At 44.3% G+C, this 140,110-nt stretch overlaps 7 protein-coding genes across 18 annotated transcripts in view; 5 read left to right on the forward strand and 2 right to left on the reverse strand.

The window, feature by feature from the left end:
• The window catches only part of LOC139553933 (NACHT, LRR and PYD domains-containing protein 3-like), a 26,723-nt gene extending 11,276 nt beyond the window's left edge, over window positions 1-15,447 (forward strand). The window contains exons 5-12 of one of the 2 annotated variants that reach the window (XM_071366717.1): window positions 1-280; window positions 398-571; window positions 2,754-2,924; window positions 6,059-6,232; window positions 6,404-6,574; window positions 10,543-10,737; window positions 10,836-10,870; window positions 11,165-15,447. The exon at window positions 1-280 is cut by the window's left edge and continues 1,509 nt beyond it. In XM_071366717.1, the coding sequence (XP_071222818.1) occupies window positions 1-280; window positions 398-571; window positions 2,754-2,924; window positions 6,059-6,232; window positions 6,404-6,574; window positions 10,543-10,737; window positions 10,836-10,870; window positions 11,165-11,742 (1,778 nt within the window). In that variant the 3' untranslated portion in view covers window positions 11,743-15,447. The remainder of the gene's footprint in view (window positions 281-397; window positions 572-2,753; window positions 2,925-6,058; window positions 6,233-6,403; window positions 6,575-10,542; window positions 10,738-10,835; window positions 10,871-11,164) is intronic. The other variant, XM_071366719.1, reaches the window with a different exon arrangement.
• Window positions 15,448-28,105: 12,658 nt separating this feature from the next.
• Window positions 28,106-54,208, forward strand: LOC139553936 (hippocalcin-like protein 1). Of its 2 annotated transcripts, none has more exons than XM_071366730.1 (4): window positions 28,106-28,351; window positions 46,129-46,672; window positions 51,386-51,491; window positions 53,322-54,208. In XM_071366730.1, the coding sequence occupies exons 2-4, from the start codon at window positions 46,295-46,297 to the stop codon at window positions 53,369-53,371; spliced, it is 534 nt and encodes a 177-aa protein (XP_071222831.1). In that variant the 5' UTR covers window positions 28,106-28,351; window positions 46,129-46,294; the 3' UTR covers window positions 53,372-54,208. The 2 variants fall into 2 exon arrangements, with proteins under 2 accessions (XP_071222831.1, XP_071222830.1); XM_071366729.1 differs by having other exon boundaries at window positions 28,109-28,351; window positions 53,318-54,208.
• Window positions 53,963-63,532, reverse strand: khk (ketohexokinase). 9 transcript variants are annotated; one of them, XM_071366720.1, is made up of 9 exons: window positions 63,223-63,532; window positions 62,517-62,633; window positions 61,633-61,767; window positions 61,075-61,209; window positions 58,516-58,588; window positions 56,163-56,309; window positions 55,034-55,122; window positions 54,642-54,799; window positions 53,963-54,518 (listed from the first exon to the last, which is right to left on the reverse strand). In XM_071366720.1, the coding sequence occupies exons 1-9, from the start codon at window positions 63,312-63,314 to the stop codon at window positions 54,421-54,423; spliced, it is 1,044 nt and encodes a 347-aa protein (XP_071222821.1). In that variant the 5' UTR covers window positions 63,315-63,532; the 3' UTR covers window positions 53,963-54,420. The 9 variants fall into 9 exon arrangements, with proteins under 9 accessions (XP_071222821.1, XP_071222824.1, XP_071222823.1 ...); XM_071366723.1 differs by lacking the exon at window positions 61,633-61,767; XM_071366722.1 differs by lacking the exon at window positions 61,075-61,209.
• A 424-nt stretch (window positions 63,533-63,956) lies between these two features.
• On the forward strand, window positions 63,957-85,806 carry LOC139553937 (ankyrin repeat and EF-hand domain-containing protein 1-like). Its single transcript, XM_071366731.1, has 12 exons — window positions 63,957-64,172; window positions 66,861-67,109; window positions 69,765-69,900; window positions 73,045-73,244; window positions 73,546-73,695; window positions 74,887-75,010; window positions 75,478-75,797; window positions 76,124-76,638; window positions 79,132-79,358; window positions 81,910-82,064; window positions 82,875-83,009; window positions 85,489-85,806. The coding sequence occupies exons 2-12, from the start codon at window positions 66,870-66,872 to the stop codon at window positions 85,642-85,644; spliced, it is 2,358 nt and encodes a 785-aa protein (XP_071222832.1). The 5' UTR covers window positions 63,957-64,172; window positions 66,861-66,869; the 3' UTR covers window positions 85,645-85,806.
• A 32,742-nt stretch (window positions 85,807-118,548) lies between these two features.
• Window positions 118,549-140,110, forward strand: part of LOC139553959 (synaptosomal-associated protein 25-B-like) — an 85,021-nt gene continuing 63,459 nt past the window's right edge. Inside the window, exons 1-2 of one of the 2 annotated variants that reach the window (XM_071366771.1) lie at window positions 118,602-118,698; window positions 138,442-138,501. The gene's annotated coding sequence lies outside the window, so the exon portion shown is untranslated. Of the gene's footprint in view, window positions 118,699-138,441; window positions 138,502-140,110 lie in introns of both variants that reach the window. The other variant, XM_071366770.1, reaches the window with a different exon arrangement.
• On the reverse strand, window positions 136,356-137,309 carry LOC139553107 (uncharacterized). Its single transcript, XM_071365062.1, has one exon. The coding sequence runs from the start codon at window positions 137,307-137,309 to the stop codon at window positions 136,356-136,358; it is 954 nt and encodes a 317-aa protein (XP_071221163.1).
• Window positions 139,106-140,110, forward strand: part of LOC139553108 (putative uncharacterized protein DDB_G0282499) — a 28,236-nt gene continuing 27,231 nt past the window's right edge. The window contains exon 1 of the mRNA XM_071365063.1: window positions 139,106-139,210. Coding sequence (XP_071221164.1) covers window positions 139,106-139,210 — 105 coding nt within the window. The remainder of the gene's footprint in view (window positions 139,211-140,110) is intronic.

Genomic DNA, 140,110 nt, shown 5'->3' on the forward strand with positions numbered 1-140,110 from the left:
ACGAGAAGATAAGGGAGAATCCCTCACCAGAGAAATGCATCAATCTGTTCCACTGTCTGAATGAGCTGAATGACCACTATCTAGTGTGGGAGATCCAAAGCTACTTAAACTCAGGAAGTCTCTCAGAAGCCAAATTGTCACCTACAGAGTGGTCAGCTCTGGTCTTTGTGTTGCTGACTTCAGAAGAGGAGCTGGATGTTCTTGACCTAAATAGATTCTCCAGATCAGAGGAAGGTCTTCTGAGGCTGCTGCCAGTGGTCAAAGCCTCCAGAACAGCTCTGTAAGTACCTATAATGGTTTCCTAACTTGGCTGGGTGTGTTAGACTTAATATTTTGGCCGTTATGTTTGAAAATGTTCACATTATGTTGATTCAATTTCAATTGATGTTCTATTCAGGTTGAATAGATGTAAACTCACAGAGAGATGTTGTAAAGAGTTGGCATCAGCTCTCAGCTCAAACTCTTCACAACTGAAAGAACTGGACCTGAGTGACAATGACCTGCAAGATTCGGGAGTGGAGCTGCTGTCTGCTGGACTGGGGAGTCCACAGTGTAAACTGGAGACACTGAGGTGAGTTATTTACATTGGCCCTTACCAAATGAAGGTGCGCTGATATGATCATAAAGTGGATTGTCCTACCCAAATATCGCGATTGTAATGGTGTGTAATTATGTTAGTTTCATGTCGCATGCAGGTAAACATTGAACTCTGATTTAACAATCAGATCCGTCAAATACGAAACTTTGATAAATCAGGCACCTTTTGTTGGATCTGAACCACTGCCACTCGTGGATTACGAGTCCTGCGTATCACACTATTGCCCCTCGCAACCAACCTCCTTGCACTGCATTTCCTGTTTTGACTCTTTACGCGTTTCCAATAACTGCTGCTAGAGGCCACAGAATATTTATCTAAAAACTGTGATTCCAAAAAGATGAGTCAGGAGATTTGGTCAACTCAACTGATTAATCAGGAATGAGCAAGTTCAGCTTTACTACAAGGACCCCTTCATGTCCTCATTACATTTTGTGCATTAACTCTACTTTTGATATATTTAAACAAACAATATTGGAATCACCATGGTCACAACCATAATCTATCAACTCCATTGGCCTGATATATTAAGATCAAATTTGAGTTTTGCTTCAAATATGTTACATTTAATTAGATTCAAGAGTCATAAAACTGAGGAAAAACTAAATTGCTACTGTGTATACCACATGAATGAAGAAGAAAATGCAATTTTTGTCAACTCCTTAAAACATCAACACAGTCAGATTTGAGTCTAATGTCAACTCCGTAAGACATCAGCATCACCTCCGTAAGACATCAGCATCACCTCCGTAAGACATCAGCATCACCTCCGTAAGACATCAGCATCACCTCCGTAAGACATCAGCATCACCTCCGTAAGACATCAGCATCAACTCCGTAAGACATCAGCATCAACTCCGTAAGACATCAGCATCAACTCCGTAAGACATCAGCATCACCTCCGTAAGACATCAGCATCACCTCCGTAAGACATCAGCATCACCTCCGTAAGACATCAGCATCACCTCCGTAAGACATCAGCATCACCTCCGTAAGACATCAGCATCACCTCCGTAAGACATCAGCATCAACTCCGTAAGACATCAGCATCACCTCCGTAAGACATCAGCATCACCTCCGTAAGACATCAGCATCACCTCCGTAAGACATCAGCATCAACTCCGTAAGACATCAGCATCAACTCCGTAAGACATCAGCATCAACTCCGTCAGACATCAGCATCAACTCCGTCAGAGTGCTGAAAGATCTGATAGAATAGTTATTTTTTTATTGGGGATTTTCAAATGAATAATTTTACAAATTGGACTTTTAGATGCAGAAAATATGTTTGTTTTGAGTATCTGTTGTCAACTCTGTCAGTGGCTATTTGTCAACTCCGTCACTGATTGCTAACCCCCTTCAGATTGATTTTGTTGTTCTATTGAATATATAGAATATTTTCTGCTAAAATATTTACAAAATCACTGTCCTGCAACATATACTTAAAACAATTGAAGTATTTTCTGTGCTAGACTTAAGAGTCTGCTTCAAATGTTGTACTATGTTCTAAATCTTTAAAAATGTGCCAAAATGCTAACAAATTAACCCTGAAGCATTTAATAGTACTATAAAACAAAACAAATAAGATTGGAGTTTTGTATTACATATTTGAATCATCTAATATTAGAATTAAACAATCAATATTAACAACATTTTAAATATATTTTGATAGACCAAAGTATCAGCTATCATACCATGTAAAGGAACAACCTCCTAATTTTGTAGAAAAAAATAAATCACATAAGATGCAAAAAACTGGATTTATGTCAACTTCAGACACCATAAAAGGCTTTTCATTTTTAGTCCAACAAGTGTTAAGGCCTTAAGAGAAATGTTGATTGTCCCGTCTTTCAAACAGCAACTTTTTCTCTCAGCCTCATGGCAAAATATGTAAAAATACATGAGAACAAATTATCTTTTGGCATTTATAAAATTGTACCAAAACTTCCTGTTTCCATTACAGCTGTTATGATTATTTTTTATACTGTATGACTTTTCTCACATAAAAACTGTGAATGGAAACGTGGTTAATGAGTAAATTGTTATGCCTCTGAAGTGATAATGGCCTGTTACTTTGGCTTCTAAGAGTTTCATGAGTAGAATCTAAGTAGTGGATGATTTGTATCCAATTTGTTCTGTCCAACTTGTTTCATTTTAGGTTGAATAGCTCTAAACTCACAGAGAGATGTTGTGAACAGTTGGCCTCAGTTCTCATCTCAAACTCAAACTTAAGAGAGCTGGATCTGAGTGACAATGACCTGCAGGATTCAGGAGTGGAGCTGCTGTCTGCTGGACTAGGGAGTCTGCAATGTAAACTGGAGACACTGAGGTGAATTATTGGAGCACTTGAGTTTACAACCATATTTACTTTGGCCTTCATTTATTAAATGAATGTGACTGATCATAAATTGTTAACATTAACAATTACGTAATAATAATAATATTGCAACTACTGTCTAATTAAAAACATATATTTAAAAAAAATAAAAAATAATATGGCATATGTTGCTGGCTTCAAGGCAAGCAACACTGAAGCATGCATGAGAGCATCAGCTGTTCCAGATAACTGTGTGATCACGCTCTCCGTAGCCGATGTGATTAAGACCTTTAAACAGGTCAACATTCACAACGCCGTGGGGCCAGATGGATTACCAGGACGTGTACACCGAGCATGCGCTGACCAACTGGCAAGTGTCTTCACTGACATTTTCAACCTCTCCCTGTCTGAGTCTATAATACCAACATGTTTCAAGCAGACCACCATAGTCCCTGTGCCCAAGAACACTAAGGTAAACTGCCTAAATGACTGCCGACCCGTAGTACTCACGTCTGTAGTCATGAAGTGCTTTGAAAGGCTGGTCAAGGCTCACATCAACAGCATCCTCCCGGATACCCTAAACCTACTCCAATTCGCATACCGCTCAAACAGATCCACAGACGCACTCCACACTGCCCTTTCCTGCCTGGACAAAAGGAACACCTATGTGAGAATGCTGTTCATTGACTACAGCACAGCGTTCAACACCATAGTGCCCTCAAAGCTCATCACTAAGCTAAGGACCCTGGGACTAAACAACTCCCTCTGAAACTGGATCCTGGACTTCCTGATGGGCCTCCCCCATGTGGTAAGGGTAGGCAACAACATATCTGCCACGCTGATCCTCAACACAGGGGCCCCTCAGGGGTGCGTGCTCAGTCCCCTCCTGTACTCCTTGTTCACCCATGACTGCATGGCCAAGCACGACTCCATCACAATCATTAAGTTTGCCGACGACACAACAGTGGTAGGCCTGATCACCGACAACGATGAGACAGCCTATAGGGAGGAGGTCAGAGACTTGGCCGTGTGGTACCAGGATAATAACCTCTCCCTCAATGAGATCAAGACAAAGGAGATGATTGTGGACTACGGGAAAAGGACTGAGCACACCCCCATTCTCATCGACGGGGCTATAGTGGAGCAGGTTGAGATTCAAGTTCCTTGGTGTTCACATCACCAACAAGCTATCATGATCCAAACACACAAAGACAGTTATGAAGAGGGCACGACAAGCCTATTCCTCTCAGGAGACTGAAAAGATTTGGCATGGGTCCTCAGATCCTCAAAAAGTTCTACAGCTGCACCATCGAGAGCATCCTGACTGGTTGCATCACTGCCTGGTATAGCAACTACTTGGCCTCCAACCGCAAGGCACTACAGAGGGTAGTGCGTACGGCCCAGTACATCACTGGGGCAAAGCTTCCTGCCATCCAGGACCTATATACCAGGTGGTTTCAGAGGAAGGCCCTAAAAATTGTCAAAGACTCCAGCCAGCCTGGTCATAAACAGTTCTCTCTGCTACCGCACGGCAAGCAGTACCGGAGCTCTAAGTCTAGGTCCAAAAGGCTGCTTAACAGCTTCTGCCACCAAACCATAAGACTCCTGACCAGCTAATCAAATTTGAGATTTTTGGTTTCAACCGCTGTGACTTTGTGAGACGCAGAGTAGGCGAACAGATCTCTGCATGTGTGGTTCCCACTGTGAAGCATGGAGGAGGAGGTGTGATGGTGTGGGGGTGCTTTGTTGGTGACACTGTCAGGGATTTATTTAGAATTCCTGGCACACTTAACCAGCATGGCTACCACAGCATTCTGCAGCGATACGCCATTACAACTGGTTTGCGCTTAGTGGGACTATCATTTGTTTTTCAACAGGACAATGACCCAACACACCTCCAGGCTGTGTAAGGGCTATTTGACCAAGGAGGAGAGCGATGGAGTGCTGCATCAGTTGACCTGTTCTCCACAATCACCTGACCTCAACCCAATTGAGATGGTTTGGTATGAGTTGGACCGCGGAGTGAAGTAAAAGCATCCAACAAGTGATCAGCATATGTGAGAACTCCTTCAAGACTGTTGGAAAAGCATTCCAATTGAAGCTGGTTGAGAGAATGCCAAGAGTGTGCAAAGCTGTCATCAAGGCAAAGGGTGGCTACTTTTAAGAATCTAAATTCTAAAATATACTTGATTTGTTTTGCACTTTTTTGGTTAATACATGATTCCGTATGTGTTATTTCCTGGTTTTGATGTCTTCACTGTTATTCTACAATGTAGAAAATAGTAAAAATAAAGAAAAACCCTTGAATGAGTAGGTGTGTCCAAACTTTTGACTGGTACTGTACATATTTACAAGTATCTTCACATAGGGATGTTTTTATTAGTTAAAACACAAACAGTTTGTTCTTAACATTAGAAAAAGGGCTTTCCTAAATTCACTGTGTTGATTTTAATGCCTGATCTCGACGGGTAAATGATTCCAGTCAGTAGGGCCTTTGTACTGAATCTGAAAGATCATTCTCCAACCTCATGATGTTGTTGTACACTATGTGGCACTGGCTGTTTTTCAGGATCTGCAGCTCATTATTGTGTAAATGAGAATTGGAATGTGGAAAGGGTTCTACACGGAACCAAAAGTGTTCTACCTGAAACTAAAAAGGGTTCTCCTATGGGAACAGCAGAATAACCTTTTTTTTTCTAAGAGTGTAGTGAAGATGAGGTTAACTACATTGCCTACCTTGTGAGTGGGAGGGGACTGGGAAAGGGTGAGGTCAAAAAAGGAAAGGAGTGGAAAGAAATGAGTCGAAGGTGTCGGGAGGTTGAAGTCTCCGAGTAGGGTCAGAGGTCAGCCATGGTCGGGGAATGAGCTATGCAGTATGTCCAACTCATCAATGAATAAAATACAATTGTTCACAGACTAGCAGACCCCCTAAATATGAGATGATCCTACCCCGTTATCTATTTCCCTGGGCATGATAGGAGGACGTCGGCACTCTTTAAATGTCCTTTATACCAAATCATGTCTGTCCCAGGTGCGTAGGTATTAAAATTAGAATTCTGGAGGAGATGGCGATCCACACACTGTCAAAAAAGAGGAATGCCTAAATGCTGTATAAAATGTAATTCAAAAATGTATTTCTATTATAGGCTACGTGGATGTAACCTCACAGAGCGTTGTTGTGAAGCACTGGCCTCAGTTCTTAGCTCAAATTCCTCATGCCTGAGAAAGCTGAACTTGGGTGTGAATGACCTGCAGGATTCAGGAGTGAAGCTGCTTTCTGGCGGACTGGGCAGTCCAACCTGTAAACTACAGACACTGAGGTCAGTATTACTGGCGTTATTGAAGAGCAGAACCTTGTTGAATATCTTAATTTAGAATATTTATTTGAAAGCTTTTGAAATAAATATATTTTCAGGGAGTTCTGGTGTTACACTGTGCAAATACAGGTGAATTTTGATCCAATTTGTTTTGTCCAACTTGTTTTCTTTTAGGTTGAATAGATGTAAACTCACAGAAAGATGTTGCGAAGAGTTGGCCTCCGTTCTCATCTCAAACGCACACCTGAGAGAGCTGGATCTAAGTGACAATGACCTGCAGGATTCAGGAGTGGAGCTGCTGTCTGCTGGACTGGGGAGTCTGCAATGTAAACTGGAGACACTGAGGTGAATTATTTAGCAACCTGACTTTACAACTATATATTAACTTTGGCCCTCATTTATTAAATGAATGTGATTGATCGTAAAATGGACATTCGCTTATTTCCACGCAGGATTCTGTATTTAACAATATCAACGTGATCATATAGTGTGTTCGAATGAATCCCACGTCTCCTCTGAGATGTGCGTACAGTCAGTTTTACTGGTGAACAAGTGAGCGTCTGTACATAGAATATCAAATTGTTACTGTCACCTCTTGATATATCTTCTCTGATCTACTGTTCATACAACAGTGGATTCTTAAAACATTAAATGATAATTATATGGCTACTACTGTAATAAAAATAACAATTAAATAATAATAATATGGCATCTACTGTCTAATAACAATAACAATTAAATAATAATAATATGGCAACTACTGTCTAATAATAACAATTAAATACTAATAGTATGGTAGCTAATGTCTAATGATAACTATTAAATAATAATATGGCAACTGTCTAATTACAATTAAATCATAAAATGACAACGTCTAATAATAACAATTAAATAATATTAATCATAAAAAATGAAAACTTAGATTAAAGCATAAAGGTTCTCTCGAGTGGCATAGTGTTCTAAGGCACTGCATTGCAGTGCTTGAGGCGTTACTACAGACCCGGGTTCGATCCCAGGCTGTGCCGCGACCGGGAGACACACGAGGCGGCACACAATTGGCCCAGCGTCGTCCGGGTTAGGGGAGGGTTTGGCCTGCTGGGATGTCCTTGTCCACTCGCGCTTTAGCGACTCCTTGTGGCGGGCCGGGCTCATGCACGCTGACTTCGGTGGCCAGTTGTATGTTGTTTCCTCCGACACATTGGTGCGGCTGGCTTCTGGGTTAAGCGAGAAGTGTGTCAAGATGCAGTGCGGCTTGGCAGGGTCGTGTTTCGTAGTACACATGGCTCTCGCCCTTTGCCTCTCCTGAGTCCGTACCGGAGTTGCATCGATAGGACAAGAATGTACCTACCAATTTGGATATCACTGAAAAGTTAAAAAAATAAAAAATAAATAAACATTTTTACAACTAATAATAGGCCTACAACTAATATAAACGACTGCTACAACTACTCATACAACTGATATAAACTACTGCTACAACTGATATAAACTACTGCTACAACTGATTTAAACTACTGCTACAACTGATATAAACTACTGCTACAACTACTAATACAACTAATATAAACTACTGCTACAACTACTACTACAACTAATATAAACTACTGCTACAACTACTACTACAACTAATATAAACTACTGCTACAACTACTAATACAACTGATATAAACTACTGCTACAACTACTACTACAACTAATATAAACTACTGCTACAACTACTACTACAACTAATATAAACTACTGCTACAACTACTAATACAACTAATATAAACTACTGCTACAACTACTACTACAACTAATATAAACTACTGCTACAACTACTAATACAACTAAGTACCTTTTTATATATACATACATATTTACAAATGGCTTCACATGGAGATCTTTTTATTAGTTAAAAATACTACGTTTCTTCTTAACATTTAAAAAAAGGCTTTCTTAAATTCACTGTGTGATTGTAATGCCCTGATCTCCATTAGTACATTTTTCCGTTTGGCCTTTGTACAGTGCCTTCAGAAAGTATTCACACCCTTTGACTTTTTCCACATTTTGTTGTGTTACAGCCTAAATTTAAAATGGATTAAATTGAGATTTTCTGTCACCGGCCTACATACAATACCCCATAATGTCAAAAATGAATATTTTTTCTTGAAATGTAAAACATTTATATAAAATGAAAAGTTGAAATGTCGTGAGTCAATAGGTATTCAACCCCTTTTGTTATAGCAAGCCTAAATAAGTTCAGGAGTAGAAATGTGATTAACAAGTCACATTAAGTTTAATTGACATGATTTTTGAATGACTACCTCATCTCTGTACCCCACACATACAATTATCTGTAAGGACCCTCAATCGAGCAGTGAATTTCAAGCAACCACAAAGACCAGGGAGGTTTTCCAATGCCTCACAAAGAAGGGCACTTATTGGTAGATGGTTTAGAAGAAAATTAAACAGACATTGAATGTCCCTTTCACCATGGTGAAGTTATGAATTACACTTTGGATGGTGTATCAATACACCCAGTAACTACAAAGATACAGGCGTTCTTCCTACCTCAGTTGCCAGTAAGGAAGGAAACTGCTCAGGGATTTCACCATGAGGCCAATGGGGACTGTAAAACAGTTAGAGTTTAATGACTGTTGTAGGAGAAAAATATCACAGCCAAAATTTTAACTACAACATTGTAGTTACTCCACAATACTAACCTAATTGACAGAGTGAAAAGAAGGAAGCCTGTATATAATTATAATCCTGTTTGCATTAAGGCACTAACGTAAAACTGCAAAACATGTGGCAAAGAAATGTATTTAATGTTCTGAATACAAAGCGTTATGTTTGGGGCAAATCCAACACAACACATCACTGAGTACCACTCTTCATATTTTCAAGCATGGTGGTGGCCATTTCATGTTATGGGTATGAATGTCATTGTTAAGGACTGGGAAGTTTTTTTAGGATAATAATAAATGGAATAGAGCTAAGCACAGGCAAAATCCTAGAGGAAAACCTGGTTCAGTCTGCTTTCCAACAGACACTGGAAGACAAATTCACTTTTCATCTGAACAGTACAATAACTTTAAACACAAAGTCAAATATAAACTGGAGTTGCTTACCAATAAGACAGTGAATGTTCCCGAGTGGCCTAATTACAGTTTTGACTTAAACCGACTTGAAAATCTATGGCAAGTCTTAAAAATGGCTGTCTAGCAATGATTCTAATATGTATTGATTCAGGGGGTTGAACACTTATCTAATCAAGATATATTAGCGTTTATTTTTATTTTTTATTTTTTTTACAAATGTTAGAATTTCTTCCACTTTGAAATGTATGTATTTTGTGTAGACCTTTGACAAAAAACAACAACAATTCTATCAATTTTAATCTCACTTTGTAACACAACAAAATGTGGACAAAGTCAAGGGGTGTGAATACTTTCTGAAGGCACTGTATATGAAAGATCTTACTCCAACCTCATGATGTGATTGCTGCTGTTGTTGGAGTAGTTGTATGTATCACTATGTTTCTCAGTGTAGGTAGTTATTGCAAATGTGAACTGGTTTATCTGGTTAAATAAAGGTTAAATAAATCAAATCAAGTAGCCGATCTGGGTCTCTGACTAGCGTAGCGGCTAGTGGGCTCTCCCTGGCTACGGTTCAACATTTATTTGCATGTAATTGTAGCAAATGTCAAATATATCGTCCTGAATATGAAACAATTTGTTTAGAAAACAAATAGCCCTTTAAATAGTTGTCAAGATGTGGGTGTAGCTGGTGCATTGGAAGTCATGCGCAGGAGAGCAGAGATGAGTGGACAAGGCACTTTACTGAGGCAACATCATAAGAATAGAACGCAATCGCGTCACAAAAACAAATGCTCTCAGAACAGGTGAGGCAGAACTAAGTACAAAATAACAAGGTACAAAGTACAGGCTGTCAAAAAGCGCGGGTGTAAAATAGAACCCGACGCAAACCAGCCGGAAGTGTGCCAACCTGACAATCAACAATTACACACACAGACATGGGGGGAACAGAGGGTTCAATACACGGCATGTAATGAGGGAATGAATACCAGGTGTGTGGGAAAACAAGACAAAACAAATGAAAAATTAAAGGTGGATCGGCGATGGCTAGAAGACCGGTGACGTCGACCGCCGAACGCCGCCCGAACAAGGAGAGGGACCAACTTCGGCGGAAGTCGTGACAATAGTTCCCTCCTGATACGCCTAGTGTTAGTGGCCGCCCCCAATACATTACAATTCCACTTCATTACATTAGCCACTAAGATGTAGCTTTTTTTAAAATATTTTTTTTAGGCTGAACCGATGTAACATCACAAAGAACAACTCAACTCTCAGCTCAAACTCATCACACCTGAAAGAACTGGACCTGAGTTACAGTCAGCCAGGAGACCCAGGAGATCTAGGAGATCTAGAAGACCCAGGAGACCCAGGAGTAGAGCTGCTCACTGCTGCCCTGGAGGATCCTCAATATCATCTCAAAACAGTCCGGTAAAACAGTTCTGTTTTTAATCTGTCAAATGTAAACAAATGTACAATATACAATAAGGTTTTCAGAGTCACTTCATGTCCTTGTGCTTTTCTTGCAGTGGCCACGGTGAAGAGTTTTTGCTGTTTCAGAGATGTAAGTTATTTGCTGTTAAATCAAGCTTTTACGTCTTGAATAGGGCAAATTACTAAGTATCCAAAAAGTATGAAAAAACAGCACACTAGTGAAGGCGGACGGCCAACCATGACTTCATTCCATTTGTCATTGCAGAGTGTAGGAAGGAACAATACATTTTTTTCATGTAGTTTTTAATCAGGCTTATTACGAATGAAGCCGGTCGTCCGTCTTCACTAATGTTTTGAAAATTGTTCTGGATACTTACAGCGCATTGCATAATGACTTTTACATACTCTGTTCTTCCTTGATTAGCCTCAGTAGTTGCATGTGAGCTAACACTGGACCCGAACACAGCGTACAGACATCTCTCTCTGTCTGAGGACAACAGAAAGGTGGCATGGGAGATAGAAGAACAACTGTATCCTGATCACCCAGACAGATTTATGGACTGGACACAGGTGCTTTGTAGAGAAGGTCTGACTGGGCGCTGCTACTGGGAGGCAGAGTGGAGCGGGGATGTGGTTGATATAGCAGTAACGTATAAAGGAATCAGCAGGAAAGGAGTGGGGAAAGACTGTGGGTTTGGATTTAATGACAAGTCCTGGAGAATGTTGTGCTCTGATCAGAAGTACACTGCCTTGTACAATAATAAGTGTACTTTCATACCTGTCCCCTGCTCCAACAGAGTGGGAGTGTATCTGGACTGGCCGGCTGGCACTCTGTCCTTCTACAGCATCTCCTCAGACACAGCAACTCTACTGCACACGTTCCAAGCCAAATTCACTAAGCCTCTTTACCCAGGGTTTAGGCTTTGGGTTGGCTCTTCAGTGACCCTGTGCCATGTAGACACCCCAAGCCTTCAAAGAAACACAGTCATAAGTTTGTCATGATAATTGTGACGGCCACACATTTGATGTGTTCAGTGAAACATAATACCAATTAATGGAAAAAAAGATCAGAATTTGTCTGCCTAACTAAATGCAGCCATTGAGCTGCACGTTAAAAATCAGTTTACTCATGCAGTTTAAAATTCACTTTTCATAACACACCAAGCTTTAAAAGACGCATGGTTTTCAAATATCCTACAAATATTTATTAAAAGAGAGAACTTGCCCAAGCCTCCCCCATTTCTCCTTCACCCAAATCCAGATAGCTGATGTTCTGAAAGAGTTGCAAAATCTGGACCCCTACAAATCAGCTGGGCTAGACAATCTGGACCCTCTCTTTCTAAAATTATCTGCCGCAATTGTTGCAAACCCTATTACTAGCCTGTTCAACCTCTCTTTCGTATCGTCTGAGATCCCCAAAAATTGGAAAGCTGCCACGGTCATCCCCCTCTTCAGAGGGGGAGACACTCTAGACCCAAACTGTTACAGACCTATATGTATCCTACCCTGCCTTTTCTAAGGTCTTCGAAAGCCAAGTTAACAAGCAGATCACCAACCATTTCGAATCCCACCGTACCTTCTCCGCTTTACAATCTGGTTTCTGAGCTGGTCATGGATCCACATCAGCCATGCTCAAGGTGCTAAACGATATCATAACCGCCATCAATAAAAGACAATACCGTGCAGGCCAAGGCTTTCGACTCTGTCAATCACCACATTCTTATCGGCAGACTCAACAGCCTTGGTTTCTCAAAAGATTGCCTCGCCTGGTTCATCAACTACTTCTCAGACAGTGTTCAGTGTCTCAAATCGGAGGGCCTGTTGTCCGGACCTCTGGTAGTCTCTATGGGGGTGCCTCAGGGTTCAATTCTCGGGCCGACTCTCTTCTCTGTATACATCAATGATGTCGCTCTTGCTGCTGGTGATTCTCTGATCCACCTCTACGCAGACGACACCATTCTGTATACTTCTAGCCCTTCTTTGGACACTGTGTTAACTAACCTCCAGATGAGCTTCAATGCCATATAACTCTCCTTCCGTGGCCTCCAACTTAATTGAAAGTAAAACTAAATGCATGCTCTTCAACCGATCGCTGCCCGTACGTCCAGCATCACTACTCTGGACGGTTCTGACTTAAAAATATGTGGACAACTACAATCATCTCGGTGTCTGGTTAGACTGTAAACTCTCCTTCCAGACTCGCATTAAGCATCTCCAATCCAAAAATTAAATCTAGAATCGGCTTCCTATTTCGCAACAAAGCATCCTTCACTCATGCTGCCAAACATACCCAGGTGCAGAGCACCCTCAGCGGCCGTCTTATTCTGTTAAGGTGCTGTGCAGAGAGATTAAGGCAATACGATTTCTAAGGATGCCAATTGTTGTGTTAGTGATGGTATCTCATGATTATTGATTCGATATTTGATGCTACTGGTTCTACTGTGTTGTATTGTGGTACAGTATGTATTTATTAATGCTGTTTGATTGATTGCTGCTGTTAGATATGCTATGGTTATAGGACAATAACCACCCGAGCCACTGCCTGTTCCCCCCGCTATCATGCAGAAGGCGAGGTCAGTACAGGTGCATCAAAGCTGGGACCGAGAGACTGAAAAACAGCTTCTATCTCAAGGCCATCAGACTGTTAAACAGCCATCACTAACATTGAGTGGCTGCTGCCAACATACTGACTCAAATCTCTAGCCACTTTAATAATACAAAATTGGATGTATCACTTTAAACAATGCCACTTCATATAATGTTTACCTACCCTACATTACTCATCTCATATACAGTGGGGAGAACAAGTATTTGATACACTGCCGATTTTGCAGGTTTTCCTACTTACAAAGCATGTAGAGGTCTGTAATTTTTATCATAGGTACACTTCAACTGTGAGAGACGGAATCTAAAACAAAAATCCAGAAAATCACATTGTATGATTTTTAAGTAATTCATTAGCATTTTATTGCATGACATAAGTATTTGATACATCAGAAAAGCAGAACTTAATATTTGGTACAGAAACCTTTGTTTGCAATTACAGAGATCATAGGTTTCCTGTAGTTCTTGACCAGGTTTGCACACACTGCAGCAGGGATTTTGGCCCACTCCTCCATACAGACCTTCTCCAGATCCTTCAGGTTTCGGGGTTGTCGCTGGGCAATACGGACTTTCAGCTCCCTCCAAAGATTTTCTATTGGGTTCAGGTCTGGAGACTGGCTAGGCCACTCCAGGACCTTGAGATGCTTCTTACGGAGCCACTCCTTAGTTGCCCTGGCTGTGTGTTTCGGGTCGTTGTCATGCTGGAAGACCCAGCCACGACCCATCTTCAATGCTCTTACTGAGGGAAGGAGGTTGTTGGCCAAGATCTCGCGATACATGGCCCCATCCATCCTCCCCTCAATACGGTGCAGTCGTCCTGTCCCCTTTGCAGAAAAGCATCCCCAAAGAATGATGTTTCCACCTCCATGCTTCACGGTTGGGATGGTGTTCTTGGGGTCGTACTCATCCTTCTTCTTCCTCCAAACACGGCGAGTGGAGTTTAGACCAAAAAGCTATATTTTTGTCTCATCAGACCACATGACCTTCTCCCATTCCTCCTCTGGATCATCCAGATGGGCATTGGCAAAGTTCAGACGGGCCTGGACATGCGCTGGCTTGAGCAGGAGGAACTTGCGTGCGCTGCAGGATTTTAATCCATGACGGCGTAGTGTGTTACTAATGGTTTTCTTTGAGACTGTGGTCCCAGCTCTCTTCAGGTCATTGACCAGGTCCTACCGTGTAGTTCTGGGCTGATACCTCACCTTCCTCATGATCATTGATGCCCCACGAGGTGAGATCTTGCATGGATCCCCAGACCGAGGGTGATTGACCGTCATCTTGAACTTCTTCCATTTTCTAATAATTGCGCCAACAGTTGTTGCCTTCTCACCAAGCTGCTTGCCTATTGTCCTGTAGCCCATCCCAGCTTTGTGCAGGTCTACAATTTTATCCCTGATGTCCTTACACAGCTCTCTGGTCTTGGCCATTGTGGAGAGGTTGGAGTCTGTTTGATTGAATGTGTTTTGACAGGTGTCTTTTATACAGGTAACGAGTTCAAACAGGTGCAGTTAATACAGGTAATGAGTGGAGAACAGGAGGGCTTCTTAAAGAAAAACTAACAGGTCTGTGAGAGCCGGAATTCTTACTGGTTGGTAGGTGATCAAATACTTATGTCATGCAATAAAATGCTAATTAATTACTTAAAAATCATACAATGTGATTTTCTGGATTTTTGTTTTAGATTCCGTCTCTCACAGTTGAAGTGTACCTATTATAAAAATTACAGACCTCTACATGCTTTGTAAGTAGGAAAACCTGCAAAATCGGCAGTGTATCAAATACTTGTTCTCCCCACTGTATACTCTATACCATCTACTGCATATTGCCTATGCCGTTCGGCCATCGCTCATCCATATATTTATATGTACATATTCTTATTGATTCCTTTACACTTGTGTGTAAGGTAGTTGTGAAATTGTTAGATTACTTGTTAGATATTACTGCATGGTTGGAACTAGAAGCACAAGCATTTCGCTACACTCGCAATAACATCTGCTAACCAGGTGTATGTGACCAATAACATCTGCTAACCATGTGTATGTGACCAATAACATCTGCTAACCATGTGTATGTGACCAATAAAATTTGATTTGATTTGTTTGATCTATGGTTTTATGTTACATTTTTTTATGGCTCTTGACTTTCTATTCTGTATTCTGTTTTTGTTTCATACGGTATGTGTATTTTGTCAAACATTGTTTGTCAAAATGCTTTTTGATACTACATGGATACGTTTTGACTATAACCATTGAAAACATTTGCATAAAAGCTCCATAGACTTCAATGTTACATTTTTTGGGAGGATTCGCCACTGCTCTTGAACCATCTAAGCTACAAACACCAAACCAACATTGTAATCTGCAGTCTTAACTTAGATTGCTTCAACACAGCTTTTTGCTACCAATTATACTTTATGAACTATAAAGCTTGTTGAGTAACACTTTGTATGAAGGTGTTTACATAACACTTTTCTAAAATAAACAGTCACGACACATTTAATTTTGCATTATCATTCATAACAACCATCATAACACATTTATTGAACATCTTTAGGATATTTTATTCTATAAAGTAGAAGTCCCCCCCCACACATACATTTTTATCAATCCATTGTACAACAAAAAATGGCTTATATTTTTACTGTCACAGGACCCGAAACAAACCGGCACATTGTCAGCCCAGCATTACCACGGATACAAGGGGAAACACAGATTACACGTGGGGTTAAAACCTCAAGCATCCACTGGGGGTTTCCACTCACCACCGGATAGGGAAAGGGGGATGTGAAACTCAGTGACAAATAAAAAAAATATGGCTACATGCTCTCCTCTTTATATTATGGAATAGAGCGAGATACAGATATGACACATAGGATCTTAATTTGACCAGTTTCTCACAGCAGGAAAATAATCCTACAGCTACAGGAAATGTGAATTATTATGTGGATTATAATTAATGGACATTTTTGTAGGGGTTGATGGAAAAAAAAATATTCTTTCAAATCAAGTATGACATTTTTCATTGGAAATTAAAATTGTTACGAGCCTTTTTATAACTCAAACAGAACATTTAAAAATTCAAATACAATAAGTCTCTGACATCAGGGTGATCATTATAAGCTCCTTAATAGGGCCGGCCCTAGCCTTTTGCGAGATTTGGTTGAAAAATTTACTTTTAGGATCTGTGTCCCGCTAGCGGGACAACTTCCGGTGAAACTGGAGGGCGCGCAATTCAAATAAATAATCATACATTTTATGGATTTGAAACATTTATGTACAAAATTTGTGTCTTATATCGGCTGAAAGCTTAAATTCTTGTTAATCTAACTGCACTGTTCGATTTACAGTAGCTATTACAGCGAAAACATGCCATGCGATTGTTTGCGGACGGCGCCCCACATCAAAATATTTTTCTACCGGCACAGTTCAAATATAACAATTAAATGTTCACTTACTTTTTGAAAATCTTCCTCTGATTTGTCATCCAAAGGGTCCCAGCTATAACATGTAGTGTCATTTTTGTTAGATAAAATCCGTCTTTATAGCCCAAAAAGTCAGTTTAGTTGGCGCCATCGATTTGAGTAATCTTCTTATTCAACTTGCAGAGAAAGGAATCCAAAAATCTACCCTTAAACTTTGTTTCAACAAGTCAAAATATGTTTCTATTTTCTCCTCAGATACCCTAAAATGTAATCAAACTATAATATTTATTTCGGAAAGAAGTACGTTCAATAGGAAACCGATTTTAGCAGGTGGGAAATGTCTTCATGGCGCGCGCAAACACGAATTTCCAAGACTGTGTCCCTCTACTAAAACTGATTTCTTATCGTTTTTGAAGTTAAAAGCCTGAAACCTTGAACATAGACTGCTTACACCCTGTGGAAGCCATAGGAATTGCATCCAGGGAGCTAATTTTCTATATGACCTTTCTCTTGCATTTCTAAGAGGATGGTCTCTCAAAAAAAAAAGTTCAGGTTGGTTTTTCTTTGGATTTTCTCCTGCCATATCTATTGTTTTATATTCTCCTACATTATTTTAACATTTCTACAAACTTCAAAATGTTTTCTTTCCAATGGTACCAATTATATGCATATCCTGGCTTCAGGGCCTGAGCTACAGGCAGTTTACTTTGGGCACGTCATTCAAACAGGAAGTGAAGAAAAAAGGAGCCCTAAGAAGATTTCCTACAATTCTACACATTTTGCCATGGGGCGGAGGGAAACATTTGTAGTTTTAAAGCTAATTTTCTACAATTCTACACATTTAGCCATTTCTGATGCTATCAGTTATGCCATGTTAGTATGATATCTGAGTGAGATTGACTAACAAAATCAATGGGAGCCCCCTGGAGGTCAGGGCCCCTGGGCACGTGTCCTTCACGTCCGGTCTCTAATTCGGCCATGATTTAGATAGCTGGGTAGACTAACTTACCAATCCAAAACATTTTTGCTGACATGGGCTAATTGAGTGACTGTCAGTGACTGGACATAACAAGAGGAAAACTGCTGATGAACAACCAATTTTATTTGGTAGCTACCTATTTTGCTTACGGCACAGGGCTGGCCCTGCTCCCCAATTTGGTGGCCTTGTGGTTAAATTGTCTGCCCTGAGATTGGAAGGTTGTGAGTTTGATCCCAGGTCAAATGATACCAATGACTGTGAAAATGGAGTCCGATACATCTCTGTTTGGCATTAAGGAAATACAGTGCATTCGGAAAGTATTCAGACTTGACTCCCCTGGACTTTTTCCACATGTTGTTACATTACAGCCTTATTCAACAATGGATTAAATTAAATGTTTTCCTCATCAATCGACACACAATAACCCATAATAACAAAGTGAAAACAGGTTTTTGAAATGTTTTGCTAATTTATTAATAACAAAAAAACTTATTCACATAAGTATTCAGACCCTTTGCTTAGAGACTCGAAAATTCTGGTGTATCCTGTTTCCATTGATCATCCTTGAGATGTTTCTACAACTTGATTGGAGTCCACCTGTGGTAAATTCAATTGATTGGAAATGATTTGGAAAGGCACACACCTGTCTATATAAGGTCCCACAGTTGACAGTGCATGTCAAAGAAAAATGAGGTCAAAGGAATTGTCCGTAGAGCTCAGAGACAGGATTGTGTCGACGCACAGATATGGGGGATGGTACCAAAAAAAGTCTGCGGCATTGAATGTCCCCAAGAACACAGTGGCCTCCATCATTCTTAAATGGAAGAAGTTTGGAACCACCAAGACTCTTCCTAGATCTGGGCAATTGAACAATCAGGGGGAGAAGGGTCAGGGAGGTGACCAAGAACCTGATGGTCACTCTGAGCGCTCCAGAGTTCCTCTGTGGAGATGGGAGAACCTTCCAGAAGGACAACCATCTCTGCAGTATTCCACCAATCAGGCCTTTATGGTAGAGTGGCCAGAAGGAAGCCACTCCTCGTTAAATCACGTGACAGCCCACTTGGAGTTTGCCAAAAGGCGCCTAAAGGACTCTCAGACCATGAGAAACCAGATTTTCTGGTCTGATGAAACCAAGATCGAACGCTTTGGCCTGAGCGTCACACCTGGAGTAATCCTGGCACCATCCCTACGGTGAAGCATGGTGGCAGCATCATACTGTGGGGATGTTCTTCAGCAGCAGTGACTGGGAGACTATTCAGGATCAAGGGAAAGATGAATCGAGTAAAGTACAGAGAGAGAGATCCTTGACGAAAACCTGCTCCAGAGTGCTCAGGACCTCGGACTCGGGCGAAGGTTTACCTTTCAACAGGACAACGACCCTAAGCACACTGCCAAGACAATGCAGGAGTGGCTTAGGGACAAGTGTCTGAATGTCTTTGAGTGGCCCGGACTTGAACCTGATCGAACATCTCTGGAGAGACCTGAAAATAGCTGTGCAGCGACGGTCCCCATCCAACCTTACAGAGCTTGAGAGGATCTGCAGAGAAGAATGGGAGAAACTCCCCAAATACAGGTGCCAATTTTGTAGCTTCATACCCAAGAAGACTCAAGGCTGTAATCGCTGCCAAAGGTGCTTCAACAAAGTACTGAATACTTGTGATATTAAATATTTTGTGCAAAATGAAAAAAAAAGTGCTTTGTAATTATGGGGAATTGTGTGTAGATTGATGAGGGGGGAAAAAACAATTCAATCCATTTTAGAATAATGCTGTAATGTAACAAAATGTGGAAAAAGTCAAGGGGCCTGAGTACTTTCCGAATACACTGTAGGACGGCAGGTAGCCTAGCGGTTAAGAGTGTTGGGCCAGTAACTGAGAGGACGCTGGATTTAATCCCTGAACCGACTAGGTGACAAATCTGTCAATGTGTACTTGAGCAAGCCACTTGATCCTAATTGCTCCTGTAAATTGCTCTGGAAAAGAACATCTGCTAAATGACTAAAACGTGTAAATGTAGATTAGGAGTAAGGCCCTGCGACAGGCTAGCATCCTGTCCAGAGTGTGTACATAAAGCTTAATCATGCTACAGAAACAGGAGATCTGCTCCTATGAGCCATTTAGCTCAAGGCTAGTTACTCCCTTTTAACATGGACAAAGAGATGCTTGTCCTTTCTGTACAGTTCTGGGTATTTAAATATAGCCTATACTGTAGTGCAATAAAACCAGCTGCAGAGGCATATCTATATTTTAGTTAAGTGTTTCTGTAAATTGTGTAGCAGTTCTTGGAATATTTATTTTTCCCAGAGATGTTTTCTATAGACATTCACCATTCAAAAACCTCATGGAGCGTCCTCCATTTTGTTTTCTTCAATGGTGGGATTGGTGGATATTCTTCTGATTTGAAAGAGGTTCAAATAGTAAGCCTTTTATTCAGAAAGACAAGAATAAACCACGAAAATGACAGTCACACAGCACCGCTACAATTTCCTCTGTCTTTTGTCATGCCGAAACGAATAGAGAAGCAGTGGAGAATGGAACAATAGACAGGAGATGAAAGGTGTGGGGGAAAACAGGTGGAAGTAGAGAGAGAGAAAATAATAGAAAAGGAGAAAAGGAGAAAAGGAGTGGGTGGTTGAGAGGAAGGAGGACACTGCCGCTAGCCTTTATGGTGAGTCTCCCCTTGTCGGTACAGAGCCTCTCCTGCATCAAGACCCCTATACTGTACTGTTCTAATACTAGACTATACTATACTATGCATCTTTGTGGCCAATACCTGGAGATTTCACCAACCTTAGAGATCCACAGACAAATCCCTGAAGAACAACAAGACCCCTGGCCCTGACAGCATCCCTGCTGAGATGTTCAAACCCTGTGCACCCCGAAACACTCTGTTCATTACCAAAGTCTGGGAGCATGAAACCGTCTCCCGGAGAGTGGTGGCACGCCAACATAATATCATAACAAGTCCACTTGTGGCTGTTGCTGCCAAAGTCCAGTTCACAGACTGGTCCAGAACATCACTGAAGACCTGCTAACTGAGTCACAGTGTGGTTTCAGGAGAAACGGGAGCGCTGTGGACATGACAGCTTGTTGGTGATGTGGACACCAAGGAACTTGAAGCTCTCAACCTGTTCCACAGTCAGCCCCGTCGATGAGAATGGAGGAGTGCTCGGTCCTCCTTTTCCTGTAGTCCACAATCATCTCCACAATCATCTCCACAATCATCTCCGATCTGTGTAGATCAGCAATAAATGTTTGGACTTAGCCTAATACTGAAGCATGTCTGTTCTACAAAATATATTCCCAAATATTGTATTTCCTCTGTTTAGCTGTGTGCACTGAACTGACATGTATGATTGTAGCTGACACTCAGATGTTCAGATAAAGGGATTTAAATAGTCTAGAATGCACCGCTGTGCTCAACTCAAACAGTGATGCGTAGCCTATTGTAGCTACTGGGAAAAGTCATTCAAAGCCTCCACTTTATCACTCAGGTCAAGATGCAACTTTCCAGTGCTGCCCATTTTTTGCCATGTAATGCTGTTATTAAAACGAATCAGACAACCCCATAGTAGATTAGTTAAGTTGGCATGTTGCTGTGCGCTTTAGGAGAGAAATATTCAGTTGCAATGTATTTATGTATTCTGACAAGCAGTCAATGCATTTTTGAAACCATTTTTGGCAGATGTATTTTGAAAGCAGTAACCTTTGTTAAAAAAAAGAATGGGGAACCAGTTTTTGCTACCATTTTTTTTATTTCTGTACTCCTCCAGTGGCATCGTTTTACAAAATCAGCTACAACCGGAGTTTCAAGCATGGTTTAGGAGCAGCTGCATGACAATAGTGATGGGTCGTTCGCGAACGAAACAGCTCTTTTTTTAACACACATTTCACTATATGACATAATGTTTTAGGCTTTTTTCCATGTTTTTTCAATGTTTAAGCCTTACTGAACAAAGAGCCGTTTGGGAGCCAAATGAACATGGCTTTTGTAGGTGAATGGAGCCAAATGATCCGGCTCACAGAAAAGACTCGGAATGCCCATCACTACAGAACAGAGTTCAAAGGGGACAATAATGTTTAAAAGGGCAATTACATATTTTGTAATAGAAACCATTTTTTTGTCTTTTTTCGAGTGAATAATTATTATTTATATATTTGTATTTATAATGAAACAATAATTAATAATAATATCAATCAGGATGTTGTTCCCAGTGGGGTAAATGCAGATGGACAAACGGTATGCTTCACCCTGTCACGTCCTGACCTTAGTTCCTTTGTTATGTCTCTATTTTGGTTTGGTCAGGGCGTGAGTTGGGGTGGGCATTCTATGTTTTGTTCTATGTTTTCTGTTTCTATGTGTTTGGCCTGGTATGGTTCCCAATCAGAGGCAGCTGTCTATCGTTGTCTCTGATTGAGAACCATACTTAGGTAGCCTGTTCCCACCTGGTGTTTGTGGGTAGTTGTTTCCTGTTTTGTGTTGTCACCTTTCAGGACTGTTTCGATTTTCGTTGTTTCACTTTTGTTATTTTGTATTTAGTGTTCAGTTATAATAAATTAACATGGACACGTACCACGCTGCATTTTGGTCCGATCTTTCCTGTTCTTCAGATGAAGATTGTTACACACCCTATGTACATTTTAAGCCACTATGCTGCATCAGTTGGGCAACAGGTGATGATGCTTATTGCTAATAGCAACTGTGATAATAAACCATAGGCCATATGGTCCAATATGTAAACACAGTTTTAACATCTTTAACCTGTCTCCTCCCCTTCATTTTTACCAATATGTTTTTGGGCTCATTTCTGGAGAATTATATTTCATTTGGTGTCGGCATCATTTAATTATAATTCATTTTGGAGTAATATGACCTTTTAAAAAGTCACCAGAACTGAGCTTCTCAGTACTTCTTTCTAGAAATGATCCCGGGGGAGGACCACCTCAGCAAGGGGACTGGAATTAGTCAAACTCGCAGTTTAATACATGCAGAAAATGATCCTCTTTCCCTAAAAGCATGATGGTCATGACTTTCTGACATGAAAGGGCAGGTTAATTTGGCCACAGACAATCGATCTGAGATCGACTTAAGTTTCAGTCACAGCATTTTTTATTTATTTTAAACCCTGCGTTTTTGGGGCAAAGCATGTTGCTGGCTCACACCTAAGAACCAATTTGTTATGCAACTTGTGTCTAGGATTCCTGTTCCTCTCAGTGTGTCTTGGTACACAACTCAGATTTGAGTTATCAGTTTAAGATCTTAGATACTGTATTATCGACAGTGTTTTCAAACAGCAACAATGTGGGAGATTGGGTATTAAAGAACTACATAAAGAGGACCTAATAGCTTTTAGCAACCAGCAGAAAAATAGCATGGGACAATGCTTTGTGATTCGTTACACCACTTCTATCCGACAACAACATTATCATCTACTTTACTCCTATACTTTTTTTGTAATGTTTAAGATTCTAAAGCCTGACTCAGCCCCACCAATGGGGGGACAGATTTAGAGGTCAGGCCTAAAACCAAGCGAGACGTCAGCCCTGATAGAGTGGCAGGATTAGTGGTGACTAACCCCGTGGCTTGGCTATTATCTGGTGTATCTGGTTGTGACGTCAGCAAGTCTCTGGGGGTATTGCCACAGATATGATGCGCGCGCATGATAGTAGTGTTCACTTCAGGCACCAATTGAATTATCTGTCTGAACTAGTGGTTTTGAGACTGAAGTTAACCTTCTCATAACCCTCTTTTGAAGAAACAAGTTGGTTCTCGTTTGTGTGTATTGGTGCTTACTGTGTTTTGGGGGCGTTGTCTGTCTGCCTGTCTGCCTGTCTGTATTGGGTACATAAAGCATTTTTGGTGTCTATACCTGTATGTTTGTCTTTGAAAGAAAAAGCATATTAATTCAAACGAGTATGTCGCAGACAATGTTATTGTTGAACCCATGTTGAACCCATGTTCAACCCATGTTGAACCCAGGTGAACCCATGTTGAACCCAGGTGAACCCATGTTGAACCCGGGTGAACCCATGTTGAACCCATGTTGAACCCATGTTGAACCCCGGTGAACCCATGTTAAACCCAGCTGAACCCATGTTGAACCCATGTTGAACCCAGGTGAACCCAGGTGAACCCATGTTGAACCCATGTTGAACCCATGTTGAACCCATGTTGAACCCATGTGTCAAAGAGAGCACATGGTCAGGTGCATTCTGACGTCTTTATTGGGTAACTGGTGTCATCAATTTGATCCAGGCACAAATCACCATTTGTGATTTTTTTCAAGGAACATTTCCAACTCTTCACCTGAGTCGAGTGAATTAACCCCAGACTTGATCCAAACTATCTCTGTTTAGACCATCGTCCTTGTCTTTCATTGTCGTATTTTCCCAGTTTTCATTCTTTATTCTTTCTTTCCTGTGCTTCTTTCCTACACTATCCCCACCATTCTTCCACTCCTGTATCCATCTCTTTGTTCCCTGTGTGTGTGGAGTGCCGTGTAGCATTGGCAGCGGATCTGGTTTCTGCTGCTCCTTTATGAGTGAAAGGGGATGAGGACATCAGACTGACATCTAATAGTGACGAGGACATCAGACTGACATACAGTGGGGCAAAAAAGTATTTAGTCAGCCACCAATTGTGCAAGTTCTCCTGTAATTTTCATCATAGGTACACTTCAACTATGACAGACAAAATGAGGAAAAGAAATCCAGAAAATCACATTGTAGGATTTTTAATGAATTTATTTGCAAATTATGGTGGAAAATAAGTATTTGGTCACCTACAAACAAGCAAGATTTCTGGCTCCCACAGACCTTCTTTAAGAGGCTCCTCTGTCCTCCACTCGTTACCTGTATTAATGGCACCTGTTTGAACTTGTTATCAGTATAAAAGACACCTGTCCACAACCTCAAACAGTCACACTCCAAACTCCACTATGGCCAAGACCAAAGAGCTGTCAAAGGACACCAGAAACAAAATTGTAGACCTGCACCAGGCTGGGAAGACTGAATCTGCAATAGGTAAGCAGCTTGGTTTGAAGAAATCAACTGTGGGAGCAATTATTAGGAAATGGAAGACATACAAGACCAGTGATAATCTCCCTCGATCTGGGGCTCCACGCAAGATCTCACCCCGTGGGGTCAAAATGATCACAAGAACGGTGAGCAAAAATCCCAGAACCACACGGGGGGACCTAGTGAATGACCTGCAGAGAGCTGGGACCAAAGTAACAAAGCCTACCATCAGCAAGGGCATTGAAGATGAAACGTGGCTGGGTCTTTCAGCATGACAATGATCCCAAACACACCGCCCGGGCAACGAAGGAGTGGCTTCGTAAGAAGCATTTCAAGGTCCTGGAGTGGCCTAGCCAGTCTCCAGATCTCAACCCCATAGAAAATCTTTGGAGGGAGTTGAAAGTCCGTGTTGCCCAGCAACAGCCCCAAAACATCACCGCTCTAGAGGAGATCTGCATGGAGGAATGGGCCAAAATACCAGCAACAGTGTGTGAAAACCTTGTGAAGACTTACAGAAAATGTTTGACCTCTGTCATTGCCAACAAAGGGTATATAACAAAGTATTGAGATAAACTTTTTTATTATTGACCAAATACTTATTTTCCACCATAATTTGAAAATAAATTCATTAAAAATCCTACAATGTGATTTTCTGGATTTCTTTTCTCATTTTGTCTGTCATAGTTGAAGTGTACCTATGATGAAAATTACAGGCCTCTCTCATCTTTTTAAGTGGGAGAACTTGCACAATTGGTGGCTGACTAAATACTTTTTTGTCCCACTGTATTAGTGATGAGGACATCAGACTGACATCTATTAGTGATGAGGACCTCAGACTGACATCTATTAGTGATGAGGACATCAGACTGACATCTATTAGTGATGAGGACATCAGACTGACATATATTAGTGATGAGGACCTCAGACTGACATCTATTAGTGATGAGGACATCAGACTGACATCTATTAGTGATGAGGACCTCAGACTGACATATATTAGTGATGAGGGCTTGGTGGTTACAGGAACCAATGGCTTGGATTTGCATCCTACCTCCGGCGGTAGTCAGACAAGCATTGAGTGTAGACAGATCTGGACAGAGAAACTATTTAAAGCGTAATTATTCCACCCTCTAAATCATTGACAGGTGGCATCATTGACTTTATTACATCAATACGTTATTTTGAAAGATTAGATGTGAAATAATATGCATATAGGAAGCGACCAGAAAATCTAGTCACAATGCAGACACAGTGGACTGATAACAAACACATTTTAATACCATGTGGAGACACATTTCGTGAAATGTGGGCACAATCAGAATGTAGACAGGATCAGGACAAAGGACCCATTTTAGCACCAGGTATAAACGGGGCTACTGAAGAGGCGTTTGAAATGGCATTGTGAGCGTTATGAAGGATGTTGTTTTTCTAAATTGCTTGTCTTTTTTTTGTTGTTGCTTGAAAACGCTTTGAGATTATTTATGTAATGAAGAGCATTATACAAGTTGAATAAATAATAATAATAATTATTGTTATTATTATTTTTATTATGATTATTGCTATTATTATGATTTTTGTTATTATTGCTATTATTATGATTATTGTTATTATTGCTATTATTATGATTATTGTTATTATTATTATTATTTTTGGTATTATTGTTATTGTTATTATTGATGTTTATTATTATTATTATTACTATTAGCAGATTGGGGTGATGACAGTTGATATAAAGCTGAAACCAACCCTCACTTGACCCTTTTAAGCCACGCCAATAGAATGTTAAACAAAGAATAAAAAGTATTCAAGGTCTCATTTCTCACGATGATTTAACTGTCAGACATTTACATAATTACACGATAAAACCGTCAGGGTCTCATGGAAAAAGACTATGGAGTGGAAACCAAGTGTCTGTCTGGCAGAGTTGATGATTATACATTTAGGGCTAAAACAGTCATATGAATATTATTGCATAACACAGAGTTTGACAGTCTGTGTGTCCTTACTGAAAGCCACCAGACCTTGACATGTTTAGATCTCTGCATGTCCTGTTATTCTCATTGAATAAACTTGTGCAGTTTGTAAGAACTTCCATTTTTCTTTAGATGTGAGAAACATTTCAGTTAAAGGCTTCTCCTAGTCTAGTGTGTGAAATCTCCTCTCTCGTTGTTGTGTGTAAGACTGTGATGTAAGACTGTTCATTGTCTCACAAATGCAGACCTGGGTTCAGGTAGCCTAGTGGTTAGAGCGTAGGATCAGAAACCGAAAGGTTGCAAGATCAAATCCCCGAGCTGAAAACTTAAAAGTCTGTCGTTCTGCCCCTGAACAAGGCTTTTAACCCACTGTTCCTAGGACGTCATTGAAAATAAGAATTTGTTCTTAACCGATTTTCCTAATAAAATAAAAACAGTATTAATTTTCTTTAAAATACTTTGAGCCATTGACTTACCCTGGCTGGACTACCAGATGGGCGGAGTTTGCACTTATGAGACTATTCCATTGGCTCCGTTGCGCCAGGCTAGCCTCAGGATCCTTTAAAGTATTTGAAAGAAAACTACAAATACTATTTGAACCCAGGTATGTTCCTTAATTGTAGTGTCTTTTGTTTGTTTCGGTCCAAGGCTCTCCTCGTCAAGTCTGTGAAATCTCTCTGAGAAATACTTCCCCTCCCACTACCAGTTTGGTCTTGTCAATATGATTTGATGTGCCTTAATACAGTATGTTATGTCTGAATGTGTTCTAATACAGTATATTATGTCTGAATGTTTGTTATTACAGTATGTTATGTCTGAATGTTTGTTAATACAGTATGTTATGCCTGAATGTTTGTTAATACAGTATGTTATGTCTGAATGTTTGTTATTACAGTATGTTTTGTCTGAATGTTTGTTATTGCAGTATGTTATGTCTGAATGTTTGTTATTACAGTATGTTATGTCTGAATGTTTGTTATTGCAGTATGTTATGTCTGAATGTTTGTTATTACAGTATGTTATGTCTGAATGTTTGTTATTACAGTATGTTATGTCAGAATGTTAACTTATCTCTGAACTAACTGTATCCTCCAGGCAGAGTGTGTTAGCCGTCATGCCTGCTGGGAGGAGCGACCCTGTGTGTGTGTGTGTGTCTGTGTGTGTGTGTGTGTCTGTGTGTCTCTGTGCCTGTGTGAGTGTGTGTGTGTGTGTGTCTGTGTGTCTGTGTCTGTGTGTGTGTGTCTGTGTGACTGTGTGTCTCTGTGCCTGTGTGTGTGTGTGTGTGTGTGTGTGTGTGTGTGTGTGTGCGTGTGCGTGCTTGCGCGCGTGTGTGTGAGTGCTGGGAGGGGTAGTGACCCTGTTAGAGGAGGAGGGAGGGATTGTGGGATGTGTGGGGATCTGGTGAATGTCTCCTGCCTGCCGCAGTGAGAGAATTACCCTCACTTCTCTCTATTTCTCCCGGGAGTGACGTCGTTAGGCAGCACTTAGTGGCGGAGGAGCGGTGGTTTTGCCTGGGGGCCTCGACTATGATCAGATCAGATGAGCCCCTCTGAATCCTGTTGCACTCTGGCTTAGAGAAGACAGTGGAGAGAAGAAGAGGGAGTCAGAGTTCCATGTGGTAAGCTGACTAGATAAGCACGCTTATTCTGCGAGAGAGAAAGAGAGAGAACATTTGAAAGTCATGCGAAAACTAATGCATGTATAGCTGTTATTTGGAGTGTGTGTGTGTGTGTGTGTGTGTGTGTGTGTGTGTGTGTGTGTGTGTGTGTGTGTGTGTGTGTGTGTGTGTGTGTGTGTGTGTGTGTGTGTGTGTGTGTGTGTGTGTGTGTGTGTGTGTGTGTGTGTGTGTCCTCTCTGTCTGTCTGTGTGTCCTGTCTGTCTGTGTCCTGTCTGTCTGTATGTCTGTCTGTGTGTCCTGTCTGTCTGTATGTCTGTCTGTCTGTGTGTCCTGTCTGTCTGTGTGTGTGTCCTGTCTGTCTTTCTGTGTGTCTGTGTGTCCTGTCTGTCTGTCTGTCTGAGTGTTTATGTGTGTTTCTGTATTTGATATGTGACAATAGGGTATCCTCTGTCTCCATGTATTAAGAACCTGCTGCCATTAGGACTTTAGAGTTTTGCTGTTGTAATTGGCAGTTACGAATAGTTGAACTGGAGAAAGTCAAAAACCGATTCAGGGACTATCAACTGCATTCCTTTTGGGAATTACGTGTTTTGCTGTTTTTTATATATATATGACATGGTTGGTAAGATTTCTGTTCGCTATACGGTAGTTTGAGCTGTGGACAAATTAATTTACCTGTACTAACACATTTGGAAATTAATTTACCTGTACTAACACATTTGGAAATTAATTTACCTGTACTAACACATTTGGAAATTAATTTGGAACTGACGTAGCAAAAATCATCAGTCCTGCTTTTTCACAAAATTCTGCTTTAGAACATTTGCTGCTTTGATTAAATCAGTACGTCACCTGACTTGTCTGATAGTGAAATCATTCAATTTTATTCACGCAAAAATTTTATACAAATATAATGGTGCTTCAAGCCAAGGACTTGCGTTTAAACGGACAGTGAGCTAGAAACCTAAAGCAAATTATTATAGGAAGAGGAGGAGGGGAAGCGCTACTAAGGTACACAATAGTACATGTTGGTAGACAGAAGGTGCTCTTTGGTAGACAGAAGGTGCTCTCAATAGAAACAAGGTTTTAAAAATCCGACGCGTTTCGGCGGATTTTTAAAACCTTGTTTCTATTGAACATGCCATACAAATAAAGGCATTTTAATTAATTATATGAAGAGTGCCTTGGTCCTCCTTTCTTTTTGATGGCAAATTATTATAGATTCCACACAACACACGAGAAGCCTGAAAATGCCAGAGGAATGAACTGAGCCCAGAGCTAAAGGGATAATCTCTCTCTGTGTGAAAACATTGGGGTTGATTGGATTCCCTGAAACGTGCTTCACTGAGGTGGATTGTAGTTCAACGTGCCAAGATGGCCCCTCAGGCAATCTGTTATTGTGTCAACTCCTTATTGTTTCTTTAACGTTACAAAGGGATTCTATGATAAATACTAGGAACTGTCTCGATTACTGGAGTCTAGCGGTGTCCTGAATTTATTGAGCAATTTGTGGTTAGCCCACTTTCGGAAAGGTTAGAGCTGCCCTAAACATCATGACTGTCACTGATAATGACTGAGGAACTGGCATCGTGTCCTATGATTGACAGCTTTAGAACATCACGCTCAACTGGAGGGTCTCTGTCGGTCTCTGTGTATCAACTCAAAACAGAGGTGAATTTTAAAAGGAGGGACGAGTGCAGGTAGACGTGTTACAGTAAGTCATTAGCAACATGGAGACATTCAGAACGTATCCCTAAGATAGGGGAGAGGTACGGTGGGGAATTCCGTTTCCTAACATCGTGTTTTCACAGGAAATCTCTCTTCCTTCCCGTCCTGGGGAGCGTTCAGCAGGACACAACCTTTTGGAACGTTCAGATAAGAATATGCTATGTGGAATAAACATGCCTGACATGTATGCACATCAAAGCATCCCGTTGGCTGTTTGTGGCATTTCTATCTGCAATGTTCGATAACGTTTGGCTACTGAATGTAGACATGTGTCCTAATAGTGTTGCTTTAAAGGTCCAATACAGCCGTTTTTATCTCAATATCAAATCCTTTCTGGGTGACAATTAAGCACCTTACTGTTATCGTTTTCAATTAAAATAGTCAAAAAGACACAAAAATAGCTTCTTAGAATAGGGCAATTTCTCACTCAAGAATTTAGCTAGGATTGTCTGGGAGTGGTCTGAGTGGGGAGGGGGAAAACTGAAAAGTAGCTGTTATTGGCAGAGGGGTTTGGAACTTTCATTCTTATTGGTCTATTAAAGATGCACTCTAAACCCTTATTTTTATTTTTTATTTCGTTTTTTTACCCCTTTTGTCTCCCCAATTTCGTGGTATCCAATTGGTAGTTACAGTCTTGTCTCATCGCTGCAACTCCCGTACGGACTCGGGAGAGGCGAAGGTCGAGAGCCGCGCGTCCTCCGAAGCACAACCCAACCAAGCCGCACTGCTTCTTGACACAATGCCCAATTAACCCGGAAGCCAGCCACACCACTGTGTCGGAGGAAACACCGTACACCTGGCAACTGTGTCAGCGTGCACTGTACCCGGCCTGTCACAGGAGTCGCTAGTGCGCGATGGGACAAGGACATCCCTGTCAGCCAAATCCTCCCCTAACCCGGACGACGCTGGGCTAATTGTGCGCCGCCCCATGGGTCTCCCGGTCGCGGGACAGAGCCTTGACCCAAACCCAGAATCTCTAGTCGCACAGCTAGCACTGCGATGCAGTGCCTTAGACCACTGCGCCACTCAGAAGGCCTACACTCTCAAACCTTTGTGTAATTTCAGTGGTTTTGAAAGTGGCCAAAAGTAGTCCATGTTTTTTTTGTGTACTACGTCACGAATCCAATTCGTGCTATATGTTACGAATTTATTGAGGTTAAGATCCTGGAGTGCATCTTTAACTAATTTTCCACCTGGTGATGTCATCACACAGGCCAAAACTCCATCCCACCAAAACAGGCTGAAATTTCAGGTAGGTCTTTTCAAACAGCTCTTTCACTAAAATGACATTATCATCATTTTCACAATTTCACAGTATTATTCCAACATCATAGTGTGGAAATATAACACAAGAAAATCACACTTTTGTCTGCACTGGGCTTTTAAGAGTGTGCAGTGTCACCTCATTTCATGTGTGGTACACCCTGGGAGAAGGCATACCCCTTTAGACAGAAACAGAAGGTGAGAGAAAGAAATGAAGGAAGTTATTTATACAAAATACTTAATGTGGTGAGACACAGGACACAGATTTTACATTTCAATCAATGTGCTCAGTGATAAAAATAGATCCTTCCTTCACACTGTGTGTGTGTGTGTGTGTGTGTGTGTGTGTGTGTGTGTGTGTGTGTGTGTGTGTGTGTGTGTGTGTGTGTGTGTGTGTGTGTGTGTGTGTGTGTGTGTGTGCGTGCGTGCGTGCGTGCGTGCGTGCGTGCGTGTGTGCGTGTGTGCGTGTGTGTGTGTGTGTGTATGTATGTATATGTCCAGGCTGGGCATGCTCTCCAAGCCTATTGTCATCCACAATGACTTCCTTCCCTCGATGAACGGAGGCGATGGCCAAAACCCCACACCAGGAAGTGGATAGCCCTTTTGTTACCCAGCAGCCCACAGGATATTTTGGGTCTGCTCGATTTTCCACTTCCTGTTTTTCTTATTCCTTGTTGTTGTCCCACCCCCTAAATGTTTCTTATTATGATGATTGGATGATTTATTTTTTTGAATCATTTCCAGAAGGTTTAAAATGATGGATCATACAATACTAAAGTCTCACCCTGTCCAGATAAGTCACACTCCTTTCAGACTTAGTTTTTGTCAGCCAGTTTGAATGATTAGACTAAGGCACTCCCCTCCTATCTTTAATCACAACATGTATTTGTTTTAGTTACAACTCAACTGATCATTCAAACGAGGCTCCAGTGTTATGATGCTTCATTACAGATTTCCAGATAGAAACTGTGATGTGAAAAATGTTATATCAATAGGACCATGGATCCATCACTGACCCCTATTTGTAACGGTACTCCTCTTCGTCTGAGGAGGAGTATGAAATATCGGACCAATGTGCTGCGTGGTAAGTGTCCATAATTAGATTTTTAATAAATCAAATGAACACAGAACAAAATAACAAAAACACGAACAAACAACCGAAACAGTTCTGTATGGTGAAACACAGACACATAAATGAACTACCCACAACCCATAGTGGGAAAACAGGCTACCTAAGTATTATTCTCAATCAGAGACAACGATCGACACCTGCCTCTGATTGAGAACCATACTAGGCCAAACACATAGAAATATAACACACAGAACAAAACATAGAATAACAACATAGAATGCCCACCCCAACTCACGCCCTGACCAAACTAAAATAAAGACATAAAAAAGGAACTAAGGTCAGAACGTGACACTATTGTAATGCTGAATCCATTCCAAGCCCGTCACTGACCCCTATTGTAATGCTGAATCCATTCCAAGCCAATCACTGACCCCTATTGTAATGCTGAATCCATTCCAAGCCCGTCACTGACCCCTATTGTAATGCTGAATCCATTCCAAGCCAATCACTGACCCCTATCCTAATGGCCTCCCATTGACTCCTCCTTTGCAGATCTGAAATTACTGCAAAGGAGGGTGCGTGCGTGCGTGTGCGCATGTGTTTGTGTATCCCAGGAAGTTAGAGAATGGTATCTTGTTCTCTTTCCTTATTCTTCCTTCCTGGTTATTAGATAGGAGGGAATAAGCAATAAGAGGGAATCCCCATGGAAGCCCATATTGCTGATATTAGTCTCATCCTTTCAGATCCTGAAAAGAAATGTCAAGGAATCAGTCTGGAGTCATTTAGTGTGTGTGTGTGTGTGTGTGTGTGCGTGCGTGCGCGGGTATCCCAGGAAGTTAGAGATTGGTATCTAGTTCTCCTTCCTTATTCTTCCTTCCTGGTTATTAGATAAGGGTAGAGCAGGCACTCAGTAAAGGAGGGAATCGGGATTAGAGGAGGGGAAGGAAGAAAGCATTGCTAAATTGAATGTAATGTCATAACGCATTATTATTAGTGAATGTAATGTCATAACGCATTATTATTAGTGAATGTAATGTCATAAAACATTACTAATAGTGAATGTAATGTCATAAAAGCATTATTATTAGTGAATGTAATGTCATAAAACATTACTAATAGTGAATGTAATGTCATAAAGCATTATTATTAGTGAATGTAATGTCATAAAGCATTACTAAATTGAATGTAATGTCATAAAGCATTATTATTGGTGAATGTAATGTCATAAAGCATTATTATTAGTGAATGTAATGTCATAAAGCATTATTAATAGTGAATGCAATGTCAAAGTAATATAATTAGTCAATGTAATATAAAGTAACACAATTGTCAGGTTGAAGGTAAATCAGGAAGTAAATAATGTATACAACTTTTTCTGACATGAACACAATCATTGAGCTAACCCTCGGTCACTGCAGATGTGGCTAGAGCATTAAGCAATGTGACTTTAAAAGTCACAGTTTGAGTTGTATTTGGGTTTATTATGGTTCCCCATTAACTGCTGCCAAGGCATCAGCTACTCTTCCTGGGGTCCAGCAAAATGAAGGCAGTTATAATTTTTTTTAAACATTACAAGACATTCACAACAGATTTCACAACATATTCAGTGTGTGCCCTCAGGCCTCTACTCTACTACCACATATCCACAACACTGTGTATAGTGCGTATGTTATCATGTGTTTGTATGCATGTGTCTGTGCCTATGTTTGTGTTGCTTTACAGTCCCTGCTGTTCCATAAGGCGTATTTGTATCTGTTTTTTAAATCAAATTTCACTGCTTGCATGAGTTACTTGATGTGGAATAGAGTTCCATGTAGTCATGGCTCTATGTAGTACTCTGCGCCTCCCATAGTCTGTTCTGGACTTGGGGACTGTGAAGAGATCTCTTGTGGCATGTCTTGTGGGGTATGCATGGGTGTCCGAGCTGTGTGCCAGTAGTTCAAACAGACAGCTCGGTGCATTCAACATGTCAATACCTCTCACAAATAAAAGTAGTGATGAAGTCAATCTGTCCTCTACTCTCAGCCAGGAGAAATTGACATGCATATTATTAATGTTAGCTCTCTGTGTAGATCCAAGGGCCAGCTATGCTGCCAATTGCAATTTTCCTAAGTCCCTCTTTGTGGTACCTGACCACACAACTGAACAGTAGTCGAGGTGTGACAAAACTAGAGCCTTTAGGACCTGCCTTGCTGATAGTGTTGTTAAGAATGCAGAGCAGCGCTTTATTTTGGACAGACTTCTCCCCATCCTAGCTACTGTTGTATCAATATGTTTTGACCATGACAGTTTACAATCCAGGTTACTCCAAACAGTTTAGTCTCCTCAACTTGCTCAATTACCACATTATTCATTACAAGATTTAGTTAAGGTTTAGAATTTTGTGAATGATTTGTCCCAAATGCAATGCTTTTAGTTTTTGAAATATTTAGGACTAACTTATCCCTTGCCACCCATTCTGAAACTAATTGCAGCTCTTTGTTAAGTGTTTCAGTTGCTGTGGTAGCTGGCGTAGTGTTGAGTCATCCTCATACAGAGACACACTGGCTTTACTCAGTGTGCCTCTGTGGCATGTCGTTAGTAAAGATTGCAAAAAGGTAAGGGGCCTAGACAGCTGCCCTGGGGAATTCCTGATTATACCTAGATTATGTTAGAGGCTCCATTACAGGACACCCTCTGTGTTCTATTAGACAGATAACTCTTTATCCACAGTATAGCAGGGGGTGTAAAGCCATAACACATATGTTTTTCCAGCAGCAGACTATGATCGATAATGTCAAAAGCCGCACTGAAGCATAACTAAATATCCCTCACAATCTTTTTATCATCAATTTCTCTCATCCAATCATCAGAAATTTGTGTAAGTGCTCTGCTTGTTGAATGTCCTTCCCTGTACGTGTGCTGATAGTCTGAGCGGGGCTTGGGTCATTGATAAGTCATTGTGTCAACGCAGCCTTACAATGCTATGAAAGGATCCAGGATCCCAAATAATTTGGGTGGATCCCATCCTCTTTATAATTCCAGCATTGTTACCAGAAGGTATCAAAATTGTCAATAAATGTTACACCCACAGAGCTGCAATAGTCACGTAGCCAGTTATGGAGGGCTACAAGTCTGCTGAACCATTCAGTGCCACGATTTAGGGAGGGCAGATATTATGTGGCGTTTGTTGGTGTCAAGTAGTGACCCAATCAGTTCTTTAAAATCCATCTTCAGCTGTTCTGAGCTGCCTTTCATAATGCCATTTGACCCCACATGAACCATGACAGTATCAGTCCCTGACACGCAGCCTCGGGAAGCAACCTGGTGATATCCTGAACTTTTGCCCCAGGAAAACACAAAGTCTTTGCCCCAGGTTCGATGGTGAGGCATATATCTGTACCTATCACAATAGACGGAATGATCTGGCATCTGCCGTGTCTCAAAGCAGATTGAGAGGCCAGAGCCAAAGAACTCACCTGAGAAGAGGGCTGTGTGCAGGCCTCAACAGCCAAAGGGACAGAGCTCTGATCCAGAGAGCACTGGCAGCGGTGGTCCAGGCTGTGCCCAGGCAGTTTATTGACTAGGACAGGGAGAAGTAGCTGGAGGGACATCCACAGCCATGGAGGGAACAGCCAAGCCCCCGGCAGAAGACAGCAGGGGCTCAAAGCGTTTTGAAAGTCTTAAGTCCGGACGCGGGGAAGAAGGCAGAAGCGTCGAGAATAATTATTCTCCTTCTTTCTGGTTCCGACACTCATCCATTTACGCTCACCTGGAGTTGAACAATGAGCAGCCATTTTCTGGTTCAAGCTAGTAGAGGGGTGCAGTGGTGGAAATTGATCATAGTCCAGGAAGTCCCCATTATGATCCACTTGGATGTTTTGACAGGAAGCATTTAAAGATGTCGCAGATCATACACTTAATAGCCTGCGGGTCCCCAGCAGATTCAAAGGAGTTTCACTGCTCAACGCCGACAGTCGAAGGGAACAAACATTTCCCGGCACCGCCTGGGACTTAGATGCTCTCTCCATGGCCGCGGACACCCCCACCAGCGCCTCGCACAACTGTGTTGTTGTCTGTCTCGCATTGAATGTGAAGAGTGAGAGAGATACGCAGGGGGGCGGGTGATGGCTGGGTCAGTTGTCAGTGGCAGGTCGCTGACTGTTTCTTGCTGGCACGGCTGCGTGTTAACGTTTGTTGTAGCCTCTCAGCGCTTAGTCGGGCGTGTCCCCAGTGTCTGTAGTCGTGGGGGATACAAAACATACAGTTACAGCATGTACTGGCCAACAGTTGGAGTCACACTCACACGCTGGAAGTAAAGACTTTCCTCAGTAGTTCTAAAGAGAGCGTTGAATGAGTTGAGCTCTTGGTAGCCTGGCTCGGTTGTTGGTATCCAAGTACTAAAGCTTGCGGGGTTGAAAGTGGAATGAAGAAAGTTGAGCGAGAAAAAAACGAAGATGTTTTTAAATGTGTTAAATGCAGAGTTTTGGTTAAACGGTTATAAAAAAAAATGAAAAGTTTGTCAGGTAGCCAAGTTGCAACAGTGTGTTAACTTTGGTGTCCTCAATAAACCTGCACTTTCGAAAAGCACATTTCCCTGCATGGAGAAAAATACACTCAACAAAAATGTAAAACGCAACATATAAAGTGTTGGTCCCATGTTTCATGAGCTGAAATAAAAGATCCCAGACCTTTTCCATATGCACAAAAAGATTATTAGCTCAAATTGTGTGCAGAAATGTGTTTCCATCCCTGTTAGTGAGCATTTCTTCTTTGCAAGATAATCCACCTGACAGGTGTGCTATATCAAGAAGCTGATTAAGCAGCATGGTCATTACCTTATGCTGGGGACAATAAAAGGCCACTCTAAAATATGCAACACAATGCCATAGATGTCTCAAGTTTTGAGGGAGTGTACAATTGGCATGCTGACTGCAGGAATGTGCACCAGAGCTGTTGCCAGAGAATGTAATGTTAATTTCTCTACCATAAGCCGCCTCCAATGTCGTCTTAGAGAATTTGGCAGTACATGAAACCGTCCTCACAAACGGAGACCACATGTAGCCACGCCAGCCTAGGACCTCCAAATCCGGTTTCTTCACCTGCGGGATCGTCTGAGACCAGCCACCGAGACAGCTGATGAATCTGTGGGTTTGTACAACTGAAGAACTTCTCCACAAACTGTCAGAAAGCGTCTTAGGGAAGCTCATCTGCGTGTTTGTCGTCCTCACCAGGGTCTTGACCTGACTGCAGTACGGCATCGTAACTGACTTCAGTGGGCAAATACTCACCTTCAATGGACACTGGCACGCTGGAGAAGTGTGCTCTTCACGGATAAATCCCGGTTTCAATTGTACCAGGCAGATGGTAGACAGAGTGTACGGCGTCATGTGTGCAAGCGGTTTACTGATGTCAACGTTGCGAACAGAGTGCCTCATGGTGGCGGTGAGGTTATGGTATGTGCAGGCATAAGCTACAGACAATGAACACATTTAATTTTATCGATGGCAATTTGAATGCACAGAAATACCGTGAGGAGATCTTGAGGCCAATTGTCGTGCCTATAATCCGCCGCCATCACCTCGTGTTTCAGCATGATAATGCATGGCCCCATGATGCAAGGGTCTGTACACAATTCCTGGAGGCTGAAAATGTCCCAGTTCTTTCATGGGCTCCATACTCGCCAGACATGTTACCCATTGAGCATGTTTGGGATGCTCTGGATTGACATGTACGACAGCATGTTCCAGTTCCCACCAATAACCAGCAACTTCGCACAGCCAACTCTATGCGAAGGAGATGAGGCAAATGGTGGTCACTCCAGATACTGACTGGTTTTCTGATCCACGCCCCTACCTTTTTTAAAGGTGTCTGAGACCAACCGGTGCATATCTGTATTCCCAGTCATGTGAAATCCATAGATTAGGGCCTTATTTATTTATTTCAATTGTCTGATGTCCTTATATGAACTCAAGTAAAAATCTTTGAAATTGTTGCATGTTGCGTTTATATTTTTGTTCAGTGTACATGCATACATATGAAATGTATAACAGTTGATCTGTCCCAAACCAGTTAGCTTAGTCCCAGTTATATGATCTGAAGCAAGTCTTCCCAAGCCAGGGGGTGCCAAGCCAGGGGGTGCCAAGCACCTGCTAACACAATACACAGCCAAGCCAGGGGGCACCAAGCATTTGCCAACACAATACACAGTCAAGCCAGGGGGTGCCAAGCCAGGGGGTGCCAAGCACCTGCCAACACAATACACAGCCAAGCCAGGGGGTGCCAAGCCAGGGGGTGACAAGCCAGGGAGTGCCAAGCCAGGGGGTAAGGAGGGAGCACATATTGTTGCACTATATTCGCATGGCAAATAGAATGATTGATTGATTGATTGAGTGAGTGGGGAGATCAGGGCTGATCAGGGCCTAGATTTGAAAAGTTAGAACAGGGCTCTTCAATGTTGGTCTTGGAGGGCAGAATCACTTCTGGTTTTCATCCTCTCCTTCTAATAAGGGACTGATTCAGACCTGGGACACCAGACGAGTGCAATTAACTACCAGGTAGAAACAAAAAGTTTTTCAACCCTTCAGAACCGTAATTGAACAGCCCTGGCTTGGAACAAGCAGCCACAGGAGAGGGCATATTTTGGGCAGACAGGATGGATAACTGCCATAATGACAGTCATCCATAACGACAGTCATCCATAATGACAGTCATCCATAATGACAGTCACCCATAACGACAGTCATCCATAACGACATTCATCCATAATGAAGGTCATCCATAATGACAGTCATCCATAACGACAGTCATCCACAATGAAGGTCATCCATAATGACAGTCATCCATAACGACAGTCATCCATAATGACAGTCATCCATAACAACAGTCATCCATAATGAAGGTCATCCATAATGACAGTCATCCATAACGACAGTCATCCATAATGAAGGTCATCCATAATGACAGTCATCCATAACGACAGTCATCCATAATGAAGGTCATCCATAATGACAGTCATCCATAACGACAGTCATCCATAATGAAGGTCATCCATAATGACAGTCATCCATAACGACAGTCATCCATAATGAAGGTCATCCATAATGACAGTCATCCATAACGACAGTCATCCATAATGAAGGTCATCCATAATGACAGTCATCCATAACGACAGTCATCCATAATGAAGGTCATCCATAATGACAGTCATCCATAACGACAGTCATCCATAATGAAGGTCATCCATAATGACAGTCATCCATAACGACAGTCATCCATAATGAAGGTCATCCATAATGACAGTCATCCATAACGACAGTCATCCATAATGAAGGTCATCCATAATGACAGTCATCCATAACGACAGTCATCCATAATGAAGGTCATCCATAATGACAGTCATCAATAATAGCGTTCCACATGACAAACATTTTTGTTCTAATGCCCTGATATGAGATTTCCACAGAGAACGACTGCAGTTTAACACATTCTGGATACTCACAGTCTCTCACACACACCAAGGTTATTATAGTTTTGTGTTTATATTATACATGTATTTTGAATTCAGTTTAGTGTCCGTTAGTTTTTTAGACCTGATTTGCTATTGATTTGCTATTTTTTGTTTAGTTGAAGTTGTATACAGATATTTTTATTTTGTTTTAGTATTATTTAAGGCTCTATTCAATCCGTAGTGCTGAAGATCCGCTTTATAGCGCGATTGGCAATTAAAGGCGGAGACTGCATTCACGGTAAACACTGCATATGTAGGCTCAATCGGAAATTACACCTTTATATTTTAATGCGGATCTTCCACGATACTTCGGCGACACGGATTGAATCCAGACCCTTAGTTTCAGTTTTAGGCCGCTTTCACATATCCCCTTATGATTCGGATAATGGAGCGTTTGGATGTGTGTCAAAGATCCATGAGTAGTGGGTCAAAGATCCAGGACCAGATTACCGGGTATTGTGACTCGGCAGCGCGAGTCGCGTGGAACTTTTGTGCCCGTTGTAAACAATCTCACGAACGTCATGTAGAATGTGCGTCTTGCTAATCGCACCCTGAAACTGTTTATTTTCAGCTGTTGTGAAAGCAAAACGTATTCTGTAGAATTCTCACAAACACTCCAGGAACTGAACCAGGGTAGTGAATTTCATATGTGAAAACGCCCTTAGTTTTAGTGTTAGGTTCAGAAGACATGTGTGGGACGCTAGGAGCCTTTTGTGTTGTATATTGATTTGATTCCCACCGGGGGACCAGTGTGAAAAAAAAGTCTGAAAATGTATGCACCCACTACTGTAAGTCGTTCTGAATAAGGGCGTCTGCTAAATTACTCAAATGTCAATGTAAAATGTATATGTTTTTGGGATGTCACTTTTTGCAACAGGGGGTTAGGAATACATAAGGAGATGGGTCAGGCCATAGGTTAGCCCTTATTATGACTCTATGCAAGTCGACGTTTATTGTCACAAGTCTTGTCCTGGAGGCAGAACTGACCGATTTCCCCTTAGATAGGCCAGCTGCAAAGTTAAAACTGGCTAAATTGTAAAAAAACAACTTTTTGTTCCTAATTTAAGGTTAGGGTTAGGCATTAGGGTCAGCAGTGTGATTAAGGTTAGGTTGAAAATCAGATTCACTCTGCAGAGCTGCCACCAGAACAAGACCCATGATGAAAAACTCTGACTTGCTCATTCCACATCCCTTTTGGTTAAAAATGCATCCTTGATTGAGATACGGTTTTGCTAACCTTGAACGCTAACCTCAACAGTGATATCCCAAGTATAAAAACAGTAAAGTACACACACTAAAGGGTAAAAAAACAAACATGTTTAGACACAACTGCAAACTGGAAGGAGTAGGGCTTTCAAGGAGTTGATCTGATGTGATGTCATCGGCCTCCATCTTGCTTGAAGAACAATAGAGAAGCAATAGAGGTCAAAAGAGGAAAGAACCGTCACACAGGAAAAATAGCTATTGTGTAATACCACAATGCAGGTTTGCAGTTCATCATGTCTTCTATGGTACCTTCCATCTTCCTGCAGTTCATCATGTCTTCTATGGTACCTTCCATCTTCCTGCAGTTCATCATGTCTTCTATGGTACCTTCCATCCTCCTGTAGTTCATCATGTCCTCTATGGTACTGTACCTTCCATCCTCCTGTAGTTCATCATGTCCTCTATAGTACCTTCCATCCTCCTGTAGTTCATCATGTCCTCTATGGTACCTTCCATCCTCCTGTAGTTCATCATGTCCTCTATGGTACCTTCCATCCTCCTGTATTTCATCATGTCCTCTATGGTACCTTCCATCCTCCTGTAGTTCATCATGTCCTCTATGGTACTGTACCTTCCATCTTCCTGTAGTTCATCATGTCCTCTATGGTACTGTACCTTCCATCCTCCTGTAGTTCATCATGTCCTCTATGGTACTGTACCTTCCATCCTCATGTAGTTCATCATGTCTTCTATGGTACCTTCCATCTTCCTGTAGTTCATCATGTCCTCTATGGTACCTTCCATCTTCCTGTAGTTCATCATGTCCTCTATAGTACTGTACCTTCCATCTTCCTGTAGTTCATCATGTCCTCTATGGTACCTTCCATATTCCTGTAGTTCATCATGTCCTCTATGGTACTGTACCTTCCATCTTCCTGTATTTCATCATGTCCTCTATGGTACTGTACCTTCCATCCTCCTGTAGTTCATCATGTCCTCTATAGTACCTTCCATCTTCCTGTAGTTCATCATGTCCTCTATGGTACCTTCCATCCTCCTGTAGTTCATCATGTCCTCTATGGTACTGTACCTTCCATCCTCCTGTAGTTCATCATGTCCTCTATAGTACCTTCCATCCTCCTGTATTTCATCATGTCCTCTATAGTACCTTCCATCCTCCTGTAGTTCATCATGTCCTCTATGGTACCTTCCATCCTCCTGTAGTTCATCATGTCCTCTATGGTACTGTACCTTCCATCCTCCTGTAGTTCATCATGTCCTCTATAGTACCTTCCATCCTCCTGTATTTCATCATGTCCTCTATAGTACCTTCCATCCTCCTGTAGTTCATCATGTCCTCTATGGTACCTTCCATCCTCCTGTAGTTCATCATGTCTTCTATAGTACCTTCCATCTTCCTGTATTTCATCATGTCCTCTATGGTACCTTCCATCTTCCTGTAGTTCATCATGTCCTCTATGGTACCTTCCATCTTCCTGTAGTTCATCATGTCCTCTATAGTACTGTACCTTCCATCTTCCTGTAGTTCATCATGTCCTCTATGGTACCTTCCATATTCCTGTAGTTCATCATGTCCTCTATGGTACTGTACCTTCCATCTTCCTGTATTTCATCATGTCCTCTATGGTACTGTACCTTCCATCCTCCTGTAGTTCATCATGTCCTCTATAGTACCTTCCATCTTCCTGTAGTTCATCATGTCCTCTATGGTACCTTCCATCCTCCTGTAGTTCATCATGTCCTCTATGGTACTGTACCTTCCATCCTCCTGTAGTTCATCATGTCCTCTATAGTACCTTCCATCCTCCTGTATTTCATCATGTCCTCTATAGTACCTTCCATCCTCCTGTAGTTCATCATGTCCTCTATGGTACCTTCCATCCTCCTGTAGTTCATCATGTCTTCTATAGTACCTTCCATCTTCCTGTATTTCATCATGTCCTCTATAGTACCTTCCATCCTCCTGTAGTTCATCATGTCCTCTATAGTACCTTCCATCCTCCTGTAGTTCATCATGTCCTCTATGGTACTGTACCTTCCATCTTCCTGTAGTTCATCATGTCCTCTATGGTACTGTACCTTCCATCCTCCTGTAGTTCATCATGTCCTCTATGGTACTGTACCTTCCATCCTCATGTAGTTCATCATGTCTTCTATGGTACCTTCCATCTTCCTGTAGTTCATCATGTCCTCTATGGTACCTTCCATCTTCCTGTAGTTCATCATGTCCTCTATAGTACTGTACCTTCCATCTTCCTGTAGTTCATCATGTCCTCTATGGTACCTTCCATATTCCTGTAGTTCATCATGTCCTCTATGGTACTGTACCTTCCATCTTCCTGTATTTCATCATGTCCTCTATGGTACTGTACCTTCCATCCTCCTGTAGTTCATCATGTCCTCTATAGTACCTTCCATCTTCCTGTAGTTCATCATGTCCTCTATGGTACCTTCCATCCTCCTGTAGTTCATCATGTCCTCTATGGTACTGTACCTTCCATCCTCCTGTAGTTCATCATGTCCTCTATAGTACCTTCCATCCTCCTGTATTTCATCATGTCCTCTATAGTACCTTCCATCCTCCTGTAGTTCATCATGTCCTCTATGGTACCTTCCATCCTCCTGTAGTTCATCATGTCCTCTATGGTACTGTACCTTCCATCCTCCTGTAGTTCATCATGTCCTCTATAGTACCTTCCATCCTCCTGTATTTCATCATGTCCTCTATAGTACCTTCCATCCTCCTGTAGTTCATCATGTCCTCTATGGTACCTTCCATCCTCCTGTAGTTCATCATGTCTTCTATAGTACCTTCCATCTTCCTGTATTTCATCATGTCCTCTATGGTACCTTCCATCTTCCTGTAGTTCATCATGTCCTCTATGGTACCTTCCATCTTCCTGTAGTTCATCATGTCCTCTATAGTACTGTACCTTCCATCTTCCTGTAGTTCATCATGTCCTCTATGGTACCTTCCATATTCCTGTAGTTCATCATGTCCTCTATGGTACTGTACCTTCCATCTTCCTGTATTTCATCATGTCCTCTATGGTACTGTACCTTCCATCCTCCTGTAGTTCATCATGTCCTCTATAGTACCTTCCATCTTCCTGTAGTTCATCATGTCCTCTATGGTACCTTCCATCCTCCTGTAGTTCATCATGTCCTCTATGGTACTGTACCTTCCATCCTCCTGTAGTTCATCATGTCCTCTATAGTACCTTCCATCCTCCTGTATTTCATCATGTCCTCTATAGTACCTTCCATCCTCCTGTAGTTCATCATGTCCTCTATGGTACCTTCCATCCTCCTGTAGTTCATCATGTCTTCTATAGTACCTTCCATCTTCCTGTATTTCATCATGTCCTCTATAGTACCTTCCATCCTCCTGTAGTTCATCATGTCCTCTATAGTACCTTCCATCCCCCTGTAGTTCATCATGTCCTCTATAGTACTGTACCTTCCATCCTCCTGTAGTTCATCATGTCCTCTATGGTACCTTCCATCCTCCTGTAGTTCATCATGTCCTCTATGGTACTGTACCTTCCATCCTCCTGTATTTCATCATGTCCTCTATGGTACTGTACCTTCCATCCTCCTGTAGTTCATCATGTCCTCTATGGTACTGTACCTTCCATCTTCCTGTAGTTCATCATGTCCTCTATGGTACCTTCCATCCTCCTGTAGTTCATCATGTCTTCTATGGTACTGTACCTTCCATCCTCCTGTAGTTCGTCATGTCCTCTATGGTACCACGACAATGGAAAATCACACATGTATTTGGAAAACCATTTAGACATAATTGTTAAACATTCTGATGATATACATTTTTCTTTAAGGTCATTAATGATTGCTAATGAATATGCGCTGCATGTGAAGTTTTCATCTCCTAATAGACAAATTGATTGGCAAATTAGTCAGGATTTACCAGCTAATTTATGTATTGTAGGTTTTCCATCAGATGCATAAAGCGATTTATCTAAAAATGTCATTACGGACAGCTGGAGTTTCATATTTTGAGCTGCTCGTTGCCTTAGTACCTTCTTGTTTGTTTCATTTGAGAATGAGTACACTGTATGTTAAAGGGATAGTTCACTCAAAACGATATTTGTAAAAAAAATAATCATTAGTCCGCTGTTAATACAATCCCCCAAAAAGTGTGCAGTATGTCAGCAGTGAAGTTTTCAAGATATAAATCGACTCATTTCAGATTATATCATTATTGAAGACTGCAGTTTTTCTGTTTGGTTTTCATTGATTGAGAACTAGAATGAGTAATGACTTGTGGCAGGGCTGTTGATCAATTAGACATGTATGACATTATAACTCATTCCTGCAGAGTTGGCCAGATGTTGTCATGCAGAAGCTACTCAGAGCTGGCCAGATGTTGTCATGCAGATGCTACCGCAGAGCTGGCCAGATGTTGTCATGCAGATGCTACCGCAGAGCTGGCCAGATGTTGTCATGCAGATGCTACCGCAGAGCTGGCCAGATGTTGTCATGCAGATGCTACTCAGAGCTGGCCAGATGTTGTCATGCAGATGCTACCGCAGAGCTGGCCAGATGTTGTCATGCAGATGCTACCGCAGAGCTGGCCAGATGTTGTCATGCAGATGCTACTCAGAGCTGGCCAGATGTTGTCATGCAGATGCTACCGCAGAGCTGGCCAGATGTTGTCATGCAGATGCTACTCAGAGCTGGCCAGATGTTGTCATGCAGATGCTACTCAGAGCTGGCCAGATGTTGTCATGCAGATGCTACCGCAGAGCTGGCCAGATGTTGTCATGCAGATGCTACCGCAGGGCTGGCCAGATGTTGTCATGCAGATGCTACCTCAGAGCTGGCCAGATGTTGTCATGCAGATGCTACCTCAGAGTTGGTCAGATGTTGTCATGGGTTCTTTCCAAACAAACTGGATCCTAGCCTTCTAAAGGATAAAAAATATACCTAATGTACGTACCCCTATTACCAGGTTCTCTCTGTCTGTCCTCTCTATAGGCTATCTTCCATCAACCCCCCTGCCTATTCCCCTCCAGGAAAAAGGAGTCAGTTGCAGAGTGGAGGAAAACACAAGACTGTGAAAGAAAACAAGAAAACGTCAAAAGACTCATCTTGAAGGAGGGAGAGAAACACCAACTGGGCGAGAGGAGGGGCTGCCTCAGCCATGGGCAAACAGAACAGCAAGCTACGGCCGGAGGTGTTGAATGACCTGCGTGAGAACACAGAGTTCACTGACCACGAGCTCCAGGAGTGGTACAGAGGCTTCCTAAAAGACTGCCCCACGGGCCACCTGACTGTGGATGAGTTCAAGAAGATCTATGCCAACTTCTTCCCGTACGGGGACGCCTCCAGATTTTCCGAGCACGTCTTCCGCACGTTCGACACCAACGCAGACGGGACGATAGACTTCAGGGAGTTCATCATCGCGCTGAGCGTAACGTCACGAGGCAAGCTGGAGCATAAGCTCAAGTGGGCCTTCAGCATGTACGACCTGGATGGGAACGGCTACATCAGCCGTGCGGAGATGCTGGAGATCGTTCAGGTCAGTCTCAATCCCCTGTCTTCCACCGGTGTATTGTAACATCCGGTCGTGATTGGGAGTCCCATAGGGCGGCGCACAATTGGCCCAGCGTCGTCCGGGTTTGGTCTGGGGTAGGCCGTCATTGTAAATACGAATTTAAAATTAGTTATAAAATCAACACAAGGACCAATGGATGATAGAAATGAGTAAAGTTTGTGGAAGCTAATAGACTGAATCGTCAAAACACAGCATCTATCACATAGTAAGAAGACAGTGCTAATCAGTGTATCCCTCATTTATCCACCTTGAAGCTAGAATCTGCAGTTGCTACATACATTTTTGGAATTACAGTGCATTCGGAAAGTACTCAGACCTCATCTTTTCCACATCTTGTTACGTTACAGCCTTATTCGAAAATTGATTAAATCATTTTTTCCCCTTCATCAATCCACACACAATACCCCATAATGACAAAGCAAAAACAAGTTTAGACATTTTGTCTAATGTATAAAATAAAAAAAATGCAAATATCACATTTACATTAGTATTCAGACCCTTTACTCAGTACTTTACTGAAGCACCTTTGACAGCGATTACAGCCTCGAGTCTTCTTGGGTATGCTTGTCACACCTGTATTTGGGGAGTTCCTCCCATTCTTCTCTGCAGATCCTCTCAAGCTCTGTCAGGTTGGATGATGAGTGTAGCTGGATAGCTATTTTCAGGTCTCTCCAGAGATGTTCGATCGGTTTCAAATCCAGGCTCTAGCTGGGCCATTCAAAGACATTCACAGACTTGTCCCGAAGCCACTCCTGTGTTGTCTTGGCTGTGTGCTTAGGGTCATTATCCTGTTGGAAGGTGAACCAAGGATCTCTCTGTACTTTGCTCCGTTCATCTTTCCCCCGATCATGACTATCCTGAAAAACATCCCCACAGCATGATGCTTCCACCACCATGCTTCACCATAGGGATGGTGGCAAGTTTCCTTGCATAGTTCAATCTTGGTTCCATCAGACCAGAGAATGTTGTTTCTCATGGTCTGAGAGTCCTTTAGGTGCCTTTGACAAACACCAAGTGGGCTGAGGAGTGGTATCTGTCTGGCCACTAACATGAAGGCCTGATTGGTGGAGTGGTGCAGAGATGGTTTTCCTTCTGAGAGATTTTCTCATCTCCATAGAGGAACTCAGGAGCTCTGTCAGAGTAGTACCATTGGGTTCTTGGTCACCTCCTTGACCAAGGCCCTTCTCCTCCGATTGCTCAGTTTGGCTGGGCAGCCAGCTATAGGAAGAGTCTTAGTGGTTCCAATCTTCTTCTCTTTAAGGATGATGGAGGCCACTGTGTTCTTTGGGATCTTCAATGCTGCAGAAATATTTTGGCACCCTTCCCAAGATCTCTGCCTGTCTCGGAGCTCTATGGACAATTCCTTCAACCTCATGGCTTGGTTTTTGCTCTGCATTGTCAACTGTGGGACCTTATATAGACAGGGGTTTGCCTATCCAAATCATGTCCAATCAATTGAATTTACCACAGGTTGACTACACTCAAGTTGTAGAAACATCTCAATGATGATCAATGGAAACAGAACGCACCTGAGCTCAATTTCGAGTCTCATAGCAAAGGGTCAGAATACTTATTTAAAGAAGGTATTTCTGTTTTTTGTTTGTAATAAATGTGATAAAAATTCTAAACAACATGTTTTCACTTTGTCATTATGGGGTATTGTGTGTAGATTGATGAGGGAAACATTTAATACATTTTAGAATAAGGCTGTAAAGTAACAATGTGGAAAAAGTGAAGGGGTCTGAATACTTTCCGAATGAACTGTAGCTACTACGAACCTCTTAGTGTAACTGTTAAGGTGTTGGCTTGAAAGACGCTGGATCAGGGTTTGAGTCCCAGTCGGGGCTTCCCCCAGAATTCACTACATTGGTTTCAGAAGTCGGATGGCGCCCTTGAGGCCATCCAAGAGGCGTGTACACGTGAGGGAGTTGGTATAGTCAGCGTGGGGACACGCTCTCCTGAAGGAAGGGGGTAGTGTTGCAACAATAGATCCATTTCCTGTATTCTAGTGGCCTCATGGGTGATATGCTATTGTTCTTTTTCATAATTAATAAACATTTAAAAAAAAGAATCCACCGAAAATCCGGTGTTTCAATGTCAAACAGTTTTGTTATATTTCAGTCTTCTGTGATGTGTAAAAAGTGCAATATTGGGATGCAAATTCAAAAATATTTAAACTCTTTATCTGTAATGGTACAGGTGTGTTCTCTTAAGCCCATAACCATGTGTGTGAGGTGTATACATTTGTTTCAAAGTAGATTTGTTTTAAGACTACCAAGAAACACTCTGTGTGATCCTGATTTAGCCCACCACAATAAAAGGTTAAGCCAACATCAAGAGGTCATATGAAGCAAAATGCATCATACTGTGAAACTTTCTGTATTTTGAAAGTTCTATATCTTGACAACTTGATCGCTGACATGTAAAACAGTTTGGGACTGAGTCAATAGAGGACTGATGAAACAAATACCAAAATAGTTATTTTGTGGATTTTACCTTTAACTGACCCACATTTATTACTACAACTTCTGAGCCTGTTGGAGAGGATCAGCAACGTGAGCTGTACTGTACAGTCGTGGCCAAACGTTTTGAGAATGATACAAATATTAATTTTCACAAAGTCTGCTGCCTCAGTTTGTATGATGGCAATTTGCATATACTCCAGAATGTTATGAAGAGTGATCAAATGAATTGCAATTAATTGCAAAGTCCCTCTTTTCCATGCAAATGAACTGAATCCCCCAAAAACATTTCCACTGAATTTCAGCCCTGACACAAAAGGACCAGCGGACATAATATCAGTGATTCTCTCGTTAACACAGGTGTGAGTGTTGACGAGGACAAGGATGGAGATCACTGTCATGATGATTGAGTTAGAATAACAGACTGGAAGCTTGAAAAGGAGGGTGGTGCTTGGAATCATTGTTCTTCCTCTGTCAACCATGGTTACCTGCAAGGAAACACATGCCGTCATCATTGCTTTGCACAAAAAGGGCTTCACAGGCAAAGATATTGCTGCCAGTAAGATTGCACCTAAATCAACCATTTATCGGATCATCAAGAACTTCAAGGAGAGCGGTTCAATTGTTGTGAAGAAGGCTTCAGGGCGCCCAAAAAAGTCCAGCAAGCGCCAGGGCCGTCTCCTAAAGTTGATTCAGCTGCGGGATCGGGGCACCACCAGTACAGAGCTCGCACAGTGAGGTGAAGACTTTTGGAGGATGGCCTGGTGTCAAGATGGGCAGCAAAGAAGCCACTTCTCTCCAGGAAAAACATCAGGGACAGACTGATATTCTGCAAAAGGTACAGGGATTGGACTGCTGAGGACTGGGGTACAGTAGTTTTCTCTGATGAATCCCCTTTCCGATTGTTTGGGGCATCCGGAAAAAAGCTTGTCCGGAGAAGTCAAGGTGAGCGCTACCATCAGTCCTGTGTCATGCCAACAGTAAAGCATCCTGAGACCATTCATGTGTGGGGTTGCTTCTCAGCCAAGGGAGTGGGCTCCCTCACAATTTTGCCTAAGAACACAACCATGAATAAAGAATGGTACCAACACATCCTCCGAGAGCAACTTCTCCCAACCATCCAGGAACAGTTTGGTGAAGAACAATGCCTTTTCCAGCATGATGGAGCACCTTGTCATAAGGCAAAAGTGATAACTAAGTGGCTCGGGGAACAAAACATCGATATTTTGGGTCCATGGCCAGGAAACTCCCCAGACCTTAATCCCATTGAGAACTTGTGGTCAATCCTCAAGAGGCGGGTGGAGAAACAAAAACCCACAAATTCTGACAAACTCCAAGCCATGATTATGCAAGACTGGGCTGCCATCAGTCAGGATGTGGCCCAGATGTTAATTGACAGCATGCCAGGGCGGATTGCAGAGGTCTTGAAAAAGAAGGGTCAACACTGCAAATATTGACTCTTTACATCAACTTCATGTAATTGTCAATAAAAGCCTTTGACACCTTATGAAATGCTTATAATTATACTTCAGTATTCCATAGTAACATCTGACAAAAATATCTAAAGACACTGAAGCAGCAAACTTTGTGGAAATTAATATTTGTGTCAGTCTCAAAACTTTTGGCCACGACTGTAGGATTACTGATCTACAAATAGTATTCCCTGTGAAATATATATATATCTTTTTTAAATTAAGATTAGCAGAGCTACGCCTCACCCGGTTTAGGCAATCCCCCCACCAAATACACAGGCACAACCAGACGTGGATTGATTGGACAAAGCTTGTGTCAGTTACAGAACATTTCCTAGAATCTTTTGCCTGCAGCAACAGTAGTGGATAATGCTAGAAATAATGGTAAAACCACAGTGCCTCAAAAAGCGCATCGTAAACCACGGCTCCTACTCATGACCTTAGTTCAACTGTCGTACCCCATCAGAACCCAAAATAGAATCTTGTTTTACTACAATGTTTGTAAACGATATAAATGTAAACAAACACTGTATAGCTTATAAAACATGGTTAAAATTATAGTTTTCGGTCAGTCCTGGCATCCGTAGCTCTATGAATTTTAGGGGTTATATGTATACATTCCTCAGCTTTTTAACAAAACAGAGGCGGGGTGGCTGCATTGTTATTGTTTCAATTAAGGATTATAGCTTTAACTCTCTACTCCTATGGTCCTCTCTCTATTCATCTATGTGCCATCTCCCTAGGCCATCTACAAAATGGTGTCCTCTGTCATGAAGATGCCAGAAGACGAGTCCACACCTGAGAAGAGGACAGACAAGATCTTCAGACAGATGGACTCAAACAATGATGGTGAGGAACCCTGCACGGGATTCGTCCCAAATGGCACCATATTCCACAAATACAGGGAATAGGGTGCCATTTGGGACTATATAGGGAATAAGGAGCCATTTGGGACTATATGGGGAATAGGGTGCCATTTGGGACTATATGGGGAATAGGGAGCCATTTGGGACTATATAGGGAATAGGGTGCCATTTGGGACTATATAGGGAATAGGGAGCCATTTGGGACTATATGGGCAATAGGGAGCCATTTCAGACTATATGGGGAATAGGGTGCCATTTGGGACTATATGGGGAATAGGGAGCCATTTGGGACTATATGGGGAATAGGGAGCCATTTGGGACTATATGGGGAATAGGGAGCCATTTCAGACTATATAGGGAATAGTGAGCCATTTGGGACTATATGGGGAATAAGGAGCCATTTGGGACATATCCAACCCAGGACTTTTTAGTGCAGGCCGTCACTATTAAGGGGTTTCTTCTGTAGGGCTATTCAACTACCGGCCCATAAAGGGGTTAGGATAAAAAGAAACTTACTGCTGGTTTTATTTTCTCCCTGATAATTTGATAGTTTGATAGTTCGATCATTTGATAGCTTGATAGTCTGAAAGTTTGATAATTTGATAGTTTGGTAGCTTGATAGTCTGATAGTCTGATAGTTCGATAGTCTGATAGTTCAACAGTTTGATAGTCTGATAGTTCAACAGTTTGATAGTCTGATAGTTCAACAGTTTGATAGTCTGATAGTTCAACAGTTTGATAGTCTGATAGTTCAAGTCTGATAGTTCAACAGTTTGATAGCAATGATTGAAAGAGAGAATCAAAACCACAAGTGTTTCTGCACATAATTTAATGGCCTGCTTTATTAGGTGAATCTCAATAGTCTAAAAGTGGATAAGTGGCGCCCTCTATCTTTATGTGAAGGCATAAGAAACATGGACTCCGACAATAGCGACCTTAACCCAACATCTAGCGACCCTGTCAAAGGGTTCGGATCTCTTGGTGTAACAGCCATGTTGGGTTGATAGTCATTGGACTGGAGTTTGAGTATGTGTGATCCCTGAGGGAATTGAACCCATGACCTTCCAACTGAGCCACACAGGCTAAGTGATAGCATCCAACTGAGCCACACAGGTAGCCTAGTGATTAGAGCGTTGGGCCTGTAACTGAAAGTGTAAAAGTAAAGAAATATGTTGTTCAACCCCTGAGCAAGGCAGTTAACCCACTGTTCCCTGGGTGCCAAAGATGTGGATGTTGATTATGGCAGCCCCCCGTACCTCTCTGAATCAGAGGGGTTGGGTTAAATGCAGAAGATGCATTCAGTTGTACAACTGACTAGGTATCCCCCTTCTCTTTCCCCACAGGCTAAGTGATAGCTTTGAATTGAGCCACACAGGCTAAGTGATAGCTTTGAACTGAGCCACACAATAGTCCAGTTGTCTGCAGTAGTTAAAAAATATGTTTTACCTTTACTTAAGTCAGTTAAAAACAGATTCTTATTTACAATGACGGCCTAGGAACCGTGGGTTAACTGCCTCGTTCAGGGGCAGAACAACAGATTTGTACCTTGTCAACTCGGGGATTCAAACTTGCAACCTTTTGGTTTCTAGTCCAACGCTCTAACCACTAGGCTACCCTGCCGCCCCTACACTCTAACCACTAGGCTACGCTGTCGCCCCAGCAGTGCAGAAGAGGGAAATCAGTGTATGAGAGGGAGCCACTTTAGACTACTGGGATGCAACCCTTTCTCTGCCTCCACCCATTAGCTCTTACTTTAACCTTTGATGAATAACGAAGTTCCTCATCCAATCACGTGGCTTATTATTGCAGGTAGACTGTCCCTGGAGGAATTCATCAAAGGTGCCAAGAGTGACCCGTCAATAGTCCGCCTGTTACAGTGTGACCCCAGCAGTGCCAATCAGTTCTGAACACACACACTACTTTTAACCCCACGGTCACATGACTATGGAGATTATATAAATATTGTAATTATCATCACTGTTGTTTTGAAGATCGTTTGATTTGTACCGTTAGTTTCATTTCAATCCATATGAGGATAAATGTTTATAAAATGTAATCATTTTCATATTGTATTTTACTGTAAATGTAATATGTGTCCATAAGTATGTTTTAGTATTCTGATAGTGTTTGTTGTGCAACAATGACATCCAGAATGAACTGAAGTATTGCATATACAGTATCAAGCCCCTGAGAAAGGCCCAAGGCCCAATGAGAAAGAACCAAGGCCCCTGAGAAAGGCCCAAGGCCCAATGAGAAAGGCCCAAGGCCCAATGAGAAAGAACCAAGGCCCCTGAGAAAGGCCCAAGGCCCAATGAGAAAGAACCAAGGCCCCTGAGAAAGGCCCAAGGCCCAATGAGAAAGAACCAAGGCCCCTGAGAAAGGCCCAAGGCCCAATGAGAAAGAACCAAGGCCCCTGAGAAAGACACAAGCCCCTGAGAAAGACTTACAAGACTCTTTGTTGCCAGATAACGACAAATGTTACATTTATTCTGTTTTATTGCAAGAACATTTTGTTAAAATCACCATAAGTTAGGTTTTAGGCCGTGTGCCTTTGAATGTGTGGCTAACTGATCCAACCCACTTCCGCTAGCATTGCTAGAATTTCAAAAAATGCTAGCCAGGAGAATCTGGACATTGCTTAATGAAACAGCTAACAATGGTTGGGAGGAAACAACAATAGTGAAAGACGAGAAAAAAACGTCTAAATAATTACTTTAACCTCCAAAACACAGGGGTTTGGCTTGAACTGTGTCTGTAAAAACTAATAGTACCTCTCATGCTGTTTTGCTGAGTGTTGAGTTTTGTGACGTGACAAAACGTTCCTATACCTACTGCCAAGTTTGTGTTTGTAGAATTTTAAATAAAGTGTACTGTTATGTCAAAAACCCTCCATCTACAGTGCACGTTATTCTTCACTCTTTCTTTGTCACTATTTCGTCATATCCGTGGACACCACACTTCCTGCCTGCCACCTGGCAACCGAACGTGAGAGCTTCCTGTACTCCTCCTCCTACCAGGGGAGAGGGAGACAATAGATGATTGATTGCATTGTGGGTGTAGAAAATACAAATATCACCTTACCATTTGACTATGTGTAAAAAACAAAACAAAAAAAAAACTAATATAATCTCACCATTTGACAGGGTGTAGATCACTGAAGCATTGAAAGTGTCGCCTGCTCCGAGCGTGTCCACAACGGCCTCCGGTGGAAAGGCATCTGAGTGGACCACTATGCCATCAGGACCCATCGCATCGGCCCCTTTCTCTGCCCAGGCACATATGAGGACAGCCCTGGAACACAGGAAGCCTACTTTCAGGTGTTGAGACTACAATGGAAAACTGGATCAGAATATGAAGAGTTAACAGTGGCATAAAGTTTTAGACTGTATCCCCCCCACATCCTCACCCTCTTTTTCCCAATCCGTCTGTCTGTCACTCTTTCCAGCCATCTTTCCGTCCATCTGTCTCTCTACCTACCTACCTGCCTGTCCCTCGCTCTCTTCCTTCATCTGTGTGTCCACTCACCCTTTCTTCACTCTGTGGTAGAGGCCCTTCAGAGCACTGGCAGCGGAGTGGAAGCCAAAGTGCATGGCCACATCCTTACTGACAAACACCTGGAGAGGAAACGTTGTTTCAGGTCAGGTATGACAGTGTTATGACCAGGTTTGGTAATGCCCTCTTTAATGCCAGCAATGACACAATCAGGATAAATAGGGATGAACTATCATTCTATACATGTTATATAAATCATATGACGCATGCACTGTTATTGCTTACATAGTACCTCAGTGAAACCACTCCACTTTTAAAATGCAAACTATGAATCGTGTCTTATAAGGCCATGTGGACTGGGCATCCTTATAAGGCCATGTGGACTGGGCATCCTTATAAGGCCATGTGGGCTGGGCATCCTTATAAGGCCATGTGGACTGGGCATCCTTATAAGGCCATGTGGGCTGGGCATCCTTATAAGACCATGTGGACTGGGCCTCCTTATAAGGCCATGTGGACTGGGCATCCTTATAAGGCCATGTGGGCTGGGCATCCTTATAAGGCCATGTGGACTTGGCATCCTTATAAGGCCATGTCGACTGGAAATCCTTATAAGGCTATGTGGACTGGGAATCCTTATAAGGCCATGTGGACTGGGCATCCTTATAAGGCCATGTGGACTGGGCATCCTTAAGGCCATGTGGGCTGGGCATCCTTATAAGGCCATGTGGGCTGGGCATCCTTATAAGGCCATGTGGACTGGGCATCCTTATAAGGCCATGTGGGCTGGGCATCCTTATAAGGCCATGTGGACTGGGCATCCTTATAAGGCCATGTGGACTGGGCATCCTTATAAGGCCATGTGGACTGGGCATCCTTATAAGGCCATGTGGACTGGGCATCCTTATAAGGCCATGTGGACTGGGAATCCTTATAAGGCCATGTGGGCTGGGTATCCTTATAAGGCCATGTGGGCTTGGCATCCTGAAGACGCAAGACACTCTCATAATAAAAATGTGTCAAAATCTATCTCCAAACCTGTAGAGAACGCTGAACATGTTTTTGATACAACATTCCTAAAGAGCATTGTCTAGATGTTGTCGGGGGGCATTGTTCCAGAGTGTTATGGGTGATACTCATGCTATCAGTGAGGGCGTCGTACCACATCACCATAGTGGAAGAGCTGGTACAGAGGCTCCCTGGTCTTCTCTATCTCCACGGATACGGTGATCCTGTGTTGCTGTGGCAACGTGTTGTTAGACAGCTCCACCTGCTGGATCATCTTCACCTGCTCCTCAGCATTACGGCCCTGTCATGTGTCAAACATGTGTCAAACATGTGTCAAACATGACCAGAACCTGTCATGGATGTTTCACTCTTGGTCATGTTTATAACATGTTTGTATTTTAAGTGTTATAAACAGTACATGATACAAAAATGGTTGAATCGTGATTAAATATAGAGCTCTATGAAATAAATGTTAAAGGGGCAATCTACAGTTCAAATAACAGCAAAAGTGGACACCCAAGACACCTTTTTAGGTAAACAGTTTAGGGATGGGTCTGGAGAAATGTAACCACTCACAAATTCAGAGACAGGGCTATGAATGAAAAGGACTGATCATCCATGACATTAAAATGATTGTTTTAACCATGTGTTTTACAGTTACATTGTTTACAAACAATGGTGTAAAACAAGCTTATACTTTGGGTTATGGGGTTACGCAGCTGAACGAAGCTTATGAGGCATATATAAGTTATGTTCTTTAATGATATATAGCCATTGATTATTGATTTCAAAGTCCAAGCAATCGATTGCCCCTTTAGCCTCTGAGTAGAGTATCCGGATGACTGTGTGATCACGCTCTCCGTACCCAATGTGAGCAAGACCTTTAAACAGGTCAACATTCACAAAGCAGCAGGGCCAAACGGATTACCAGGACGTGTACTCAGAGCATGCGCGGACCAACTGCCAAAAGTCTTCACTGACATTTTTAAACTCTCCCTGACCAAGTCTGTAATACCTACATGTTTTAAGTAGACCACCATAGTCCCTGTTCCCAAGAAAGCGAAAGTAACCTGGCAAATGACTACCGCCGCGTAGCACACACGTCAGTAGCCATGAAGTGCATTGAAAGGCTGGTCATGGCTAACAGCATCATCCCGGAAACCCTAGACCCACTCCAATTCGCATAACGCACCAACAGACCCACAGATGAGAATGCTGTTCCTTGACAACAGCTCAGCGTTCAACACCGTAGTGCCCTCAAAGCTCATCACTAATCTAAGGACCCTGGGACTAAACACCTCCCTCTGCAACTGGATCCTGGACTTCCTGACGGGCCGCCCCCAGGTGGTAAGATTATGCAACAACACATCTGCCACGCTTATTCTTAACACTGGGGCCCCTCAGGGGAGCGTGCTTAGTCCCCTTCTGTATTCCCTGTTCACCTACGACTGTATGGCCAAACACGTCTCCAACACCATCCTTAAGTTCGCTGACACAACAGTGATCACTGACAAAAATGAGACGGCCTATAGGGAGGAGGTCAGAGAACTGGCAGTGTGGTGCCAGGACAACAACCACAACGTGAGTAAAACAAAGGAGATGATCGTGGACTACAGGAAAAGGAGGGCTGAACACGCCCCCATTAACATCACTAGGGCTGTAGTAGAGTGGGTCAAGAGTTTCAAGTTCCTTGGTGTCCACATCACCAACAAACTATCATGGTCCAAACACACCAAAACATTTTGTGAAGAGGGCACGACAACGCCTTTTACCCCTCAGGAGACTGAAAAGATTTGGCATGGGTCCTCAGATCCTCATAAAAGTTCTACAGCTGCACCATCGATGGCATCCTGACTGGTTGCATCACCACCTGGTCTGGCAACTGCTCGGCATAAGGCGCTACAGAGGGTAGTGCATACAGCCCAGTATATCACTGGGGCCAAGCTTCCTGCCCTCCAGGACCTATATACTAGGCGGTGTCAGATAACGGCCCAATACATTGTCAAAGACTCCAGTCACCCAAGTAATAGACGGTTCTCTCTGCTACCGCACAGCAAGCGGTACCAGAATGCCAAGTCTAGGACCAAAAGGCTCCTTAACAACTTCTACCTCTAAGCCATAAGACTGCTGAACAATTAATAAAATGGCCACCGGACTATTTACATGGATCCACCCCTTTGTTTTTACACTGCTGCAACTCGCTGTTTATTATCTATTCATAGACACTTTACCCCGACCAACATGTACAAATTACCTCGACTAACCTGTACCCCCTCACATGACCTCGGTACCAGTACCCGCCGTATTTTATTGTGTTACTTTAGTTTATTTAGTAAATATTTTCTTAAAACTGCTTTGTTGGTTAAGGGCTTGTAAGCAAGTATTTTACTGTAAGGTCTACACCTGTTGTATTTGGCGAATGTGACAAATGACATTTGATTTGATCGATAAGGTCAAAGTTGAACCTAAATCTAGAGTAGAGTGTTCTATAACCTCTGTGAGCTCACCTCCCAGTGGATCCATTTGTACTGACTGAGATCTACCTCAGAGAAGTCTGCTGCTGACACATCAGGTAGGTTTCTGAGAGAGAGAGAGAGGGGGGGGAGAAAGAGAGGGAGAAGAGAGAGGGGAGAGTTGGAGAGAGGGGGAGGGAGGGGAAAGAGGGGAAAGAGAAGGGGGAAGAGAGGGAGAGGGGAGAGTTGGATAGAGGGGGAAGAGAGGGAGAGGGGGAAGAGAGAGGGGAGAGTTGGAGAGAGGGAGGGGGAGGGGGAAGAGGGGAAAGAGAAGGGGGAAAAGAGGGAGAGGGGAGAGTTGGAAGAGAGGGAGAGGGGGGAAGAGAGAGGGGAGAGTTGGAGAGAGGGGGAAGAGAGGGAGAGGAGTTGGAGAGAGAAAGAGGGGATAAGAGAGGGGGGAAGAGACAGGGGGTGGAGGGGGAAAGAGATAAACAAAGATTTCCTTTTGTAAACAAAATTATTATTAACCTTATTGGATAGGCAACCTGGACTCAGGGGTAGATGTAACATAGTAAATGTTATTCCGGGACATAATTAGTATGATTAGTATGCCAGGTCACAGTTGTAAATGAGAAGTTGTTCTCAACTGGCCTACCAGATTACATAATGGTGAAATAAAAATGATATGTTATGTTTCGTATGGTATGTATTAATTTGTGGATGTCCATTATCCATTTCGTATGATATGTTATGAACTGCAATTCGTACAATATGCTACGAATTTACAAAACGTATAATATGTTACGAATTCCAATTTGTTGTAGCTAACATTAGCTAGGTGGCATATACTAACATTAGCTAGGTTGCTAATGTTAGCTAGGCTAGGGGTTAGGGTTGAGGAGTCAGGTTAAAAGGGTTAAGATTAGTGGAAGGTTTAGTTAAGTAGTTACAAAGTAGCTAAAAAGTAGCAAGTAGCTAAAAAGTAGCTAGTTAGCAAAAATGTTACATTTGTCCATGATGAAATTCTAACTCTTGGGTCCCACAAGGTTCTATACTTGGTCCATTACTGTTCACGCTCTACATAAACAATATCGGTGATGAGGTAAGAAAGTGTCAAATTAATCTATATGCTGATGACACTCATGTACTCTATTGCTACAACGGTTGACCAAGCATTATCGCAGCTGGAGACAGATTTTAAGATATTACAAGGGTCTTTTTTACAGTTGAAACTTGTTTTAAATGCAAAGGAAAATGCATGTTGATGAACTTTGTAAACCGCAAAACATCAAGCAAGTCTTCCTCTATAGAAACAGGACATTTTTGTCCTCCACAAATAGAAGACACATTGTGCAAGCTACATTTATGTGTTATAGATTATGGGGATATTATTTACATGCATGCTACGGCATCAACACTTAAATCACTGGGTGCTACTTATCATTTGGCACTTAGGTTTATTACGGGTGCTAGCTACAGAACTCACCACTGTGTTTTATCTCAAAATGTGGGTTGGACTTCGCTGTCCGTGAGACGAGAACAACATGCTCTCGTGTTTGTCTATAAAGCACTTCTGAATAAACTACCCTCTTATTTATCATCACTCATCAACATAATTATAATTCCTTAAACCAGGTCTCAACATGGATTACACTTGAGGTGCCTGCGATTTCCACAGAGTTGATTATGGCTGCCTTTTCCTGTTACACTCCTTGCCTATGGAATAGCCTGCAGACTAAACTTAAACTTGAGACACTTGTCCCCCTTGCCCATTTGAAACATTTATTGGAGGATTTTTATATTGCTTGTAACTGCTTCGGGTAATACAGGTTCTTGTGCTGTTAGGGGAATAACCTATGTGTAAATGTAATAATCTGCTGCTGTATTTTTTTGTTATCTGTGATCGTTTTGTTTGTCTTGTGTAGTTTCTTAATCATTGTACCCAAACTGTATGTGTAAACATGTATACGCAGGGCCCAGCTGTAAAAGAGACCTTGGTCTCAGTCTGTGTTCCTTGTTGAAATAAAAGGTAGAATACTACTTCTCTATGGAAATCACATCGCATGATAGTGTTATCAATGGATGAAATGACATTGTAACAACACATTTAGCATGCAGTGATCGAATTGGTAGAATTAGAGATGATCCCCAGAATTAACCCACGCAGCGCCACTGCAGTCAGACACGCCCCTAACCCTACGTTTACAGGACATACTGCTACAAACTGTAAAGCTGATGATACATTGGCAATATTGCCACAAATTTGCTCGTGTATCATGGCCTTAACTGACTTGGCTTCTGAGTAACATCCATCTATACTGTACTGAATATCTCACTCACTAATTATTAACTCACTGACAAATGATTAACTCACTCACTTGGCTCAAGAAGTTTGACTAAGAATGACAATCTTACAACACCCTTTGAGCTGATATTGTGAGGCAGTTATCTGGCTACAGCGTTGTGTGACGCTCCATTCTGGCTCTATTCCGGCTCTATTCCGGCTCCATTCCGGCTCCATTCTACTGCAGTGGAGCAGCATATCCCGTATTAGACCCAACCACAGCATTACAGGATCCAGCGCCGGATCGTCCGCCACGTTGCGTGTCTTACGTGTCGGAGAGCACGACCGTGCGTGAGCCGCTGGGGGGACACACCACGCAACACGCACATGGGGTCTCCCCCTCCCGCTGCCAGGCAACGGACGAAATGTCCACCCCGCGGCGAGAGAAATCGCCCACGATGAAGCTGACAGAGCAGGGAGACAGACACAAACAAACACGCAACCCTCAATGAACCCAATGATAATGATACTACATACATCGTCGTTATATCATGACATCATTATTGTGATAAATAATGATGATAATAATAACACGTGTTTCCTCTGGCCTGAAGGGACGGAGCGGGGGGAACATTTGCTGCAGACTGGGAGACGAGGGCATAACCTATGACCTCTGAGAAGCAGACCTGGGACATGGGGTAGAGCAGGGGGTTAGTGGGGACAGGTTTCCACCTAGTGGTAGAGACAGGGATAGCAGCACAGGAGAGCCCAAGTGGAGAAGTGAGCAAGTGAGTGTGAGTGAGGAATTTTAGGAGAATATCTGAATTGAACCTACACACACACCTACCTAAACACAGACACACACCTAAACACAGACACACACAAACCTGTTCATGTGTAGGATGGTGCGAGTGCCCGTGGTCACATTGCTTATGATCATAGAGGTAGGGAAGGAGCTGTGAGGGTGTTCTGATAGGAGAGAGATGTCAATCTGGTACTTCTGAAAGTCATCTAGTACGAAGCTGTGGGATATAGTCACTGTATAAGAAAGAGAGACGTCTAGACAGACAGTTATTGTTGTTGAGATCCATAACTGTTCTCGATCACAGCACCACCACCTCAGGAAAAACTGGAATAAATGATGGCAGATTTGGAAGATGTCTTTGTAACACCAAAAGGACATGAAATAAACAAAAAACAGCCTGTCTTAACTGATTCTAAACATGAAATAAATCTACCAAAACACATGAAATAAATCCCCAAAAGTAGACCTAAGGATTGATTCTACCAAAACACATGAAATAAATCCCCAAAAGTAGACCTAAGAATTGATTCTACCAAAACATATTAAATAAATCCCCAAAAGTAGACCTAAGAATTGATTCTACCAGAACACATGAAATAAATCCCCCAAAGTAGACCTAAGATGAGAGAATAAAATACATGTTATTATTTTTATAATAATCCATGAGTTTGTCATATGTAAAATCTTTATGAACTGGGTGGTTTGAGCCCTGAATGCTGATTGGCTGACAGCCATGGTATATCAGACCGTATACCACCAAACATTTATTTTTACTGCTCTAATTGCGTTGGCAACCAGTTTATAATAGCAATAGGGCACCTCTGGGAATTGTGATATACGGCTAAGGGCTTTGTCCAGGCACACCGCGATGCGTCGGGCTTAAGAACAGCCCTTAGCCGTGGTATATTGGCCATATACCACACCTCCTCGGGCCTTATTGCTTTAAATTGACAACAGGCTACTTACTCTGCAACATGCCCAGGAGCTAGGGACCCCATGAACGCACAGGGAGCGCCAAGGAGTGACAGCACAGTGCACGAGTTGGACGCGTTCCCACCACGCTGCCATCGTTGAGACAAACACCTGTGCGCACATGCAGAGGCATGGGTGAATAACAGACAGCTGTAATATCTTAGTTTTGGTAGTACCCATGACTGCCCTCCTTCAAGTCATTCATTTGCTGTTGTGAATTTACTGACTAGTGTAGCAATATTGAAACAACGGCTTTCATGTTTCTTTTCGGGCTAGTCTAGTGCAAGTAGGATATATCTTAGTAGGTCTAGGCGTGAAGAACGTGAGATCGAAGTTAACGTAAAACTCATTTCATTATGATTTTTGCAAGCTAGTGGTACAGCGAAGTGTGTAGTTCGTTTACAAGTGGATCTGTCACAGCCCCTAGCCATAACATTTACGCCTACCCTTACTCTAACCTTAACCAACCCTAACCCTTACCTTAACCATTTTAAATGTCAACTTCAAATGGGGTAGGGACGTACCAGGGATCCCGCATCGCAATGAGCTAGGTAGGAGAGTATTGCGCAGGCGCAGAGCTTTATTCGCTCCGCTCCGTAATCATAAAAAGGATGTGAGTGTTTTTAGGACTGTAGCTATGTAATTGAAACGGTAAATGCACCAGAGATGATGAGTGCATTCAGTATGAAACATCACTTACCTGGTGTCAGTGTCCTCTTCCGGGTATTTGTCCACCACATTGATAATATCCAGACATACCAGCCCGATGCACAGTATCTTTTTGTCACCCATGTTCCCTGCGTGAAATAACGGGACTTTGAACTTCGGATACAATGTTGCTCATATCACACTTGTGTGGTCTTTGAACCCCAGATAGGTGACCACCAATAGGGCGAGACGAGCACAGTCTGGCTCTGCTTTGCTGAGCGTGTGCGCCTGCGCCGCTTATCCTTCATCTTTAAAGAAACATGTTTTCCCCCCTGAAAGTTCCCGAGTGTAACCGAAAGATGGCGCTGTTGAAAACTCATACAGTATGCTACAGGTATTCTATTCTACCTGGTAGTTAATTGCGTTCACCTGATAGTTCATTGGATTCATCTGGTGTCCCAGCTCTAAATTAGTCCCTGATTTGAGTGATATAATTAAAACCAGCAGTACTCGGGTCTCCAGGCTCGGAGTTGAGAACCACTGAGCTAGCGTATCAGAAATGATTTGGTTATGGCTTGAATAAAGTGTTGGAAAGTTTCAAGTGATTATTTATTTGCGCACATTTTCTAAATGTATAAATAGATCAGAGTGACTTGACATGAAAGCCTACTTACATATACCATTTACCCAGTGTTACATTGAAATAAAGTTTTACAATAGTAACTTGATATTCCTGGCCTGTGGCGTTTAGAATGCAGACCCGTTCTACCAGCTCAGAATGTGATCTCACAGTGCGCGGTTGCTCCGGCGACCAGAGAAATCCCAGACTGAGAGGTTCTGCTTCCAAACAGTATGTCCTGTCACTAGTGATTTGTTACGAGTTAGGTACAGTGGTCAACAGCGCAGTGTCACCATGTTGCTGAATGGAATGGTGCTATTTGGACTCTTTTGTCTGGGGATACTGTAGAGAGGCAGTGATTCGAAGGCACTGAATTTGACAGGGTAAGTTATGGGGCCTGCACTATGCTATCGGGTAGCCCGAAAATATTGTTGGTATCTCAGATTGTTCTGGCAAGTCTCACATAGAAACGTCATTGGGAGGAAGGATGTTTGAAACGCTTTTTACATTTGTATCCAAAACAATGTTTTAGAATATTATGAAAGTGTCCATTTTATGCTCTTTGTAGACCTATACATAGCATGTATAGTTCTAAAAAGACCCTATGATGCAGACATATTATGATACAGACATCTTGTTGTCATTATACTCCTCATAGTGTGCTCTAACATACGCAGTGTCTTGATGAAATGTTTTTTTTAAATCACATTCATTTATTAAACAAAATAAAATTGTAATATCTAAAAAAGTACTATTTTTTATTTATTTTTTAGAAATAATGTTGGAACATTATATTCTTCAAATACATCACATTTCCAGAGTGGGCTACCTGGTACTTTTGAAGATATGACATTATTGACGTTATAGGTAATTAACCAATCACAGCAGTCCTTTACAATTGCATATTCAGTAAATCACCAGCAGAGGGAGTTCTTTTTGAATCCATTTTCCCATTCACTGTGTTGGAGGTGCTCATTAAATGTATCATCAATTAAAAATGAGCAGAGCCAACTCTGGAAATATGATGTATTTGTAGAGCGGTGGTCATCAACCCGGGCGATCGACTGGTCGATCTCCAAGGAATTCCTAGTCGATCACCAAACATTTCTGTTTAAAAAAACAAAAACAATGTTAAAGCCTATTTTTTGGGGGTGGTTGTGCTGTTGGTGGTAGGTGCACTTGATTCAGCAGCCCTACCGCCGGGAAGGCAAAGTGTTTTGAACCACTTCATGTTTCTGCAGGCCCAGAGTGCAAATTAAGTGCACCTATAGGCCTACCGCAGGCCAATCAGATAGCTCAGATCACCATGTCTGCACAGTTTCCTCGAGCCATAGACAGTAAAAAAAAGCCTCGAACATACAGCAAAGTCAATACTGTGAGATTTCTAAAATGTTAGAACCATAGAGACTCAATGAATACAGCAAAGAGCTGCTGTTTTTTATGAGTGAGTTCATGTTTAAGTTGTTATTCAGCATTGTCAACACTTTGTTCAACACTTTCATGAGCCATAAAATGTGCGTTCTCTCTACTTCCACTCAGGCTACAACCAGCACTGCAGCCGCACTGAAGGAGTATAGCAAAGTGTTCTGATAAGATTCCGTTGTTATATTAGTGTCTTGTGTCTTTTTTAATATCAAGGAATATTTCACTTTCTCTGGTTATAGGAGTAACAACATGAATTGGTGCATGAGGCCTTACAGGAGGCATGTGAAGGCCTATAAAGATGCCTTACAGGAGGCATGTGAAGGTCTATAAAGAGGCCTTACAGGAGGCATGTGAAGGTCTATAAAGAGGCCTTACAGGAGGCATGTGAAGGTCTATAAAGATGCCTTACAGGAGGCATGTGAAGGTCTATAAAGAGGCCTTACAGGAGGCATGTGAAGGTCTATAAAGATGCCTTACGGGAGGCATGTGAAGGTCTATAAAGATGCCTTACAGGATGCATGTGAAGGTCTATAAAGGGGCCTTACAGGAGGCATGTGAAGTTCTATAAAGAGGCCTTACAGGAGGCATGTGAAGGTCTATAAAGATGCCTTACAGGATGCATGTGAAGGTCTATAAAGAGGCCTTACAGGAGGCATGTGAAGGTCTATAAAGATGCCTTACAGGAGGCATGTGAAGGTCTATAAAGATGCCTTACAGGATGCATGTGAAGGTCTATAAAGAGGCCTTACAGGAGGCATGTGAAGATCTATAAAGAGGCCTTACAGGAGGCATGTGAAGGTCTAGATAGATGCCTTACAGGAGGCATGTGAAGGTCTATAAAGATGCCTTACAGGAGGCATGTGAAGATCTATAAAGAGGCCTTACAGGAGGCATGTGAAGGTCTAGAAAGATGCCTTACAGGAGGCATTTGAAGGTCTATAAAGAGGCCTTACGGGAGGCATGTGAAGGTCTAGAAAGATGCCTTACAGGAGGCATGTGAAGGTCTATAAAGATGCCTTACAGGAGGCATGTGAAGGTCTATAAAGATGCCTTACAGGAGGCATGTGAATGTCTAGAAAGAGGCCTTACAGGAGGCATGTGAAGGTCTAGAAAGATGCCTTACAGGAGGCATTTGAAGGTCTATAAAGAGGCCTTACGGGAGGCATGTGAAGGTCTAGAAAGATGCCTTACAGGAGGCATGTGAAGGTCTATAAAGATGCCTTACAGGAGGCATGTGAAGGTCTATAAAGATGCCTTACGGGAGGCATGTGAAGGTCTATAAAGATGCCTTACGGGAGGCATGTGAAGGTCTATAAAGAGCCTAAAATGTCCACATATGATTTTCACTGAAATAGTTTGTGGTAAAAATGTAAAAAGCATTTCAAACATCCTTCCTCCCAAAGAAGCTTCAATGTGAGAATTGGCAGAACAATCTGAGATTCCCAAAATATTTTCTGGCTTTTTTCCCGGCGTGGAATCGTCCAGATAAATACAGTAAGCGTTATTAGTAGTGTTGGTAGAAAATACAATTTGAGAAAAATCTAATGTAACCCTTGCCTATACCTCCTCCCCTACTCACCCTATATACACTCACTCTCTTCTTCTCTCCCCTGCCCATCGTCTCTCCATCTCCTCTCCCTCCCCAGGCTGCAACCATGACCCAGAGTGGAGGTGTGAACGTACACAGCGCGGTGGCCGAGGATCGTCTGGAGGTGCTGCAGGTGTACCGTCTGCTGCAGTGCGTACGCGAGGGAGACACGCCCGCGATAGAGAAGATGGTGCGCCTGGGCGTGCCCAACCTCATCAACCTGACAGAGCCCAGCGAGGGAAACGCCGCCATGCACCTGGCCTGCGTGGCCAACGACACCGACATGGTGCGCTTCCTGCTCTCACAGGTAGGCCCGGTGTCCAGTCTACCAATCATCATTTAGCGCTATCAGGCCCGGTGTCCAGTCTACCAATCATCATTTAGCGCTATCAGGCCCGGTGTCCAGTCTACCAATCATCATTTAGCGTTATCAGGTCCGATGTCCAGTCTACCAATCATCATTTAGCGTTATCAGGACCGGTGTCCAGTCTACCAATCATCATTTAGCGCTATCAGGCCCGGTGTCCAGTCTACCAATCATCATTTAGCGCTATCAGGCCCGGTGTCCAGTCTACCAATCATCATTTAGCGCTATCAGGCCCGGTGTCCAGTCTACCAATCATCATTTAGCGCTATCAGGCCCGGTGTCCAGTCTACCAATCATCATTTAGCGCTATCAGGCCCGGTGTCCAGTCTACCAATCATCATTTAGCGCTATCAGGCCCGGTGTCCAGTCTACCAATCATCATTTAGCGCTATCAGGCCCGGTGTCCAGTCTACCAATCATCATTTAGCGTTATCAGGTCCGATGTCCAGTCTACCAATCATCATTTAGCGTTATCAGGCCCGGTGTCCAGTCTACCAATCATCATTTAGCGCTATCAGGCCCGGTGTCCAGTCTACCAATCATCATTTAGCGCTATCAGGCCCGGTGTCCAGTCTACCAATCATCATTTAGCGCTATCAGGCCCGGTGTCCAGTCTACCAATCATCATTTAGCGCTATCAGGCCCGGTGTCCAGTCTACCAATCATCATTTAGCGCTATCAGGCCCGGTGTCCAGTCTACCAATCATCATTTAGCGCTATCAGGCCCGGTGTCCAGTCTACCAATCATCATTTAGCGCTATCAGGCCCGGTGTCCAGTCTACCAATCATCATTTAGCGTTATCAGGCCCGATGTCCAGTCTACCAATCATCATTTAGCGCTATCAGGCCCGGTGTCCAGTCTACCAATCATCATTTAGCGCTATCAGGCCCGGTGTCCAGTCTACCAATCATCATTTAGCGCTATCAGGCCCGGTGTCCAGTCTACCAATCATCATTTAGCGCTATCAGGCCCGGTGTCCAGTCTACCAATCATCATTTAGCGCTATCAGGCCCGGTGTCCAGTCTACCAATCATCATTTAGCGCTATCAGGCCCGGTGTCCAGTCTACCAATCATCATTTAGCGCTATCAGGCCCGGTGTCCAGTCTACCAATCATCATTTAGCGTTATCAGGCCCGATGTCCAGTCTACCAATCATCATTTAGCGTTATCAGGCCCGGTGTCCAGTCTACCAATCATCATTTAGCGCTATCAGGCCCGGTGTCCAGTCTACCAATCATCATTTAGCGCTATCAGGCCCGGTGTCCAGTCTACCAATCATCATTTAGCGCTATCAGGCCCGGTGTCCAGTCTACCAATCATCATTTAGCGTTATCAGGCCCGGTGTCCAGTCTACCAATCATCATTTAGCGCAATCAGGCCCGGTGTCCAGTCTACCAATCATCATTTAGCGCTATCAGGCCCATTGTCCAGTCTACCAATCATCATTTAGCGCTATCAGGCCCGGTGTCCAGTCTACCAATCATCATTTAGCGTTATCAGGCCCGATGTCCAGTCTACCAATCATCATTTAGCGCTATCAGGCCCGGTGTCCAGTCTACCAATCATCATTTAGCGCTATCAGGCCCGGTGTCCAGTCTACCAATCATCATTTAGCGTTATCAGGCCCGATGTCCAGTCTACCAATCATCATTTAGCGCTATCAGGCCCGGTGTCCAGTCTACCAATCATCATTTAGCGCTATCAGGCCCGGTGTCCAGTCTACCAATCATCATTTAGCGCTATCAGGCCCGGTGTCCAGTCTATCAATCATCATTTAGCGTTATCAGACCCGGTGTCCAGTCTACCAATCATCATTTAGCGCTATCAGGCCCGGTGTCCAGTCTACCAATCATCATTTAGCGCTATCAGGCCCGGTGTCCAGTCTACCAATCATCATTTAGCGCTATCAGGCCCGGTGTCCAGTCTACCAATCATCATTTAGCGTTATCAGGCCCGATGTCCAGTCTACCAATCATCATTTAGCGTTATCAGGCCCGGTGTCCAGTCTACCAATCATCATTTAGCGCTATCAGGCCCGGTGTCCAGTCTACCAATCATCATTTAGCGCTATCAGGCCCGGTGTCCAGTCTACCAATCATCATTTAGCGTTATCAGGCCCGGTGTCCAGTCTACCAATCATCATTTAGCGTTATCAGGCCCGGTGTCCAGTCTACCAATCATCATTTAGCGCTATCAGGCCCGGTGTCCAGTCTACCAATCATCATTTAGCGTTATCAGGCCCGGTGTCCAGTCTACCAATCATCATTTAGCGTTATCAAAACCGTCGCCTTCATCCTAAACAGGGTTCGCTGTCACTTTAAATCCTGGTACTAGTGTAGTACCCCTATTTGTGATTACAGTACAACATCTACCAAGAGGTCTGGACCTTTGTGCCGTAGGTGGGAGTGCAGCCATACAGTCTCTGGTTCAAGCCCTGCTCTAGCTCATTCCCTGAACCGTTACAGTATCCATCGTCATATTTCCTGCTTGTTCTTTGGGCGGTTTAGACCAGGTTTTACTGTTAAGCACTTTTTCACAAATGTATTTGATAAAACCTTTAGCTCTATTAATGTTCCCCACTGTTTCCTCCCAGGGTGCACACCCTAACATCCAGGACAAGAAGGGGCGTACGCCCGTCATCCTTGCAGCTCAGCTGGGCCATGACAACATGGTCGCCCTGCTGGCCAAGAATCACGCCAACATGGACGTGGTCGACACCGAGGGAAAAGGTAGGTAGGGAGAGGTTCTCTACCCTGCTCCCAGATCTGTTTGCATTGTCTGTGACAGTGACTCCTATGGTTGTTGTCTGTGACAGTGACTCCTATGGTCGTTGTCTGTGACAGTGACTCCTATGGTCATTGTCTGTGACAGTGACTCCTATGGTCGTTGTCTGTGACAGTGACTCCTATGGTCATTGTCTGTGACAGTGACTCCTATGGTCGTTGTCTGTGACAGTGACTCCTATGGTCGTTGTCTGTGACAGTGACTCCTATGGTCGTTGTCTGTGACAGTGACTCCTATGGTCGTTGTCTGTGACAGTGACTCCTATGGTCGTTGTCTGTGACAGTGACTCCTATGGTCGTTGTCTGTGACAGTGACTCCTATGGTCGTTGTCTGTGACAGTGACTCCTATGGTCGTTGTCTGTGACAGTGACTCCTATGGTCATTGTCTGTGGCAGTGACTCCTATGGTCGTTGTCTGTGACAGTGACTCCTATGGTCGTTGTCTGTGACAGTGACTCCTATGGTCGGTGTCTGTGACAGTGACTCCTATGGTCGTTGTCTGTGACAGTGACTCCTATGGTCATTGTCTGTGGCAGTGACTCCTATGGTCGTTGTCTGTGACAGTGACTCCTATGGTCGTTGTCTGTGACAGTGACTCCTATGGTCGTTGTCTGTGACAGTGACTCCTATGGTCGTTGTCTGTGACAGTGACTCCTATGGTCGTTGTCTGTGACAGTGACTCCTATGGTCGTTGTCTGTGACAGTGACTCCTATGGTCATTGTCTGTGACAGTGACTCCTATGGTTGTTGTCTGTGACAGTGACTCCTATGGTCGTTGTCTGTGACAGTGACTCCTATGGTTGTTGTTTGTGACAGTGACTCCTATGGTCATTGTCTGTGGCAGTGACTCCTATGGTCGTTGTCTGTGACAGTGACTCCTATGGTCGTTGTCTGTGACAGTGACTCCTATGGTCGTTGTCTGTGACAGTGACTCCTATGGTCGGTGTCTGTGACAGTGACTCCTATGGTCGTTGTCTGTGACAGTGACTCCTATGGTCATTGTCTGTGGCAGTGACTCCTATGGTCGTTGTCTGTGACAGTGACTCCTATGGTCGTTGTCTGTGACAGTGACTCCTATGGTCGTTGTCTGTGACAGTGACTCCTATGGTCGTTGTCTGTGACAGTGACTCCTATGGTCGTTGTCTGTGACAGTGACTCCTATGGTCGTTGTCTGTGGCAGTGACTCCTATGGTCGTTGTCTGTGACAGTGACTCCTATGGTCGTTGTCTGTGACAGTGACTCCTATGGTCGTTGTCTGTGACAGTGACTCCTATGGTCGTTGTCTGTGACAGTGACTCCTATGGTCATTGTCTGTGGCAGTGACTCCTATGGTCATTGTCTGTGACAGTGACTCCTATGGTCGTTGTCTGTGACAGTGACTCCTATGGTCGTTGTCTGTGACAGTGACTCCTATGGTCGTTGTCTGTGACAGTGACTCCTATGGTCGTTGTCTGTGACAGTGACTCCTATGGTCAAGCCAGAACAAACAGATGTGGGAGCAGGCTAAGGGACGTTGAGAATGATGGGCCAAACATCACCGGAGCCATATACTTTAGAGAGTTGGGCCAACTTTTAGGTTGTAAAATATCGTTCTAATTCTAGACATTCAGTGACATGGCGTTGTTTAAATATTCCCCATGTCATGTTAATGGGGAGGTAATATGGCTGCCATAGAATGTTGTAGTGTCATGTAAATGCATCATAATGCAGAAACTTCAATGTCCCATCTCTCTAAATACATGGCTCTGAACAACACCAACTGTAGAGGAGTTTTGTATCTGTTCTAACCCTTAACCCTAACCACCTAACCCTAACCCTAACCACCTAACCCTAACCCTAACCACCTAACCTTAACCACCTAACCCTAACCACCTAACCCTAACCACCTAACCCTAACCACCTAACCTTAACCACCTAACCTTAACCCTAACCACCTAACCCTAACCCTAACCACCTAACCCTAACCCTAACCACCTAACCCTAACCACCTAACCCTAACCACCTAACCTTAACCACCTAACCCTAACCCTAACCACCTAACCCTAACCCTAACCACCTAACCCTAACCACCTAACCCTAACCACCTAACCCTAACCACCTAACCCTAACCCTAACCACCTAACCCTAACCACCTAACCCTAACCACCTAACCCTAACCTTAACCACCTAACCCTAACCCTAACCACCTAACCCTAACCACCTAACCCTAACCACCTAACCCTAACCACCTAACCCTAACCACCTAACCCTAACCACCTAACCTTAACCACCTAACCCTAACCCTAACCACCTAACCCTAACCACCTAACCCTAACCACCTAACCCTAACCACCTAACCCTAACCCTAACCACCTAACCTTAACCCTAACCCTAACCACCTAACCCTAACCCCCTAACCCTAACCACCTAACCCTAACCACCTAACCACCTAACCCTAACCACCTAACCACCTAACCCTAACCACCTAACCCTAACCACCTAACCTTAACCCTAACCCACCTAACCTTAACCCCCCAACCCTAACCCACCTAACCTTAACCCTAACCCACCTAACCTTAACCCCCCAACCCTAACCCACCTAACCTTAACCCTAACCACCTAACCCTAACCAACTAACCTTAACCCCCCAACCCTAACCCACCTAACCCTAACCACCTAACCTTAACCCCCCAACCCCAACCCTAACCCACCTAACCCTAACCACCTAACCTTAACCCTCCAACCCTAACCACCTAACCCTAACCTTAACCCCCCAACCCTAACCACCTAACCTTAACCCCCCAACCCTAACCCACCTAACCCTAACCACCTAACCTTAACCCTCCAACCCTAACCACCTAACCCTAACCTTAACCCCCCAACCCTAACCACCTAACCTTAACCCCCCAACCCTAACCACCTAACCTTAACCCCCCAACCCTAACCACCTAACCCTAACCACCTAACCTTAACCCCCCAACCCTAACCACCTAACCTTAATCCCCTAACCTTAACCCCCCAACCCCAACCCCAACCCTAACCACCTAACCCTAACCACCTACCCCCTAACCCTAACCTCTTAACCCTAACAGACAAGACGTTTCTCTCCAGGCACACTGTTCTACTGCATCTCTCCCACCAAGCGTCACATGCGCTGCCTGCAGGTGGCGCTCAACAGCAAGGCCAACGTCAACAACGTGTCCACAGCCGGGACGCCCGTCTTTCTGCTGGCCTGCGAGCGCGCCCACGACTGTGAGAACATGTGCATCAGCATCCTGGAGAGAGGGGCTGACCCCAACGCCACCAACGAGGTAATCACAAGACAACCTTGCCGAAAAGGACGCAGTTGGCTATGACATCATCAGACATCAAATCACATGTTATTTATGTGATTTGTGCCGAATACTCTGTAAATGAGGCGTTTGGTCTTGAAAAAATGAAGAGTTTGCTTTCTGTACTTTACTTCAATCCTTTCTTGTATGATTTCAAATAGTGACAACCGAGATCTCCGCTCTCTTCCTACTACTCCGCCCTTCATTGACTTCATCTCCTTTACTTTGTCATTAGCGTATTAACGTTAGCCTGTTGCTGGCTCTCCTGTTCCCCCTCCAGGCGTCCGGTCGTTCGGCCCTGATGGAGGCAGCCAGGGCGGGAGCTGTAGAGCTGGTCAGGGCCGTCCTCCAGAAAGGGGGAAACCCCAACGCTGTGGACAAGAAGAGGATAACCGCTGCCCACCTCGCTGCAGAGGGGGGCTTCATTGAGGTACTACAGAGCTGCTGGTTAACAAAAGGATACCTTAGTAATCAGGTTTAAAACCAGGTTCTTCAACATACAGTGCGTTCGGAAAGTATTCAAGACCCCTTGTTACGTTAGAGCCTTATTCTAAAATGGATTACATCGTTTTTCCTCCCCTCGTCAATCTACACACAATACCCCATAATGACAAAGCAAAAATGTTTTGGGAATTTGTTGCTAATTTAAAATAAAAAAACTGAAATACCACATTTACATAAGTTTTCAGACCCTTTACTCAGTACTCTGTTGACGCACCTTTGGCAGCGATTACAGCCTTGACTCTTCTTGGCATTGACGCTACAAGCTTAGCACACCTGTATTTGGGGAGTTTCTCCCATTGTTCTCTGTAGATCCTCTCAAGCTCTGTCAGGTTGGATGGGGAGTGTCCCTGCAGAGCTATTTTCAGGTCTCTCCAGAGATATTAGATCGGATTCAAGTCTAGGCTCTGGCTGGGCCACTCAAGGACCTTCAGAGACTTGTCCCGAAGCTACTCCTGCGTGTGCTTAGGGTCATTGTTCTGTTGGAAGGTGAACCTTCGCCCCAGTCTGAGGTCCTGAGCAGGTTTTCATCAAGGATCTCTCTGTACTTTGCTCCGTTCATCATTCCCTCGATACTGACTGGTCTCCCAGTCCATGCAGCTGAAAAATATCCCCACAGCATGATGCTGCCACCACCATGCTTCACCGTAGGGATGGTGCCAGGTTTTCTCCAGACGTGACGCTTGGCATTCAGGCCAAAGAGTTCAATCTTGGTTTCATCAGACCAGAGAATCTTGTTTCTCATGGTCTGAGTCTTTAGGTGCCTTTTTATGATTTTTAAAAACATTTTTTGGGTTACTACATAATTCTATATGTGTTATTTAATAGTTTTAATGTGTTCACTATTATTCTACAATGTAGAAAATAGTAAAAATAAAGAAAAACCCTTGAATGAGTAGGTTTGTCCAAACTTTTGACTGGTACTGTATACAAAAATGAATGCTATATAGGAATATATATGTTTTTAAGTTATTCAAGTGTAAATTACCAACGTTAGCATACATTGCCATAGATTACCTGTTAATTACCGTAACTTTGGTAAATTACTGCTAGCTTTGCAACCCTAAAAATAAATCAAATCAAATTTATAGATTAGGTTTAATTCTCTTTTCCCTTCCAGGTGATAGTCGTGCTGTCTGCTTACTCTGCAGACTTGAGTGTGACTGCCATGGACGGGAACACCCCCTTGCACTTGGCTGCAGCTGGAGGCTTCACTGAGTGCTGCAGGTTCCTGGCTCAGAGAGGTGGGGAACCTGATTGACTGGGCAGAGAGCCCACCGGTTGTGCAGGCTTTGGTTCCAGCCCAGCACTGCTAGCACATTGAATTCAATAAATCAGTCAACTGCTCATGAAGACATTGATTGGCAGAATCTGGTGTTTTAGTGATGGGACGGAACAAAAAGCCTGCACACCCTGTATCTCTCTAGGACCACGGGTGTTGACCTCTGATGTTGACCTCTCTTTCATCCACAGAAGATTAGAAAGTCTAACCCCAGCACCATATATACTGTAGCTAAATCTAATCAACTCTAACCCCAGTACCATATATACTGTAGCTAAAGCTAATCAACTCTAACCCCAGCACCATATATACTGTAGCTAAAGCTAATCAACTCTAACCCCAGGGCCACATATACTGTAGCTAAAGTCAGCCAACTCTTACCTGTAGATTACATCTTAAAATTCAATATGCCTCCTGTGTCAACCCCAGGCTGCAACGCCAAGCTGAAGAACACCGAGGGTTTGATCCCCAGTCAGATTGCCAAGAACAACAACCAGAAGCCAGCCATGAAGGAGCTGAAGAAGGCAGAGCGTCTGGAGGTGAAGTTCTCCAAACCGGGCGCCGTCAATCCCAATGAGCTGTGGGCGCTCACGCTGCACGACTGGTCCTGCGAGCACGAGGCGTCGCTTCGCACCGCCATGGAGATCGCTGAGGAGGCTGTGGGTCCCGTGGAGACGGTTACCCGGGAGACGTTTGTGGCGGTGCTGCAGGATCACCGGGCGCCAGTGGATGACGAGAACCTCCAGAAGGTCATTCTAGAACTGATAGTCATTCTGGAATGTATAGAGCTGATGTTTAACTGTATGTGTTTGATATCTGATCTGTGGGACGTTGGGTTGTGTTCTTGTTTATGGCTTTATTGGACAACCCTCATGGGCAATGCAGTACATTTTCGACTGGTCTACAGTAGTTCATTAGAAAGGCGAATAGGGTGTCATTTGAGAAGCAGACTTTTTAGTATAGTGTTTTACATTGTGCTCTTATTCTGCTGTATGTCCTGAACTATAGCCCCATGGGTGCCAGAAGAAAAACACTTCATGAATTAAAATGAATTGTTGTGATTATTTCTATCCAGGTGATTCTGGAGCACGACAAGAAGCGCGAGGGACTGATCAACGTAACTGATTTCTTCAAAGGGGTGCGCTACCTCCAAAAAGCCTTTACCCTTCCCTCCTACGAGCCCAAGAAGAAGAAAGCCGGGAAAGGGGGGAAGGGGAAAAAGAAAGGTAAGTTCGTCCTCCCCATGCCCATTTGCATTGTCCCTCCGGAGCTCATCTTCCGACGCGAGGATGGCGGGCCGCCACACTTCATGGTGGAGAGCTACCAGCAGTTCACCGACACCAAGCGGTTCGACCGCGACCACCCGCCGGGCCACCCCATCGAAGACGACTCGGCGTGGTACGTGGACGAGCCGGAGAAAATCTACATCAACATCAACTACTGTGTGAAGACGGGGGACCTGGAGTCTCTGAGCCTGGCCTTCAGTCAAGGGGTCCCTGTGGATGTGAAGGACTGCTACTATAAGACTCCCCTGATGACCGCCTGCGGGAGCGGGAACTACGAGGTGGCCAAGTTCCTCATCAGCCTGGGGTGAGCAATGAGCGTTATACCAGGGTTGTGGTCAATTCCATTTCAATTCCAGTCAATTCAGATAGTTAACCAAATACCAATTTGAAATGTCGCTAATTGAAAACCATGAAAAAATTATTGTGGAATTGCAATTTGAATTGAAAATGTAATTGACCTCAATCCTGGTGAGCAATGAGCATTATACAGCCCTGTATTATTGCTGTTCCTCATTTTCAGTGCTGATGCTGGTTTATTCAGTAGTGATCAGGTCTCAGCGCTGATGCTGGTTTATTCAGTAGTGATCAGGTCTCAGTGCTGATGCTGGTTTATTCAGTAGTGATCAGGTCTCAGCGCTGATGCTGGTTTATTCAGTAGTGATCAGGTCTCTGTGCTGATGCTGGTTTATTCAGTAGTGATCAGGTCTCAGCGCTGATGCTGGTTTATTCAGTAGTGATCGGATCTCAGTGCTGATGCTGGTTTATTCAGTAGTGATCAGGTCTCAGCGCTGATGCTGGTTTATTCAGTAGTGATCAGGTCTCAGTGCTGATGCTGGTTTATTCAGTAGTGATCAGGTCTCAGCGCTGATGCTGGTTTATTCAGTAGTGATCAGGTCTCTGTGCTGATGCTGGTTTATTCAGTAGTGATCAGGTCTCAGCGCTGATGCTGGTTTATTCAGTAGTGATCGGATCTCAGTGCTGATGCTGGTTTATTCAGTAGTGATCAGGTCTCAGTGCTGATGCTGGTTTATTCAGTAGTGATCGGATCTCAGTGCTGATGCTGGTTTATTCAGTAGTGATCAGTGCTGATGCTGGTTTATTCAGTAGTGATCAGGTCTCAGTGCTGATGCTGGTTTATTCAGTAGTGATCAGGTCTCAGTGCTGATGCTGGTTTATTCAGTAGTGATCAGGTCTCAGTGCTGATGCTGGTTTATTCAGTAGTGATCAGGTCTCAGTGCTGATGCTGGTTTATTCAGTAGTGATCAGGTCTCAGTGCTGATGCTGGTTTATTCAGTAGTGATCAGGTCTCCGTGCTGATGCTGGTTTATTCAGTAGTGACCAGGTCTCAGTGCTGATGCTGGTTTATTCAGTAGTGATCAGGTCTCGGTGCTGATGCTGGTTTATTCAGTAGTGATCAGTGCTGATGCTGGTTTATTCAGTAGTGATCAGGTCTCTGTGCTGATGCTGGTTTATTCAGTAGTGATCAGGTCTCAGCGCTGATGCTGGTTTATTCAGTAGTGATCAGGTCTCCGTGCTGATGCTGGTTTATTCAGTAGTGACCAGGTCTCAGTGCTGATGCTGGTTTATTCAGTAGTGATCAGGTCTCGGTGCTGATGCTGGTTTATTCAGTAGTGATCAGTGCTGATGCTGGTTTATTCAGTAGTGATCAGGTCTCAGTGCTGATGCTGGTTTATTCAGTAGTGATCAGGTCTCAGTGCTGATGCTGGTTTATTCAGTAGTGATCAGGTCTCAGTGCTGATGCTGGTTTATTCAGTAGTGATCAGGTCTCAGTGCTGATGCTGGTTTATTCAGTAGTGATCAGGTCTCCGTGCTGATGCTGGTTTATTCAGTAGTGACCAGGTCTCAGTGCTGATGCTGGTTTATTCAGTAGTGATCAGGTCTCAGTGCTGATGCTGGTTTATTCAGTAGTGATCAGTGCTGATGCTGGTTTATTCAGTAGTGATCAGTGCTGATGCTGGTTTATTCAGTAGTGATCAGGTCTCTGTGCTGATGCTGGTTTATTCAGTAGTGATCAGGTCTCTGTGCTGATGCTGGTTTATTCAGTAGTGATCAGGTCTCGTTGCTGATGCTGGTTTATTCAGTAGTGATCAGGTCTCGTTGCTGATGCTGGTTTATTCAGTAATGATCAGGTCTCAGTGCTGATGCTGGTTTATTCAGTAATGATCAGGTCTCAGTGCTGATGCTGGTTTATTCAGTAGTGATCAGGTCTCTGTGCTGATGCTGGTTTATTCAGTAGTGATCAGGTCTCTGTGCTGATGCTGGTTTATTCAGTAGTGATCAGGTCTCTGTGCTGATGCTGGTTTATTCAGTAGTGATCAGGTCTCTGTGCTGATGCTGGTTTATTCAGTAGTGATCAGGTCTCTGTGCTGATGCTGGTTTATTCAGTAGTGATCAGGTCTCTGTGCTGATGCTGGTTTATTCAGTAGTGATCAGGTCTCCGTGCTGATGCTGGTTTATTCAGTAGTGATCAGGTCTCTGTGCTGATGCTGGTTTATTCAGTAGTGATCAGGTCTCAGTGCTGATGCTGGTTTATTCAGTAGTGATCAGGTCTCTGTGCTGATGCTGGTTTATTCAGTAGTGACCAGGTTTTTTATTGATCATTAGTCAATGAGCCAGCTCTGGACCACAAGGGGCTTTCACTAATCAAGTCTATTGATTCCTTATTTTGAGTGAATCTTATTCGATACCTGCCGATACATCTTACTGCTTTGGCGGGTGGTTAATAGGTCAGTGATCAGGTTATTGGCCATTAATCAGGTGTATGGATCTGCTACAGTGCTGATGTGACCGCGTGCGACCAGTTCAGTTGGACACCGCTGCACCACGCCTCCCATGCAGGCCAGGTGGACATCGTGGACCTCCTGGTGCATTCTGGGTCAGTGGTGGACGCCGTGGCCATGAATGGGGCCACGCCCCTCATGAGGGCCATCGAGAGCTGCAGACCGTGCTGTGTGGACTACCTCATCAAGGCCGGGGCCCAGGTGCAGGCAGAGAACAAGAAAGGTACTACTACTCATACTACTGTACACAACAACAAAAAAACGGATGACTCTTTTAAACGCTCGGTAAGACTGGTAGTCAAAAGGTAGTAGACAAAACATTAAGAACATCTGCTCTTTCCATGACATAGACTGACCAGGTGAATCCAGGTGAAAGCTATGATCCCTTATTGATGTCACTTGTTAAATCCTCTTCAATCAGTGTAGATGAAGGGGAGGAGACGGGTTAAAGAAGGATTTTAATAGCCCTTTTGAGACATGGATTGTGTATATGTGCCTTTCAGAGGGTGAATGGGCAAGATAAAATATTTAAGTGCCTTTGAACGGGGTATGGTAGTAGGTGCCAGGCGCACCGGTTTGAGTGTGTCAAGAACTGCAACGCTGCTGGGTTTTTCATGATCAACAGTTTCCTGTTTGCATCAAGAATGGTCCAGCACCCAAAGGACATCCAGCCAATTTGACATAACTTTGGGAATCATTGGAGTCAACATGGGCCAGCATCCATGTGGAACGCTTTTGACACCTTGTAGTCCATGACCCGACGAATTGAGGCTGTTCTGATGGCAAAAGGGGGGTGCAACTCAATATTAGAAAGGTGTTCCTAATGTTTTGTACACTCAGTGTATGGGGAATAGGGTGCCATGTTCATGTTATCAATAGTCCAGCAGATGTCCCTGTTTCCCTTGATGTGATGTATTCCTCCAACCCCCTCCTCCCCCCACCCCCCTCCAGCCCTTCCACCTCCCCCCCACCCCCTCCAGCCCTTCCACCCCATCCACCTCCTGCCCCCCAACCTCCTCCAGCCCAGCTCACAGTCTCTGGCTCCTCACTCATGCGTGAAATTAAAATGTGATACGATAACAGGTCTATCATCCCCAAATCCCTGTAGCAACTGTGGACAGGTGGAAAGTTGCAGGGTAGAGGACTACTGTTATGTATGAAAGGTGTAAGGTAGAGAACTACTGTTATGTATGAAAGGTGCAGGGTAGAGGACTACTGTTATGTATGCTATTTCTTGTCCACATTTAGATTTCCAAATATTTCCTGCATGTGTATCTGCGTATCACTGGATTAGCTTTTAATTTACGCTACCGTTCAAAAGTTTGGGGTCACTTTGAAATGTCCTTGTTTTTGAAAGAAAAACACTTTTTTGTCCATTAAAATAACATCAAATTGATCAGAAATACAGTGTAGACATTGTTAATGTTGTAAATAACTATTGTAACTGGAAACAGCTGATTTTTTTATGGAATATCTACATAGGGGTAGAGAGGCCCATTATCAGCAACCATCACTCCTGTGTTCCAATGGCACGTTGTGTTAGCTAATCCAAGTTTATCATTTTAAAAGGCTAATTGATCATTAGGAAACTCTTTTGCAATTATGTTAGCACAGCTGAAAACTGTTCTGATATAAAGAAGCAATAAAACTGGCCTTTAGACTAGTTGAGTATGCGAAGCATCAGCATTTGTGGGTTCGATTACAGGCTCAAAATGACCAGAAACAAAGGACTTTCTTCTGAAACTTGTCAGTCTATTCTTGTTCTGAGAAATGAAGGCTACTCCATGCGAGAAATTGCCAAGAAACGGTGTACTACGCTGTGTACTACTCCCTTCACAGAACAGTGCAAAATGGCTCTAACCAGATTATCCTTTGCCAAGATTATCCATCCACCTGATAGGTGTGGCTTATCAATAAACTAATTAAACAGCATGATCATTACACAGATGCACCTTGTGCTGTGGACAATAAAAGGCAGCTCTAAAATGTGCAGTTTTGTCACCCAACACAATGCCACACAACACAATGACTGAGCGTGCAATTGGCATGCTGACTGCAGGAATGTCCACCAGAGCTGTTGCCAGTGAATGGAATGTTCATTTCTCTACCATAAGCCACCTCCAACATTGTTTTAAAGAATTTGGCAGTACGTCCAACCGGACTCACAGCCTCAGACCACGTGTAGCCACGCCAGCCAAGGACCTCCACATCCGGCTTCTTTATCTGCGGGATCGTCTGAGACCAGCCACCCGGACAGCTGAAGAAACTGAGGAGTATTTCTGTCTGTAAAAAGGCCCTTTTCTGGAGAAAAACTCAGTCTGATTGGCTGGGCCAGGCTCTCAAGTGGGTAGGCCTATGCCCGCCCAGACCCACCCATGGCTGCGGCCCTGCCCAGTCATGTGAAATAGATTAGGGCCTAATGAATGTATTTCAATTGACTGTTCTCCTTATATGAACGAACTGTAACTTTGCAAAATCGTAGAAATTGTTGCATGTTACATTCATATTTTTGTTCAGTATAATAATATAGGCCATTTAGCCGATGCTTTTATCATAATTGACTTCGTCATGTGGGAATAAACATCTTAATTTTACGCACGGGTGGTCCCGGGAATTGAACTCACTGTCCTGGCGTTGCAAGCGCCACTCTCTGTCAAATGAGCTACGTAAGACCACTGTGTATCTACAGTATGTATAACTGCTTTAGCTACTGTTATGTACAGAATATAGGTACAGAATATGGTTCCAATTAAAATGCTATGGTCTCATTTCAGAGCAGAATTGCCTGGACATTGCCAGAGCATATGGAGACATCAGGATAACTGATCTGATCCAGGCTAAGTTTGACAGCCTCCCCAAGTCCAAGGAGGGGAAGGGGATGGGAGGAGGCAAACCTGCGGCCAAGCCAGCCAGTCTAGCTGCTCCTAAGGTAAATAACTACCTGGTTGTGGGATTAATTTATTTCCTTATTATGGTTAGAAACATACACATACTGCAGACTAGTTTTATGTGTCTTGTATATACACTGAGTGGACAAAACATTAAAAACATCTGCTCTTTCAATGACATAGACTGACCAGGTGAATCCAGGTGAAAGCTATGATCCCTTATTGATGTCACTTGTTAAATCCACTTCAGTCAGTGTAGATGAAGCGGAGGAGACAGGTTCAAGCAGGATTTTTGAGCCTTGACACAATTGAGACACGGATTGAGTATATGTGCCATTCAGAGGGTCAATGGGCAAGACAAGAGATTTAAGTGCTTTCGAATGAGGTACGGTAGTAGGTGCCAGGTGCACCGGTTTGAGTGTGTCAAGAACTGCAACGCTGCTGGGTTTTTCATGCTCAGCAGTTTCCCCGTGTGTATCAATAATGGTCCAGCACCCAAAGGACATCCAGGCAACTGGACACAACTGTGGGGAAAGATTGGAGTCAACATGGACCAGCATCCCTGTGGAACGCTTTTAGACATCTTGTGGAGTCCATACCCCCGATGACTTGAGGCTGTTCTGAGGAAAGGGAGGGGGGGCGGGGTGCATGCAACTCAATATTAGGATGATGTTCCTTATGTTTGGTATACTCAGTGTCTTTTTTTAAATGTATGACATATGCTTCAATATGTATGTTATTAATGATGTGTAGTGTTTGATTTGATGTGTGGATCTGCCTGTGCACGTGTGTCTTTGTGTGTAACGTTTGTGTGTGTGTATGCGTGTGTCCGTCTATCCGTCTCCATCCAGTCTGACTCTGTGTCGGCGACCTCCTCTGAGACGGCGGTGAGGAAGGTTTCTCTGAAGGACAACATCATCTTCCTCAACACCCAGATCACCAGCGGAGCCACCAACCGACTCGACATCAGCTTTGTGCCAAAAACAGTAGGTTCCCACTTCTCCGCTTCCTCCGTGACAGAAGGCACCTGATCCAGCCAATGACAGAAGGCACCTGATCCAGCCAATGACAGAAGGCACCTGATCCAGCCAATGACCTCATCCTCTGACTAGCCTGTTGTTTTGTTTTCAACTTGTTCGGTGGCTATTACATAACGTCACTTTATTTCTCCCTCCTCACCATTGTCTCGCTCTGCTGCCCCTCCTCCCCATTGTCTCGCTCTGCTGCCCCTCCTCCCCATTGTGTCGCTCTGCTGCCCCTCCTCCCCATTGTCTCGCTCTGCTGCCCCTCCTCCCCATTGTCTCACTCTGCTGCCCCTCCTCCCCATTGTCTCGCTCTGCTGCCCCTCCTCCCCATTGTGTCGCTCTGCTGCCCCTCCTCCCCATTGTGTCGCTCTGCTGCCCCTCCTCACCATTGTCTCGCTTTGCTGCCCCTCCTCCCCATTGTGTCGCTCTGCTGCCCCTCCTCCCCATTGTCTCGCTCTGCTGCCCCTCCTCCCCATTGTGTCGCTCTGCTGCCCCTCCTCCCCATTGTGTCGCTCTGCTGCCCCTCCTCCCCATTGTCTCGCTCTGCTGCCCCTCCTCCCCATTGTCTCGCTCTGCTGCCCCTCCTCCCCATTGTGTCGCTCTGCTGTCCCTCCTCCCCATTGTCTCGCTCTGCTGCCCCTCCTCCCCATTGTGTCGCTCTGCTGCCCCTCCTCCCCATTGTCTCGCTCTGCTGCCCCTCCTCCCCATTGTGTCGCTCTGCTGTCCCTCCTCCCCATTGTCTCGCTCTGCTGCCCCTCCTCCCCATTGTGTCACTCTGCTGCCCCTCCTCCCCATTGTCTCACTCTGCTGCCCCTCCTCCCCATTGTCTCGCTCTGCTGTCCCTCCTCCCCATTGTGTCGCTCTGCTGTCCCTCCTCCCCATTGTCTCGCTCTGCTGCCCCTCCTCCCCATTGTCTCGCTCTGCTGCCCCTCCTCCCCATTGTCTCGCTCCGCTGCCCCTCCTCCCCATTGTCTCGCTCTGCTGTCCCTCCCCCCTCTTTGTTTCGCTCTGCTGTCCCTCCCCCCCTCTTTGTCTCGCTCTGCTGTCCCTCCCCCCCTCTTTGTCTCGCTCTGCTGTCCCTCTCCCCCCTCTTTGTTTCGCTCTGCTGTCCCTCCCCCCTCTTTGTCTCGCTCTGCTGTCCCTCCCCCCCTCTTTGTCTCGCTCTGCTGTCCCTCTCCCCCCTCTTTGTTTCGCTCTGCTGTCCCTCCCCCCCTCTTTGTTTCGCTCTGCTGTCCCTCCCCCCCCTCTTTGTCTCACTCTGCTGTCCCTCTCCCCCTCTTTGTCTCGCTCTGCTGTCCCTCCCCCCCCTCTTTGTCTCACTCTGCTGTCCCTCTCCCCCTCTTTGTCTCGCTCTGCTGTCCCTCTCCCCCCCTCTTTGTTTCGCTCTGCTGTCCCTCTCCCCCTCTTTGTCTCGCTCTGCTGTCCCTCTCCCCCTCTTTGACTCGCCTTGCTGTCCCTCTCCCCCTCTTTGTCTCGATCTGCTGTCCCTCTCCCCCTCTTTGTCTCGATCTGCTGTCCCTCTCCCCCCAACTTTGTCTCGCTTTGCTGTCCCTCTCCCCCTCTTTGTCTCGCTCTGCTGCCCCTCTCCCCCCAACTTTGTCTCGCTCTGCTGTCCCCCCCCCTCTTTGTCTCGCTCTGCTGTCCCTCTCCCCCCCTCTGTCTCGCTCTGCTGTCCCTCTCCCCCTCTTTGTCTCGCTCTGCTGCCCCTCTCCCCCCAACTTTGTCTCGCTCTGCTGTCCCTCCCCCCCTCTTTGTTTCGCTCTGCTGTCCCTCCCCCCCTCTTTGTTTCGCTCTGCTGTCCCTCCCCCCTCTTTGTTTCGCTCTGCTGTCCCTCTCCCCCTCTTTGTCTCGCTCTGCTGTCCCTCCCCCCCCCTTTGTTTCGCTCTGCTGTCCCTCCCCCCTCTTTGTTTTCGCTCTGCTGTTCCTCCCCCCATCTTTGTTTCGCTCTGCTGTCCCTCTCCCCCTCTTTGTCTCGCTCTGCTGTCCCTCTCCCCCCCATTGTCTCGCTCTGCTGTCCCTCTCCCCCCTTCTTTGTCTCACTCTGCTGTCCCTCTCCCACCCTCCCTTCTTTTTCTCGCTCTGCTGCCCCTCCCCCACACTTTGTCTTGCTCTGCTGCCCCTCCCCCCTCTTTGGCTCGCTCTGCTGCCCCTCCCCCCTCTTTGGCTCGCTCTGCTGCCCCTCCCCCCTCTTTGGCTCGCTCTGCTGCCCCTCCCACCCCCTCTCCCTTTTTTCTCACTCTAACATCTCTTTTCTCTGTCTTTGTTTCTCGGTCTCTCTTTTTGTCTCCCGATCTTTCCTTCTATCTTTCTCCCCTTCTCTAATTCTCTCTCTCGCTCTCTCTTTCCCTCCTCTCCACCTTCTCATCTTTCCTTCTCTCTTTCTCCCCTTCTCTAATTCTCTCTCTCTCGCTCTCTCTTTCCCTCCTCTCCACCTTGTCAGGTGTGGGGTAAGCAGCTGACCAGCAGCCAGCTGATTGAGAGGAAGGAGGAGAGGAGGGACCGTCTGTCCTACGAGGTGGACTTTGAGGACTTCATGATGCCTTTCAACCAGAACATCAGGCAGAAGGCCCAGGAACTGGGAGGCCTCGACAACTGACACAGACAGAGGGAGTGTCCCAAATGGAACCCTTTTCCTATTATATAGTGCACTACATTTGACCAGGGCCCATAGGGCACAAACATAGTGCAGTAAATGGGGAATAGGGTGCCATTTCAGATGCACCCAAAAAGAGACAAAAATAAACCATATGTCCAGTCAGTGTTGATTCAACTAGCAGTTTTTGTAATGCCAGCATGCTATCATATTGTTACTGGTGTAACGGATGTGAAATGGCTAGCTAGTTAGCGGTGGTGCGAGCTAGCAGCCTTTCAGTCGGTAACGTCACTTGCTCTGAGACCTTGAAGTAGTGGTTCCCCTTGCTCTGCAAGGGACGCGGCTTTTGCGGAGCGATGGGTAACGACGCTTCGTGGGTGACTGTTGTTGATGTGTGCAGAGGGTCCCTGGTTCGCGCCCGGGTCGGGGCGAGGGGACGGACTAAAGTTATACTGTTACACTGACATACAGGTCACATATGCCATATTGTAGCATTGTAACATAACGATAGACACCATAGTTCTCAGTACATCACAGGAGGTCGGTGGCACCTTCAATGGGGAGAACTGGCTTGTGGTAATGACTGGAGCGGAATCAAGTGGAATGGGATCAAATACATCAAAACACGTGGTTTCATTCCAGACATTATTATGAGCCGTCCTCCCCTCAGCAGCCTCCTGTGCTCTACATGTTTTAATAAAAGTTAATAGGAGTTGATAGGAGTTGATAGTATAGGACTTAATAGTATAGGAGTTGATAGGAGTTGATAGTATAGGACTTAATAGTATAGAAGTTGACAGGAGTTAATGGTATAGTAGTTTATAGGAGTTGATAGTATAGGAGTTGATAGTAGCTAATAGTATAGTAGTTGATAGTATAATAGTTAATAGTATAGGAGTTGATAGTATAGTAGTTGATATAAGTTAATAGTATAGTAGTTGATAGTAGTTTATAGGAGTTGATAGTATAGGAGTTAATAGTATAGGATTTGACAGGAGTTAATAGTATAGTAGTTGATAGGAGTTGATAGTATAGTAGTTTATAGGAGTTTATAGGAGTTAATAGTATAGGAGTTGACAGGAGTTAATAGTATAGTAGTTGATAGGAGTTGATAGTATAGTAGTTGATAGGAGTTGATAGTATAGTAGTTGATAGGAGTTGATAGTATAGTAGTTGATAGTATAGTAGTTGATAGGAGTTGATAGAATAGTAGTTGATAGTTGATAGAATAGTAGTTGATAGGAGTTGATAGTATAGTAGTTGATAGGAGTTGATAGTATAGTAGTTAATAGTATAGGAGTTGATAATATAGGAGTTAATAGTATAGGAGTTGACAGGAGTTGATAGTATAGTAGTTGATAGGAGTTGATAGTATAGGAGTTAATAGTATAGGAGTTGATAATATAGGAGTTAATAGTATAGGAGTTGACAGGAGTTAATAGTATAGTAGTTGATAGGAGTTGATAGGAGTTGATAGTATAGTAGTTTATAGGAGTTAATAGTATAGGAGTTGATAGGAGTTGATAGTATAGTAGTTTATAGGAGTAGATAGTATAGTAGTTGATAGGAGTTGATAGTATAGGAGTTGACAGGAGTTAATAGTATAGTAGTTTATAGGAGTTGATAGTATAGGAGTTGATAGGAGTTGATAGTAGCTACTAGTATAGTAGTTGATAGGAGTTGATAGTAGCTAATAGTATAGGAGTTGATAGTATAGTAGTTGATATAAGTTAATAGTATAGTAGTTGATATTAGTTGATAGGAGTTAATAGTATATGAGTTGATAGGAGTTAGTGGTATAGGAGTTTATAGGAGTTGATAGGAGTTGGTGGTATAGGAGTTAATAGTATATGAGTTGATAGGAGTTAGTGGTATAGGAGTTAATAGGAGTTGATAGGAGTTGGTGATATAGGAGTTAATAGGAGTTGATAGGAGTTGGTGATATAGGAGTTAATAGGAGTTGATAGGAGTTGGTGGTATAGGAATTAATAGTATAGGAGTTGTTTTATTGAGATATCCTGCAGATGAAAGCAAGAGTGTTTAATCTTTCCTATTCCTTTACAACCCCTTCTTTATTGCATTCAGGTCACAGTAATTATGTGTGTATACCTGACACTGTAAATGTCCATCGTTTGTTTACATAGTAAACAGAAAGACTAACAAGCTAAATTAACACATCTCCAGGCCCGGGGTTCATTGGCAACATATCTACTTCCTCACCCCACCCGCATGTGCTTATACAACCTGTCCTCTCGCTGTGAGCACCACCTGTCATACACACACACACACACACATACACACACACCCTCCTTCCAGTATCCCTCTCTCTCTCCAAGCCGGTAGTCTGTGCTTCAGTCTTTCACTAGCCTGCTGATGGGGAAGAGAGAACTACAGTAGCCTTTGTTGTCACCCATCCTGTGTTTTCGGTATGAGATGATGAAGGAGAGGAGACCTGGGACAGTAGGTGTCAAGCCCCATGGGTCCTGGTCCAAAGTAGTGCACTATATATGTAATAGGGTGCGATTTGGGACACAAATGAAATGGCAGTGCCACCAAGAAGGCAGAGAAAACAATGGGAGCCAACTCTTCTCAGCGTGTGAAAGGGCACTGTTAGTAGGTAGACTACTCTTCCCATTGGAGCCTAATGTTGAGCTGGTTTGCTGTGAAACAACATGATGTGTACACGGTTTGTACCTCTGGAGTCATTGTGTTGAATGGGTTCAAACCAGTAAAGGGATCTGAGAGAAAGAAAGAGAGAAGAGAGAGAGAACGAGAGAGAAGGGTAGAGTGAAACATGCTGTTGAGGTGATAGACATGACTCTCAGATGGAGGGAGAGACACGGAGGGATGGAACGTGGGAGGGTGAGAAAGATGGGGGATGGATTTGAGGGTGAGACATTAAGGGAGGAGATATGGGCAGGGAGATGGTTGGAGGGCTGAGAGAGAGAGAGAACTAGAATGAGGGTGCACTCTTAGAAAAAAGGGTTATTCGGCTGTCCCCATAGGAGAAACCTTTTTGGTTCCAGGTATAATCCTTTTTGGTTCCATGTAGAACCCTCTGTGGAAAGGGTTCTACAACCCAAAATAGTTCTATCTGGAACCAAAACGGGTCTACATAGTACCACAAATGGTTCTACAACAAGTTCTGCTATGGGGACAGCCGAAGAACCATTTTAGGTTCTAAACAGCACCTTTTTTTACTAAGAGTGTAGTGGGGGAGGTCAGGGACCAGAGGGATGGACTGGATGAGGATGAGTGATACTGTTAATAAGGGGATGGAACAGAGGAATAAAGAGAGATGGCGTTAGAGGGAGAGATTGAACAGAGGGATAGAGAGAGATGGGTGGAGGTAACAGAGGGATAGAGAGAGATGGGTGGCGGTAACAGAGGGATAGAGAGAGATGGGTGGAGGTAACAGAGGGATAGAGAGAGATGGGTGGAGGTAACAGAGGGATGGAGAGAAAGAGGTGGAGGTAACAGAGGGATGGAGAGAAAGAGGTGGAGGTAACAGAGGGATGGAGAGAAAGAGGTGGAGGTAACAGAGGGATGGAGAGAAAGAGGTGGAGGTAACAGAGGGATGGAGAGAAAGAGGTGGAGGTAACAGAGGGATAGAGAGAAAGAGGTGGAGGTAACAGAGGGATAGAGAGAAAGAGGTGGAGGTAACAGAGGGATAGAGAGAGATGGGTGGAGGTAACAGAGGGATAGAGAGAGATGGGTGGAGGTAACAGAGGGATAGAGAGAGATGGGTGGAGGTAACAGGGATAGAGAGAGATGGGTGGAGGTAACAGAGGGATAGAGAGAAAGAGGTGGAGGTAACGGAGGGATGGAGAGAAAGAGGTGGAGGTAACAGAGGGATAGAGAGAAAGAGGTGGAGGTAACGGAGGGATAGAGAGAAAGAGGTGGAGGTAACAGAGGGATAGAGAGAAAGAGGTGGAGGTAACAGAGGGATAGAGAGAAAGAGGTGGAGGTAACAGAGGGATAGAGAGAGATGGGTGGAGGTAACAGAGGGATAGAGAGAGATGGGTGGAGGTAACAGAGGGATAGAGAGAGATGGGTGGAGGTAACAGGGATAGAGAGAGATGGGTGGAGGTAACAGAGGGATAGAGAGAAAGAGGTGGAGGTAACGGAGGGATGGAGAGAAAGAGGTGGAGGTAACAGAGGGATAGAGAGAAAGAGGTGGAGGTAACGGAGGGATAGAGAGAAAGAGGTGGAGGTAACAGAGGGATAGAGAGAAAGAGGTGGAGGTAACAGAGGGATAGAGAGAAAGAGGTGGAGGTAACAGAGGGATAGAGAGAGATGGGTGGAGGAAACAGAGGGATAGAGAGAAAGAGGTGGAGGTAACAGAGGGATAGAGAGAGATGGGTGGAGGTAACAGAGGGATAGAGAGAGATGGGTGGAGGTAACAGAGGGATAGAGAGAGATGGGTGGAGGTAACAGAGGGATAGAGAGAAAGAGGTGGAGGAAAGGAGATAAGAGGAGAGTGAGTCAGGGATAGTGGTGAGAGTAGAGGGGAGGGGACAAGGGCTCCATTATTTAAATCAATAGTATGGAACATGGACAGGGGCCGGCCGGCTCCATTATTTAAATCAATAGTATGTAGAAGGGACAGGGGCCGGCTCCATTACTTAAATCAATAGTATGTAGAAGGGACAGGGGCCGGCTCCATTACTTAAATCAATAGTATGTAGGAGGGACAGGGGCCGGCTCCATTACTTAAATCAATAGTATGTAGAAGGGACAGGGGCCGGCTCCATTACTTAAATCAATAGTATGTAGGAGGGACAGGGGCCGGCTCCATTACTTAAATCAATAGTATGTAGAAGGGACAGGGGCCGGCTCCATTACTTAAATCAATAGTATGTAGAAGGGACAGGGGCCTGCGCCATTACTTAAATCAATAGTATGTAGAAGGGACAGGGGCCGGCTCCATTACTTAAATCAATAGTATGTAGAAGGGACAGGGGCCTGCGCCATTACTTAAATCAATAGTATGTAGAAGGGACAGGGGCCGGCTCCATTACTTAAATCAATAGTATGTAGAAGGGACAGGGGCCGGCCGGCTCCATTACTTAAATCAATAGTATGTAGAAGGGACAGGGGCCGGCTCCATTACTTAAATCAATAGTATGTAGAAGGGACAGGGGCCGGCTCCATTACTTAAATCAATAGTATGTAGAAGGGACAGGGGCCGGCCGGCTCCATTACTTAAATCAATAGTATGTAGAAGGGACAGGGGCCGGCTCCATTACTTAAATCAATAGTATGTAGAAGGGACAGGGGCCGGCCGGCTCCATTACTTAAATCAATAGTATGTAGAAGGGACAGGGACCGGCGCCATTACTTAAATCAATAGTATGTAGAAGGGACAGGGGCCGGCTCCATTACTTAAATCAATAGTATGTAGAAGGGACAGGGGCCGGCTCCATTACTTAAATCAATAGTATGTAGAAGGGACAGGGGCTGGCGCCATTACTTAAATCAATAGTATGTAGAAGGGACAGGGGCCGGCGCCATTACTTAAATCAATAGTATGTAGAAGGGACAGGGGCTGGCGCCATTACTTAAATCAATAGTATGTAGAAGGGACAGGGACCGGCGCCATTACTTAAATCAATAGTATGTAGAAGGGACAGGGGCCGGCTCCATTACTTAAATCAATAGTATGTAGAAGGGACAGGGGCTGGCGCCATTACTTAAATCAATAGTATGTAGAAGGGACAGGGACCGGCGCCATTACTTAAATCAATAGTATGTAGAAGGGACAGGGGCCGGCTCCATTACTTAAATCAATAGTATGTAGAAGCGACAGGGGCCGGCGCCATTACTTAAATCAATAGTATGTAGAAGGGACAGGGGCCGGCCGGCTCCATTACTTAAATCAATAGTATGTAGCAGGGACGGACTGGGACCAGAAATTGGCCTGGGCATTTCTACCACACTGGCCCATTGTTTTCCCCAAGGCCCCTGCATTGGCCAAAGTTTTTCCTCGAGGACCGTTATATTAGCCAAATCAATTGCGCTAAACCATCAATTTGGACAGGCACACTTGGCTAAAAATGGACCAGCCTATCTGGGTTTTGCCCAAACTGCCCTTTGGCCAGTCTGTTTCTGACTATGAGTACCGAACACATCCCCTCTGGACCTGTAGGAGATGATGCTCTCTGTCTGTCTACCCTGAGGGACTATCAGCTCTCTGCTGTCTGGACAGACTGGAGGAGAGGATATCTCTGCTGACTGGACAGAGAGGAGGAGAGGATACTTACCATTCAGCAGGCCTACACAGTCACATACACTGCAATATATGATGATCTTACGAAGATTAAAATCAAATCAAATGTTATTTGTCACATGCGCCGAATACGTATAAATACCTTACTGTGAAATTCTTACTTACAAGCCCTTATTAACCAACAATGCAGTTTAAAGAAAATAGAGTTAAGAAAATATTTACTAAATAAACTAAAGTTAAAAAAAAAACGAAATAAATGACTATATACAGGGGGTACCGAGTCAATATGCAGGGGTACAAGTTAGTCGAGGTAATTTGTACATTTAGGTAGGGGTAAAGTGACTATGCATAGATTATTAACAGCGAGTAGCAGCAGTGTAAAAACAAAGGGGGGGGGGGGGGGGGGTGGTGGTCAATGCAAATAGTCTAGGTGGCCATTTTATTAATTGTTAAGCAATCTTATGGCCTGGGGTTGAAAGCTGTTAAGGTCGAATGCCAAGCAGTTGCCATACCAGGTGCTGATGCTGTTGGTCAATTTCTTCAACAAATGATCAGGTCTATATAATTATCAAACATACATTAGTAATGGAAAGGAAACACAGACTCTTTGTTTAAGTATTAAAATACTCCTTTAGTAATAGGCAGAAGTTGATACAGAGTACAGTATAACAGTATATGATAGTTCTCCCCAAGTTCTGAAAAATGTCTAAGACATCCTGTAACATCCTGTAACATCCTGTACCTCATATAGCATCTCCCAGTCCTCCGTGCGTGAGTTTCCCTGGCAACAACATTTTAATAAATCTAACCTCCCCCTGACAGCATTAACCATCTTATCAGCAATTAAAAGCTCAGAAGTGGATTTGACCGAAACTTGACCTTTCATCACAAGTATAGAGTCATAACAATGTGAACGAGTGTAAGTATCTTCTGACAGGTGGCTGGTTTCTTCAGGTCTGTGGTTGCCTTGTGTTCTCAGAAAACCAGATAACCACGGTGGGATCGGACAGGAGGAGTCTGAACGTAGACCCCTTCTGATAGTGTCTGAAGGTCAGAACACTCAAAAACAGGTTTTAACACACACAGAGGTCTCCTGAAGAGGAGACCTTACAGTTTATCATAACATAATGTATTAACCCTTTAAAAGGTATAAGGCCTTGTTTTAACCCTCTTCAATGCAACCCGTCAGGATGCAACTGTAGAACTTTTTGAGGATCTGGGGACCCATGCCAAATCTTTTCAATCTCCTGAGGGGTAAAAGGCGTTGTCGTGCCCTCTTCACAACTTTCTTGGTGTGTTTGGACCATGATAGTTTGTTGTTGATGTGCACACCAAGGAACCTGAAACTCTCGACCCGCTCCACTACAGCCCCTTTGATGTGAATGGGTCGTGTTCGGTCCTCCTTTTTCTGAAGTCCACGATCATCTCCATTGTCTTGCTCACATTGAGGGAGAGGTTGTTGTCCTGGCACCACACTGCCAGGTCTCTGACCTCCTCCCTGTAGGCTGTTTCATCATTGTCGGTGATCAGGCCAACCGCCGTTGTGTCGTCAGCAACTAAATGATGGTGTTGGAGTCGTGCTTGGCCACGCGGTCTTGTGTGAGCAGGGAGGACAGGAGGGGACTAAGCACGCACCCCTGTGGGGCCCCTGTGTTGAGGTTCAGCGTGGCAGATGTGTTGTTGCCTACCCTTACCACCTGGGGGTGGACCGTCAGGAAGTCCAGGACCCAGTTGCAGAGGGAGGTGTTTAGTCCCAGGGTCCTTAGCTTAGTGATGATATGTGGATCTGTTGGGGTGGTATGCGAATTGGAGTGGGTCTAGGGTTTCTGGGATGATGGTGTTGATGTGACTCACGACCAGCCTTTCAAAGCACTTCATGGCTACCGACGTGAGTGCTACGGGGCGGTAATCATTAAGGCAGGTTACCTTCGCTTTCTTGGGCACAGGGACTATGGTGGTCTGCTTGAAACATTTAGGTATTACAGACTCAGTCGGGAAAAGGTTGAAAATGTCAGTGAAGACACTTGCCAGTTGGTCCGCGCATGCTCTGAGTACACGTCCTGGTAATCCGTCTGGCATCGCGGCCTTTTTGAATATTGACATGTTTAAAGGTCTTGCTCTCATCGGCTCTGGCGAGCGTGATCACACAGTTGTTGTCACGTTCGTCGTAGGAAGGAGACCAAAGCGCAGCGTGATGTGAATACATCATTTTAATACAAGACGACTGAACACGAAGAACACTAACAAACTATACAAAATAACAACCGAACGTGAACGCTATAAACACTGAGTGCAGACATGCAACATCACATAGACAATAACCCACAAACCAAACTGGAAAATGGCAACCTAAATAGGATCCCCAATCAGAGACAACGATAAACAGCTGCCTCTGATTGGGAACCAATCTAGGCCACCATAGACCTACATAATGCCTAGACTACACACACACACCTAGACATACCCAAAACCCTAAACAAGACAAAAACACACATACCACCCTCGTCACACCCTGACCTAACCAAAATAATAAAGAAAACAAAGATAACTAATGTCAGGGCGTGACAGTACCCCCCCCCCCAAAGGTGCGGACTCCGGCCGCAAAACCTGACACTAAAGGGGAGGGTCCGGGTGGGCCTTCTTACGGCGGCGGCTCGGGTGCGGGACGTGGACCCCGCTTCACCTCAGTCTGTTCGTGAACAGATTATAGTAGGGGTGAGGCCGGGTGCTGCAGACTGCTCTAGTACCCTTACCAATTTGTTGATATACATGTTGAAGAGGGTTAAGCTGCATCCCTGTCTCACCCTACGGCCCCGTGGAAAGAAATTTGTTTTTTTTTGCCAATTTTAACCGCACACTTGTTTTTGTACATATATTTTATAATGTTGTATGTTTTTCCCCCAACACCACTTTCCATCAATTTGTATAGCAGATCCTCATGCCAAATTGAGTCAAAAGCTTTTTTGAAGTCAACAAAGCATGAGAATACTTTGTTTTGAATTGTTTGTTTGTGAATTAGGGTGTGCAGGGTGAATATGTGGTCTGTTGTACGGTAATTTGGTAAAAATATAATTTGAAATTTGCTCAGTACATTGTTTTTACTGAGTAAATGTACAAGTCTGCTGTTAATGATAATGCAGAGGATTTTCCCAAGGTTGCTGTTGACGCATATTCCATGGTAGTTATTGGGGTCAAATTTGTATCCACTTTTGTGGATTGGGGTTATCAGTCCTTGGTTCCAAATATTGGGGAAGATGTCAGAGCTGAGGATGATGTTAAAGTATAGACAATTGTAGTCTGTATATTTTGTGGTCTGTATATTTGTGGTCTGTATATTTGTGGTCTGTATATTTTATAATTTCATGTTGGATACCATCAACACCACAGGCCTTTTTGGGTTGGAAGGTTTGTATTTTGTCCTATAGTTCATTCAATGTAATTGGAAATACAGTGGATTCTGGTAGTCTTTAATAGATGATTCTAAGATTTGTAATTGATCATGTATATGTTTTTGCTGTTTGATCTTTGTTATAGAGACAAACATTTTGGAGAAGTGGTTTGTCCATACATCTCCATTTTGGATTGATAACTCTTCGTGTTGTTGTTTGTTTAGTGTTTTCCAATTTTCCCAGAAGTGGTTAGATTCTATCTATTCTTCAATTACATTGAGCTGATTTATGACGTGCTGTTCCTTCTTTTTCCGTAGTGTATTTCTGTATTGTTTTAGTGATTCACCATAGTGAAGGCGTAGGCTCAGGTTTTCTGGGTCTCTATGTTTTTGGTTGGACAGGTTTCTCAATTTCTTTCTTAGATTTTTGCATTCTTCATCAAAACATTTGTCATTGTTGTTCATTTTCTTAGGTTGTCCGCTTGAAATGTTTAGATTTGATAGGGAAGCTGAGAGGTCAAATAACCTAAACAGTGTTTCTACTGCCAAGTTTACACCTTTACTATTACAGTGAAATGTAATGTCCAGGAAGTTGTCTAAAAGGGATTGAATTGTTATCTATTAGTTTTTTTGGTAGGTTTCTAAACTACATTCCTTCCATCTACAGCATTTCTTAATATTGTGCAGTTCCTTTGGCTTTGATGCCTCATGATTGAGTATTGCTCTGTTCAGGTAGACTGTGATTTTGCTGTGATCTGATAGAGGTGTCAGTGGGCTGACTGAACGCACTGAGAGACTCTGGGTTGAGGTCAGTGATAAAGTAGTCTACAGTACTACTGCCAAGGGATGAGCTGTAGGTGTACCTACCATAGGAGTCTCCTCAAAGCCTACCATTGACTATCTGCAGACCCAGCGTGTGACAGTGCTGCAGGAGTTGTGACCTGTTTTTGTTGATTGTTTTGTCATAGTTGTGGCATATTTGGGAGGGAATACTGTCATCGTTCAAGTATGGGGATTTTATTGGGGGGATATAGGTAGCACACACAAGGACATTTTTCTCTGTTGAGATAATTTCCTTATTAATTAATTTATTTCTCTTTCTCTCGCTCTCTCGTCTCTCCATCCCCCATCTTTCTCTTTCTCTCCACCCACTCTCTTCACACTGAAACCCCCCTTGGGATGTGATGTATTTATCTGTCCCTGCTCATGATGCCAGTGTGTTGGTGTTCCTAATGTATGGGCATGTCGCTATGTAATAACTGCATGAATTAGTATGCTACTGTCTTATACAATAACGATTATGTATTACCTAACCTACATACTGTAGATCAGAGACAGAACTATGAATGTGGATAAAGTTGGCCCTATCAATAATCTCACTGGAGAGCTGCACTATAGAATGACAATCTGAGTGAATTCTACATTAGAATCGAAGTGGATTCTACATTAGAATCGGAGTGAATTCTACATTCTACATTAGAATCGGAGTGAGTTCTACATTCTACATTAGAATCGGAGTGAATTATACATTATACATTAGAATCTGAGTGGATTCCACATTAGAATCTGAGTGGATTCTACATTAGAATCTGAGTGGATTCTACATTAGAATCTGAGTGGATTCTACATTAGAATGTGACTGGATTCTACATTAGAATATGAGTGAATTATACATTATACATTAGAATCTGAGTGGATTCCACATTAGAATCTGAGTGGATTCCACATTAGAATCTGAGTGGATTCTACATTAGAATCTAAGTGGATTCTACATTAGAATCTGAGGGAATTCTACATTCTACATTACAATCTGAGGGAATTCTACATTCTACATTAGAATCTGATGGAATTCTAACTAGATTTCTAAATTCTAAGTTCTGTATTCCCCACAGTCTGGCAGAGCAGCATGTGGACAATCATTCCCAACGTCCCTGTTCTCCTGTATGTATGGATCTGACATGATCCTCAATGTGTGTGTGTGTGTGTGTGTGTGTGTGTGTGTGTGTGTGTGTGTGTGTGTGTGTGTGTGTGTGTGTGTGTGTGTGTGTGTGTGTGTGTGTGTGTGTGTGTGTGTGTGTGTGTGTGCGTGCGTGCGTTCCAAGTGTCCCTGTGGGCATTCCCACTGGGATTGGATGCCCCTAACGCTTGAGGAGGAGAGCAGTCTCAGTGTAACAGATTCACACATATCCTGCTAGCAGCTGAACTCATGACCCCTTTATTTAGTAAAGGGGTCATGAGTTCAGCTGCTAGCAGGATATGTTGACATGGTGATTACCTGCTGTGCAGTAGTAGTACCTCTCTGTTATTGTGTTTCACCCCAGGGTATAGATGTGCTGGGATTTCACAAGCAATATACTGTATGTTTGACCATTGGCCGCATGGACAATCGTATAGCTGTATAGATTGCTTTTAGGTTAAGTGTATTATCTGATTGACACATTTGTTTGAGATGTAAATTCTATTATGCTAGCGTCAGTAGCCATTACTGACAACAACCTATAATCATCACAAATGCTAATTAATATTCCACCATTTTTCAGTTGCAGATAACTGCTTCCTCCAGCTCTTTTGTTTCTAGATTAGGATTGGTTCACCAGCCACATGACGCTCCAGTCTAACCGGGTGGAGGTTTATACACTACAGCCCTCCAGTCTAACCGGGTGGAGGTTTATACACTACAGCCCTCCAGTCTAACCGGGTGGAGGTTTATACACTACAGCCCTCCAGTCTAACCGGGTGGAGGTTTATACACTACAGCCCTCCAGTCTAACCGGGTGGAGGTTTATACACTACAGCCCTCCAGTCTAACAGGGTGGAGGTTTATACACTACAGCCCTCCAGTCTAACAGGGTGGAGGTTTATACACTACAGCCTTCCAGTCTAACCGGGTGGAGGTTTATACACTACAGCCTTCCAGTCTAACCGGGTGGAGGTTTATACACTACAGCCCTCCAGTCTAACTGGATGGAGGTTTATACACTACAGCCCTCCAGTCTAACAGGGTGGAGGTTTATACACTACAGCCCTCCAGTCTAACAGGGTGGAGGTTTATACACTACAGCCCTCCAGTCTAACAGGGTGGAGGTTTATACACTACAGCCCTCCAGTCTAACCGGGTGGAGGTTTATACACTACAGCCTTCCAGTCTAACTGGGTGGAGGTTTATACACTACAGCCTTCCAGTCTAACAGGGTGGAGGATGATACACTACAGCCCTCCAGTCTAACTGGGTGGAGGATGATACACTACAGCCCTCCAGTCTAACTGGGTGGAGGTTTATACACTACAGCCCTCCAGTCTAACTGGGTGGAGGTTTATACACTACAGCCCTCCAGTCTAACCGGGTGGAGGATGATACACTACATCCCTCCAGTCTAACTGGGTGGAGGTTTATACACTACAGCCCTCCAGTCTAACTGGGTGGAGGTTTATACACTACAGCCCTCCAGTCTAACCGGGTGGAGGTTTATACACTACAGCCCTCCAGTCTAACTGGGTGGAGGTTTATACACTACAGCCCTCCAGTCTAACAGGGTGGAGGATGATACACTACAGCCCTCCAGTCTAACTGGGTGGAGGATGATACACTACAGCCCTCCAGTCTAACTGGGTGGAGGATGATACACTACAGCCCTCCAGTCTAACCGGGTGGAGGTTTATACACTACAGCCCTCCAGTCTAACAGGGTGGAGGTTTATACACTACAGCCCTCCAGTCTAACCGGGTGGAGGTTTATACACTACAGCCCTCCAGTCTAACTGGGTGGAGGATGATACACTACAGCCCTCCAGTCTAACTGGGTGGAGGTTTATACACTACAGCCCTCCAGTCTAACAGGGTGGAGGTTTATACACTACAGCCCTCCAGTCTAACTGGATGGAGGTTTATACACTACAGCCCACCAGTCTAACTGGGTGGAGGATGATACACTACAGCCCTCCAGTCTAACTGGGTGGAGGATGATACACTACAGCCCCCCAGTCTAACAGGGTGGAGGTTTATACACTACAGCCCTCCAGTCTAACAGGGTGGAGGATGACACACTACAGCCCTCCAGTCTAACAGGGTGGAGGTTTATACACTACAGCCCTCCAGTCTAACAGGGTGGAGGTTTATACACTACAGCCCTCCAGTCTAACAGGGTGGAGGTTTATACACTACAGCCCTCCAGTCTAACAGGGTGGAGGTTGATACACTACAGCCCTCCAGTCTAACAGGGTGGAGGTTTATACACTACAGCCCTCCAGTCTAACAGGGTGGTTTATACACTACAGCCCTCCAGTCTAACAGGGTGGAGGATGATACACTACAGCCCTCCAGTCTAACAGGGTGGAGGTTGATACACTACAGCCCTCCAGTCTAGTGAATTAAGAAACTGCTCTATAGCATGCAGAACCTCTCTGAATACACAGCGACACTCAATACTTGAGGAAGCAATTAGACTGCGTTCAGACAGCCAGACCAATTCTGATCTTATTTTTCTCCATCAATTGGTCTTTTGGCCAATCAGATCAGCTCAGAAAAAGATCTGATGTGAAAAGATCTGATGGGATTGGTCGAAAGACCAATTAGTTGAGAAAAGATCAGAATTGGGTCGGCTGTCTGAATGTAGCCTTAGTCTCATACCAAACCAATGGCAGCAGCAGACTCTCTTCCTGTAATCAGTGGGCCTCTGCTTTCTCCATTACCCTCCTAATGAACCAGGTCCTGCATGTGCTGGGTCATGTGTTGTATAGTATATCACTTAGAATAGCTCTATAGGGGATGTTATGGTCTCATTAAGACGAAGGTAACTCTCACATAGACTGCAGACAGATCAGCACCTCAGCCAAGGCTTGAATAATCCATTCTAATGCATACATGACATGCTCTATCACGGTCAGATAGTATTGTTGTAAACGAGAATGTGTTGTCAATGACTTAGCTTATTTAAATAAAGGAAACTAAAAGGTTTATTGACCCCAGCTAGCGGATATTAAAGTAGGTTTCTATTGGCTCGTATTTACAAGGCATGTCACATGTCTATTAAAGACAACATAAAATGTGACATAGCAGCTTAATATTTATTGTACATTCACTGCTTGGTTAAACCCTTTGAACGATAGGGCTCTGGACAAAAGTAGTGCACTATGTAGGGAATAGGGTGGTACAGAGCCCTGGACTGTGTTAGTGATCTATGCTTTAGTATGTGTTCAGCAATACACTGTGGAATCATCACGGAGAAACGCCTTGCCTCCCGTACCTAATACTGCTTGTAAATCATGACAATCCACCATTGAGTTAGGTGTCCGTGATCAATAAATACCTGTTTTGTTTTGGAACATCAGAGTCATCAATGGAACATATATATACAGCAATCAATAGAATGTGCTTTCCCCGATCCGGACAGAGTAATGAGAACCAGGCTTGAGTAGATAAGAGGTATTCGGTTCAGGTGAAATGGCAAGGCATTTTAAATCTTTCATCTAGCTCTACTACATGCATGGATTAGTCCATTGTAATACCTGTATCTCTGACTCAACCGTGCACCATCAGTATTCTGAACACTAGGCTGGTTCTAACACACACACACACACACACGCACACACACGCACACGCACACGCACACACATGCACTGGTGCAACTATGATATCCAATGAGGTTTATATGGCAGATAGAGGAGAATAGTGTAATTAGAATTTACCTTTTGACACTTTTCTCACACAAAGCTCTCTTGTAATTGGTGGAACTCATCCCCCAACCAATAGCATCCACCTCCACCGCACATACAGATGAGACAATGACTGAGTCCATCAGGATACATGAGCTAAATTGAAAACCTCGTTCAGATCAGATGGATAACCTGTGTGTATCTCTGAGTGAAGGTCGTTCAGATCAGATGGATAACGTGTGTGTACCTCCTGAGTGAAGGTCGTTCAGATCAGATGGATAACCTGTGTGTACCTCCTGAGTGAAGGTCGTTCAGATCAGATGGATAACCTGTGTGTACCTCCTGAGTGAAGGTCGTTCAGATCAGATGGATAACCTGTGTGTACCTCCTGAGTGAAGGTCGTTCAGATCAGATGGATAACCTGTGTGTACCTCCTGAGTGAAGGTCGTTCAGATCAGATGGATAACCTGTGTGTACCTCCTGAGTGAAGGTCGTTCAGATCAGATGGATAACCTGTGTGTACCTCCTGAGTGAAGGTCGTTCAGATCAGATGGATAACCTGTGTGTACCTCCTGAGTGAAGGTCGTTCAGATCAGATGGATAACCTGTGTGTACCTCCTGAGTGAAGGTCGTTCAGATCAGATGGATAACCTGTGTGTACCTCTGAGTGAAGGTCGTTCAGATCAGATGGATAACCTGTGTGTACCTCCTGAGTGAAGGTCGTTCAGATCAGATGGATAACCTGTGTGTACCTCCTGAGTGAAGGTCGTTCAGATCAGAGGGATAACCTGTGTGTACCTCCTGAGTGAAGGTCGTTCAGATCAGATGGATAACCTGTGTGTACCTCCTGAGTGAAGGTCGTTCAGATCAGATGGATAACCTGTGTGTACCTCCTGAGTGAAGGTCGTTCAGATCAGATGGATAACCTGTGTGTACCTCCTGAGTGAAGGTCAGAGAACACAGCTACTGTATTAGTAATCAGTGGGTCACCCAGGTTCACTAAGTAAACAGGCAGATGTGTTTATTTATGTAGATAGGACCAGCAAACACTGAAACACAGAGTATTTATCACTGCCATGTGTCTACTCAGCCATGTCACATCGTTTCTCTCTGTTGTAGAAAGACCCTGACACACGCTACGACTCTCACTCGGCTAAAAAACACACTCTTACTCACTCAGAACGCCACTGAAATGCATACAGTACTTGTGTACTGTACTGTACTGTACTGTACACACACACATACACACACACACATACACACACACACACACACACACACACACACAGACCACATCTGCTCGTCACACTGTGGTACCCTCGTCCTTTGTCCTCCTCCCCAGGCTACCATTTCCTCACTCCCTTTCTCTCCTAGATAAACCTGCTCTATCCAGTGGTGACTGACTCAGGACCTTTCTCTCCTAGATAACCCTGTGTCCGCTCTATCCAGTGTTAACTGACTCACAGCACAGATAAGGAGCCTAAATCAATCAATCAATCACAGAAGACACATCTCACAACACACTGGTTGCCACATATAAAGGTCATGGCTAGATAGAACACAGCTTATGTCAAATTGACTTCAAAAGTAGATTTTCTTTTTTTCTTCGTATATTAGCTATTCCTAACCCCAACCCTTTTCCTAATATTAACCTAATACTCCTAACCTGTTACGTTAATTATCCAAACCTGCTAACCTGTTACGTTAATTATCCAAACCTGCTCGGTAAGTTCTCCTAACCTGCTATGAAAAGTCCATTCTGGTCAATTCTGACACAAGCTGTAAACTATTTAGTCAAAACCCTGAGAAACATGTGATCTAAACGACTCAAAAACTGGACGGTCAGAAAAAAAACATGAAAAGATAGATAAAGTAAGATAATAAAAGATTGAGAGAAAAAGAGAGATCCACAGATAGAGACGGAGAGAGAGAGTGGGGGGGAGAAAGAGAGAGATCCATAGATAGAGAGGGGAGAGAGAGAGAGATCCATAGATAGAGGGGGGAGAGAGAGAGAGAGAGGGGGTGAGAGATCCACAGATAGTGAGAGAGATCCACAGATAGAGGGAGAGAGAGAGAGAGAGCACAGTGGAGGTCATGATCAGCTGAGCTCCTGCATTTTTTTATCATTTTCTTAAAAATATATAGATTTAGAGTTAGATAAACTTGGATTTTTTTGTCAGGAACATATACGGGATGCTACCCTCTACAACATAACCTTCACTCCAAATCAAAACTCAAAACCTACAACCTGATTTTGGATGGAATTACAGAATCACCTGGAAGGTTTACAACTAACAAGGATTATTATTAATCAAATCAAATTGTATTTGTCACATACACATGGTTAGCAGATGTTAATGCGAGTGTAGCGAAATGCTTGTGCTTCTAGTTCCGACAATGCTGTAATAACCAACGAGTAATCTAACCTAACAATTTCACAACAACTACGTTATACACACAAGTGTAAAGGGATGAAGAATATGTACATAAAAATATATGAATGAGTGATGGTACAGAACGGCATAGGCAAGATGCAGTAGATGGTATAGAGTACAGTATATACATATGAGATGAGTAATGTAGAGTATGTAAACGTATAAAAGTGGCATTGTTTAAAGTGGCTAGTGATACATGTATTAAATAAAGATGGCAAGATGCAGTAGGTGGTATAGAGTACAGTATACAGGTCTCGTACAGGTCTCGAGCTTGATGACGAGTTTGGAGGGTACTATGGTGTTAAATGCTGAGCTGTCGTCGATGAACAGCATTCTCACATAGGTATTCCTCTTGTCCAGATGGGTTAGGGCAGTGTGCAGTGTGCAGTGGGCAGTGTGCAGTGTGCAGTGTGGTTGCGATTGCGTCGTCTTGACCTATTGGGGCGGTAAGCAAAAAGTCTGGAACAGTAATGATACAGGGCAACCCCAAACAGTTTCAGCTGGACTTTCACCTAATCAAATAATTAGCCCAGCAGGAGAAGCTCTCCCTTGAGAAAGATAGCCCCACCACGAGCGGGTCAGACCAGACCTCTTCATTATATAACCCCACAGACAAGCAACCCCACAGACGAGCAACCCCAAGCGGAAAGTCAACCTCCCAGCACAGAGTACTACCCCCTCATTGAAATGAAGGATACATTTACCAAGTTAGAGGTAAGGAAGGGGGAGCTGGAACAGCAGGTGATTACACTCCAGTCAGCACAGACCCAGACAACAGTCCAGCACAACAACACCCCCTTAACCAGACCCCGGAGTGCTGGAGGTGGAGAGAGACATACTGTATCTGCACTCTGGACTGTGGTGAGACAACTTCAACAATATAAAAAGCAAGAGCAGGAGAAGAACAGAGCACTAGAGGAGAGGATCAGACTGCTGGAGGAGAGGGTGCCACAACTGGGCAGTAGTCCAGGTGCAACAAAACTAGGGCCTGTAGGACTTGTCTGGTTGATTTGGATGTCAAGAAAGCAACACGTTATCATGAACAGACCTGTTCCCGTTTTAGCAACCATTGAATCTATATGTTTTGACCATGACAGATTGCTATCTAGGGTTACACCCAGGAGTTTAGTCTCCTCAACTTGCTCAATCGGTACATTATTCAGCAATAGCCAGCAGACCAAGCCCACCTCAGTTCCCGACAAAAGTCTCGACACCACAGCAGAACAGTCCACACCAGACCCTGACCATAGCCTCGACATCACAGCAGAACAGACAAATGAAGAACCCCAAGCCCAGGGGCTCTCACCCCCTCTGAGAACCCCCCCTGTCAGCCACCCTGATAGCCCTCCTGACAACCCCCCCACACCCACTGAGGACATACACAAGACACAGATTATACTCCTTATGGACTCAAATGGGAAATATATACAAGAAAAAAAACGTTTTCCCAAACACAGTGTGTCTAAACTCTGGTGTCCAAACACCCAGGGCGCCCTAGACCTTCTCTCTGAGGACCAACTAGGTTCACCCAGCCACATAATAATACACACAGGCACAAACCACCTGAGAACACAGCAGGAAAGGGTGGCCACAGCACTGAAGGGGGTGATTGAAAAAGCTTTGCCTACATTCCCCAATGCACAAGTGGTTATCTCCACCCTGATATCACGAAAAGACTTCCACCCTGCTACCACGAAAAGACTTCCACCCTGCTACCACGAAAAGACTTCCACCCTGCTACCATACAGCGGGTAAACGCAAGTATTTCCCGTGACTGTGCCTCAAAACCAAATGTTTTCCTGGCAAACCACCACTACACCCTGGACTTGAACAGCCTCTATGGCCAGGTCCACCTATACAAGGCAGCAGTGCCCACCTTCGCCCGGACTCTAAAGGACATCGCTCTCAGACGTAGCCCCAACACTTCACACAGGAGCAACAGATCAATAGACACCCCGCCCAGACCAGCGAGACACTCTCCCAGACCTGCGGGACCCCCCCTGGACCTACACATAGAGGACCCACGCCGAGAGGACATACATCCAGACCACAGCACCACCAGCCACATACACACCCCCACCCCAACCAATCAACAACCCCCCCAAGTCAACCATGCCCACACCCCATTTAGGCCCTCTCTGATCAGACCTATGACCTCACTCCATTAAATTAATCAAAGCAGGAACATTTTACATTTGGCTCGAAATTCAAAAAGAAATGATCTTAACAGAGAAAAATGTCCTCCTGTGTGGTACCTATATCCCCCCACTAGAATCCCCATACTTTAATGAAGACAGCTTCTCCATCCTGGAGGGGGAAATCAATCATTTCCAGGCCCAGGGACACGTACTAGTCTGTGGCGACCTAAATGCCAGAACCGGACAAGAACCTGACACCCTCAGCACACAGGGGGACAAACACATGCCTGGAGGTGACAGCATTCCCTCCCCCATATGCCCACCTAGGCACAACTATGACAACATAACCACAAAAACGGGTCACAACTTCTGCAGCTCTGTCGCACACTGGTTATGCACATAGTCAATGGTAGGCTTCGAGGGAACTCCTATGATAGGTACACCTATAGCTCAGAAGAGGGGCATTTATAAAGTGTCATGGTATAACCAAATGTGAGGTATAAAAGGCTATGTGCATTGTATGATTTTCAGAGCTCTCTGAATAAAGAACTGATCCATTGCAAGCTGAGACTTTGTCTGTTTCTTTGAACTGGAGATTTACAACCTTCAGGATACAGACAGAGTTCGAGTAGTAGTTGAGTTCAACCATTGAGATAGCAAATTCTCGTGACAATGCGTCAACAGCAACCTTGGGAAAATCCTCTGTATTATCACTAACAGCAGACTCGTACATTTCTTCAGTGAAAACAATGTACTGAGCAAACGTCGAATTGGCTTTTTACCAAATTACCGTACAACAGACTACGTATTCACCCTGCACACTCTAATTGACAAACATACAAACCAAAACAAAGGCAAAGTCTTCTCATGCTTTGTTGATTTCAAAAAAGCCTTCGACTCAATTTGGCATGATGGTCTGCTATACAAATTTGATGGAAAGTGGTGTTGGGGTAAAAAACATACGACATTATAAAATCCATGTACACGAACAACAAGTGTGCAGTTAAAATAGGCAAAAAACACACACATATCTTGTGGTGGGGTGAGACAGGGATGCAGCTTAAGCCCCACCCTCTTCAACATATATATCAACGAATTGGCACAGGCACTAGAAAAGTCTGCAGCACCTGGCATCACCCTAATAGAATCTGAAGTCAAATGTCTACTGTTTGCTGATGATCTGGTGCTTCTGTCACCAACCAAGGAGGGCCTACATCAGCACCTAGGTATTCTGCACAGATTCTGTCAAACCTGGGCCCTGACAGTAAATCTCAGTAAGACCAAAATAATGGTGTTCCAAAAAAAGGTCCAGTCGCCAGGACCACAAGTACAAATTCCATCTAGACATCGTTGCCCTAGAGCACACAAAAAACTATACATACCTTGGCTTAAACATCAGCTCCACAGGTAACTCCAAAAAGCTGTGAACGATCTGAGAGACAAGGCAAGAAGGGCATTCTATGCCATCAAAAGGAACATAAAATTCAACATACCAATTAGGATCTGGCTAAAAATACTTGAATCAGTTATAGAACCCATTGCCCTTTATGATTGTGAGGTCTGGGGTCCACTCACCAACCAAGAATTCACAAAATGGGACAAACACCAAATTGAGACTCTGCATGCAGAATTCTGCAAAAATGTTCTCTGTGTACAACGTAGAACACCAAATAATGCATGACGAGCAGAATTAGGTCGATACCCGCTAATTATCAAAATCCAGAAAAGAGCCATTAAATTCTACAACCACGTAAAAGGAAGCGATTCCCAAACCTTCCATAACAAAGCCATCACCTACAGAGAGATGAACCTGGAGAAGAGTCCCCTTAGCAAGCTGGTCCTGGGGCTCTGTTCACAAACACAAACACACTCCACAGAGCCCTAGGACATCAACACAATTAGACCCAACCAAATCATGAGAAAACAAAAAGATAATTACTTGATACATTGGAAAGAATTAACAAAAAAACAGAGCAAACTAGAATGCTATTTGGCCCTAAACAGAGAGTACACAGTGGCAGAATACCTGACCACTGTGACTGACCCAAACTTAAGGAAAGCTTTGACTATGTACAGACTCAGTGAGCATAGCCTTGCTATTGAGAAAGGCTGCCGTAGGCAGACCTGGCTCTCAAGAGAAGACAGGCTATGTGCACACTGCCCACAAAATGAGGTGGAAACTGAGCTGCACTTTCTAACCTCCTGCCCAATGTATGACCATATTAGAGACACATATTTCCCTCAGATTACACTGATCCACAAAGAATTTGAAAACAAACTCGATTTTGATAAACTCCCATATCTACTGGGTGAAATACCACAGTGTGCCATCACAGCAGCAAGATTTGTGACCTGTTGCCACAAGAAAATGTCAACCAGTGAATAACAAACACCATTGTAAATACAACACATATTTATGCTTATTTATTTTCCCTTTTGTACTTTAACCATTTGTACATCGTTACAACACTGTATATATACATAATATGGCATTTGTAATGTCTTTATTCTTTTGGAACGTCTGTAAGTGGAATGTTTACTGCTCATATTTATTGTTTATTTCACTTTTGTATATTATCTACCTCACTTGCTTTGGCAATGTTAACATATGTTTCACATGCCAATAAAGCCCCTTGAATTTAATTGAGAGAGAGAGATCCACAGATAGAGAGGGAGAGAGAGATCCACATATCGAGAGGGAGAGAGATCCACAGATAGGGAGAGAGATCCACAGATAGAGGGAGAGGGAGAGGGGGGGAGAGAGAGATCCACAGATAAAGAGGGAGAGAGAGAGATCCACAGATAGAGGGAGAGAGAGATCCACAGAGAAGGGAGGGAGAGAGAGAGATCCACAGATAGAGAAAAAGAGAGAGAGAGAGAGATCCACAGATAGAGGGAGAGAGAGATCCACAGATAGAGAAGGGAGGGAGAGAGAGAGAGAGGGAAAGAGAGATACACAGATAGAGAAAAAGAGAGAGGGAGAGAGAGGGAGAGACAGATCCACAGATAGAGGGAGAGGGAGTGAGAGATCCATAGATAGAGAAAAAGAGAGGGAGAGAGAGGGAGAGAGAGGGAGAGAGAGATCCACAGATAGAGAAAAAGAGAGGGAGAGAGAGGGAGAGAGAGATTCACAGATAGAGAAAAAGAGAGAGGGAGAGAGAGAGAGATCCACAGATAGAGAGAAAGAGAGAGAGAGACTGATTGAGATAGAGGGAGTGCGAGAGAGAGAAAGAGACTAATTTGAGAGAGAGAGAGGGAAAGAAGAGAGAGAGAGATTAATTATTTGCTGGGTGTAGGGTACATTTATGTTCCCGCTGTGAGTGTGACGCAGTGAGCCTCTGAAATGGATGAGTAGACTCATCAGACAGACACAGGGGTTCACCATATTAGGGCACAGTAGAACAGGTGGTATGTAAGTTGTTTAGGCTGTTTATTCATATTGGTTATTGGCATGGACGCTCACTCTCTCTATATAAACGTCTGTCTCAACCTAGCTAGATAAAGGGTTGTCTCATTATTGTTTATAGCGTTTCCTTTCCTCGTCTCCTGTTAGTGTCCTCCCTTTTAGCGTTTCCTTTCGTCTAAGCTCTTAGTGTCTCCCATGCCCCATCCCTAGACTAGAATATATGCTCTCTACAATTAAAGCCTGATTGATCCGATGGAAACACAGCACAACATCAACATTACAAGTCCGTTACACACACTAACGCACAACGTAGTCGACCTAGAGAGAGAGAGAGAGAAAGAAAGAAAGAGAGAAAGAGATGGAGAGAGAACGAGAGGGAGAGTAGCCTATCCATCTCTCCATCTCTTTACTCTCTAACTAACTCTCCAGCATTATGCCGCAGAGACCTAGTTCTCTTCATGGAGACCTATAACACCTTGCTAGAGGACGACAGCACCACAGAGCCAGTCCCCAGTGGGTGGTCAACATCATGTGACGCAATGTAAGCAAGGACAGTTTTGAACCAGGTTCAGTTAACATTTCCACACAGATGTAGTAGCATTGTCATTGCTGACACTCCAGCCTACAGGTCACAGGTCACTCAAGTAGCTTCAAATCATATTTTATTGTGAGCTGTGTGTATTATTTAGTAACTGTTACAACTTCTAAACAACCCTACTAGTCGGACCATCAAAGCTGCTCCCCGTGATAAAGCAGTCATTTCCCATTCCTCTTTTCGCCTGGTTATCGGTAACCACTAACAACGGACTAAAACTCACTCTATTGCCGCGTTTATAATAACTCGGAACTCGGAAATCTCTGACTTCCAACATCAGTGCTTTCAAGACAACTGGGAACTCTGAAAAAAACGAGATTCCGACTGGGAAAAATAATTTTGAACAGTCATTCAAATTGAAATTCCAAGTCGGGAACTCTGGCCTCTTTCTAGAGCTCGGACTTTCCAACCCGAAGATCACTGACGTCATGATTTGACCTCGTTTTTTCCCAGGGTTCCCAGTTGTCCTATACTGCGTTCAAGTGCTAGTCAGAACTTGGAAACTCTGACATTTCTGACTTGCTAACTGGTTGTAGCTATACACGTGCTGCCTTCAACCAGTTAGCAAGTCGAACATTTCTGAGTTTCCCAGTTCCGATTAGAACGTGAATGCGGCAACAACAAAAAAACACCACATGAGCTTCTCCTTCAATAAAGGTCTTGTGATGTCATAGGGCGTGGCCATCTTGGATGAGGGTGGAAGGGTTATGGAATCCAGCTTTTGCCAAATTAATGTCAGATTTGACTTTTCGTAGCAGGTTAGGAGAATTTAAGCAGCAGGTTAGGAGAATTAACGTAGTAAGTTTGGAGAATTAGGTTAAGGTTATTTGGGTGCAGGAATGTCACATTTGTATTTATATGTTATGTTAATTATCATTGAAGTTGGTGGTTACTAAGCCTGATGAATTTACTGTGTTAAATGAGGCCCCACCTCCTGGTTACACTAGTGACCATATCCCCCGCGCATCCCACAAAGGCGGAGGTGTTGCTAACATTCACAAGAGCAAATTTCAATTCCCCCCCCCCCCCATAAAATCGACTGCGTTTTCGTATTTTGAGCTTCTAGTCATGAAATCTATGCAGCCTACTCAATCACTTTTTATAGCTACTGTTTACAGGCATCCTGGGCCATATGCAGCATTCCTCGCTGTGTTCCCTGAAATCCTATCGGACTTTGTAGCGATGGCAGATATTCAAATTTTTGGTGACTTTAATGTTCACATGGAAAAGTCCACAGACCCACTCCAAAAGGCTTTCGGAGCCATCATCGAATCAGTGGGTTTTGTCCAACATGTCTACGGACCTACTCACTGCCACAGTCATACTCTGGACCTAGTTTTGTCCCGTGGAATAAATGTTGTGGATCTTAATGTTTTTCCTCATAATCCTGAACTATCGGACCACCATTTTATTATGTTTGCAATCGCAACAAATAATCTCCTCAGACCCCAACCAAAGATCATCAAAAGCCGTGCTATAAATTCTCGGACAACCCAAAGATTCCTAGATGCCCTTCCAGACTCCCTCCACATACCCAAGGACGTCAGAGTACAAAAATCAGTTAACCACCTAACTGAGGAACTAAATTTAACCTTGCGTAATACCCTAGATGCAGTCGCACGCCTAAAAACTAAAAACATTTGTCATAAGAAACTAGCTGCCTGGTATACAGAAAATACCCGAGCTCTGAAACAAGCTTCCAGAACATTGGAACAGAAATGGCGCCACACCAAACTGGAAGTCTTCCGACTAGCTTGGAAAGACAGTACCGTGCAGTATCGAAGAGCCCTCACTGCTGCTCGATCATCCTATTTTTCCAACTTAATTGAGGAAAATAAGAACAATCCAAATGTATTTTTGATACCGTTGCAAAGCTAACTAAACAGCAGCATTTCCCAAGTAATGATGGCTTTCACTTCAGCAGTGATAAATTCATGAACTTCTTTGATGAAAAGATCATGATCATTAGAAAGCAAATTACGGAATCATCTTTAAATCTGCGTATTCCTCCAAACCTCAGTTGTCCTGAGTCTGCACAACACTGCCAGGACCTAGGATCAAGGGAGACACTCAAGTGTTTTAATACTATATCTCTTGACACATTGATGAAAATAATCATGACCTATAAACCTTCAAGCTGCATACTGGACCCTATTCCAACTAAACTACTGAAATAGCTGCTTCCTGTGCTTGGCCCTCCTATGTTGAACATAATAAATGGCTCTCTATCCACCGGATGTGTACCAAAATCACTTAAAGTGGCAGTAATAAAGCCTCTCTTGAAAAAGCCAAACCTGGACCCAGAAAATATTTAAAAAATGATCGGCCTATATCGAATCTTCCATTCCTCTCAACATGTTTTGAAAAAGCTGTTGCGCAGCAACTCACTGCCTTCCTGAAGACAAACAATGTATACGAAATGTTTCAGTCTGGTTTTAGACCCCATCATAGCACTGAGACTGCACTCGTGAAGATGGTAAATTACCTTTTAATGGCGTCAGACCAAGGCTCTGCATCTGTCCTCATTCTCCTAGACCTTAGTGCTGCTTTTGATACCATCGATCACCACATGCTTTTGGAGAGATTGGAAACCCAAATTGGTCTACACGGACAAGTTCTGGCCTGGTTTAGATCATATCTGTCGGAAAGATATCAGTTTGTCTCTGTAGATGATTTGTCCTCTGACAAATCAACTGTAAATTTCAGTGTTCCTCAAGGCTCCGTTTTAGGACCAGTATTGTTTTCACTGTATATTTTACCTCTTGGTGATGTCATTCGGAAGCATAATGTTAACTTTCGCAGCTATGCGAACGACACACAGCTGTACATTTCACATGGTGAAGCTCCAAAATTGCCCTCCCTGAAGCCTGTGTTTCAGACATAAGGAAGTGGATGGAGGCAAATGTTCTACTTTTAAACTCGGACAAAACATTGATACTAGTTCTAGGTCCCAAGAAACAAAGAGATCTTCTGTTGGATCTGACAATTCATCTTGATGGTTGTACAGTCATCTCAAATAAAACTGTGAAGGACCTCTGCGTTACTCTTGACCCTGATCTCTCTTTTGACGAACGTATCAAGACTGTTTCAAGGACAGCTTTTTCCATCGACGTAACATTTCAAAAATAAGAAACTTTCTGTCCAAAAATGATGCAGAAAAATGTATACTTTTTTTTGTCACATCTAGGTTAGACTACTGCAATGCTCTACTTTCCGGCTACCCGGATAAAGCACTAAATAAACTTCAGTTAGTGCTAAATACGGCTGCTAGAATCTTAACTAGAACCAAAAAATGTGATCATATTACTCCAGTGCTAGCCTGCTAACCTACAAAGTATTACATGGGCTTGCTCTTACCTACAGTTGAAGTCGGAAGTTTACATACACCTTAGCTAAATACATTTAAACTCAGTTTTTCACAATTCCTGACATTTAATCCTAGTAAACATTCCCTGTCTTAGGTCAGTTAGGATCACCACTTTATTTTAAGAATGTGAAATGTCAGAATAATAGTAGAGAGAATGATTTATTTCAGCTTTTATTTCTTGCATCACTTCTCATCAATGGATCAGAAGTTTACATACACTCAATTAGTATTTGGTAGCATTGCCTTTAAATTGTTTAACTTGGGTCAAACATTTTGGGTAGCCCTCCACAAGCTTCCCAAAATAAGTTGGGTGAATTTTGGCCCAATCCTCCTGACAGAGCTGGTGTAACTGAGTCAGGTTTGTAGGCCTCCTTGCTCGCACACGCTTTTTCAGATCTGCCCACACATTTTCTATAGGATGGAGGTCAGGGCTTTGTGATGGCCAATCCAATACGTTGACTTTATTGTCTTTAAGCCATTTTGTCACAACTTTGGAAGTATGCTTGGGGTCATTGTCCATTTGGAAGACCCATTTGCAACCAAGCTTTAACTTCCTGACTGATGTCTTCAGATGTTGCTTCAATATATCCACATAATTTTCCTCACTCATGATGCCATCTATTTTGTGAAGTGCACCAATCCCTCCTACAGCAAAGCACCCCCACAACATGATGCTGGCACCCCCGTGCTTCACGGTTGGGATCGTGTTCTTCGGCTTGCAAGCCTCCCCCTTTTTCCGCCAAACATAACGATGGTCATTATGGCCAAACAGTTCTATTTTTGTTTCATCAGACCAGAGGACATTTCTCCAAAAAGTACAATCTTTGTCCCCATGTGCAGTTGCAAACCGTAGTCTGACTTTTTATGGCAGTTTTGGAGCAATGGCTTCTTCCTTGCTGAGTGGCCTTTCAGGTTATGTCGATATTGGATTTGTTTACCTGTGGATATAGATATTTTGTACCTGTTTCCTCCAGGTGCTTTGCCAATGTTCTGGGATTGATTTGCACTTTTCACACCAAAGTACGTTCATCTCTAGGAGACAGAACGTGTCTCCTTCCTGAGCGGTATGACGGCTGCGTGGTCCCATGGTGTTTATACTTGCGTGCTATTGTTTGTACAGATGAACGTGGTACCTTCAGGCGTTTGGAAATTGCTCCCAAGGATGAACCAGACTTGTGGAGGTCAACAATTTTTTTGTGAGGTCTTGGCTGATTTCTTTTGATTTTCCCAGGATGTCAAGCAAAGAGGCACTGAGTTTGAAGGTAGGCCTTGAAATGCATCCACAGGTACACCTCCAATTGACTCAAACTATGTCAATTAGCCTATCAGAAGCTTCTAAAGCCATGACATCATTTTCTGGAATTTTCCAAGCTGTTTAAAGGCACAATCAACTTAGTGTATGTAAACTTCTGACCCACTGGAATTGTGATACAGTGAATTGTAAGTGAAATAATGTGTCTGTAAACAATTGTTGGAAAAATTACTTGTGTCATGCACAAAGTAGTTGTCCTAACTGACTTGCCGAAACTATAGTTTGTTAAACTGCTGGCTTGCTTCTGAAGCTAAGCATATACAGTGGGGAGAACAAGTATTTGATACACTGCCGATTTTGAAGGTTTTCCTACTTCCAAAGCATGTAGACGTCTGTAATTTTTATCATAGGTACACTTCAACTGTGAGAGACGGAATCTAAAACAAAAATCCAGAAAATCACATTGTATGATTTTTAAGTAATTAAATTGCATTTTATTGCGTGACATAAGTATTTGATCACCTACCAACCAGTAAGAATTCCGGCTCTCACAGACCTGTTAGTTTTTCTTTAAGAAGCCCTCCTTTCTCCACTCATTACCTGAATTAACTGCACCTGTTTGAACTTGTTACCTGTATAAAAGACACCTGTACACACACTCAATCAAACAGACTCCAATCTCTCCACAATGGCCAAGACCAGAGAGCTGTGTAAGGACATCAGGGATAAAATTGTAGACCTGCACAAGGCTGGGATGGGCTACAGGACAATAGGCAAGCAGCTTGGTGAGAAGGCAACAACTGTTGGCGCAATTATTAGAAAATGGAAGATGTTCAAGATGACGGTCAATCACCCTCGGTCTGGGGCTCCATGCAAGATCTCACCTCGTGGGGCATCAATGATCATAAGGAAGGTGAGGGATCAGCCCAGAACTACACGGCAGGACCTGGTCAATGACCTGAAGAGAGCTGGGACCACAGTCTCAAAGAAAACCATTAGTAACACACTACGCTGTCATGGATTGAAATCCTGCAGCGCACGCAAGGTCCCCCTGCTCAAGCCAGCGCATGTCCAGGCCCGTCTGAAGTTTGCCAATGACCATCTGGATGATCCAGAGGAGGAATGGGAGAAGGTCATGTGGTCTGATGAGACAAAAATAGAGCTTTTTGGTCTAAACTCCACTCGCCGTGTTTGGAGGAAGAAGAAGGTTGAGTACAACCCCAAGAACACCCTCCCAACCGTGAAGCATGGAGGTGGAAACATAATTCTTTGGGGATGCTTTTCTGCAAAGGGGACAGGACGACTGCACCGTATTGAGGGGAGGATGGATGGGGCCATGTATCGCGAGATCTTGGCCAAAAACCTCCTTCCCTCAGTAAGAGCATTGAAGATGGGTCGTGGCTGGATCTTCCAGCATGACAACGACCCGAAACACACAGCCAGGGCAACTAAGGAGTGGCTCCGTAAGAAGCATCTCAAGGTCCTGGAGTGGCCTAGCCAGTCTCCAGACCTGAACCCAATAGAAAATCTTTGGAGGGAGCTGAACGTCCGTATTGCCCACCGACAGCCCCGAAACCTGAAGGATCTGGAGAAGGTATGTATGGAGGAGTGGGCCAAAATCCCTGCTGCAGTGTGTGCAAACCTGGTCAAAAACTACAGGAAACGTATGATCTTTGTAATTGCAAACAAAGGTTTCTGTACCAAATATTAAGTTCTGCTTTTCTGATGTATCAAATACTTATGTCATGCAATAAAATGCAAATTAATTACTTAAAAATCTTACAATGTGATTTTCTGGATTTTTGTTTTAGATTCCGTCTCTCACAGTTGAAGTGTACCTATGATAAAAATGACAGACCTCTACATGCTTTGTAAGTAGGAAAACCTTCAAAATCGGCAGTGTATCAAATACTTGTTCTCCCCACTGTAGCTTAAGCAAATATCCCAATGCCCCAGGGCAGTGATTGAGGACACTGCCCTGTGTAGGGTGCTGTCTTTCGGATGGGATGTTAAACGGGTGTCCTGACTCTCTGAGGTCATTAAAGATCCCATGGCACTTATTGTAAGAGTAGGGGTGTTAACCCTGGTGTCCTGGCTAAATTCCCAATCTGGCCCTCAAACCATCACGGTCACCTAATAATCCCCAGTTTACAATTGGCTCATTCATCCCCCTCCTCTCCCCTGTAACTATTCCCCAGGTCGTTGCTGTAAATGAGAATGTGTTCTCAGTCAACTTACCTGGTAAAATAACGGATAAATTAAAAATTAAAAAATAATAATAATAAACAAGACATTTGTGGAGTGGTACCTAAGTGTATGTAAACTTCCGACTTCAACTGAATCTTTCCGATTTGGTCCTGCCGTACATACGTACACGTACGCCACAGTCACAAGATACAGGACTCCTTACTGTCCATAGAATTTCTAAGCAAACAGCTTGAGGCAGGGCTTTCTCCTATAGAGCTCCCTTTTTATGGAATGGTCTGCCTACCCATGTGAGAGACGCAGACTCGGTCTCGACCTTTAAGTCTTTATTGAAGACTCATCTCTTCAGTAGGTCCGATGATTGAGTGTAGTCTGGCCCAGGAGTGTGAAGGTGAACGGAAAGGCACTGGAGCAACGAACCGCCCTTGCTGTCCCTGCCTGGCCGGTTCCCCTCTCTCCACTGGGATTCTCTGCCTCTAACCCTATTACAGGGGCTGAGTCACTGGCTTACTGGTGCTCTTCCATGCCGTCCCTAGGAGGGGTGCATCACTTGAGTGCGTTGAGTAACTGATGTGATCTTCCTGTCTGGGTTGGCGCCCCCCCCCTTGGGTTGTGCCGTGGGGGAGATCTTTGTGGACTATACTCGGCCTTGTCTCAGGATGGTAAGTTGGTGGTTGAAGATATCCCTCTGGTGGTGTGGGGGCTGTGCTTGGCAAAGGGGGTTGGGTTATATCCTGCCGGTTTGGCCCTGTCCGGCGGTACCGTCGGACGGGGCCACAGTGTCTCCCAACCCCTCCTGTCTCAGCCTCCAATATTTATGATGCAATAGTTCAGGTGTCGGGGGGCTAGGGTCAGTCTGTTATATCTGGAGTATTTATCCTGTCTTATCCAGTGTCCTGTGTGAATTTAAGTATGCTCTCTCTCTCTCTACCTGGCCTGATGACTTCTTGCTGTCCCCAGTCCACCTGGCCGTGCTGCTGCTCCAGTTTCAACTGTTCTGCCTGCGGCTATGGAACCCTGACCTGTTCACCGGACGTGCTACCTGTCCCAGACCTGCTGTTTTCAACTCTCTAGAGATAGCAGGAGCGGTAGAGATACTCTGAATGATCGGCTATGAAAAGCCAAATGACATTTACTCCTGAGGTGCTGACTTGCTGCACCCTCTACAACCACTGTGATTATTATTATTTGACCCTGCTGGTCATCTATGAACATTTGAACATCTTGGCCATGTTCTGTTATAATCTCCACCCGGCACAGCCAGAAGAGGACCAGCCACCCCTCGTAGCCTGGTTCCTCAATAGGTTTCTTCCTAAGTTCTAGGCAGTTTTTCTTAGCCACCGTGCTTCTACACCTGCATTGCTTGCTGTTTGCATTTTAGGCTAGTTTCTGTACAGCACTTTGTGACATCAGCTGATGTAAGAAGGGCTTTATAAATAAAGTTGATTGATTGATGCTACTGGTCTCAGATCCGACGGTTTCCACTAGTTACCACAGTCACAAAGTCACAATTGGCTATATCATAAAGATTCATGAAGAAAAAAAAGAGCATGTTTTTCTTTATTTAATGTTATGCATACGGTTAGCAGTGTGGTTAAGGTTGGGGTAAGGTTGAAAAATCACATTTTAAGAAGATAAATTGTACAAATAGGCCTGGTTTATGACTTTCTGGCTGTGGTATCTACTGACGACCAACTCCGAGGCGAGAGAAATTGACCGCCACGTTTGGTGTTTAGGTAAGGGCTAAGAGGGACGTCACGCACCCAACATCCCTCAGCCAATCACCCAACGGAAATTAATGACATATGGTGCGTTCAAGACAACTTGGAATTCTGAAAAATATGAGGTCAAGTCATGACTTCAGGGATATTCAGGTCGGAAAGACGGAGCTCTAGATAGAGACCCGAGATCGCGAGTTGGAATTCCGAGTTGGATGACAGTTCAAAACGAGTTTTCTCAGTCAAGGATAGTTTTTTCCCCCGAGTTCCCAGTGTCTTGAACGGCAAGAAGTCGGAATTCTGAGATTCCAAGTTTCCAGTTGTTCTGAACGTGGCATTTGCCTCCGGGTATTCGACGGAAATACATTTCGCGTCTAAAATTGGATCCTTGGGACGTCCCAACTCTAACGCCACCCCATTGAAGTTGACATTTAAAATGGTACAGGTAAGGGTTAAGGTTAGGGTTATGTAAGGGTTGTGGTTAGGCTTATGGTAGGGGTTAAGGTTAGCGTTAGGGTTTAGGGTAGTGACGTCCCAAGGATCCCGTATAGCATTAACTGGTGGGGCGTGGCTGTGAGATTCCTCAGAGGGCAGTCCGTTTGAAGCGAGGCAACAGTAGGAGCTGATATTATCCAGTCCTGAACCGACGACGGTCCTCTAAAAACAACTTCAGGTAGGTTGCTGAACGATTTAATTCAGTTTAGATAAATACTATGTTATTCAATTAATTAAAACAAGTGTTTATGTCTGACGACCGAGCCGAGTTTCGGATGAAAATATTAAACAATGTGGTTGTAAATATAGGTTTGTAAAATCTATCTTAATCACTTTCAATGCAATATTCTGTAGTTTGGTCAACATAAATTCACTTTTACGCCGGTATCAATTCACGTTATATTGTTTTTAAGACAGAGTAAATATTTAGCTTCGGGAAACGTCCCGTTTTAACTCAGTGATAAAGCCGCTTACCGACCTCGTTACCTGTTCTAATGAGCGCGCGTTACGTGTGGTCGGTTTCAGAACCCTGGACAGCGCTCGAGCGCTCATTCTACAAACAGGCAACATCCTGACGAAACAACACAGAAACATTAAGAGATTTTAAAGTTTGTTTGTAGAAACGCTGTAAAAGAGTTCAACCGTGTAATTTGTTTTGAAAAAAAATCTCCATGGTTTGTATTAAGAGGTCAGCATTGAAAGAGTAAGAGAGATGTTCTCCAATTGTGACATTCGCAAGCTACACTTCATCGTTTGTCACAGAAATGGGTCGTTCAGTAGCCTAGACAAGGCAGTACAGTAGCTCTTAAGGTATTTCTCGGGAAAACAAATGTCAAGACGCTGTTTAAACGTAATTGGTAAGATGGTGCGATATTGCCATTTACCTTTTTTTGGGGGAAATTATTTAGGTTCAAATGTTAGGTTATATGAAGCGAAAGGTTAAGACAGTTTTGTTTGAGACACGTGGCTGTGTTATGTCAAGTATTTCTCAAGCCAAAGCGACTATGGCGATGTAACATGCTATTCGTGCCCACCTACGGCCTCTGCCAAAAGCACATTCGCGTCGCTGGATGTGAACATGTGTCTCTTTCTTCGGTTCAAAGAGGTGTAGCTTAAACCACACATTAAAGTAGTCACAGTTCCGTCAGCCAACACAGGGATAAGACGTGATTATGATATAGCCTAGCTAATACACTATGTGTAGGCAGAGTTCCCGGTGGGAGAGGAGCTGTGAGGGGGGGTTGCCAGATTCGCTGCCAAGGGGATATCCCTCCTTCACACTTCTTAATAGCTTACATTGAGCCTCAAGGCCCAGTGCATTAACCCCGGGAAGTCTGGGTATTTAGATCTGTATAAATATGTCAGGGGAGACAACCTGCTCAATCTGAGGTAGAGGTATCCACATTGAGGTAGAATACAATACAATATTTGCTTTATTGGTCCATTTGCATGGATATGCTTTATTTACTGCTGTCATAGTACCAAACCTGACACACTGCCGAGCAACGCCCCTGGAGCAAAGTGCCGTGCTCAAGGGTACAATGGCGGTCGGCGGTATATGGGATAAATAGGTAGGCAGATCAAAATGTATTTGTTTTTGTATCCGTGACTGTGTGGTCTACAATTGGCCTGTATAGTGCTGCTGCTTTAATACACAGGATTCTATGTTATTCTCCAGGGTTTTTTGACCCATGAAGAGGAAGCCTGCACTCTTTGACCCAGTCAGACAAACAGTTGGGGAAGGAAAGCTGCTCAAAGAGAGCTTCAGAGACTCACCCAGGTCACTTCTATTCAATGGGCTAAGTTAGGATCATGATATTGAAGCACTTGACTATCTTTGCACTATAGATCTAGTTTATTTGGAAGCAAGGGTTTGGCAGACTAACTGACGTTTAGACTGGTCCCTCATGTCTTCCTGGGGTACAGTGTGTAGGCAGAACTTCAGTAGCCTGACATACAAACTGATTTCCCAGTTGATTCGCTTCAATGATGAGTGTCTACAACTTCACCAACTCATCCCTGATCTCTCCCGTCCACTGTTCTAACTCAGGATAATGAGACAGGAGCACTAGATTATCTCTGCTCTAGTTTTAATGGAAGCAGGGAACGTCTGACAGACACATTCTTGAGATGCTGTGTAGGCTACATGGCAGTATGTTGAAGTTGTTCACGTGAGTGTGTATTTTACACGTGGAGTGTTGGTATTTTCCTTGTTGTTCCCTGGCTAAGGGTTAGGGAGCCTGGGTTCGACCAAGCAGGGTGACAGAACAGAACAGTAGGTGGCTGAGTTGGGCTATAAGGATCACTCACTAACACACAGAATGGAGGGGTTTTCCAAAGTTGTAGCCTATAGGCTGGCTCCGTGTAAAATATGGCCTTACGGACAGATCTAGGATCAGCTTATTGTCCCCAAATTCTAACCTTAACCATTGGTTGTCTTCCAACAACATGTGGGAGGAAACCGCACAATAGCCGCTCTAACTGCAATGTGAATAATCTATATTCAGTAGCCTATATCCCAGATAGGACTATAATCCCTTCTCCCCTAACCATGAATAGTCTATATTCAGTAGTCTATATCCCTGATAGGACTATAACCCCTTCTCCCCTAACCATGAATATGTATGAACTTTCCAATTTGTAAGTCGCTCTGGATAAGAGCGTCTGCTAAATGACTTAAAATGTAAATGTAAAATGTAAATGAATAGTCTATATTCAGTAGCCTATATCCCTGATAGGACTATAACCCCTTCTCCCTTAACCATGAATAGTCTAAACCAATTTGGTGTGAAAGGTCTGTGGGGGGTGTAGTTCAGGGGGAAGAGTCATCCATTAAATACTGTACATGGCAGAAGAGAGATGTTGTTGACTTCCACCTGCATGACAACTGATGACTAACAGTATATCAGAGTCAGGAGAATTATATCTATCTGTTCTACTGTACTGATCATGTCTTCATAGCGCTCAAACTCAACTCTGGACCTGGAAGCCAGTTCCACTGCTTTTTTTCAATTGTTCCCCTCTAAATCAGGGACTGACTTAGACCAGGGACACCAGATGGATGCCATAAATGATCAAGTAGAACAGAAAAGCAGCAGTAGTCCGGACTTCGTAGGGTAAGATTTGAAAACCCCTGCATAGGCTGTTGGGCTGTGGGCAGGTAGCTTAGCGGGTTAGAGCATTGGCCCAGTAACTAAAAGGTCAGTGGTTCGAATACCTGAGCCGACAAGGAGAAAAATCTGTCAATGTGCCCTTGAGTAAGGCACTTCACCCTAATTTGCTCTATGGGTGCCGTACTACTATAACTGACCCTGTAAAACACATTTCACTGAACCTAACCAGTGTATGTGGCAATAAAACATTTTGGTATTGTTTTATTCAGTAAGAAATAGGTCAGAATAAATTCACATCCAAATGGCTTTGTGCAGACCAGTATGAAAGTATGAAAAACACAGTATATTCATCATCTGAATCTATATCTTTACTAATGATTTTTAATTTAGAAAATAGATGAACGGGGAAAACGTCCAGAATCTTGGGTCTCGCCAGTCATCATATTAAGAGGCATCATTTCCCAATACTGGTCTATAAGGCATCATCTAACTATGGTGATGCGAAGTTAGTTCACTTCGATACATTGGTTGCATTATGATGAATGTCCTGAAGCAGATACCACGCCGTTATTACTCTTCTATGACACTGTATACATAGCTGTTCTTTTCCTCCGGCTTCTGTTCCCCGCGACAGATCGTTTCTGAAACCTCTTTGGAATCTGAACTGGGACTGCCTAATTGATCTGAATGAGAGTGCATATTTGCAGTAACCCGAATCCCCCCCCCCCCCCCCCCCGGCACGCACAGATGCATGCACACACAAACACACACTCAAAAGTCACCTCAAAGCAAGGGCAAGCTGGGCATGGTGATACTGTCATCCATCAGAACTGTGGAGCCTGTCGGACTAGCTAACTAGCTAACTAACTAACTAACATAGACACAACTGCCCCAGACCAGACAGTGTTCCTAATGAATCCACCATCTGTGTGGGTGGGACTAAGAGTTAAGGCGTCAGCATGCTAGCAGAACTCAGTGTGCTCGCATACACCCTTTAAAAGATCTTCACTTGAAAAACGAGAAAAAAGCGGCGACTAGTACTGTTTGTCCATTTTGAGACGCCGTAGCCAGTATACACTTCCTCAAAATAGTCCGAATGAATCTAAGATAACTCAATAAATCTGTCATTCATTTTGATGTTTTTGCTAAGGAGATCTTAGTCCCGCAATTTTACATCTAACTAATATGTTTTTTTAATGAAAAACTAGTTGTCTCTCGTTGAATGACAACAACTACTTTATTGAAGAATCCCTACTGTTGACCAATTATCGCCAAAGGTAGAGGAGACTTTGGCTCCGAACTTCGCCTTACCTCCAGAAAAATTGTTGTGTGCCTGAACAGCTGAAAAAACCAAAACATCCCAAAATGTCATCATCATAGATGCACAAACTCTTCAGAACTGTTTCTGCTGGGACACTTTCTGACGCCTTTACAGTAGAGCAGATGCACGTGGCACATCTGGGCACAGGAGTGCAGCCCTGTCACTTTGAAGTCACCACAGAGCAAGGTATGTTTACAGCTCTGTGGAGGATGTGTACGAACATACAGCTCTGTGGAGGACGGGTATGTTTACAGCTCTGTGGAGGATGTGTACGAACATACAGCTCTGTGGAGGACGGGTATGTTTACAGCTCTGTGGAGGACGGGTATGTTTACAGCTCTGTGGAGGATGTGTACGAACATACAGCTCTGTGGAGGACGGGTATGTTTACAGCTCTGTGGAGGATGTGTACGAACATACAGCTCTGTGGAGGATGTGTATGTTTACAGCTCTGTGGAGGACGGGTATGTTTACAGCTCTGTGGAGGATGTGTACGAACATACAGCTCTGTGGAGGACGGGTATGTTTACAGCTCTGTGGAGGATGTGTATGTTTACAGCTCTGTGGAGGACGGGTATGTTTACAGCTCTGTGGAGGACGGGTATGTTTACAGCTCTGTGGAGGATGTGTACGAACATACAGCTCTGTGGAGGACGGGTGTGTTTACAGCTCTGTGGAGGATGTGTATGTTTACAGCTCTGTGGAGGATGTGCACGAACATACAGCTCTGTGGAGGATGTGCACGAACATACAGCTCTGTGGAGGATGTGCACGAACATACAGCTCTGTGGAGGACGGGTATGTTTACAGCTCTGTGGAGGATGTGTATGTTTACAGCTCTTTGGAGGATGTGTATGTGTCACATGGAATGACGCTGGAGAGACGAAGCAGGTACGGGGAGTCAAACATTTCATAAGGAACGGACATGGAACGAGACAGGAACTGTGTCAGAAAATGAGTAACACTAACAAAAAACAATCAATGCAGCAGCAGGGAACAGAGCAGGGAACTGACAAATATAGGGGAGGAAATAAACAGGTGATGACTGAGTCCAGGTGAGTCCAATATCGCTGATGCGCGTGACGAGGGAAGGAAGGTATGCGTAATAGATGGCAGGAGTGCGTGATGCAGGGCAGCCTGGCGCCCTCAAGCGCCTAGGGGGGAGCGGGAGCAGACGTGACAGCGCCACCCGCCGTCCCACCTGGGCGAACCGGCCGAGACATGGGCGCTGTGCAAGCCGGTTGGGGCATGGAAGCCCAACGAACCGGCAGGAGCATGGGAGTCTGGCGAGCCGGCTGAGGCATGGAAGCCCGACGATCCGGCTGAGGCAAGACGCCTGTTGATCCTGCTGCAGAGAGGGAGCCCGAAGATTCGGTGGAGTGTAACGTGAAATGGAAACCCCCCGAGCCAACCGAGGCGAGGAAACCTCTCGAGCCAGCCAGGGTCTGGAAACCCGACAGGCTGGCTTAGGCACCCCCGGTTCCATCGGCGGTGGAATCCACCCCGACGTCACTAACAAAACAAATAAATTCCTGGACCGGCTGGGCGAACAAAAACTGACGATCCGGCTGAGGCCCGACGTGGGATGGGCGCCATCCGAGCCAACCGGGGCAAGGAAACCTCAAGCCAGCTAGGGCGTGGAAGCCCGACAAGCTGGCTAGGCACCCCCGGTTCCATCGGCGGCAACCCAGAGCCGATGTCACCACTAACCGGAACGCCAGTACTCCCCGATGCTTCGTGTGTTGGCTGCTGCATTCTGTCACATGGAATGACGCTGGAGAGAAGAAGCAGGTACGGGGAGTCAAACATTTCATAAGGAACGGACATGGAACGAGACAGGAACTGCGTCAGCAAATGAGTAACACTAACAACAAACTATTAATGCAGCAGCAGGGAACAGAGCAGGGAACTGACAAATATAGGGGAGGAAATAAACAGGTGATGAATGAGTCCAGGTGAGTCCAATATCGCTGATGCGCGTGATGAAGGAAGGCAGGTGTGCATAATAGATAGCAGGAGTGAGAGTGATGCAGGGCAGCCTGGCGCCCTCAAGCGACAGGCTTTTTTGAGTTTTTGCTACGGATATGAACAGTTATTAGTTTAGTTTAAGCACACTTTGTTTGTCTATTGTTGTGACTTAGATGAAGATTTACATTTGATTTATGCAGAAATCCAGGTATTTCCAAAGGGTTCACATACTTTTTCTTGCCACTGTATGTTTACAGCTCTGTGGAGGGTGGCTATGAACAGCATAGAGCTCTGTGGAGGACGGATATGAACAGCATAGAGCTCTGTGGAGGACGGGTATGAACAGCATAGAGCTCTGTGGAGGGTAGGTATGAACAACATAGAGCTCTGTGGAGGACGGATATGAACAGCATAGAGCTCTGTGGAGGACGGATATGAACAGCATAGAGCTCTGTGGAGGACGGGTATGAAAAACATAGAGCTCTGTGGAGGATAGGTATGAACAACATAGAGCTCTGTGGAGGATGTGTATTTATTTATTTTTTATTTCACCTTTATATAACCAGGTAAGCTAGTTGAGAACAAGTTCTCATTTACAACTGCGACCTGGCCAAGATAAAGCACAGCAGTTCGACACATACAACAACACAGAGTTACACATGGAATAAACAAACATACAGTCAATAATACAGTAGAAAAAAGTCTATATACAGTGTGTGCAAATGAGGTAACATAAGGGAGGTAAGGCAATAAATAGGACATGGTGGCAAAGTAATTACAATATAGCAATTAATCACTGGAATGGTAGATGTGCAGAAGATGAATGTGCAAGTAGAGATACTGGAGTGCAAAGGAGCAAGATAAATAAATAAATACAGTATTGGGATGAGGTAGTTGGATGGGTGATTTACAGATGGGCTATGTACAGGTGCAGTGATCCGTGAGCTGCTCTGACAGCTGGTGCTTAAAGCTAGTGAGGGGGATATGTGTCTCCAGCTTCAGTGATTTTTGTAGTTCGTTCCAGTCATTGGCAGCAGAGAACTCGAAGGAAAGGCGGCCAAACGAGGAATTGGCTTTGGGGGTGACCAGTGAGATATACCTGCTGGAGCGCGTGCTATGGGTGGGTGCTGCTATGGTGACCAGTGAGCTGAGATAAGGCGGGGCTTTACCTAGCAGAGACGTGTTGATGACCTGGAGCCAGTGGGTTTGGCGATGAGTATGAAGCGAGTGCCAGCCAACGAGAGCGTACAGGTCGCAGTGGTGGGTAGTATATGGGGCTTTAATGACAAAACGGATGGCACTGTGATAGACTGCATCCAATTTGTTGAGTAGAGTGCTGGAGACTATTTTGTAAATGACATCGCCGAAGTCGAGGATCTGTGGGATGATCAGTTTTACGAGGGTATGTTTGGCAGCATGAGTGAAGGATGCTTTGTTGTGAAATAGGAAGCCAATTCTAGATTTAATTTTGGATTGGAGATGCTTAATGTGAGTCTGGAAGGAGAGTTTACAGTCTAACCAGATACCTAGGTATTTGTAGTTGTCCACATATTCTAAGTCAGAACCGTCCAGAGTAGTGATGCTGGACGGGCGGGAAGGTGCGGGCAGCGATCAGTTGAAGAGCATGCATTTAGTTTTACTTGCATTTAAGAGCAGTTGGAGGCCACGGAAGGAGAATTGTATGGCATTGAAGCTCGTCTGGATGTTAGTTAATACAGTGTCGAAAGAAGGGCCAGAAGTATACAGAAGGGTGTCGTCTGCGTAGAGATGGATCAGGGAATCACCAGCAGCAAGAGCGACATCATTGATGTATACAGAGAAGAGAGTCGGACCGAGAATTGAACCCTGTGGCACCCCCATAGAGACTGCCAGAGGCCCGGACAACAGGCCCTCCGATTTGACACACTGAACTCTATTAGAGAAGTAGTTGGTGACCCAGGCGAGGCAATCATTTGAGAAACCAAGGCTGTTGAGTCTGCCGATAAGAATAAGGTGATTGACAGAGTCGAAAGCCTTGGCCAGGTCGATGAATACGTCTGCACAGTACTGTCTTTTATTGATGGCGGTTATGATGTCGTTTAGGACCTTGAGCGTGGCTGAGGTGCACCCATGACCAGCTCTGAAACCAGATTGCATAGCGGAGAAGGTATGGTGGGATTCGAAATGGTCGGTAATCTGTTTGTTAACTTGGCTTTCGAAGACCTTAGAAAGGCAGGGTAGGGTAGATATAGGTCTGTAGCAGTTTGGGTCTAGAGTGTCTCCCCCTTTGAAGAGGGGGATGACCGCGGCTGCTGTCCAATCTTAAGGAATCTCAGACGATACGAAAGAGAGTTTGAACGGGCTAATAGTAGGGGTTGCAACAATTTCTACAGATAATTTTAGAAAGAGAGGGTCCAGATTGTCTAGCCCGGCTGATTTGTAGGGGTCCAGAGTTTGCAGCTCTTTCAGAATATCAGCTATCTGGATTTGGGTGAAGGAGAAATGGGGAGGCTTGGGCGAGTTGCTGTGGGGGGTGCAGGGCTGTTGACCGGAGTAGGGGTATCCAGGTGGAAAGAAAAATGCTTATTTAAATTCTCAATTATAGTCGATTTATCGATGGTGACAGTGTTTCCTAGCCTCAGTGCAGTGGGCAACTGGGAGCAAGTGGACTTTACAGTGTCCCAGAACTTTTTTGAGTTTTTGCTACAGGATGCACATTTTTGCTTAAAAAAGATAGCCTTAGCTTTCCTAACTGCCTGTGTATATTGGTTCCTAACTTCCCTGAAAAATTGCATATCACGGGGGCTATTCGATGCTAATGCAGAACGCCACAGGATGTTTTTGTGCTGGTCAAGGGCAGTCAGGTCAGGATTGAACCAAGGGCTATATCTGTATGAACAGTATGAGCAGAATAATGGCTAACGGCGTGTGTCAGGTTGTATAGATACATCCGGGAGGGAGATGAAAGAGTGTGCGTCTCTGAGGGCAGACGTGCATGTGCACACACATGTTTTTGCGTGTCTACGGTCTATGTGAGCGTATGCATGAGCACTTTTCTGTGTGTGTGTGTGTGCGTGTGCGTGTGTGTGTACGTACAGTACTTCGAGAGGGGGAATTAAAGGGAAGTGAGAGGGAGGAGGGAGTCGGGGGTGAAGAGAGAGACAAAGAGAGAGAGAACGTGAAAGAGGGACTGTGTGTTATGCAAGTGTATGAGATGGGTGTTCTGCCTGGTATCTGCCTGGTAATGGTGAGGAGGCGTGGGGGTTGGTGGAGGGTGGGGGTGGGTGGGTGGGTGCTCTGCTTGGTAATGGTAAAGAGGCATGGGGGTGGAGGGGGGGAGAGGAGGGGGGAGGGGCTGTGAACAGGCCTACTCCACTAGATTAATACTGTAGGTTTTATCCTCTCCGAATGGGACGCTCTGGCTTTAGTCCCATAATCCCCTCTGGGAAAGATGATTGCTTCGAATCTCCTGAATACTGCATTGCCATCACAGGCCTTACCACTACCCACATGCATGTACACACACAATCACATGCACATGCACACACACTAACAGTTGTATAATGAGGAAAGTGGCGTCACCGTGGTTAACATGTTTGAAGGCTGATTATATTCAGAAATTACCTCTGTGTGTGTCTCTTCAGTGTCTCAACAAGGATCCGTAATATTGCATGATGCCGTATTGTCACAGTATGTTAGCACTAGCAGTGGGTTACAGTGTATTAGCACTAGCAGTGGGTTACAGTATGTTAGCACTAGCAGTGGGTTACAGTGTATTAGCACTAGCAGTGGGTTACAGTATGTTAGCACTAGCAGTGGGTTACAGTGTATTAGCACTAGCAGTGGGTTACAGTATGTTAGCACTAGCAGTGGGTTACAGTGTATTAGCACTAGCAGTGGGTTACAGTGTGTTAGCACTAGCAGTGGGTTACAGTGTATTAGCACTAGCAGTGGGTTACAGTGTGTTAGCACTAGCAGTGGGTTACAGTATGTTAGCACTAGCAGTGGGTTACAGTGTGTTAGCACTAGCAGTGGGTTACAGTGTATTAGCACTAGCAGTGGGTTACAGTGTGTTAGCACTAGCAGTGGGTTACAGTATGTTAGCACTAGCAGTGGGTTACAGTGTGTTAGCACTAGCAGTGGGTTACAGTGTATTAGCACTAGCAGTGGGTTACAGTGTATTAGCACTAGCAGTGGGTTACAGTGTGTTAGCACTAGCAGTGGGTTACAGTGTGTTAGCACTAGCAGTGGGTTACAGTGTGTTAGCACTAGCAGTGGGTTACAGTATGTTAGCACTAGCAGTGGGTTACAGTGTATTAGCACTAGCAGTGGGATACAGTGTATTAGCACTAGCAGTGGGTTACAGTGTGTTAGCACTAGCAGTGGGTTACAGTGTATTAGCACTAGCAGTGGGTTACAGTGTGTTAGCACTAGCAGTGGGTTACAGTGTGTTAGCACTAGCAGTGGGTTACAGTGTATTAGCACTAGCAGTGGGTTACAGTGTATTAGCACTAGCAGTGGGTTACAGTGTATTAGCACTAGCAGTGGGTTACAGTGTGTTACTGGCCACCCCTCATAGCCTGGTTCCTCTCTAGGTTTCTTCCTAGGTTTTGGCCTTTCTAGGGGGTTTTTCCTAGCCACCGTGCTTCTACACCTGCATTACTAGCTGTTTGGGGTTTTAGGCTGGGTGTCTGTACAGCACTTCGAGATATTAGCTGATGTACGAAGGGCTATATAAAATAAAATTGATTGAAAATTGAAATTGATTGTTAGCACTAGCAGTGGGTTACAGTGTATTAGCACTAGCAGTGGGTTACAGTGTGTTAGCACTAGCAGTGGGTTACAGTGTGTTAGCACTAGCAGTGGGTTACAGTGTATTAGCACTAGCAGTGGGTTACAGTGTATTAGCACTAGCAGTGGGTTACAGTATGTTAGCACTAGCAGTGGGTTACAGTGTATTAGCACTAGCAGTGGGTTACAGTGTGTTAGCACTAGCAGTGGGTTACAGTATGTTAGCACTAGCAGTGGGTTACAGTGTGTTAGCACTAGCAGTGGGTTACAGTATGTTAGCACTAGCAGTGGGTTACAGTGTGTTAGCACTAGCAGTGGGTTACAGTGTATTAGCACTAGCAGTGGGTTACAGTGTGTTAGCACTAGCAGTGGGTTACAGTATGTTAGCACTAGCAGTGGGTTACAGTGTGTTAGCACTAGCAGTGGGTTACAGTATGTTAGCACTAGCAGTGGGTTACAGTGTGTTAGCACTAGCAGTGGGTTACAGTATGTTAGCACTAGCAGTGGGTTACAGTGTATTAGCACTAGCAGTGGGTTACAGTGTATTAGCACTAGCAGTGGGTTACAGTATGTTAGCACTAGCAGTGGGTTACAGTGTGTTAGCACTAGCAGTGGGTTACAGTGTGTTAGCACTAGCAGTGGGTTACAGTGTGTTAGCACTAGCAGTGGGTTACAGTGTATTAGCACTAGCAGTGGGTTACAGTGTGTTAGCACTAGCAGTGGGTTACAGTGTATTAGCACTAGCAGTGGGTTACAGTATGTTAGCACTAGCAGTGGGTTACAGTGTGTTAGCACTAGCAGTGGGTTACAGTGTGTTAGCACTAGCAGTGGGTTACAGTGTGTTAGCACTAGCAGTGGGTTACAGTATGTTAGCACTAGCAGTGGGTTACAGTGTGTTAGCACTAGCAGTGGGTTACAGTGTGTTAGCACTAGCAGTGGGTTACAGTATGTTAGCAGTAGCAGTGGGTTACAGTGTGTTAGCACTAGCAGTGGGTTACAGTATGTTAGCACTAGCAGTGGGTTACAGTATGTTAGCACTAGCAGTGGGTTACAGTGTGTTAGCACTAGCAGTGGGTTACAGTGTATTAGCACTAGCAGTGGGTTACAGTGTATTAGCACTAGCAGTGGGATACAGTATGTTAGCACTAGCAGTGGGTTACAGTATGTTAGCACTAGCAGTGGGTTACAGTGTATTAGCACTAGCAGTGGGTTACAGTGTATTAGCACTAGCAGTGGGTTACAGTGTATTAGCACTAGCAGTGGGATACAGTATGTTAGCACTAGCAGTGGGTTACAGTATGTTAGCACTAGCAGTGGGTTACAGTATGTTAGCACTAGCAGTGGGTTACAGTGTATTAGCACTAGCAGTGGGTTACAGTGTATTTGCACTAGCAGTGGGTTACAGTGTGTTAGCACTAGCAGTGGGTTACAGTGTGTTAGCACTAGCAGTGGGTTACAGTGTGTTAGCACTAGCAGTGGGTTACAGTATGTTAGCACTAGCAGTGGGTTACAGTGTATTAGCACTAGCAGTGGGATACAGTGTATTAGCACTAGCAGTGGGTTACAGTGTGTTAGCACTAGCAGTGGGTTACAGTGTATTAGCACTAGCAGTGGGTTACAGTGTGTTAGCACTAGCAGTGGGTTACAGTGTGTTAGCACTAGCAGTGGGTTACAGTGTATTAGCACTAGCAGTGGGTTACAGTGTATTAGCACTAGCAGTGGGTTACAGTGTATTAGCACTAGCAGTGGGTTACAGTGTGTTACTGGCCACCCCTCATAGCCTGGTTCCTCTCTAGGTTTCTTCCTAGGTTTTGGCCTTTCTAGGGGGTTTTTCCTAGCCACCGTGCTTCTACACCTGCATTACTAGCTGTTTGGGGTTTTAGGCTGGGTGTCTGTACAGCACTTCGAGATATTAGCTGATGTACGAAGGGCTATATAAAATAAAATTGATTGAAAATTGAAATTGATTGTTAGCACTAGCAGTGGGTTACAGTGTATTAGCACTAGCAGTGGGTTACAGTGTGTTAGCACTAGCAGTGGGTTACAGTGTGTTAGCACTAGCAGTGGGTTACAGTGTATTAGCACTAGCAGTGGGTTACAGTGTATTAGCACTAGCAGTGGGTTACAGTATGTTAGCACTAGCAGTGGGTTACAGTGTATTAGCACTAGCAGTGGGTTACAGTGTGTTAGCACTAGCAGTGGGTTACAGTATGTTAGCACTAGCAGTGGGTTACAGTGTGTTAGCACTAGCAGTGGGTTACAGTATGTTAGCACTAGCAGTGGGTTACAGTGTGTTAGCACTAGCAGTGGGTTACAGTGTATTAGCACTAGCAGTGGGTTACAGTGTGTTAGCACTAGCAGTGGGTTACAGTATGTTAGCACTAGCAGTGGGTTACAGTGTGTTAGCACTAGCAGTGGGTTACAGTATGTTAGCACTAGCAGTGGGTTACAGTGTGTTAGCACTAGCAGTGGGTTACAGTATGTTAGCACTAGCAGTGGGTTACAGTGTATTAGCACTAGCAGTGGGTTACAGTGTATTAGCACTAGCAGTGGGTTACAGTATGTTAGCACTAGCAGTGGGTTACAGTGTGTTAGCACTAGCAGTGGGTTACAGTGTGTTAGCACTAGCAGTGGGTTACAGTGTGTTAGCACTAGCAGTGGGTTACAGTGTATTAGCACTAGCAGTGGGTTACAGTGTGTTAGCACTAGCAGTGGGTTACAGTGTATTAGCACTAGCAGTGGGTTACAGTATGTTAGCACTAGCAGTGGGTTACAGTGTGTTAGCACTAGCAGTGGGTTACAGTGTGTTAGCACTAGCAGTGGGTTACAGTGTGTTAGCACTAGCAGTGGGTTACAGTATGTTAGCACTAGCAGTGGGTTACAGTGTGTTAGCACTAGCAGTGGGTTACAGTGTGTTAGCACTAGCAGTGGGTTACAGTATGTTAGCAGTAGCAGTGGGTTACAGTGTGTTAGCACTAGCAGTGGGTTACAGTATGTTAGCACTAGCAGTGGGTTACAGTATGTTAGCACTAGCAGTGGGTTACAGTGTGTTAGCACTAGCAGTGGGTTACAGTGTATTAGCACTAGCAGTGGGTTACAGTGTATTAGCACTAGCAGTGGGATACAGTATGTTAGCACTAGCAGTGGGTTACAGTATGTTAGCACTAGCAGTGGGTTACAGTGTATTAGCACTAGCAGTGGGTTACAGTGTATTAGCACTAGCAGTGGGTTACAGTGTATTAGCACTAGCAGTGGGATACAGTATGTTAGCACTAGCAGTGGGTTACAGTATGTTAGCACTAGCAGTGGGTTACAGTATGTTAGCACTAGCAGTGGGTTACAGTGTATTAGCACTAGCAGTGGGTTACAGTGTATTTGCACTAGCAGTGGGTTACAGTGTGTTAGCACTAGCAGTGGGTTACAGTGTGTTAGCACTAGCAGTGGGTTACAGTGTATTAGCACTAGCAGTGGGTTACAGTATGTTAGCACTAGCAGTGGGTTACAGTGTATTAGCACTAGCAGTGGGTTACAGTGTATTAGCACTAGCAGTGGGTTACAGTGTATTAGCACTAGCAGTGGGTTACAGTATGTTAGCAGTAGCAGTGGGTTACAGTATGTTAGCACTAGCAGTGGGTTACAGGATGTTAGCACTAGCAGTGGGTTACAGTATGTTAGCACTAGCAGTGGATACAGGATGTTAGCACTAGCAGTGGGTTATAGTATGTTAGCACTAGCAGTGGGTTACAGTGTGTTAGCACTAGCAGTGGGTTACAGTGTGTTAGCACTAGCAGTGGGTTACAGTATGTTAGCAGTAGCAGTGGGTTACAGTGTGTTAGCACTAGCAGTGGGTTACAGTATGTTAGCACTAGCAGTGGGTTACAGTATGTTAGCACTAGCAGTGGGTTACAGTGTGTTAGCACTAGCAGTGGGTTACAGTGTATTAGCACTAGCAGTGGGTTACAGTGTATTAGCACTAGCAGTGGGTTACAGTGTATTAGCACTAGCAGTGGGATACAGTATGTTAGCACTAGCAGTGGGTTACAGTATGTTAGCACTAGCAGTGGGTTACAGTGTATTAGCACTAGCAGTGGGTTACAGTGTATTAGCACTAGCAGTGGGTTACAGTGTATTAGCACTAGCAGTGGGATACAGTATGTTAGCACTAGCAGTGGGTTACAGTATGTTAGCACTAGCAGTGGGTTACAGTATGTTAGCACTAGCAGTGGGTTACAGTGTATTAGCACTAGCAGTGGGTTACAGTGTATTAGCACTAGCAGTGGGTTACAGTGTATTAGCACTAGCAGTGGGTTACAGTATGTTAGCACTAGCAGTGGGTTACTGTATATTAGCACTAGCAGTGGGTTACAGTGTATTAGCACTAGCAGTGGGTTACAGTGTATTAGCACTAGCAGTGGGTTACAGTATGTTAGCACTAGCAGTGGGTTACAGTGTATTAGCACTAGCAGTGGGATACAGTATGTTAGCACTAGCAGTGGGTTACAGTGTGTTAGCACTAGCAGTGGGTTACAGTATGTTAGCACTAGCAGTGGGTTACAGTGTATTAGCACTAGCAGTGGGTTACAGTGTGTTAGCACTAGCAGTGGGTTACAGTGTATTAGCACTAGCAGTGGGTTACAGTGTATTAGCACTAGCAGTGGGTTACAGTGTATTAGCACTAGCAGTGGGTTACAGTGTATTAGCACTAGCAGTGGGATACAGTATGTTAGCACTAGCAGTGGGTTACAGTATGTTAGCACTAGCAGTGGGTTACAGTATGTTAGCACTAGCAGTGGGTTAAAGTGTGTTAGCACTAGCAGTGGGTTACAGTATGTTAGCACTAGCAGTGGGTTACAGTATGTTAGCACTAGCAGTGGGTTACAGGATGTTAGCACTAGCAGTGGGTTACAGTATGTTAGCACTAGCAGTGGGTTACAGTATGTTAGCACTAGCAGTGGGTTACAGGATGTTAGCACTAGCAGTGGGTTACAGTGTGTTAGCACTAGCAGTGGGTTACAGTATGTTAGCACTAGCAGTGGGTTACAGTATGTTAGCACTAGCAGTGGGTTACAGTATGTTAGCACTAGCAGTGGGTTACAGGATGTTAGCACTAGCAGTGGGTTACGGTGTGTTAGCACTAGCAGTGGGTTACAGTATGTTAGCACTAGCAGTAGGTTACAGTATGTTAGCACTAGCAGTGGGTTACAGTATGTTAGCACTAGCAGTGGGTTACAGGATGTTAGCACTAGCAGTGGGTTACAGTATGTTAGCACTAGCAGTGGGTTACAGTATGTTAGCACTAGCAGTGGGTTACAGGATGTTAGCACTAGCAGTGGGTTACAGTGTGTTAGCACTAGCAGTGGGTTACAGTATGTTAGCACTAGCAGTGGGTTACAGTATGTTAGCACTAGCAGTGGGTTACAGTATGTTAGCACTAGCAGTGGGTTACAGGATGTTAGCACTAGCAGTGGGTTACGGTGTGTTAGCACTAGCAGTGGGTTACAGTATGTTAGCACTAGCAGTAGGTTACAGGATGTTAGCACTAGCACTATCAAATCAAATTGTATTTGTCACATGCCGAATACAACAGGTGTAGATCTTACTGTGATATACTTATTTACAATTTGCCAGGAATCAATTACCCACCATTAAAGAGATTCTCCGGTACCTTTGTGTACTTTTTAGACAGTTGTTTTGAAAGTAGCGCTCACGAGCCAAAAGAGGTCCCCAAAAATAACATACTACGCATTGGCTAGAACTCAAATTTCTAGGGGGGTGGCCCACGTGGGAGAAAATGTAGGGACAATGGCACAGCACAGCTGCCAGATTTCATGGCTAATTGAGGGAAAACAGTAGTGTTACTCATATATTATGAATGCATGAACTACACATTGACATGACAAGCCCAAAGCTGGAGGGAATTTGTAATGTCATCAGCCTCCATCTTGCTTGAGGAGCAATAGAGAATAAAAGAGGAAAGGCCCCTCCCACTTGTGCTATGTCATGACTTACCGGGACTACTTATTGAGATGTGCCTTTTGTTAAGTAAATCAGGTGTTAACTGATGTGAAAAGGAGACTGGAGTGCCACTTTAAGAAGTAGTCCAGGCTTCAGCCTTTTCACCAGCAACAGATCAATCCACAGCCAAAATCACAGCCGATCCACTCTATTCAATACGCATCACAAAGTTCAGATTTACAGAGTGGGTGAAATTTAAAGGTAATGTACCATCGTTAGCACAGACAGCATTCATGGTAAATGCTGCACATGTCGGCTCAATCAGAAATTACCTTTACATTTCTATCACTTCACAGACTGAATAGATCCTCTAATGAGTTTACCATCACACCACCTCACCACGTCAGCCTTAGATTCATAAACATGTTTAATCAATGATCAGAGTGTCTGTTAAATTACTAAAAGTCTCTAACCTGTGTGTGTCCCACCTGACAGTAACCACACACACGAGAGAGAGAGAGAGAGAGAGAGAGAGAGAGAGAGAGAGAGAGAGAGAGAGAGAGAGAGAGAGAGAATTATGTTTTATCTGCTTGCCGCCATAGTGTGGAAGCTGTCAGCACCTATTTCACGCTCTTAGAGCCTCGAATGGATTTCTGCGCTCCATCTTTGTCAGATCGCTTCAAATATTTAGCAGTGGGGTCGGCTGGTTCAGAGAGGGGTAGGGCTGGGGCGGGTAGGGCTGGAGCGGGTAGGGCTGGAGCGGGTAGGGCTGGAGCGGGTAGGGCTGGGGCGGGTAGGGTTGGGGAGGGTAGGGCTGGGGCGGGTAGGGCTGGAGCGGGTAGGGCTGGAGCGGGTAGGGCTGGAGCGGGTAGGGCTGGGGCGGGTAGGGCTGGGGCGGGTAGGGCTGTGGCGGGTAGGGCTGTGGCGGGTAGGGTTGGGGCGGGTAGGGCTGGAGCGGGTAGGGCTGGAGCGGGTAGGGCTGGGGCGGGTAGGGATGGAGCGGGTAGGGCTGGAGCGGGTAGGGCTGGAGCGGGTAGGGCTGGAGCGGGTAGGGCTGGAGCGGGTAGGGCTGGGGCGGGTAGGGCTGGAGCGGGTAGGGCTGGGGCGGGTAGGGCTGGAGCGGGTAGGGCTGGAGCGGGTAGGGCTGGAGCGGGTAGGGCTGGGGCGGGTAGGGTTGGGGCGGGTAGGGCTGGGGCGGGTAGGGCTGGGGCGGGTAGGGCTGGAGCGGGTAGGGCTGGGGCGGGTAGGGCTGGGGCGGGTAGGGTTGGTGCGGGTAGGGCTGGGGCGGGTAGGGATGGAGCGGGTAGGGCTGGGGCGGGTAGGGCTGGGGCGGGTAGGGCTGGAGCGGGTAGGGCTGGGGCGGGTAGGGCTGGGGCGGGTAGGGCTGGGGCGGGTAGGGCTGGAGCGGGTAGGGCTGGAGCGGGTAGGGCTGGGGCGGGTAGGGTTGGGGCGGCTAGGGCTGGGGCGGGTAGGGCAGGAGCGGGTAGGGCTGGAGCGGGTAGGGCTGGGGCGGGTAGGGCTGGGGCGGGTAGGGCTGGGGCGGGTAGGTTTGGAGCGGGTAGGGCTGGAGCGGGTAGGGCTGGAGCGGGTAGGGCTGGGGCGGGTAGGACTGGGGCGGGTAGGGCTGGAGCGGGCAGGGTTAGGGCTAGGGCTGGGTAGCATTGTGTTTGTGTTCTCTCTCTCATCTTAAGTGTCTGGAGGCCCAGAAACAAGACTGTCTCGGGGAGAGGGGCAAAATCAAACATTGGAAGGCATCAGAGTCACAGAGTAACAAGGCTTGGTGGCCTAAATACAGTGGCCTACATACAGTGGAATACAGTCAATGCTCCCAGTAATATGGCGCCGACAGACACGGCAGCTCTGTTTCTAGCTCGTAAGCAACTTTGCAGTATTTCGTTTTTTTGTGTGTTATTTCTTACATTATTAGCCCAGAACGTTTTTTATGTTATTACATACAGTACAGCCGGAAATAACTTTAGGATATCAGAGCGTTGGTAACTCACCAGCATTACGACCAGGAATACAACTTTTCCGAATTGGATCTTTTTGTTGGTACCCCCCAGGGAAATTGAACAGAAACTCAAACAGGAAGTACCCGTGCTAAGGGGTACTATTCAACGCTGGTCTGACCAATTGGAATCGATGCTTCAAGATTGTTTTGATCACGCGGACTGGGATATGTCCCGGGTAGCCTCTGAGACTGAGAATAACATTGACGAATACACGGATACGGTGACTGAGTTCATCAGGAAGTGTATAGGTGATGTTGTTCCCACTGTGACTATTAAAACCTACCCAAACCAGAAACCGTGGATAGATGGCAGCATTTGTGCAAGCCATCGCATTTAACCATGGCAAGGTGACTGGGAACATGGCCAAATTCAAACAGTGTAGTTATTCCCTTCGTAAGGCAATCAAACAGGCAAAACGTCAGTACAGAGACAAAGTGGAGTCGCAACTCAACAGCTCAAACACGAGACGTATGTGGCAGGGTCTACAGATAATCACGGATTACAAAAAGAAAACCAGTCACGTCGCAGACACCGACGTCTTGCTCCCAGACAAGCTAAGCACCTTCTTCCCCCACTTTGAGGATAACACAGTGCCAGTGACGCGGCTCATTCTAAAGGACTGTTGGCTCTCTTTCTCCGTAGCCGACGTGAGTAAAACATTTAAGTGTGTTAACCCTCGCAAGGCTGCCAGCTCAGACGGCATTGTTGGCCGCGTCCTTAGAGCATGCACAAACCAGCTGGCTAGTGTGTTTACGGACATATTCAATCTCTCCCTATCCCAGTCTGCTGTCCCCACCTGCTTCAAGATGTCCACCATTGTTCCTGTACCCAAGAAAGCAAAGGTAACTGGACTAAATTACTATCGCATCGTAGCACTCACTTCTGTCATTAAGAAGTGCTTTGAGAGGCTGGTTAAGGATCATATCACCTCTACCTTACCTGCCACCCTAGATCCACTTCAATTTGCTTACCGCCCCAATAGATCCACAGACAATCCAATTGCACTGCACACTACCGGATCCCATCTGGACAAGAGGAATACCTACGTCAGAATGCTGTTCATTGACTATAGCTCAGCCTTCAACACCATAGTACCCTCCAAGCTCATCATTGAACTCGGGCCCTTGGTCTGAACCCGCCCTGACCAGTTGGTTCCTGGGTTTCCTGACGGGCCATCCCCAGGTGGTGAAGGTAGGAAACAACATCTCCACTTCACTGATCCTCAACACTGGGGCCCCATAAGGGTACGTACTCAGCCCCCACCTGTACTCCCTGTTCACCCATAACTGCGTGGCCACGCACGTCTCCAACTCAATCATCAAGTTTGCAGACTACACAACAGTAGTAGGCCTGATTACCAACCATGATGAGACAGCCTACAGGGAATAGGTGAGGGCCCTGGCGGAGTGGTACCAGGAAAATAACCTCTCCATCAACATCAACAAAATGAAGGAGCTGATCGTGTACTTCAGGAAACAGCAGAGGGAGCACGCCCCTATCCACATCGACAGGACCGTAGTTGAGAAGGTAGAAAGCTTCAAGTTCCTCTGCGTACACATCACTGACAATCTGAATTGGTCCACCCACACAGACAGTGTGGTGAAGAAGGCGCAAAATTTCAGGAGGCTGAAGAAATTTGTCTTGGCCCCTAAGACCCTCACAAACTTCTACAGATGCACCATTGAGAGCATCCTGTTGGACTGCATCACCGCCTGGTATGGCAACTGCACCACCCACAAGCGCAGGGCTCTCTAGAGGGTGGTACAGTCTGCCCAAAGCATCACCAGGGGCAAACTACCTGACCTCCAGGACACCTACAGCACCCGATGTCACAGGAAAGCCAAAAAGATTATCAAGGACATCAACCACCCGAGTCATGGCCTGTTCACCCCGTTATCATCCAGAAGGCTAGGTCAGTACAGGTGCATCAAAGCTGGGACCGAGAGACTGAAAAACAGATTCTATCTCAAGGCCATCAGATTTGTTAAATAGCCATAACTAGCCGGCTACCACCTGGCTACTCAACCTTGAACCTTAGAGGCTGCTGCCCTATATACCTAGACATGGAATCACTGGTCACTTTAATAATGGAACACTAGTCACTTTTGGGATCGGTGTTCCGTCCACGGGACTGTTGAGCTAACATAGGCTAATGCGATTAGCATGAGGTTGTAAGTAATTTGCCAGGACATAGACATATCTGATATTTGCTGAAAGCTTAAATTCTTGTTAATCTAACTGCACTGTCCAATTTACAGTAGCTATTACAGTGAAATAATACCATGCTATTGTTTGAGGAGAGTGCACAATTTTGAACATGAAAAGTTATTAATAAACTAATTAGGCACATTTGGGCAGTCCTGCTACGAAACGTTGAACCGAAATGCAATGGTTCATTGGATCAGTCTAAAACTTTGCACATACACTGCTGCCATCTAGTGGCCAAAATAT

The sequence above is a fragment of the Salvelinus alpinus genome, chromosome 25, assembly GCF_045679555.1.
Source record: "Salvelinus alpinus chromosome 25, SLU_Salpinus.1, whole genome shotgun sequence".
NCBI classification, from domain to species: domain Eukaryota; kingdom Metazoa; phylum Chordata; class Actinopteri; order Salmoniformes; family Salmonidae; genus Salvelinus; species Salvelinus alpinus.

Bases quoted from the DNA above. Each gene is read 5' to 3' on its own strand.
- LOC139553936 (XM_071366729.1), top strand. From the start codon at position 46,295: ATGGGCAAACAGAACAGCAAGCTACGGCCGGAGGTGTTGAATGACCTG. The intron at 46,673-51,385 runs GTCAGTCTCAAT...CCATCTCCCTAG, and splicing joins AGATGCTGGAGATCGTTCAG to GCCATCTACAAAATGGTGTC. The intron at 51,492-53,317 runs GTGAGGAACCCT...TTATTATTGCAG, and splicing joins GATGGACTCAAACAATGATG to GTAGACTGTCCCTGGAGGAA.
- khk (XM_071366720.1), bottom strand. From the start codon at position 63,314: ATGGGTGACAAAAAGATACTGTGCATCGGGCTGGTATGTCTGGATATT. The intron at 58,589-61,074 runs GTAAGACACGCA...TCTCTCTCTCAG, and splicing joins ACGGTCGTGCTCTCCGACAC to AAACCTACCTGATGTGTCAG. The intron at 56,310-58,515 runs GTGAGCTCACAG...GACACATGACAG, and splicing joins ACAAATGGATCCACTGGGAG to GGCCGTAATGCTGAGGAGCA.
- LOC139553937 (XM_071366731.1), top strand. From the start codon at position 66,870: ATGACCCAGAGTGGAGGTGTGAACGTACACAGCGCGGTGGCCGAGGAT. The intron at 69,901-73,044 runs GTAGGTAGGGAG...GTTTCTCTCCAG, and splicing joins GGTCGACACCGAGGGAAAAG to GCACACTGTTCTACTGCATC. The intron at 75,011-75,477 runs GTGGGGAACCTG...TGTCAACCCCAG, and splicing joins CAGGTTCCTGGCTCAGAGAG to GCTGCAACGCCAAGCTGAAG.
- LOC139553107 (XM_071365062.1), bottom strand. From the start codon at position 137,309: ATGCTACCCAGCCCTAGCCCTAACCCTGCCCGCTCCAGCCCTACCCGC.